The sequence below is a fragment of the Narcine bancroftii genome, chromosome 13, assembly GCF_036971445.1.
Source record: "Narcine bancroftii isolate sNarBan1 chromosome 13, sNarBan1.hap1, whole genome shotgun sequence".
NCBI classification, from domain to species: Eukaryota; Metazoa; Chordata; class Chondrichthyes; order Torpediniformes; family Narcinidae; genus Narcine; species Narcine bancroftii.
The window spans coordinates 82931835-83076013 of record NC_091481.1 but is presented as its reverse complement, the minus strand read 5'-3'; the positions used below and the strand labels follow the sequence as shown (position 1 = coordinate 83076013).

Genomic DNA, 144179 nt, shown 5'->3' with positions numbered 1-144179 from the left:
TTGTGCAAATCCTTAATCCTTGGCTTGGCAGAACGGTAAAGGACCATTTAGGATGGGAGTGAAAGGCCATTTATCAGCTGAACGTGAAACCCTGTCTAAAGGTGCTCCACACGGCATCCCACCCTCTGCCACGCCATCAGGCATTTCCAACTGCAGTAGTAGAACAGGAAAGTCTGCACGCACCGTGATTGAAGCAAAACCACAATGTTGGTGAAATTCAGCGGGACAACAGTGAAGGGCTCTAGCCGGCGACATTGGTCATACATCTTTATCTTTGCTTCACTGCTTGAGTCTCTCCAGATTGGTTTTTACTTCTAACCCTACCCGCCAGTGAGGTAGCTAGCGGAAGGTGCAGGGGGGAGCCGCAACTCAAGAGTGGTGCCTTTCTACCACACCCCCCCCACCGCTCCCCAGTCCAACGCCACTGCACCGCCCCCTGGTCGGACATGTAGGTAGGTCACGTGATGGTGGACGGCGAGCTGGAGCAGGATCCCAGGGCTCCTCGGAAGATTGAAGGGATCGAAACATGTCCAAAGGGAATCCAGCAGAAAAAGAAAGATGGGGAAGAAAGGCAATGAAAGGTGCGGCCCTGAGGCAGTCCCAGCCCAAGAGTGGTGATGGGGATGGTGGGACATCGGGAGGAGGCGACAGCGGCCGTGGCAGTAACGGTGGCAGCCGTGTCAGCGGTAGTTAGGTGAAGAGATAGCTGAAGAATTAATTTCTAAATGGGATTTAAAGCTACTCTTAAAGAAAAAGGATAACCTGATCCTAAAATGTGCTTCAGACATGGAAAAGGATAAAATAAGGTATTGGATGGAAGATGGGGATATCCCCCAAAATACCCCTGACTCAGAGTAATTTGATAACCTTGACTCTGGGTAATAAGATCCTGGACACCTGGTGCCAAAGGGGGATCAGGTGTATTGAGGATTGTTACGGAGGGGGAAGTTTATGTCATTTGAGCAATTGAGAAACAAGTATAGATTGTCCATTCTTCTGCTATCTGCAAATAAGATCTCTTTTGAGGGAAAAATCGGGACCAGCAATGACCCTGCCTGAATGTAGTGATGTGGAGATACTTATTCGAGAGGGGAATGGGTGTAACTTTATTTCTAAGATGAAATACATATTCCAAAGTGTGGGACCGAAACCAGGCCTTCAAAGGTTGAGGGAGGGAAGGGAGTCAGACTTGGTTACAACAATCAATGAAGAAGGGTGGCAGGACCTGTGTCTGGACAGTGTGACGGCGGTCGTCAACGCCAGGATAGTGCGGTCTAACTTCCTGCACCAGTCGTACCTTGCACCTCAGAAACTACACAGATCAAAGGCTGAGATTTCAGAAATGTGTTTCAGATGTGATGCGGAGGTGGGAACTTTTGTCCACTCTGCCTGGCGGTGCTCAAAGGTGTGACCTTTTCGGGAAGACCTAGGGGATATTGTTAAGAAAAAAATTATGAGTGGATTTTCTAGGCCTGGAGTGAAGCAGGCTCAAGCCGGCGACATTGGTCATACATCTTTATCTTTGCTACACTGCTTGAGTCTCTCCAGATTTGGTTTTTACTGATGGGGAATATTGGAGAAGTGCAGTTTAGATTGACTAAGTTCCAAATTTGGTTTATGTAGGCCACTTTGGTGGTAGCCAGGAAGATATAACGGTTTCGTGGAAGTCCGACTCCCAGCTAAATACCACATGATGGAATATGGAAATGTAGAGTTGCGTTCCCCTTGGGAAAAAAATCACATAGAACCTATGGAGGATACATGACATGTTCAGTGGAGTGTGGCAATCTTACTTGCAGTACATTGGTCCTCAGATAGGTTGATTCTTCCCCCCCTTTTAAATAGGGATAAGGTTAAATTACCTCAGTATGGCCAGAGGTCTGATTGCAAAAATGGGACAGTGTTTTCTTTGAGGTCTTGAGGAGGCGTGCGCCCCATAATGAATGGATCGAGATAAGTTTTTTAAATGTATTGTGGTGGGTGGGTGGATTTTGTAAGTCTGTGAAAACTAAAATTAAATACTCCAAAAGAAGTTTATAGGTTATCGCGGGCTGGACTGCGCTAAACAGCGAACCGGCTCACAGAGGTTGGAGTCAGCAAGAGCAGGATGTCCTGGAGTACCAGGCTTACTGTCAATCCTCATAAAGACATCATTTCTGGGCTCAACATTGCCGTTGGGAGTGTGGGTGCTTTAAAAAATGTGCTTCAGAGTTGAGTAAGGCAGTTGGTCTTAACTCATCTGCGACTGGTGTGTTAAGTTCATCACTAAACGACCACAAGGTGTGAGTTTCAAAGCAGGAAGTGGATAAAACCGTCAATTATTTGTTTTCAAATTGGAAAATGCAGCATCTGTATTGGGAAGGGTTGCGGCTGTCATGTGACAGCACTGCCCCCTACCTAATTGGAGGACACACCAGCTGCCAATCAGGGTTTGGTTCCACCCCTTATTGATGGAAACCATGTAAATTACCTAGACTGGACTCTCCAACCTGCCTGTACTTAGCCTTGGGCCATTGGCCGTTGTAGTTGGATTAACCCTCCTGGCACTGAGCTATTGGCCCCTAGTAAATGATGTGGGCTTGTCCCTCCAGCACTATAAAGGTGCCATGTGCACTTTGTTCTTGATCTTTGCCAGCTTGGGACCACCCTGCTTCACTCCAGGCCTAGAAATGTGGAAGGGTGCTGGAGAAACTGTTGGTAAGATGTGCACCGTTAAAAGGGCTGGGAGCATTTAATTAGTGTCCCTTGTAGCATAGAGCCGGGCCTGCACTGAGTTGAAGGGTGGTAGGGCGTCGTAGTGAGTTTTCCCTGATCATTTCATGTACCAGTTCATTGTGTGTGTGGGTGTGAGTGAGAGAGTGTGAAAGAGAGAGAGAGAGAGAGAGAGAGAGAGGGAGAGAGAGTGTGAGAGAGAGAGTGTGAGAGAGAGAGTGTGAGAGAGAGAGTGTGAGAGAGAGGGTGTGAGAGAGAGGGTGTGAGAGAGAGGGTGTGAGAGAGAGGGTGTGAGAGAGAGGGTGTGAGAGAGAGGGTGTGAGAGAGAGGGTGTGAGAGAGAGGGTGTGAGAGAGAGGGTGAGAGAGAGAGGGTGAGAGAGAGAGGGTGAGAGAGAGAGGGTGAGAGAGAGAGGGTGAGAGAGAGAGGGTGAGAGCGAGTGTGAGAGAGAGTGTGAGAGAGAGTGTGAGAGAGAGTGTGAGAGAGAGTGTGAGAGAGAGTGAGAGAGAGAGTGAGAGAGAGAGTGTGAGAGAGAGTGTGTGAGAGAGAGTGTGTGAGAGAGAGTGTGTGAGAGAGAGTGTGTGAGAGAGAGTGTGTGAGAGAGAGAGTGTGAGAGAGAGAGTGTGAGAGAGAGAGTGTGAGAGAGAGAGTGTGAGAGAGAGAGTGGGAGAGAGAGAGTGGGAGAGAGAGAGTGGGAGAGAGAGAGTGGGAGAGAGAGAGTGGGAGAGAGAGAGTGGGAGAGAGAGAGTGGGAGAGAGAGAGTGGGAGAGAGAGAGTGGGAGAGAGAGAGTGGGAGAGAGAGAGTGGGAGAGAGAGAGTGGGAGAGAGAGAGTGGGAGAGAGAGAGTGGGAGAGAGAGAGTGGGAGAGAGAGAGTGGGAGAGAGAGAGTGGGAGAGAGAGAGTGGGAGAGAGAGAGTGGGAGAGAGAGAGTGGGAGAGAGAGAGTGGGAGAGAGAGAGTGGGAGAGAGAGAGTGGGAGAGAGAGAGTGGGGGAGAGAGAGTGGGGGAGAGAGAGTGGGGGAGAGAGAGTGGGGGAGAGAGAGTGGGGGAGAGAGAGTGGGGGAGAGAGAGTGGGGGAGAGAGAGTGGGGGAGAGAGAGTGGGGGAGAGAGAGTGGGGGAGAGAGAGTGGGGGAGAGAGAGTGGGGGAGAGAGAGTGGGGGAGAGAGAGTGGGGGAGAGAGAGTGGGGGAGAGAGAGTGGGGGAGAGAGAGTGGGGGAGAGAGAGTGGGGGAGAGAGAGTGGGGGAGAGAGAGTGGGGGAGAGAGTGTGGGGGAGAGAGTGTGGGGGAGAGAGTGTGGGGGAGAGAGTGTGGGGGAGAGAGTGTGGGGGAGAGAGTGTGGGGGAGAGAGTGTGAGGGAGAGAGTGTGAGGGAGAGAGTGTGAGGGAGAGAGTGTGAGGGAGAGAGTGTGAGGGAGAGAGTGTGAGGGAGAGAGTGTGAGGGAGAGAGTGTGAGGGAGAGAGTGTGAGGGAGAGAGTGTGAGGGAGAGAGTGTGAGGGAGAGAGTGTGAGGGAGAGAGTGTGAGGGAGAGAGTGTGAGGGAGAGAGTGTGAGGGAGAGAGTGTGAGGGAGAGAGTGTGAGGGAGAGAGTGTGAGGGAGAGAGTGTGAGGGAGAGAGTGTGAGGGAGAGAGTGTGAGGGAGAGAGAGTAAGATGGTTATAATATGAATGTTTGCCCTGTGACGCTGCCGCAAAACATCGAATTTCACGATTTGTTCATGACAGTAAATTCTGATCCTGACAGTCAGTTTGTTTACATTTCTTTACTTGCTTACATGTGTACGTTGAGTGCAGTTTATGTGGTAATTCTGCCTCACCCACAGGAAAAAGAATCTCGGGGTCATATGCGTGTACTCTGGGAATAAATCAGATTTCAGATCCTGCACTTTTCCATCCCAGGTTGGCAGTACCAGAATTATCCAATGAGATGGGGCAAGGAGGTCAGGATGGGAGGAGAGAAGAAAGGGCTGTCCGTCCCATCAGTTGACAGGAACAAGTTGTACGTCGGCTGCCCAGGTTCATGAACAACATGAACCCAACAAGTACTTGTCAACGATATTTTAACTGTTCAAGCTTCCATTCACAAATAGACGGGCGGGAGGAAGCTAAATTGCTTAAAGTGTGGATCTTGGCATGAAGTTGATGATTTTGCAAGTGTTTATGATCCCAAGATTATTATTTCTTGAGCTTCTGGCTGAAGTTGAGAGTGAGCGCTTAAGGAACTCTTTAACTGTCTGGAAGACAGGATGAGTTCTGTTTTTTTAAAAAGAAATTATGCCAGAAACTGAGATGGGACACGGGCTTGTCAAAATTAGGCTTGAATTCCTGCGCTCCTGTCAAGTTCAGAGAAATTGATGGCTGGTATCCTCTTCTACTTTTCTGTGTGGAATAATGATGGGAACAGATTATTAAATTAGAAACCAGGCAGCACCTTCGGAGGGTAGAATCAGTCCTTGATGCTTAGCTGGGGTTTTTGAAATTGCAGTAAAATTATCTGGAATTCAAGCAAGCAGTAAAAATTGCAGAAAATAAACAGGTTAAAAAATACCAAAGTTTAAATTTGGCGCCCCTTTGCAGTCAGAATGCCAGTCGTGCCATGCGTGGTCTCAAGTAACTGGAAGATTTACTTATCCAGGATCTACCAATTCCCCTTTGGTGCTTGGACACCAAGGCTTTTACAATAGTTTCTCCTGCACTTTCACCTACCTGCATGCTCTTCCATTTTCCTTTCCACCAGACTCCCAAAGCCATGGGTTCAAAACCAGAAAAGAATGCAGCGCTCCCTAGGGTTTAACATGGCCAGACCATTCTATCAGTGGAAACATTTTGCCTGCATTTACCCCTTTCAAAACCACTTCTGATAGTTATCGGAAGTATCATTAGTTCACTCTCTAGCGAGACCACACTTGGAATATTGTGGGCAGTTCTGGTCTCCAAATTATAGGAAAGATATCAATAAGGTTGAGAGGGTGCAGAGAAGGCGTACAAAAATGTTAACTGAATTGCAGTATCTTGAATACGGAGAAAGACTGAGTCAACTGGGTCTTTATTCATTGGAGCGTAGAAGGTTGAGAGGGGATTTGATAGAGGTGTATAAAATTATAAAGGGAATAGATAGATTAGATGTGAATAGGCTCTTTCCCCTGAGGATAGGAGAGATTGGAACAATGGGTCATAAGTTAAGAGTTAGGGGGCAAAACTTTAGGAGTAGTATAAGAGAATGTTTCTTCTTCACTCAGAGAGTGGTGGCTGAGTGGAATGACCTTCTGGCAGAGGTAGTTGGGGCAGGGTTGATTCTGTCATTTAAGAGGAGGTTAGATGAGTACATGGATGTGAGGGGGTTGGAGGGTTATGAGCAAGAGAGTGGGTCGGTGGAACTAGTGGAGTTTCACTTAGATCAGTACAGACTAGGAGGGCCGAGATGGCCTGTTTCCGTACTGTAAATTGTTATATGGAAGGATGTGGAAGGAATGGTGAAGGCGATTTGCCAAGACGTTGCCTGGATTGAATGAGGCATGGTTAGCAGAGCAGGGACTTCTATCTTTGGAGCGCAGAAGGGTGACTTAATGGAGGTCTACCAGATTATGAGAAGCATAGGGTGGACAGCCAGCACCTGTTTCCCAGGGAGTAACAAACTCTGGAGGATATCCATATGAAGTGAAGGGCAGAAAGTTTAGGGGAGACATTAGGGGTACATTTTTTACACAGAGAGTTGTGGGTGCCTGGAAGGCCTTGCCGGGGGAAGTGGTAGATGAGAATGAGACTTTAAGAGACTCTTAGACAGGCACATGATTGAAAGAAAAATAGATAATGAGGTAGGGAAGGGTTTGGTTGTTTATTTTTCTCTGTTTATATAAATGGGTTGGCACAATTTTGTGGGCTGTACTGCGCTGTAATGTTCCATGCTAAGAACCAAACCAGTTTCTTAATTGCTGCTTTTTCCATCTCCTCTTGTGACTTGAGGGAAAATCTTTCCCTTCACTGCGTTTGGCAAGTTTGCAAATACGTCCAGTATTTCTCTCTGCAGCCCTTGTACTTCCATGAACTTCATCACCATCTCCAGGGCAGAGTTTTATTTTGTTTGCGCACTTTCTTGGGATATGGGCAGCACCGGTGAGATGGCAAGTCGTTTCCAGGGTGGAACAAATCCAAAGCTCGTCATTCTGAAACGCACGAAGATGTCTAAACGGCAGGATATTGAGTGGAGGGGTGGAACTAAAAGACCTTTAGAATGTACGTCAGTAGATCACTAAAAGTTGCAGGGTGTCAATAAGGAGATTAAAAAAAAGGTTCTTTCTTTTATGAGCCAAGCCACAGAATTTATGCTAGGATTGTATAAATTAATTTAACAGCGGTTTTACGTTTGCATGCAGTCTGGTAGCTATAGTGGCGATGAGGTAAGATTGATTAAGCTAGGGTTGTTTGCTTTGGATCACTGAAGAGAAACATGATTAAAACAGTCATGGACCTAGTTCCCTTCTCAGAAGACGTCAACAGCTACAGTGCATGGATTTGATGTAATTGTTTGAATGGTTAGAAGAGACCAGGGGGTACCCAAGGGTCTCAAATTCTCAGCTTGAAAAGGTGAGGGAGGCAGACTGGTGATGTATACTTGAAGAAGCTGGCCACCAACTGCTGGAAAGTCGCATGAATGCCACCGTGGACAGAGCACACCCGTGCCTCCACTTCCTCAGCTGTTGGGTGTGACTTTGAAAATCTTGGCAGACTTCTGCAGATGTGAGGCGGAAAGTCGGCTGACGGGCTGCACGGGGACACCAATGCCTCTGAGCACAAAGCCCTGCAATGGGTAGCGGACTCGGCCCAGGACATCCCGGGCAAAACCCCTTTCCCACCATCATGGGAACGTCGGAGGGCAGCAGCGATCATCAAGGATCCATACGCTGCTGCTGTCAGGATGGTAGCAGAGTGAAGGACCTGGGTGATGGGGGTTCTCAAGGATGGAGGCTGCTTTCTTCAGACACTGCCTCTGGTAGATGGAGTGAGGACTGATGTCCGTGATGTAGCAGGCCGAGATAACAACCCTCTGGAGATTTTCCCTGTCCCATAACATAGTCGAGAATGGCTAGTTTAGGTAACAACCCTGCTGTTGGACTATCTGGAGCAGGGTTTCAACCTGTGTGGTGATACACCACTAGCTGACTGCAGGGGGTGACCGGTGTACCTGCAGGAAGAGCACTGGAGGTCAAGACAACACCTGGCCAGCAGACCTGAAGGGACTAAGCCCCACCCATTTGGCTGCCAAACATCCGCTGGGATATAAGCCTCAATCCAGCCCCTCGAGGTCAGTCTCACGGAGCCAGCACAGCGAACCGCAGCTAACTGCAGTCGAGTGGAATAAAGCCTGATGATCAGCCTTTAAGCCTTGTGTCTGCTTTCTGCATGACAGCGCACCACAACCTGACCAGTCGACTGTGGATTCTGCATGTTCCTCTGAATTCCCGCAGAGGTTTATTTTATGCTCCTCTCCTGTGATTGTACTGTTCCTTGAATTGAGAGTGAAGAAATGATGAGCCACGTCTACCAAAGTTTGGTGAATGAAGCCTACCTGTTAATGGTTTTGAGGAACCTGTTTCCACGCTGTATATCAATGTTTGCTGCACGTGTCAGTTTAATTTTTAATACAGCACGGTAACAGGCCCTTCCGTCCCAAGAGCCCATGCTGCCCAATGACCCCCAATCGGCCTACAATCCCTTCAGATCTCCCTTAACCAAGTGAATGCGGACGCCTCCTTTCACCGCCCTTCCCACTGAACTGAAACAAGTCTCCATCCATTGGAGGCCACTTCCCCCTGATCTGGCCTTTTTTACATAAGCTCACCTGATTTCCAAGTACGTTCCACAGTGATGGAACATCTTTCTTTGGCTTGGCTTCGCGGACGAAGATTTATGGAGGGGGTAAAAGTCCACGTCAGCTGCAGGCTCGTTTGTGGCTGACAAGTCCGATGCGGGACAGGCAGACACGGTTGCAGCGGCTGCAGGGGAAAATTGGTTGGTTGGGGTTGGGTGTTGGGTTTTTCCTCCTTTGCCTTTTGTCAGTGAGGTGGGCTCTGCGGTCTTCTTCAAAGGAGGTTGCTGCCCGCCAAACTGTGAGGCGCCAAGATGCACGGTTTGAGGCGATATCAGCCCACTGGCGGTGGTCAATGTGGCAGGCACCAAGAGATTTCTTTAGGCAGTCCTTGTACCTTTTCTTTGGTGCACCTCTGTCACGGTGGCCAGTGGAGAGCTCGCCATATAACACGATCTTGGGAAGGCGATGGTCCTCCATTCTGGAGACGTGACCCATCCAGCGCAGCTGGATCTTCAGCAGCGTGGACTTGATGCTGTCGACCTCTGCCATCTCGAGTACTTCGACGTTAGGGATGAAAGCGCTCCAATGGATGTTGAGGATGGAGCGGAGACAACGCTGGTGGAAGCGTTCTAGGAGCCGTAGGTGATGCCGGTAGAGGACCCATGATTCGGAGCCGAACAGGAGTGTGGGTATGACAACGGCTCTGTATGCGCTTATCTTTGTGAGGTTTTTCAGTTGGTTGTTTTTCCAGACTCTTTTGTGTAGTCTTCCAAAGGCGCTATTTGCCTTGGCGAGTCTGTTGTCTATCTCATTGTCGATCCTTGCATCTGATGAAATGGTGCAGCCGAGATAGGTAAACTGGTTGACCGTTTTGAGTTTTGTGTGCCCGATGGAGATGTGGGGGGGCTGGTAGTCATGGTGGGGAGCTGGCTGATGGAGGACCTCAGTTTTCTTCAGGCTGACTTCCAGGCCAAACATTTTGGCAGTTTCCGCAAAGCAGGACGCCAAGCGCTGAAGAGCTGGCTCTGAATGGGCAACTAAAGCGGCATCGTCTGCAAAGAATAGTTCACGGACAAGTTTCTCTTGTGTCTTGGTGTGAGCTTGCAGGCGCCTCAGATTGAAGAGACTGCCATCCGTGCGGTACCGGATGTAAATAGCGTCTTCATTGTTGGGGTCTTTCATGGACAAAGGACTCTACATCACCTTTGTTGACCTCACCAAAGCCTTCGACACCGTGAGCAGGAAAGGGCTTTGGCAAATACTAGAGCGCATCGGATGTCCCCCAAAGTTCCTCAACATGATTATCCAACTGCACGAAAACCAACAAGGTCGGGTCAGATACAGCAATGAGCTCTCTGAACCCTTCTCCATTAACAATGGCGTGAAGCAAGGCTGTGTTCTTGCACCAACCCTCTTTTCAATCTTCTTCAGCATGATGCTGAACCAAGCCATGATGGAACATACAACAAAAGGTTATGCCTTGTGTAAGGCCTATTCAGTAGGGCCTATTTCACCAGACCTTGTGCGCTGTTGAATTTCCCAAATGGTAGGACCACAAGCAGAACCTTTCTTGGACGCACGATTGCAGAAGCTGATGACAATCTTTTTTTGGCAATCTCCCCCCACCCCCCCCCCCCCCCCCACCGCCTCCTTTCCTGTTGCGTCTGACAATTGATGGGACATGCAAGAAGGAGCGGGAAATGTTACGATTGAATATTTGTTTTCCAGATTTGCTACCTTAGCCTGGGGCCAAGCTTTTTAAAAGAAATATGCACACTTTGGCTTCTCTCCAGCAATAACCTCTGCATCCAGTTTAAAAGGATCCCCTCCTACATTACGTCAGGCACAGCTGCCTTAATAAATTGGTCAGTAAATGGTGGAATCAGAATCAGATTTTATTGTCACGAAATTCATTGTTTTGCAACAGCATCCAGAGGGCAAACATTTATATAAGCCACCTTACTAAATAAATTAAAATAGTGCAAGGAAAAGTCTAAGTCAGCTAGTGTCTGGGGTTCATTGTCCATTCAGGAATCTGACGGCGGGGGGGAAGAAGCCATCCTTGTGCCGCTGGGTGCTCGTCTTCAGGCTCCTGCACCTCCTCCCCCCAGTGGTAGCAGAGGAGGGCATGGCCTGGCTGGTAGAAGCGTCTTTCTTAAGACATCGCCTTTTGTAGGTATCTCCGATGGAGTGAGGACTGGTGCCCGTGATGTCAGAATCAGAATCAGGATTTACTGTCATGAACAAGTCATGAAATTCAGTGTTTTTGCAACAGCGTCTCGGTGCAGACATTCATATTATAACCATCTTTACTGTAAAAACATTAAAATAAATAGTGCACGAAATGTAAGGCAGATCGTTGCTTATTCATGAATCAGATGGCGGAGGGGAAGAAACCGTCCTTGTGCCGCCGAGGGCTCGTCTTTAGGCTCCTGTACTTTTTCCCCGATGGTAGCAGAGCGAAGAGGGCGTGGCCTGGGTGGTGAGGGGATCTTTGAGGAGAGAGGCTGCTTTTTTTAAGATACCGCCTCATGTCGATGGTCCTCGATGGAGTGGGGTCTGGTGCCCGCGATGTCGCAGGCCCGAGTTAACAGCCCTCCGGAGTTTCTTCTTGTCCTGAGAGTTGGCGCCTCCGTGCCAGGCTGTGACGCAACCAGCCGGAATGCTCTCCGCGGTCCACCTGTAGAAGTTTATGAGAGTCTTCGGTAACAAGCAGAATCTCCTGAAACACATCACAAAGTCTAGCCGCTGGCGAGCCTTCTTCGTGATTGATTTTGTTCCCTCTGTATTGTATAGTCAGTTTGTCTACATTTCTTTACTTATTTACACGTGTACATTGATTATAATTTTTTTTGCACTGCCAATAAGTGGTAATTCTGCCGTGCCCACAGGAAAAGAATCTCAGGGCTGTGTGTGATTTCATGTATGTTTTCAGACAATAAATCTGAAATCTAAATCAGGAGGCTGGTGCTTTTTACCCGGTGGGAGGCGAAGGTGGGGAGAGGTTGCTGAGGTTTATAAAATGAGGTAAATGGTCACAGTAGAGGACTCTAAAACTAGACAGTATAAAATTAAAGTGAGAGGGGAGAAAAATTTAAAAGGGTCCCTGAGTTTTTAACTTTAAAAAAATTGAGACGTGCAGCATGGTAACAGGCCATTTCGGCCCATGTGTCAGTGCTGCCCATTAACCTACACCCCAGGTATATTTTCTACTCAGCGAGTGCTGGGAATGGGGAATGAACTTCATTCATTCAATATTTATTTAACCATATAACCATTTAACAATTTACAGGACGGAAACAGGCCCTCTCGGCCCTTCTGGTCCGCACCGATCTACGTGAAACTCCACTAGTTCCACCTACCCACTCCCTTGCCCATAACCCTCCAATCCCCTCACATCCACGTACTCATTCAACCTCCTCTTAAATGACAGAATCGACCCTGACCCCGTTACCTCTTCCGGAAGGTCATTCCACTCAGCCCCCCTTCTCTGAGTGAAGAAGCTTCCTCTCATGTTACTCCTAAAGTTTTGCCCCCTAACCCTTATGACCCCTTGTTCCAATCTCCCCTACCCTCAGGGGAAAGAGCCTATTTACACCTACTCCATCTATTCCCTTCATAATTTTAAATACCTCTATCAAATCCCCCCTCAACCTTCTACGCTCCAATGGATAAAGTCCCAGTCGACTCCATCTTTCTCCGTATTCAAGATCCTGCAAGTCAGGCAACATTTTCTTCACCTTCCTTGCACCCTCTCAACCTTATTTATATCCTTCCTATAATCTATATATTTATTTATTTGTATTTATGAATATTATCCTGCATGTGTATTCTCTGTCTATCTGTGTGTTATGTCTGGTTGTGTGTCTGCGTGTTTTGCACCGAGGACCGGAGAAAGCTGTTTTGCCGGGTTATACTCATGCCATCAGATGATAACAAACTCGACTTAGCCCCTCCGCCCTCCCCTCAACTTTTTTCTCTTCTACCCTCCCAGCTGTATCATCCTGTTCACCTTTCCCCTCCCCCTCCCTCCCCTACCTTTTAATTCAGGCACTTACCAGATTTTTCAGCCCCCCCCTTCTCTGGCGGAAATGTTCAGGCCTGAAGTGCTGACCGCCTTTAACTCTCAGTGTGACCTGATGAGTTTCTCCGGCACTTCTAAACCCCAGTGTCTGCAGGTTTTGTCATTTACCCGAGTATAGTGGCCTGGCACCAAGATAATAACCTCTCTGTAAACATCAGGAAGACGAAGGATACCGTCATTGACTTGGGGAAAGGTAACAGAGTGCACACCCCCATCCAGAAGACACTGGAGCAGAAATGGATCATTCAGCCCATCGAGTCTGCCCTGCCATTCACTCGTGAGCTGATCCATTTTCCCCACAGCCCCACTCTGCCTGGCCTTCTCCCCATAACCTTTGATGCCCTGGCTAATTAAGAACCTATCAATCTCTCCCCTAAATAGACCCAGTGACCTGGCCTCCATAACTGCTTGTGGCAACAAATTCCACAGATTTACCATCCTCTGGCTGAAGAAATTCCTCCGCATTTCTGTTCTAAGCAGATGCCCTTCAATCCTGAAGTGGTGCCCTTTTGTCCTAGACTTTCCCAACATTCTATATCTATTTGGTCCATGTTAGCCATGCTGGCCAAAATAAGAGATAACTTCAAGTTCTTCCAAATAAATATCTCCAGTGACCTGACCTGGGATGAGTGCATTAAGCACAATGATCTAGGAAGCACACCAACACCTCACCTTTCTTTAAAGACGAAGGAAGTCTGGCATGTCCCTCATCTCTACAGGTGCTCCACTGACAGTAGACCTTCTGGATGCATCACAACGTGGTACATTGGAGTGTAGAAGGTTGAGAGGGGCTTTGATAGAGGTATTTAACATATGAAGGGAATAGATAGAGTAGATGTGAATAGGCTCTTTCCCCTGAGGGTAGGGGAGATTGGGACAAGGGGTCATAGGTTAAGGGGCAAAACTTTAGGAGTAGTATAAGAGGATGCTTCTTCACTCAGAGAGTGGGGGCTGAGTGGAAGAGATAGTTGCGGCAGGGTCAATTCTGTCATTTAAGAGGAGGTTGGATGAGTACGTGGATGTGCGGGGGTTGGAGGGTTATGGGCAAGGGAGTGGGTAGGTGGGACTAGTGGAGTTCACTTAAATCAGTGCAGACGAGAAGGGCCGATATGGCCTGTTTCCATCCTGTAAATTGTTATATGGTTATAAGATCGGAAGAAGCAATGGAAGGTACTGAATATGGTTCAGAAATCACATGAACATCCCTCCCCTCTACGGACTCCATCCTCATCTCCCACTGCCTCAGAAAGGCATCCAACTTATAGAAGGATCCATCACATACCAGACACACTCACGACTCCCTCCTTCCAGCGGAGAGAGGGTTTAAAGGTGTGAAAGCATGCACCAGCAGGCCTAAAGCAGTGCTTCCCCTCAACCATCAGGCTCCTAAATGACCCCCACTGCAATGCTGTCTTTGGTACCAATTAATTTTTTTTTTGACTTGATCTTCCACTAATTGTACTCTTTACCCATTCGTCTGAATGTCAGAGATAACTTGTGAGGTAAATAAACTGCTGTTAAAATTATTTTCCATGGGTAAATAAGTGGGAATTCTGCCTTGCCTGCAGAAAAAGAATCTCAGGGTGGCATGTATGAACTCTGACAGTAAAATGAGATCAGAAAAGATGTTTATAGGATGATTTTGGAATGATGTGGCCGGGTGAAGGAAATTGCCTATGCATCGAAGGTGTAGAATTGGCTTTTCACTTGCCCTGTACTTGTTCCTGTGCCTGTTTCCTGCAACTCTCCCATCTCCCCAGCACCCAACCACCACCCCACAATGAAGATATCTTCTAACCAGCCCGCCCACAAACCATCTGTTCACGTCACCGTCTCCCAGAAGCTCAGCCTTCTGGCCACTGTGACAGTTCCCTGCTCTCCTCAGACTCAGCGAGCATTTGGAACCAATTTGTGAGAATATCTCGAGTCTAACCACAAGGAAAGTATGACTGAACAGAGGAAAAAGCCAGTCAAAACTGAACTGAACAAAGGATGTGTTTATGCATCATTGGTTCCGTTCATCGATCCTCATGCTTAGCACTTGTTCCATTTGTGGTCAAAACCTTTGCCCATTTTAGAGCGAAGGAGCATCTTTTCTAACCTCAGGATATCTCAGAATGCATTGCAACTTTTTGAGTTGCAACTCCTGGGGTAAAAATGAGTAAACTGCTTTACACACAACAATGAGATAGCAATGACTGAATGTTGCCAGAACTGGATCCACTGGTGAAAAACACCCTGATTTCTTTGCAGCAAAACGTTTTGGAATTTAAAAAAAAAACTGACCTGAGTGGACACACTATTCTTCACTCATCCATCTTGGTCTTCCAGCGCGCCGAGCTATCGGCGAGTGAGCGCAGCTGACAGGCGTGTTCCAAGCTGAGGGACGCACTGAGGCTCGGCGCAACCTACACTGTGGGGTAGGACCACAGTCTAGAGTCCTTCTGTAACTGGGCACTGAAGGGCTGAAACCGAGGAAGAGTCCCTCAAACTATGGGGGGGGGGGGGGGGGGAGCAACGACAAGGTGCCACAGTGGAGCAAAGTCGAGAACAAATGTGAAAATACACAGTGAAAGAAATGTATGGGTATGACACAAAGTACAGGCAGTTCCTGGGTTAAGAACGTCCGACTTACGGACAACTCGTACTTATGAACGGACTACGCGCGTGCAGTGAACTGGAATTCATGGTCTGTGTGTTGTTCTGATGCCTAGCTCATCCCTCACCCACCCCAATATAAACCCTGGTTTTCTCACCTTACCTCAGGTTCACCTGAGGACTATTGTGTCTACCGGCCAGAGATTGTAAGCTGTTACTCCTCACAAGTCTCTGAGTGCAATCAGTCGGGTTACAATTTTAGTAGCTTAATTTGAAGCAGGATGGAGGCCCTGTTGAAGCCAGGCCTGCTCCAGGTCGACCCTGGACTAAGGACTTTAGAAAGGGAAGGCCAGAGGTGTACGATCCAGTGATGATTGGGGGAGAAGGTGAGCAAATTTAAGTTCTTGGGAGTTTCTCTATCTTGGAAGATCTTTCCTGCACCCAACACACTCATGGCCCTGTGAAGAAAAGACTTCAATGACTCTACTTCCTCAGGAGTTTGCGGAGGTTTGGTACGACATCAAAAACCCCTGGCAAGTTTCTACGGAGGTGTGGCGGAAAGTGTGCTGACTGGCTGCATCACGGTCTGGTATGGAAACACCAATACCCCTTGATGTAAAGTCCTGCAAAAGGTAGTGGACACAGCCCTGTACATCATAGACAAAACCCTCCCCCACCATTGAAAACATCTACAGGGAACGCTGCCTTCGTAGGGCAGCAGCGATCATCAAAGACCCACCCCACCCCAACTCCTGCAGACGCTGTGTTCTCGCTGCTGCCATCATGAAAGAGGTGTAGGGGCCACAAGACTCGCACCCACCAGGTTCAGGAACAGCTGCTCCCCCTCCACCATCAGACTCCTCAACGACAAAACTCAATCAGGGACTCATTTAAGGACTCTGACTTGTGCACTTTATTGATTTTCTTTTTGTTCTGTCTGTATTGCGCAGTCAATTTGTTTATATTTGTTATCTGTTTAAAGTTTTTTGTTTGTTTACACGTTCACACTGTGATCAGTTTATGTTTTGCACAACCAATTAGTGGTAATTCTTCCACACCCACAGGAAAAGGAATCTCAGGGTTGTCTGTGATGTCATGTATGTACCCTGGTGTTGGGCACTATTTGTAGCCCCAATAATGACACAGGGAAAAGGCTGAGGGGAACGATAGGCTTTATTGTACGAGAGACTGCCGGCCCGGGTCCAGGCTAGGGAAATGAGCAGGAAGGAGAGGGGACTCGACCTTTATGGCCCGGGGTCACATGGGCAGGACCAGGGAGGAGTCAAGGACAGGAAGACACCCGGAGGGAGGGCCAGCCAGTGCACATAATCATATCACCACATTTACCCCCACTTTTTCATCGGACAAACAAACAGCAACAGGGGGTAATAACAGTAGCAATATCAATAATTATCACCAAAGGGGCAGATGTCCCCACCGGCTAGAAGTTTAGCCGTACAGGCAACCTCCTCCTTCTGTTGAACCGCCGGGGAACCAGCGTGTCCATGCGGCGCTCCTCCGGAGAGGGGGCTGACGGGGGAGAGTCCGCTGCAGGAACCGTCGGGGTCGGGCTGCTGGCGGGGGACTCCCGGGATGATGGGGGGGTCCTCCGCTGCTTCACGGAGGGTAGAAACCTGGATGTCTGGCAGCAAGGCAGGCGGCTCGGACTCCAGGGTGGTGCTCTGATGCAGCACGATCGGATCCACAGCATGGTCGGCGGCCGGCAAGGCGGTTTCAGGGCCTCCGGTCCTTGCCAGGTATTGGCACAGTGTCCTTGTGGCTATCTGGGTATCTCACAAATGCGTATTGAGGGTGTGCATGTATGAGGTGCAATGCTTCAACCAGTGGGTCCATCTTATGGCCCCTGATGTGCTTCCGAAGCAGAACTGGCCCTGGGGTCTTCAGCCAGGGAGGGATAGATAAGTCATTCACCGATCTTCTAGGGAAAGCAAAGAGGTGTTTATGTGGGGTGGTCTTAGTGGCGGTGCACAGTAACGACCGGATGGCATGGAGAGCCTTGGGCAAGATGTCCTGCCAGCGGGACACTGGCATATTTTTGGACCTAAGGGCCAGGAGCACCGCCTTCCAGATGGTGCTGTTCTCCCTTTCCACCTGGCCATTACCTCTGGGGTTCTAGTTGGTGGTCCTGCTGGTGGCTATGCCTCTGGCCAAGAAGTACTGTCGTAGCTCCTCACTCATGAACGAGGTCCCCGGTCACTATGAATATAGTCAGGGTACCCGAACAGGGTGAATATGTGCAGGGGCTTAATAACCGTAGCTGAGGTCATATCTGGAATTGCAAAGGAGAACCTGGAGAATTCATCCACCACCGTCAGGAAGTAGGCATTCGTATTTATGGTTGGGAGGGGGCCCTTTAAGTCGACCCTGAGTCGTTCGAAAGGGCGGGTGGGCTTGATGAGGTGTGCAATAAATTGTTGGGAACCATCAACATTACTGGCACTAGCCCCAATAATGACAGAGACAAAAGGCTGAGGGGAACGATAGGTTTTATTGTACTAGAGACTGCCGGCCCAGGTCCAGGCTAGGGAAATGAGCGGGAAGGAGAGGGGACTCAACCTTTATGGCCCGGGGTCACATGGGCAGGACCAGGGAGGAGTTAAGGACAGGAAGACACCCGAAGGGTGGGCCAGCCAGTGCACAATAATCGTATCACCACATTTGGCAATAAATCTGAAATCTGAATCTAAATCACTAATGAACCTAGAATGTAGTCAACATGTGCACTTTCTATTGGGAAGCGTCTATCCAAATGATACACTGGACAATGAAGAATTTGCTTCCTGAATGCTTTTGAGCGTATTTTATGGAGTTTTGGCTGCTTATCACCTTGACATTTTCCTATCATGTACCAGTTTTTTAGATAAAACCTATTTTTGTGATGTCCTGTCATATTATAAGTTTACTTCAACCAGACAAAACCATGAAGTGCCACATATCCTTGAAAATTCATTTTCTGCCTTCGCACTCGCACGTCTTCCCCGCTGATCTTGGTGCCGTCAGTGACGAACACGGTGAAAGGTTTCACCAGGACATTGCGACCGTGGAAAAGCTGTATCAGGGCAACTGGGATCCATCAGTGCCGGCCGACTATTGCTGGACACTGACCCGAGAGGCGTCAGATGCGATTAAACGTGGTAAATTCAATGAGATATTTCTCCAACTTCCTGCACGATGCAGCAAATCTGAAATTATTTTTGTGATTTGCTTGAAGCTGTCTATCAGAATCCCCAATTTTCGCTCAGGAAGCAAACCTTAGGGAAAAGAAAATTGTTGTCCAGTGTTATCAGGAGATGACTTACCTTACCCTCTCCCTCCCCGACCTTTTATTGAGCTTAGCTGTATTGACCACTGTTAACTGAACAGAATCGGTACTGATAAATGAGGGAGATCATGGGCAATTGCATTGGTCCCATATTAGGCATGATCGAGAAAGCAATTTTTAGAGTAGAATTCAGGGAAGCAATTCAGAGAGCACTGCTCAGTAAACAATTGAGTTGTTGGATCAGTTCCACCCCGAGCATATGCACTTACTGGAATAACTTCCAAGTAACAAAGAGCATGAGAAATCGGGGCAGAAGTCGGACATGCAGCCTGTCGAACCTGCTCCGCTGTTCAATGTGATCATGGCCGATCATCTCCTCCTACCTGCCTTTTCCCCATATCCCTTAACTCTCCTACGATGTAAAAATCTACCCAACCTTGTCTTAAATATATTTACAGAGGTCGGCCCCCCCCCCCCCCCCACTGCTTCAATGGGCAGCGAATTCCACAGATTCACCCCCCCACTCTGGGAAAAAGCAGTTCCTCCTCATCTCTGTCCTAAATCTACTCCCTTGGATCTTCAGGCTACGTTCCCTAGTTCTAGTCTCCCCCACCCATGGAAACAACTCAACCTAACTATTCCAATGAAGTGGATTAGAGGGCAGAGGTTGCCTTTTCAATTAAATACCAAAAGAACTTAAGAAATTTGGAAACAGATTCGATTGCACAATGGGAGTTGCATTGCAATAAAAGGTGAAACTCTGTGAGAGACAATATTAGAAAGTTAGAGTAGTGGAACAATTGTTTGTCTGTTGGTCTATACTCCTCCTCCTGCCGACCCTTCTCCCCAGCCTTTTAATTCAGGCACCTGCCTTCTTGAAGAAGGCCTCAGGCCTGAAATGTCAGTAATATATCTTTATCTTGGGGTGTAGGGAGCTCTGAGGAGAGGGAGTACCTTTGTTGCTAATAACTGCACCTCACTAAGGTGGGGATGGTGGGCATCACTGAACCTCACATCTCCTAAATCTCTCACTTGTTGGCTCCTTGGACCACACCCTGGAAACCGCTTCAGCTAGCGGGTGAAAACAAGCGAGGAGGTCCTTACTACACCATGAGATGATCGTCCCAACAGCAGAGCAGGCGGAAGAGGAGACATCTCCCAATGACTGCCAAGGCGCACAAGAGTGCCCAAAAATGGGTGGGGGAGTCTTGCACGCACCTGCAAGAACTACTGCGGATCCTCCAACACTCAGGGCTTGTCTACCTAGCGTGGGAAGCCTGGATTCGGCGGACTGTGCGGAAGAAACCATCACTGGTTCAACGGGCAAAAAGGTGGTTCTCAACAATGCGTCGTGGAGCACTAAGAGGGTGCAGTGAGAGACACACACAGAACACTATCGGCCATCCACTGCATCCTGACCTGTCTCCAGCCCCGTCTCGACTGTATCTTGTCACTGGGTCCAGGTAGGCCGGGGCGCGAGAGTGAGGCTGACGACCTGCGCAACTCTCCCTCACTTTAATCCAAGTCAAGCGCAAGTCATGACTTAACACCTAAAGTCCTGTGGCGACAGGGGGAGAGGCAAAACAGTGGGTACCGATACACTGGAAGCTGTTGTCACAAACCTGCACACAATGGCCCAGGGCATTGTGGGCGAGCCTTCAGGGCCTGGATCGGTCTCACCAGTCACTTCTGGACCCACAGCCACCAATCTCCCATTTGACTTTGAAGCCATGGTCATCTTTGACTACGAAGGACAAACAACAACATATCTTTATCTCCTATGGACACCAGCTGAGTTCCTCCAAGATTTCGCTGTTTTAATGAAATTAAAATGACACATTTATGTATAAAACTTGCATTAAAATTGTGGTATAAAAATATGAGAAACAATGTTTTAAGTGGCCAGGCAGAGGCAAGATTTTCAGTAACCCGCCTGGTAATAAACCGTCCCTCACTACTATACCAAGATCATAATGACTGGCGGACAGGAAGCTGCTCAGTGAAAATTCATATGCAAAAATAAAGCAGGGAAGGAAATGGATCAGTATAATTGTGTTCAGTTGGTCTACACCAAATGAAATTTTCACAGTAGATCTCAGAATTTACAAATCCGCTAGGACGCTCTCCCTCTTTTAAAAAATTTGCTCGTGTTCATCTGGATAAAGCATCTCAATCTATGAAAGCGTGGACTTCTCCATGGGAACAAGTTGTTCAAATTGATATGACGTGCAAATGTACATCTATTGCAGCCATTGAGTCTGTAAGTGGGATAATCAGATGTGCTGAAGTAAAAACACAATACTAGAAAAACTCAGCGGGTCAAAGATAGAGAACCAACAATTCGGGCGTTCAGCAGGGGACGAGCGAAATGCAGGCAGGTAAGAAGACAGAAGGATGTTCGATGTTTCTTTTATTACAATAAACGGGTTCTGTTCTTTTTAAACAACTAGATTTATTAACTAAAGCAAACTGCACTAAGAACAGAACATGCACAGACCAGACCTCGTGCGGAGGCTTCCACTTCGAATCGACCCAAGATGCAACAGCTGTCCCAAGATGTGACACCCTCTGTCCCTGTCTCCTCTTGGTGGTAGCCATTCTACAGGGAAGAGATGAGAGAGTGGGGTGGGCTAGCAGGAAACCCTTCTTCCCTCTCCATTCACAGAGCTATCCTCCCTCCCCCTGTTTGCTGGTGTGTCCTCCCTCCCCTATCCCCCTATTTGTGGGACTGTGCTGCCCCCCCTGCCCCCAACACCCCCCCAACACCATTTTGTTTGGGCTCAAGCCTGAAAAGTTGGTTCTGCATCTATATCTTTCCTACATAAAGTGCACTGTTTGACCAGCTAATCAGTTGTGCTGTTGCATTCAAAATTTCCATGAATTCTGGTTATTCTTTCCCCGTCCTTTCCGAGAGCACATATCTGGGCTTGGTTACCGGATTAATAAGTAGAGGGCTCTGTCTTGAGTTGCAGCCTCACGGTTTTACAGCCAACTCCCTCTGTTCATGTGCTGGACCTTGGCAAGAATGGGGCTTAGCAGGCGTTGGTCTCCTTTGAATGAAACTCTTGCAACCTTTCACTTCTGCACGGTATTGCCATTTATTTAGGCAAATTGGGAGCTTTCACCCAGGGCTGTTTTTCTTCATCGTCCTAGATATCTTTGAAGCTATTTGTTTACTTTTCAACCACTCGACCAGTTGGTATTTGTTCAGTTTGGTTGTTGGTTAAAAGATTAAGAGAAAGCTGGGTGAAAAATCCAAACTTCCTTCAAGCAACTACATGCTTGACTTCATATACAAACTGTAAACATCTTTCTCAAATTAGTGCAATTGCGCTAATCTCAAAACAGATTGAAATCTTGCAAAAGAGTTAGGATATTACAGACATTGTTTAAAAATCTAATGTTACCATTTCTGGTGATTGCATTGCTTCAACCTTGCTTTTTAATGGTCCATAGAAAAGATTGACAGGGGATAGATCACAATCTTTTCCATCCACCATTACTGTGTATATATTGAGATCTGCATGGTTCTTGTGGGCGAGAGAGCATTTTAAATTTGAAGCAACAAAGATCAAGGAGAAAAAACTGAGAGTTGAAACCTAAAATAACATGATTTAAGGTGTCAACGATTGCTGTCGTGAGTTTGAGATCCTTGAGAACCAAGCTCCAAGTGTGATGAATGGGTTTCCATCAGGCAAGAGATCCAGGAGGATCAGAGCCAGCACCACCAGGCTGAGGAACAGCTTCTTCCCACGGGCAGGGAGAATGCTGAACGACCCAAGGAACTGCTCGCACTCACCCTCCGAGTGCAGTGAACTGGGACTCACTGGTAGTGTGCCGTGCTGATGGCTGGCTCTGCCTCCCTTCTCCGCCCCCCATCTGCTCACATATAACCCTGGTTTCCCGCCTAAACCCAGAACCCTTCTGAAGACCACTGTGAGACCCTACCCTTAGTTATCAGCTAATAAAACTCGTTTGTTCTCCCTCCAGCTGTGAGAGCTTTTATTGGCGCTACACTGAGACTCATATTCATGAAACAATATTAATTTGTATGTCCTGCATGTGTATTGTTTGCCTGTATGTGTGTTATGTCTGGTCTGAGTGTTTTGCACCGAGGGCCAGAGAACGCTGTTTTGTCGGGTTGTACTTGTGCAATCAGAGGACAATAAACTTGACTTGACAAAAGAAGATTTCTTGCCTTGAATCAAAAACTCCCAAATAATTTTAAGGGATGGATTAATTTAAATCAATAGGCTTTTTTACACAGAAAACCCATTTAAGTGTCATGTGAATGATCCATGTTTAAAGGCTGCTCGGGTCGTTCACACTGAACCAAGAAATGTCAGGTCAGGGCATCCTTTTATGTGAGCAAATCGGCATCCCGGAGCAAAAGGAGGTGGGGCCTGTAGCATTACAGCGCCAGCATCCTGTGTAAACCCTTTTACACAGAAGCCGTTGTGAAACACATCGGGTCTGATGCTACCTACCTTGGTTTGTCTTTCTGATTGAAATTTGTCGCTCATTGTTAATCATTTCCATTAAAAGAGTCATGATTTTAAATTTTGGAGCACAGAAACAAGCTCTTCTTATCCTTAAGACTGTTCTGCGCAATTACACCCATTTAACTTACATTTTGAAGAGTGGGAGGAAGCCTGGAAGAAACCCATGCAGACATGAGGAGGGCATGCAAACTCCTTACAGAAAGCACTGGATTCGAACCCAGGTCCCTGGCGATGTTACTAACCTCTACGTGAAAAGTGCCACCCTCTTCAAAGTACGAGTAAAAAGCAGGCAGGCACCTGAATTAGAAGGCTAGGGAGAAGGAAAGGAAGGGCAGGGGGATGAGCACAGACCCGCAGTTAAAGGAAGGTAATTGGGCATGGATTGGAGGGCAGGAGAGGAGAGGTGAGAGGGAGAGGGGCGGCTCTGTGAATGCAGAGGAACGGAGGCAGAGGGAAAAGGGAAAGAGAGTGAGAGAGGTAGCAGAAATAAGGATGGGAGGGGGAGGGAGTTAATGGAAACCAAATTCGATGTTAATGCCATCTGGTGGGATGGGAATGGGGCATTGAAATGGGTGGCCTCTGGGAAATCCCCTCATCACGGTGGTCAAAGCTGAGGTGCTCAACGAAGTGGTCTCCCAGTCGGCGTCCAGAGGAGACCCCAGTGGGAGAACCACACAAGCCCCATGGCCCGACCCATCTTGATCAATCTAAAACTATTTGCGTGAAATGAAGTGCAACAGAATTTCTACACAAGAACTCTAACCCAACTGCTCGGTAATGGGTGGCAGGAAAGAACTTATTGAGGAAAGTGAGTTTCAAGTGTTTATAAATAGAAATAGCAAATTGATCATCTGAAACTGTTGAACCGCCCTGTTAAGCTGCACTGTGGTTGTGGTAAATCAGATAATTCAGAAAGCTGAAGTGCTTTAGTCTTGGGATTGGAAACCTTACATGATATGGGTTTAAGCCGTCAAGTTTATTGTCATCTGATTGAACAGAACAATGTCTCCGGCCCTCGGTGCAAAACACGTGGACACACAACCAGAGAGAACACACAAGCACACATACAATACAAATGCACCTTGATAGGTATTTAAAATTATGAAAGGAATAGATAGACTAGACATAAACAGGGGAGGGCAGGGGAGGTTGGAACAATATGACATGAATTCAGGGTAAGGGGGCAAAACTTTAGGACTAATATTAGAGGATGCTTTTGCACTCAGTGAGTGGTGGCAGAAGGGAATGATCTTCCAAAAGAGATAGTTGCGGCAGGGTCCCTTCTGTCATTTAAGAGAAGGTTAGATGTCTACATGGAGGTGAGGGGTTTGGAGGGTTATGGGAGGGTTGAGCTAGTGGAGTGAACTGGTGCGGACTCGAAGGGCCAACATGGCCTGTTTCCGCAATGTAAATGGTTATATCGTTTCATGAATATGAGAGTCTCGGAGGGTGAGTGTGGGCAATTTCTTTGGTCATTCAGCATTCTCACTGCCCGCAGGAAGAAGCTGTTCTTCAGGCTGGCTCCTGTATCTCTTTCTCCGACGATAACAGCTGAAAGATGCTGTGTGCAGGATAGAAGGTGACCTCTATGGATTTTGTGCGCCCATGTGGATGGGGGTGGGGGGGGGGGTGCAGGTTAGGGAGTCTCTAGTGATCCTCTCTGCCACTCATGGTCCTGTGGATTGACCTCTTCATCAACGCTGTGATGCAGCCAGCCAGGATGCTCTCAGTAGAGCTCCTGCAAAAGGCTAAGGTAGGAGGGGGGAACATTTATAAGATTTTGCAAGGCACATTTTGCTTTACACTGAGAATGGTCTATGACTAGAATGTGTTGCCAGGTGAGCAGGTAGAAGCAAATGCGGTACAATATTTATTAGCCATTTAGAGAGACACATGAACTGGCAGAATATAGCATTGAGATACATGGTATATCAGATAAAAACGAGATCAAGAGAAATTGGTTCGTGAAGAAGGTAACAAGTTGATGGAATTCTCTGTCGTGGGAGACTGAGGAGTCCGAGTCATTTGGTATATTCAAGAAGAAGGTAGATATATTTGTTGGCCTTTACAAATCGAAGTATTGATTATAGTAATGTCATTTTAATGTTGTATAAGACATTGGTGAGGCCAAATATTTTGGTCACCTAACTGCAGGAAAGATTAGTGTAGGGGCAGCATGGTTAACGTAGGGAGCACGGTTACTGTAGGGAAGCACAGTATTGGGGATATGGTTAGTGTATTGGGGATATGGTTAGTGTAGAGGGGACAAGATTAGTGTAGGGGGGACATGGTTATTATGGAGGACACGGTTAGTGTAGGGGGACATGATTAGTGTAGGGGATACGGTTAGTGTAGGGGATACGGTTAGTGTAGGGGACACAGTTAGTGTAGGGGATACGGTTAGTGTAGGGTCGACATGATTAGTGTAGAGGGGACACGGTTTATATAGGGTGGACATGGTTAGTGTAGGGCAGCATGGTTAGTGTAGAGGACAGGTTAGTTTAGGGACACGGTTAGTTTAGGGGACATGGTTAGCGTAGCGGGACACGGTTAATGTAGGGGACACGGTTAGTATAGGGCAGCAGGGTAAGTGTGGGGGGACATGGTTAGTGTAGGGGGTTACAGCTAGTGTAGGGTAGTATGGTGAGTGTAGGGGACACGGTTAGTGTAGAGGGACACGGTTAGTGTAGGGAACATGGCTAGTGTAGGGAGACGGTTAGTGTAGGGGACACAATTAGTATAGAGGGACACGGTTAGTGTAGGGGAAACGGTTAGTTTAGGGGACATGGCTAGAGTAGGGCAGCACAGTTACTGTAGGTGGTGTAGAACAGCACAGTTAGTCTAGTGGACACGGTTAGTGTAGGGTGGACATGGTTAGTGTAGGGTGGACATGGTTAGTGTAGTGGACACGGTTAGTGTAGGGTGGACATGGTTAGTGTAGTGGACACGGTTAGTGTAGGGTGGACATGGTTAGTGTAGTGGACACGGTTAGTGTAGCGTGGACATGGTTAGTCTAGTGGACATGGTTAGTGTAGGGCAGCATGGTGAGTGTAGGGGACACAGTTAGTGTAGGGTGGACATGGTTAGTGTAGTGGACACGGTTAGTGTAGGGTGGACATGGTTAGTGTAGTGGACACGGTTAGTGTAGCGTGGACATGGTTAGTCTAGTGGACATGGTTAGTGTAGGGCAGCATGGTGAGTGTAGGGGACACAGTTAGTGTAGGGGGACATGGTTAGTGTAGTGGACACGGTTAGTGTAGGGTGGACATGGTTAGTCTAGTGGACACGGTTAGTGTAGGGTGGACATGGTTAGTGTAGGGCAGCATGGTGAGTGTAGGGGACACAGTTAGTGTAGGGTGGACATGGTTAGTGTAGTGGACACGGTTAGTGTAGGGTGGACATGGTTAGTGTAGTGGACACGGTTAGTGTAGCGTGGACATGGTTAGTCTAGTGGACATGGTTAGTGTAGGGCAGCATGGTGAGTGTAGGGGACACAGTTAGTGTAGGGTGGACATGGTTAGTGTAGTGGACACGGTTAGTGTAGGGTGGACATGGTTAGTGTAGTGGACACGGTTAGTGTAGCGTGGACATGGTTAGTCTAGTGGACATGCTTAGTGTAGGGCAGCATGGTGAGTGTAGGGGACACAGTTAGTGTAGGGGGACATGGTTAGTGTAGTGGACACGGTTAGTGTAGGGTGGACATGGTTAGTCTAGTGGACACGGTTAGTGTAGGGTGGACATGGTTAGTGTAGGGCAGCATGGTGAGTGTAGGGGACACAGTTATTGTAGGGGGACATGGTTAGTGTAGTGGACACGGTTAGTGTAGGGTGGACATGGTTAGTCTAGTGGACACGGTTAGTGTAGGGTGGACATGGTTAGTGTAGGGTGGACATGGTTAGTGTAGGGCAGCATGGTGATTGTAGGGGACACAGTTAGTGTAGGGTGGACATGGTTAGTGTAGTGGACACGGTTAGTGTAGGGTGGACATGGTTAGTGTAGTGGACACGGTTAGTGTAGCGTGGACATGGTTAGTCTAGTGGACATGGTTAGTGTAGGGCAGCATGGTGAGTGTAGGGGACACAGTTAGTGTAGGGTGGACATGGTTAGTGTAGTGGACACGGTTAGTGTAGGGTGGACATGGTTAGTGTACTGGACACGGTTAGTGTAGCGTGGACATGGTTAGTCTAGTGGACATGGTTAGTGTAGGGCAGCATGGTGAGTGTAGGGGACACAGTTAGTGTAGGGGGACATGGTTAGTGTAGTGGACACGGTTAGTGTAGGGTGGACATGGTTAGTCTAGTGGACACGGTTAGTGTAGGGTGGACATGGTTAGTGTAGGGCAGCATGGTGAGTGTAGGGGACACAGTTAGTGTAGGGGGACATGGTTAGTGTAGTGGACACGGTTAGTGTAGGGTGGACATGGTTAGTCTAGTGGACACGGTTAGTGTAGGGTGGACATGGTTAATGTAGGGTGGACATGGTTAGTGTAGGGCAGCATGGTGAGTGTAGGGGACACAGTTAGTGTAGGGTGGACATGGTTAGTGTAGTGGACACGGTTAGTGTAGGGTGGACATGGTTAGTGTAGTGGACACGGTTAGTGTAGGGTGGACATGGTTAGTCTAGTGGACACGGTTAGTGTAGGGTGGACATGGTTAGTCTAGTGGACACGGTTAATGTAGGGTGGACATGGTTAGTGTAGGGCAGCATGGTGAGTGTAGGGGACACAGTTAGTGTAGGGGGACATGGTTAGTGTAGTGGACACGGTTAGTGTAGGGTGGACATGGTTAGTCTAGTGGACATGGTTAGTGTAGGGTGGACATGGTTAGTGTAGGGCAGCATGGTGAGTGTAGGGGACACAGTTAGTGTAGGGGGACATGGTTAGTGTAGTGGACACGGTTAGTGTAGGGTGGACATGGTTAGTCTAGTGGACACGGTTAGTGTAGGGTGGACATGGTTAGTGTAGGGTGGACATGGTTAGTGTAGAGCAGCATGGTGAGTGTAGGGGACACAGTTAGTGTAGGGTGGATATGGTTAGTGTAGTGGACACGGTTAGTGTAGGGTGGACATGGTTAGTGTAGTGGACACGGTTAGTGTAGGGTGGACATGGTTAGTGTAGGGCAGCATGGTGAGTGTAGGGGACACAGTTAGTGTAGGGTGGACATGGTTAGTGTAGGGCAGCATGGTGAGTGTAGGAGACACAGTTAGTGTAGGGTGGACATGGTTAGTGTAGTGGACACGGTTAGTGTAGGGTGGACATGGTTAGTGTAGTGGACACGGTTAGTGTAGGGCAGCATGGTGAGTGTAGGGGACACAGTTAGTGTAGGGGACATGACGTTGAGGTTAGTGCAACATTATTACAGCACAGTGACTCAGGTTCAAGTTGGGCGCTGCCTGTTTGTACGTTCTCCCCATGTCTGCATGGTACTCCGGTTTTCACCCATCCTACCCTTCATAACTTACGGTGGGGAGGGTGGGAGTTGTAGATTTATTGGGGTTTTTGTGGCCCAGGCTCATAGGTCAGAAGGGCCTATCTCTGTCCTGTCCATCTAAATTAAAATTTTAACTCTCCTTGGGACAGTGGCATCAAGTTAAAATGTTAAATAAAATGCCACTTGTGGAATGTGGAATTTGTTTTTATTCACCGTGCCACGGAATCTTGGGGATCAGCGAGCTGTAATGTGATTTAAAACAATAATTTCACCTTCTTTCAGTTTAATGCATACAGTGTGGAACAATACTAGAACGTGTTCAGAACACACCATATCAAACATTGGAAGCTAACAGAATGCACAGTTTACAAAAGGTGGGCAGAATCGATAAACTGTCACATGCTAATATTTTGCCGACATTCTTGATCTTGTTGATTTTGTGAATTAAGGAGGTTACATTCATGGATATAATTTCTAGAGGACTGCAAACAGAGTAATCTTCTTCCGATTAACACATTCCCATCATTTCTTATCCGGATAAATATTGTTTGATGTCAATAAGGTGAAGGCAGAAACGGGTGCCCGAATCAGTCGAAAACTCAATTCATGATCAATGGTTTAAAACAGTGGGTCTCAACCTTTCTCTTTCCATTCACATTCTACCTTAAGTCATCCCTATGCCATCAGTGGTCTGTGATTGGTAAGGGGGTGGGAAGAAAACCACTGTTTTAATCGTTCCCCCATTGACTCATTACGTGCAGGGTTTCAGAACTCCAAGGGAAAATGGGCAAGTTTTCTCAAGCCAAACATTTCAGTAGCAATTGGATCTACAGCCATGATTCTCAATATTTCCCCCCCCCCCCCACCACCCCGCATCCCACCTTAAGCAACCCCTTACTAATCACAGAGCACCGATGGCCTAGGGATGACATAAAGTGGGATGTGAGTGGAAAGAAAAAGGTTGAGAACTGCTGGGTTAAAACATGTCTTCATTTGACTCTGGTACTTACTGGAAGGGATGTGTGGTTTTGACATCGAAGTACGTTGGATGCTAAAGGAATACATCAGTCACTTCATCGGGAACATACACATTCAATTTATTGACAACATACACTTGCAGGCAACATCTAAAACAGTGACTTACAGATCAGAATCACATCTACAGACAAAAACTCCACAAACACCTTTATCACACACACACACCCTCCATGTTCACCCACACATAAGACACCATATTTATCTATAGATTTTACAAAATTCTATTGTCACCTGTGCATTGGAAAGACACACAAAACAAATAACAAGTACATACAACCACTTATAGTGTCGAACAGATATCTACCCAATAGGTACGTGCATGACCTCAAGCAATCCTAGCCGTATAATGGAGACCATAGCAGGGAAGACGGAGGAGCAGCAATGGTGGAATTGTTTCATCACAGTGAAGTTGAAACATTCAAAAGGGAGGTTAAAGCCACCGTGGTGGACGAGAGAAGCCAGGGACAGCATGAAGGCAGAAGAGAAGGCTGTACGATATTGCAAAAACTGGCGGAGGGCAGCAGGGTGGGGTGGCATTTACAAAAAAACCGACAGAAGGCAACAAAACACCAATCAGGGTAGAAAAGATGAGATATGAAAGCAAGTAAATCACAAAAATCAGCGGGTCCAACGGTGCCCTTGATGCAGCAAAGACAAAGGTACAGAACCGATGTTTCGAGGTCTTCATCAAGGCACGGGAGAACACCGACGGGCAATAGATTCTAGGGAGGGGGGGTGGCAAAGACGGGAGATGATAGGTGGAGAAAGGAGGGAGGGGACAGCAGCAACAAGGGGAAGGTGAGTGGATGACCTGGAAAGACAGGAAATGGGGGAGGGGGGAGGGAGAGTAGGCCTAATGGAAAGCAGTAACATTCATGCCAATGTGGCTGGAGGGGGCCCAGATGGAAAATAAGGTGGGGTTCCTCCAATCTGCGGGTGGTCTGGGTGGGATCGGACACAAGGCCACGGACCGGCATGTGAGTATAAATTATGAAAACAACGTAACCAATTACATAAAAAAGGACACCAAAAGCTTTAGGTAAAATCAGCTTTGAGTTTGAATAAAGCATGCTGTCTGACAGGTCAAAATCCTGTGAGTTCAACCTTTTTGGCTCTAATCAGTCTGGTGGAAAGGATAACTTGTGAAGCTAAGGATCAGAGGGAACTGATGGTGGGATGTGGTTGGAATAAATTCGACCTTCCCTGACCTGACGTTGAAGTCGAAAGTTAGCTCCCGCCAAGGCAGTACGTGTAAAAAAGATCAAAGCCGCAGGAGCCAATGTGATTTTTCTTTAAAGTCCACTTTTTGACACGTAGAGTCAAACTCAGCAAGGATAAACAAAAAGTACCATAAAAAGCTGAAGATGAAGGGGCTCAAGCCCAAAATATTGGCTCTGCATCTTTGCTCCTTCACAGTGTCGGTAGACTTTTGTGTTTTGCCAAAAGTTTTAAGTTTCTTTCAGGTGTATGAAGAGGAAAAGAGAACCAGTGGGACCGCTGGAAAACGACACCAGTGAAGTGGTAAAGTAATGGGGGAAAAGGCATCTTGCGCCTCTCTGGAAAACTGGCGACATGTCAGAAATTCAAGAGCGTCGGTGGTGGAGGTGGGGGTGGGGGGCAGAATTGAGTGTAGTTGCTATTACTGAGGAGAGGACTGGGAAGCTGAAGGTGGGTAAGTCACCAGGACCAGATGACTACACCCCAGGGTTCTGAAAGAGGTAGCTGAAGGGATAGTGAACGAATTAGTAGTGATCTGACAAGAATCACTAGAGTAATTTAATTTAAGACAATTAAATAGAGTTAACAAGCCTTGTTAGCTAAAATCAAGATCGCCTCGGAGCAGAATTTCAATCTTTCCTTGTCCGACGAGGCACGGGACTCCATTTTTAACGTGACTTCTTTTTGAGCACAGCATTGTGGTTGGCTGCAATTTAAAGTGGTCCACAGAGCACATATGTCTAAAGTTAAACTGACCTGTTTTTTATTCAGATATGAATCCTTCCCGTGTTAAATGTAAAGTGGATGATGCCTCTTTAGTTCATGTTTCTGGACCTGCCCTGGCTTAGAAAAATTTTGAAAGGGGTGTTTAAAATTGGAGCCTTGCCCTTTAATTTCTCTTTTTGGAATATCTCCAGTCAGCCGAATTTTATCTTTTCCTTCGTTGATGACCAGATGTGCAATTCTGATAAAATGGGAAGATAATACCCCACCGACACACACACAGTGGCTAAACGATATGATATCTTGCTTAAATTTGGATTAAAAAATTTAGATAGGTGATCAAGGATTCAAATATCAAATTCCATTTACGGATGACTATTATAATCTTAATATTTAACGTTGTTCTGGAATCTTGGTGCCGTGTTGTCCCTCTCTGAGAAAGCGTTACTTGATTCATACCTGTCAGCTTCCAACCTTGCTTCGAGGGTCCAGAAGAGGTCTATGCGAATGGTCCCAGGGATAAGAGAGGAAATATGCGAGGGGAGTCTGATGGCTCTGAGCTGGCACCCTCTGGAGTTTAACCATATAACCACTTACAGCACAGAACAGGACAGTTCGGCCCTACTAGTCTGTGCCGTAGCAAATCCCCACCCTCCTAGTCCCACTGACCAGCACCCGGTTCATACCCCTCTAGTCCCCTCCTATCCATGTAACGATCCAGTCTTTCCTTAAATGTAACCAATGATCCCGCCTCGACCACGTCTGCCGGAAGCTCATTCCACATCCCCATCACCCTCTGCGTAAAGAAATTTCCCCTCATATTCTCCTTATAATTTTCCCCCTTCAATCTTAAACCATGTCCTCTAGTTTGAATCTCCCCCTTTCTTAATTGAAAAAGCCTATCCACATTTACTCTGTCTGTCCCTTTTAAAATCTTAAAACACCTCGATCAAGTCCCCTCTCAATCTTCTACGCTCCAGAGAAAAAAACCCCCCAGTCTGGACAACCTTTCCCTGTAATCACAGTTTGGCGGGCAGCAACCTCCTTTGAAGAAGACCGCAGAGCCCACCTCACTGACAAAAGGCAAAGGAGGAAAAACCCAACACCCAACCCCAACCAACCAATTTTCCCCTGCAACCGCTGCAACCGTGTCTGCCTGTCCCGCATCGGACTTGTCAGCCACAAACGAGCCTGCAGCTGACGTGGACTTTTATCCCCTCCATAAATCTTCGTCCGCGAAGCCAAGCCAAAGAAAGAAAAAAAAACTCAGACCCTGAAATCCTGTCAACATTCTCGTGAACCTTCTCTGCACTCTCTCTATTTTGTTTCTATCTTTCCTATAATTTGGTGACCAAAACTGTACACAGTACTCCAAATTTGGCCTCACCAATGCCTTGTACAATTTCAACGGAGGAATAAGTGGTGGGGGGTGGGTGGGGGGGGATCTCATTGAAACAGTCCGAATATTGAAAGATTTGGACAGAGTGGATGTGAAGAAGATGTTTCCAACAGTGGAAGAGTCTAGGACCAGCGGGGATCAGGCTCAGAATAAAACAGAGATGAGAAGAAATTTCTTCAGTCAGGGAATGGAATTCACTGCCTGATATGGTGGTGGAGGCAAGGTTGTTGGGTATATTTAAAGCAGAGGTTGATTTGTAAGGGCGTTAAATGTTATTGGTACAAGGCAGAAGAATTGGGTTGAGAGAAAAAAAATCAGCCATGATTAGGGTGGTATGGTGAGTGTAGCAGTTAGTGCCATGCTGTTACAGCGCCAGCGACCTGGTTTCAAATCTGGCACTCCCTGTAAGGAGTTTGTATGCTCTCTCCGCATCTGCATGGGTTTCCTCCGGGTGCCCTGGTTTCCTCCCACCCTTCAGGTGGGGTCGTACAGCATGGGCTCGTGGGCCGGAAGGGTACGTCCAAGTTTGGAAGGTCAGCACAGACGGGATGGGCTGAACTGCATGGTCCTGCTCCGCTCTCGTGCTGCAGTACTCCTTTTCAGCCATTGGGAGGAGCTCTGCTACCCACACAAAGGTTTTACATAGAAACTTTGGTTCATTGAAGAATAAACATCAACTTTATAAATATTTCATAATCTTTCCGTACATCATGTCACTGCAGCTAATGCTTTAAAACACTTCTTAAACCTTAGAAGAACATCAATAAAATGTCTGAGCATCATAATATTTTACAGTCGTGAGTCAGAGCATCAAATGGCCCTAACCACAATCCCAGCCAAAATGACGGCTCTCGATAGTTCAGCCTTTTTGGCTTTAATCCACCGATTGATCTGGTTGAAAGGATAACGTGAAGCTAAGGGGCTGCTGGATGTGGATTCGACCTCCGCCGACCTGACGTTGAGGGTGAAAGTTAACTCCTGCCGAGGCAGTACGTGTAAAAGAATAAAAGCCACAGCAGCCAATCGCGGCTGAGTCTCTTCCCTGTGCTTTAATCCTGCCGGTCTCTGACAACCGTGAAGACGCGATCAGTTTTCAGTCTGGCCAAACCTCAAACCGAAATCCACCGAGCATTGTGATTTCCCTCACCCATTCCCTCTCTCCTCCCCCACCTCCCACCCCATCCTGTCCACCATAAGTCAACACAAGGAAATGCTCTGGTGCTTCAACGGTTCCTGAAGATTGCTGCGTGTGAGGGATGCTGAGAAACAGCAGCAGAGCAGCTGCTGTATGGTTCGGAACATGGACTTCCGGAATAGGATGAACAGCCAAGGATCCACAATGGGGTTCAAGGAATAGAAGCGGAAAGCCACAAGGTCCTTTGCGTCGTTGTTGTCCGGTCTGATGACATTGACAAATCCACGAATCTACAAGGTGGGGATGAGGGAGAAGCAGAAAGAGATGAGTGATACTCAGGTCATTAAACAGACTGCATCAACATTGCACTACTTGAAGTTTGACGGAAAGAAGAAAAAAAATTCACATTTAAGAGACGGATGAAAGAAAGCGGGAGGGTTATGGGGTAGGGAGGGTTTAGTTATTAAAATGGGTCAGCTCAACATTGAGGGCTGAACGTTAGCTGTGTATCTTTATCTTTGCCGTGTGACCGGCTGGGTTTCTCCAGCGTTGTGTTTTTACTTCAATCACGGCATCTGCAGACTTTCGCAATTTACTCCTCCAAATTATTCCACCTAATATAATCACACAGTTCGCAAGAAATTTATCTCTTAGAATTACATTATTAGTATAGAATAGAGAGTGAAGTGCCTTGATTCTCCAGGCAATGCGATAAACTTTCCCTTGTAATACAAGTTCACACGCAGTTTCTAATGAATATTATTCCAGCAAAATAATTTGGAGCTATTTTCCCCAAAGTAGAATTACATGGTTAGCATAGTTTAGCAAAGTATTTACATTATTATATAACAAAGAAGCCACCGAGTCATTCACTTGAGGTAAATTTTGCTCTGTATTTAGTTAACTAAAACCTCATAAACAGGAGTTTGTGGCTGATATTCATCCAGAAAAGAAAATAATCCGAGGCAGAATACATAATGAGGCAGAAAAGGGCGGCCAGTTGGCATAGCGGTCAGCGCAACGCCTTTACAGTGCCAGCGATCAGGACCGGGGCTCGAATCCCGCGCTGTCTGTAAGGAGCTTGTACCTACTCCCCATGGGTTTTCCCCAGGGGCTCTGGTTTCCTCCCACCATTCAAAATGTACCAGGGGTCTAGGTTAATGGGCTCGTGGGCTGAAATGGCCTGTTAGCATGCTGTGTGTCCAAAAAAAACAACCTTAAGGCATTTTACTTTATTTTCATTTACATTCTTTGAAAACATTTAACCATCTGCAGGTTCCTCCCCTCCATGGAGCCGCCCGAAAGACAAACAATAACATTATACATAATTAACCCCTTCCTCCCCCAAATCTACAGATAAATCCTTACTTATATACTTAATAGTATACCAATGAACATAATGACTTTTACTGGCCCAGGATAAGAAGATACAGTGAGAGGCATCAATCAGCTCTTCAACCTGGGCGACGCCATTTTATTCAAACACAACTTTATTCAAACAGCTACCACAAGCAAGGCTGAATATTTGCTCCCATCTTCACCAAAGGTTTATGTGTCATTTCAGAGAACATTTAATTTTACAATTTTAAATGTTTGTTTAAATTTAAAAAAAAAATAATTTATTTTCCACTTTTTTTTTTGCCGGTTGCTTGAGGTTGCCTATGGCTTGAATTCTGGATAACAGGGTTTTTTGTGTATCATATTCATGCTCTTTTTCTATGGCCTTGATATTTTTTGTCTCTAGATATTTATTCTTCTTAACTACGTCAGCAACTTGGCAGCTTTGCTGTTCTGCGGTAAATTCCAAAGTGTCAACACCAACTGAATGAAGACATTTCTCAACACCTCCATCCTAAATTTCTTGTCTTGTATCCAAGGACAGCAATCCCTGCATCTCCACCCAGTGGAGACAGCATAATTTTTAAAATTTAATTTTATCTTATTAATTTTACTTTTTTAATATTTAAAATTACTTTAATTTTTTAAATTTAATTAATTTAAAAATATTTTATTTTTAATTAATTTTTAATTTCTTTATTTAAAAAAATTAGACATACAGCATGGTAACAGGCCCTTCCCTGGTCCCGATCGCTGGAGCTGTAACAGCGTTGCGCTTACAGTTATGCCAACCCTCTCAGACTGTTGAGCCCTTTCAGAATTTTATGTTTTCAACACGATTGTCTCTTATTTTTATGGTCTGGGCTCTAAATGGCTTCCTGATGGTTCTTTTCCATTTTCAGTATGGACAGCTTAAGTGCTCGCAAGAGTCATCGAGGATATTTTTCTGACAGCCCCACTCCCACCTTCTCGTCAGGAAGAGTTAGCGCAATTAGGGAGCGCCAACCTTGCATCAACGAGGCCAGCTCACAAACTGCATGCAATACTCGATCTATGCAAATCGCATCTTGTTCAGCGGAATGTTACAGAGGTCACCCATAACACTGGACAGCACATTTTTTTCAAAAGGTTTGCTTCCTGAAAAAATTTTGGGATTATGATGGACAACTTCCAAGCTGAACGCAAAGATCATTTCAGATTTGTTGCATCACGGAGGACGTTGGAAAAACATTAACTTTGATTGAATTTAGCATGTTTAATAACGCTGACACATTTGCGATGGTTCAAGTGACCTAGAAATGTTTTGCCGCTGATTTTCATTTGTACTCTGCATCTGATGCCTCTTTTTTTTTTTTTTTTTTTTTTTTTAAATTTTTTATTTTTCACACCATAAATCACAATAGCCATGATATACACTTTTTCTTTTCCACACATTTACAGTGACTTTTTCTCCCTCCCCCCTCCCTCCTCCCAAGCCACCCCCCCATCCCTCCCCCCTCTCATCCATTTTAGTTATACAATCTAGGTTGCATTAATTCAGTTAGACAATGTTGTCATTCAACAAAAATACACCAGAAATTCTACTGAGTCCATTTTTTTCTTCTCTTCTCCTTCCATCAACTTAGGTAATGTTTGTTCCCGGTAGGTTTTCGCTATTGTATTTAATGTAAGGCTCCCATACTTGTTCGAATATTTCAATATTATTTCTTAAACTATATGTTATTTTTTCTAATGGAATACATTTATTCATTTCTATATACCATTGTTGTATTTTCAAATTATCTTCCAATTTCCAGGTTGACATAATACATTTTTTTGCTACAGCTAGGGCTATCTTAACAAATCTTTTTTGTGCATCCTCCAAGTCAATTCCAAATTCTTTATTTTTTATGTTACTTAGGAGAAAGATCTCTGGATTCTTTGGTATATTGTTTTCTGTTATTTTATTTAATATCTGATTGAGATCATCCCAAAATTTTTCTACTCTCTCACATGTCCAGATTGCATGAATTGTTGTTCCCCTTTCTTTTTTACATCGAAAACATCTATCAGATACTGTTGGGTCCCATTTATTTAACTTTTGCGGTGTAATGTATAGTCTGTGTAACCAATTATATTGTATCATACGCAGCCTCGTATTTATTGTATTTCTCATCGTTCCAGAGCATAACTTCTCCCATGTTTCCTTTTTTATCTTTATATTTAAATCTTGTTCCCATTTTTGTTTAGTTTTACCATTTGTTTCCTCATTTTCCTTTTCTTGCAGTTTAATATACATATTTTTTATAAATCTTTTGATTAACATTGTATCTGTAATCACATATTCAAGGTTACTTCCCTCTGGTAAACTCAAGTTGCTTCCTAATTTATCTTTCAAGTAGGATCTCAGTTGGTAATATGCCAGCGCTGTATCTCCCGTTATATTGTACTTATCTCTCATTTGTTCAAAGGATAAGAATCTACTTCCTGAAAAACAATTTTCTATTCTTTTAATCCCTTTTTTTTCCCATTTTCTAAAGGCAAGGTTGTCTATTGTAAAAGGGAGTAGCTTATTTTGCGTCAATATTAGTTTTGGTATTTGGTAATTTATTTTATTTCTTTCTACATGTATCTTCTTCCATATATTGAGGAGATGGTGTAATACTGGAGAAGTTCTATGTTGTACCAATTTTTCGTCCCATTTATATAATATGTGTTCAGGTATCTTTTCCCCTATTTTATCTAATTCTAGTCTCGTCCAGTCTGGTTTTTCCCTTGTTTGATAAAAATCTGATAGGTACCTTAATTGTGCGGCTCTATAATAATTTTTGAAGTTTGGCAATTGTAAGCCTCCTTGTTTATACCATTCTGTTAATTTGTCTAGTGCTATCCTCGGTTTCCCCCCTCTCCATAAAAATCTCCTTATTATTTTCTTTAACTCTTTGAAGAATTTTTCTGTCAGTTGTATTGGCAATGCCTGAAATAAGTATAGTATCCTTGGAAAAATGTTCATTTTAATACAGTTTATCCTTCCTATCAGTGTTAGTGGTAGCTCTTTCCAATGCTCTAAATCGTCCTGTAGTTTTTTCATTAGTGGATTGTAATTGAGTTTATATAATTGGCCTAGATTTTTGTTTATTTGCACACCTAGGTATCTTATTGCCTGCGTTTGCCATCTGAATGGGGATTCCTCCTTAAATTTTGAGAAATCCGCGTTATTCATAGGCATTGCTTCACTTTTATTTACGTTTATCTTGTATCCCGACACTTCTCCATATTCCTTCAATTTCTTATATAGTTCTTTTATTGATAGTTCTGGTTCTGTTAAGTACACTATCACATCATCCGCAAACAGACTGATTTTATATTCCCTGTCTTTTATTTTTATTCCTTTTATATTATTATCTCTTCTTATCGATTCTGCTAGTGGTTCTATAGCTAGCGCAAACAATAATGGTGATAGTGGGCATCCCTGCCGCGTTGACCTGCTTAAGTTAAATTGCTTTGATACATGTCCATTTACTGTCACTTTCGCTAACGGTCCCTTATATAATGCTTTAATCCAATTAATATACTTCTCCGGTAAACTGAATTTTTGCAATACTTTGAACAAGTAATTCCATTCTACTCTGTCGAAGGCCTTCTCTGCGTCTAAAGCAACTGCTACTGCCGGTGCTTTATTTCCTTCTACTGCATGAATTAAGTTAATAAATTTACAAATATTGTCTGTTGTGCGTCTTTTTTTGATAAATCCAGTTTGGTCTAAATTTACCATTTTCGGTACCTGTTCTGCTAATCTGTTCGCTAATAGTTTAGCTATTATCTTATAATCTGTGTTTAGCAAAGATATTGGTCTATATGACGCTGGTGAGAGTGGATCTTTCCCTTGTTTTAGTATCACTGTAATTATTGCTGTTTTACATGAATCTGGTAAGTTTTGTGTCTCATCAATCTGGTTGATTACATCCAGGAGGGGCGGTATTATTAGGTCTTTAAATGTTTTGTAGAATTCTATTGGGAGTCCATCCTCTCCTGGTGTCTTATTATTTGGTAAATTTTTTATTATCTCTTGTATTTCTACTGTTCCAAATGGTTCTGTTAATTTATTTTGTTCCTCTATTTGTAGTTTTGGTAGTTCAATTTTAGTCAAAAATTCATCTATTTTCCCTTCTTTCCCTTCGTTTTCGGTTCGGTATAATTGTTCATAGAATTCTCTGAAGTTTTCCTTAATTTCTTTTGGATTATATGTAATTTGTTTGTCTTTTTTCCTTGTTGCCAATACCGTTTTCTTAGTTTGCTCTGTCTTAAGCTGCCATGCTAGGATTTTGTGTGTTTTTTCCCCTAGTTCATAATATTTCTGTTTTGTCTTCATTATATTCTTCTCCACCTTATATGTTTGTAATGTTTCATATTTTATTTTTTTATCCGCCAATTCTCTTCTTTTGGTTGTATCTTCCTTTATTGCTAATTTTTTTTCTATGTTTATTATTTCCCTTTCCAACTGCTCTGTTTCCTGATTATAGTCCTTCTTCATCTTGGTTGCATAACTTATTATTTGCCCTCTAATGAATGCTTTCATTGCGTCCCATAGTATAAACTTATCTTCCACTGATTCCGTATTTACTTCAAAGTACATTTTTAATTGTTTTTCAATAAATTCTCTAAAATCCTGTCTTTTAAGTAGCATGGGGTTTAATCTCCATCTATACATTCTTGGAGGGATGTCTTCTAGCTCTATTGCCAATAACAGGGGTGAGTGGTCCGATAATAGTCTAGCTTTATATTCCGTTTTCCTAACTCTCCCTTGTATGTGGGCTGATAACAGGAATAGGTCTATCCTTGAGTATGTTTTATGTCTAGTCGAGTAGTATGAGTATTCCTTTTCTTTTGGGTTTTGTTTCCTCCATATGTCCACAAGTTTCATTTCTTGCATTGATTTAATTATAAATTTGGTTACTTTGTTCTTCCTGTTAATTTTTTTCCCCGTTTTATCCATATTTGGATCCAAATTCAGATTGAAATCCCCTCCTATTAGTATGTTCCCTTGCGTATTAGCTACCTTCAAAAAGATATCTTGCATAAACTTTTGATCTTCTTCGTTAGGTGAATATATATTAAGTAGATTCCAAAGCTCTGAATATATCTGACATTTTATCATAACATATCTCCCTGCTGGATCTATTATTTCCTCTTCTATTTTAAATGGCACATTTTTGCTAATTAATATAGCCACTCCTCTTGCTTTTGAATTATACGATGCTGCTGTTACATGTCCTACCCAATCTCTCTTTAATTTCTTGTGCTCCAATTCAGTTAAATGTGTTTCTTGGACAAATGCTATATCTATTTTTTCCTTTTTCAGTAAATTTAGTAGTTTCTTCCTTTTAATTTGGTTATGTATTCCATTAATATTTAGAGTCATATAGTTCAGCGTAGCCATTTTATATTTTGTTTATCTTCTCTTTCCGTTTTTCCATCATTACCTTTCCTCCTTTTCCATTTCTGTTTTCTTATTTTCAACTCTTTACCAGACAACATTCCTACAACATCCAACATTTTCCTTATTCTCCTATTTCTATCTTCTTTATCCCCAATCTCCCCTTCCCCTCCTGAGTTGCCCTTTATCCCTTGTCGGACAACCACATCTCCCCTCTCCATTTGGATTTGCGAATCCACTCGCAAGCGTCAACTGATTTTGCAGTGACCGCTCTTTTCCCCCCACCCAGCCCCCCCCAGAAAAGATTTCGTTTTTTATATGTCACAAAGGTCACTCTTTTAGTTCCCTCCTTATTCTCTCTATTCCATTACCTTCCCTTATTAATTCTTGTCTATACTTTCTATGTTTTCCTCTAATTACAGATACTTTCACATATGCCCGTTGTCTCTATTCACTCTTATACCTCTTTACCCGCATACATATCAATCGTGGTCATTTTTACCCTCCTTACCCGTCTTCATCCCTCAGTCTATTTTTGTCTTTACCCACATACATATCAATCGTGATAATTTTTGCTCTCATTACCCGTCTTCATCCCTCAGTCTATTTTTGTAATTGTTCTGCAAATTTTCGTGCTTCTTCTGGATCCGAGAATAGTCTGTTTTGTTGTCCTGGAATAAATATTTTCAATACCGCAGGATGCTTCAGTGTAAATTTATATCCTTTCTTCCATAAAATCGCTTTTGCTGCATTGAACTCTTTTCTCTTCTTTAGGAGTTCAAAGCTTATATCTGGATAAATGAAGATTTTTTGCCCTTTATACTCCAGTGGTTTGTTGCCCTCTCTTACTTTTTCCATTGTCTTCTCCAGCACCTTTTCTCTTGTAGTATATCTTAGGAATTTTACTACAATAGATCTTGGTTTTTGTTGTGGTTGTGGTTTAGGGGCCAATGCTCTATGTGCCCTTTCTATTTCCATTTCTTGCTGTAGTTCTGGACATCCTAGGGCCTTAGGGATCCATTCTTTTATAAACTCCCTCATATTCTTGCCTTCTACATCTTCCTTAAGGCCCACTATCTTTATGTTATTTCTTCTGTTATAATTTTCCATTATATCTATTTTTTGGGCTAGTAATTCTTGTGTCTCTTTAGTTTTTTTATTAGATTCCTCCAATTTCTTTTTTAAGTCTTCTACCTCCATTTCTGCTGCTATTGCCCGTTCTTCCATCTTGTCCATTTTTTTCCCCATTTCTGTTAAGGTCATATCCATTTTATTTATTTTCTTTTCTGTGTTGTTTATTCTTCTTCTTAAATCATTGAATTCCTGTGTTTGCCATTCTTTAAATGACTCCATGTATCCTCTAACAAGAGCAAGTACCTCCTTTACCTTGCCTATCTTTTCTTCTTCTATTTCCCTGTACTCTTCCTCTTCCTCTTCTTCTTCCTCTAGGTTGACCATCTGTTGTTTCTTTGCTGCCCTTTCCTCCTCTTCTTTCTTGTTTCCATTGTCTTCTGTGGTGTCTTCTTGCTGCAGGTGTTCTGCAGCTGTCGTTGCCGGCTGTGGAGATCGACTCCCCAGCTGGTCCCCCCTCCCGTCGGTGTGTTTTTTTGTATGCGCATCGCGCATGCGCGAGGAGTCGCGCATGCGCGGTTGCGCACTTTTACTCGGCTCTGTGAGCCATTGTTGTAGTTCTCTTTCTACCGACCTGAGGTAGTGGGGTCTTCTCTCCGCAGCGGGCCTCTTCGGACAGGTAAGGCCTTCACCTTTTTCCTCCGTTGTCTTCTCTTCCTCTCTTCTTTCCGTTGATTTTGATTTTTCTCCTTTTGTCTCCATCTTCTTTCCACCTTTATATTCACTTTTCTTTAACTTGTATTTCTGTGCCTTTGTATTTTCTCTCGTTTTTCCCGACTTTTCTGGAGAGGGCTGGAGTTCAACGTCCGGCCACTACTCCATCACGTGACTCCTCCTCATCTGATGCCTCTCATGTCAGTGTCCAACAATAGTCGGCCGGCAGTGATGGATTCCAGCTGCTCTGATACCGCTTTTCCATGGTCGCAATGTCCTGGTGACACCTTTCACCATGTTTGTCACTGATGGCACCAGGATCCAGCAGGGAAGGAGTCCAAGTGCGAATGCAGAAAACGAATTTTCAATGACATGCTGCACTTCAATGTTACTTATTCTTGAATTATACTTAAAATATGACAGGAAATTACAAAAATAGGCTATATCTTAAAAACGGTATGTGGTAGGATAAGTCTAAGGTGATTTTTGTGATCAGCTGCCCAAACTCCATGAAATTTCCCAAAATGTTCAGGAATAAAAATTTTTGTTGTCCAATGTAACTTCTCTTTGTGAAATAATGCAAAGTTGACAGGAGCATTATCTATAAAATATGATGGCTTTAACATTGGATGTGCGCACAAAGAAATGTGATTGTAGGGTTACAGATTAATCGCTGGACATTCATTTGGATAGCTCTAGTGGCAGAGTAGCGCATCTGGTAGTGCTATTGTCTCAATGACCTAAGCACCTCTGCTTACTGTGTGGAGTTTGCATGTTCTCCCTGTGACCATGGGGGTTCCCCAGATGCCTCCCACGTGCTGAGATTGTGCCAGTGATTGTCTGACACAGCCATTCTTGACAGGGGGTCCTACTGCACCAACCCACCCACTACCCCCCCCACCACTCCGGGGGCCATGGCATATTTAAAAGCCCTTGTTTTCATTTCACTTCGGGCAACATGAATATTTTTAAATGTTTTTTTTAATGTGGTTGGCAGGAGAGAAGTACTGGTGATACTGTCTAAACTTGACTGCCTCACAGGGAAGGAGCCCATAAACTTTGAGCAAAGTGCAAAGGGAACCATAGCCCCAAAAAGGTTGACAATGGCTGGCCTACTTGGCCATTGTAAATTGCCCCTCATGTGTAAGTGAGTGATAGAATGTGGGTGTGGTGGGGGGGGGGATTGAAGGGGGATCGGAGGAGTCAATGGGAATGTGGAGAGAATAAAATGGGCTCAGTGTTGGATGAGTGTAGATCGTTGATGGACTGTTTCCATGCTGTATGACCCTGTATGACCCCTTGACAATCTATTGGCCAGCATAAGGACATTGGGCCAAATAACCCCCTTAAATAAAAATTCTTAATTAAATACACCTGAATAATAAATTGTCTATGATTAACATATTTGGGCAAGAGAGAAACAGAGATGCAGGAGGAATCCTTCATTGTTGGACGGTTTGAGTTTAGGAGCTGAAGGTCCTGCTGCAAATGTACAAGGTGCTCGTGAGGTCACATCTGGAGAACTGCGTGCGGTTCTCATCTTCTTACTTTGGAGGCAGTTCACCAGGTTGATTCCAGCGATGAGAGGGTTAGTCTATGAGGAGAGATCGAGTTGCCTGGGACTACTCACTGGAATTTAGAAGAATGAGAGGGTATAGAAACATATAAAAATTATGAAAGGAATAGATAAGATAGAGGTAGGCAAGTTTTTTTTCACTGGTGGGGGAGACCAGAACTAGGGGACGTAGCCTAAAGATCCAGGATAGTAGATTTAGGACAGAGATGAGGAGGAACTGCTTTTCCCAGAGGGTGGGGAATCTGTAGAATTTGCTGCCCATGGAAGAGGTGGAGGCAACCTCAGTGAATATATTTAAGACAAGGTTAGATAGATGGAGAAATGGCAGGTAGGTGGAGATGAGCCAACACGATTCAATCAGCCAAGATCTCATTGAAAGGTGGAGCAGGCTCGACGGGCCAAATGGCTGACTTCTGCTCCTAGTTCTTATGTAAGAAAGATGAAGAAGCCAAGGCATAAAATGAACACTTCCTGGAAGGGGACTCTCTGTTCCTCTCTGTGGTGAGATGTTTCCTCCATTGTAAATAGTTATGGTTGTCTACTGTATATTCGGAGCCGGCCCGTCCATTGATAACTCATCCCTTATGACTCCTCCCCTGTGGTCCTGGGCCATAAAGGTCGAGCCACCTCTCCCTTACCGCCATTCCTATACCTAGATCTGGGCCAGCAAGGTTCTTCTGTACATTAAAGCCTATTGTTCTTGTCTCTGTGGTTACTGGTCGTGCCCTAAACTCTCCATACAACAACTCAAAGCACTTCAATTGCAAAATAATTTGGGACACCTCAAAAGAGATGTAAAATGCTTTTGAAATGCAAGTGAATTGAATTAACTGTCAATTCACTTTACTTAGCACAGGCCCTGCACCAGGTTATCAGCTAGCGGTGCTTCCAATCTCAAGAGTACGTGAGATGGGAAGAAAGGTTAGCATAGCGGATAGCACAATTCTGTAACTGCACCAGAGACTCAGGTTTGAATCCAGAGCTGTCTGTATTCATCTACAGTCGAGAGTTGCCGACTGCATTGGGTGCTTCTGTTGTGGCTGTGTCCCTGTGAGACACAGATTTGGAGGTCGCTTCGCTGAGCACCTTCACTCTGTCTGCATCAGTGACAGGGATCTACCCCGTGATCTACCACTTCAATTCTGCATCTCACTCCCACGCCAACACGTACCATCAAACTGAGACTACCCGCAAATTGGAGGAGCAGCATCTAATTTTTCATATGAGCACCCTGCAAATAGAATGCATTAACATCGACTTCTCCGGTTTCTGCCGGCCCACTCCATGTTCTCCCTCTCTTCCCATTCCCTCCAGCTCGCCACCCCCTTCCCTCTCCATTCACAAAGCCATCTCCGCCCCTCCCCCTGTTTGTTGGTGTGCCCTCCCTCCCTTATCCAACTCCTGCCTGTGGGACTGTGCTCCTCCCCCTGCACCCCCTCACCACCAATTTTATTCGGACGCCTGCCTACATTTTGCTCTTACCTTGATGAAGGGCTCGAGCCCGAAACTTTGGTTCTATTTCTTTGCTACATCAAGGACACTGTCTAACCTGCCGAGTTTATCCAGCGTCGTGCTTTTAACTTCAATCATGGGGCCTGCAGACTTTCCTGTTTTACTGATGTCTTAAGGTGTTTGTACGTTCTCGCCGTGTCTGCGTGGGTTTCCTCCCACTCTCTAAAATGTACGGGGTTGGAGGTCAATTGGGTGTAATTGGGCAGTATGGCCTGTTTCCGTGATGTCTCTGTCTAAATTTAAAATGAAAATTTTCTTGCTTATTATGTGATAAAAACAACTTAAGTATTATTTGTAAGAGAGATGACAGCTGACGTTTCTGGGAAATTGGTCCAGGGTCTCTCAGATCTGATTGATTTTCAGTCCTGTGTGATCCTTCTGCACTTGCATCTAGAAAACAGGGCCAAGGTTCAGGCTCAACGCTGGTCCCGATCCAAGAGACGGGCAAATATTAAGAATCTGGAGCACAATCTAGGAAGGGCCAAAGTTCAACTCCAACTTCCTGTGCATTATTACTGGTGACCATGGCTGCATCAAGGTAAACCCCAAGTCAAGTTTATTGCCATCCAAAATAAAAAAATTTAAAAAAAAAAAAAGTTTATTGCCATCCGATCGTACAAGTACTAAGCCGACGATAAAGCATTCTCCAGTCCTCGATGCAAAGCATGCAGACACACAACCCGATAAAAGCATACATACTGACAAACAGTGCATGTGCAGGACAGGATTGGGGTGGAACAGTTGGCATTGCTGTTACAGCACCAGTGATCGGGACTGGAGTTCGAATCCCACATGGTCTGTAAGGAGTTTGGACATTGTCCCCATGTCTGCGTGGGTTTTCTCTGGGGGTTCGGGTTTCCTCCCACTGTTCAAAACGTGCTGTAGTTCAATTGGGTGGTACGGGCTCATGGGCCGTAAAGGCCTGTTACCGTGTATGTTTAAATTTAATTTAGAAGTATTCATCATCTCTACAAATAAATAAAAAACATTGTTTCATGAATATGAGAGTCTCGGAGGGTGAGTGCGAGCAGTTCCTTGGGTCGTTCAGCATTCTCACTGCCCGTGGGAAGAAGCTGTTTCTCAGCCTGGTGGTGCTGGCTGAGACGGGAGCTGCTGCGTGCAGGGTTGAAGGAGTCCTTCATGATTTTGTGTGCCCTCTTCAGACAACAACCCTGGTCGATCATGCCAATGGGGATGGAGGGGAGAGAGACTCCATCGATTTTCCCTGCTGTGCGACTCTCCCCACAGCTTCCAGCACTCCACATCTCCCATGACAGCGTGCATAATATAGCACCTTTGGCTGAGTAAAACATACCCAGATGCTTTTGCAGGTGCATGGCGAAAGAGTATTTAAATGTGAGCCAGATGGAGGTGTTGGGAAGGGAGATGCATTGTGCTCCTTTAGCGGGGGTGGGGGAGGGGGAGGGGTCATTTAGGTCAGGAATGGAGCCCCAGAGCTTTAGAACCATTGACAAATGAAGGCATGGTTGCCAACGATGAAAAGATGGAAATCAGAGATAGAAAGAGGCTAGAATTGCAAAGTAAGGTGGTTCTCTTAAACAGTTCAAGCTGTTGGAGCATTACAGAAATATAAGTCATGGTGATTTGAGAAACAATAAAAACATTTCATATCAAATTATTGCCAAACTTGAAGTGAGAGGATAATGGTGAATAGAACTTGCTGTTAGCTTGGATAAAGTAGCAGAATTTTGGATCAACCAGAAGGAACCAGAAGGGTTTTGGCATCATCGAGTTTCATACAAGAAACAGACTCTGTCACTGAGCACAGGAGTGTATCCAAAGGAACTGCAGAAGAGGAAAGGAAAACACGAATATCTGTAGACACCATGGTTGAAGTTAAAAACACAAAATACCGGAGAAACTCAGCAGATCAAACAGCGGCCTTTATCTGGAAACGGTAAAGATACAGAACCGACGTTTCGGGCTTGGGCCCTTCAGACCAAAGTGTCCAAACAAAAGAGTGGGCAAAGGCTGGAGGCGATCGGTGGAGAAGGTAGGGAGGGGGGGCCCAGCGATCAAGGGGAGGAGGGATGGCTGGCGGGGGAGGGTGGGAGGAAAACTGGAAAGGGCAAGGGGGGGATGGAGGAGAGGAGAGAAGGTTAGCAGAAACCGGAAAAGATGGTGCTAATGCCATCTGGCTGGAGAGCAAGAGCCCAGATGGAAAATCTGGTATTGTTCCTCCAATTTGCGGGTGGTCTTGGTGGGACAGTGCATAGGGCCATGGACAGATATGTGAGCGTGGGAGGGTGGCGCAGAACTGAAAGGGTAGGGTACTGGGACGTCTCTGTCACTGGTGTGGACAGAGCGAAGATGCTGAGTGAAATGATCTCCCAGTCTGCGCCCAGTCTCTCCGATGTAAAGAAGGCCACAAAGGGAGCACCGAATGCAGTCCTGTGGACACAAGTGAGGTGCTGCTTCACTTGAAGGGCCTGTTTGGGACCCCAGACTGTGGCGAGGGAGGAGGTGTGGGTGCCAGTGTTGCACCTCCTGCGGGCACAGAGGAAGTTGTCGGGAGGGGCGAGGGTGATGGGTGGGGAGGGATGAGTGCACAGTCCCTACGGAGGCAGAGAAGGGAGGAGAGGGGAAGATGTGCCTAGTAGTGGGATCCTGCAGCAAGTGCAGGAAATTCTGGCAGATAATGTGTCAGATGCAGAGGCTGGTGGAAGGCGAGGATAAGGGGGATTCTATGCTTGTGCAACTGGGGGCGGAGGGGGACAAGGGCAGATGAGCCAGGAATGTAGGAGATGCAGGTGAGGGCTGATTTGATGGAGGGGAAGCCATGTTTGTGGAAGAAGGCAGATGGTAAAAGGAAAACGAGAGGGACAAGAAGCTAAAATCTGTGAAACAGAGAAATCCAGTCAGATGCAGGGATAGGGAATATATAGAAAGGGTAGGGAGGAAATGTTTATTCTGCTTTTCACCCAACTTTCACCTTCCCATTTCCATCTGTATTTTAGATCAAGGGAAACCTATAACTTATCTACACTTGTCTGAATGACTGCAACTCTGTCATCATTCAAAACACTGCAGAACAAAGCTGTAAGCTTGGCTTGCACTCTATACACAACACTAAGCTTGAATTCCCTCGATCAACAGCATAAATAGCCATGTAACAACTTGCCAGGTCTAATCTAATAGCACCTCTGAAACCTAGCAAAAAGGACAAAGGCAGCATGTGTTGCTGTTCTCCAAGTTTGCACATCGCGGTACGGAGTTGCCAAGGCTCCGGAGGGTTGTAAACTCGGCCTGCGACATCACGGGCTCCAGACTTCACTCCATCGAGGACAAGAGGCAGGGTCTTAGGAAAGTAGCCTCTATCCTCAAGTACTCCCCACCACCCAGGCTGTGCTCTCTTCACTCTGCTACTATCGGGAAGGAGGTGCAGGAGCCTAAAGACGAGCACTCAGCGGCACAAGGACGGCTTCTTCCCCTCTGCCATCAGATTCCTGAATAATCAAGAACCAAAGACACTGCCTCACTGTCTCCTATTTTCTTGAACTATTTATTTATTTTTGAAATATAATTTAGAGCAACATTTGCCAACATGTGACATGTTCGTGACAATAAGTTCTGATTCTGAATTTCATTTTGACTTGGATGACATGGTTAGTGAAGTGGTTAGCGCAACGCTGTTGCAGCGCCAGCGATCGGGACCGCTGTATGTTCTCCCCGAGTCTGCGTGTGTTTTCCTTGGGGGCTCTGGGTTCATCCCACCCTTCAAATGTACCAGGGGTTGTAGGTTAATCGGGTGTCATTGGGCGGCGCGGGCTCATGGGCCGAAATGGCTTGTCTGTCTAAGTTTAAATTTAAAGTATAAATTTGAACTGCATCCTTCATGGTCTTAGTTCGACTTGACCGTGTGAGCTCTTCCACCAGAAGGCAGGTTCAAGAAGGCAGTTCAGTATTATCTTCTCAAGAGGTAGTAAAATTGGCCTTGCAGACAATACACCTGTCCTATACAAACCTCAGACTCATGTCTGTTCCCTTCTTTCGCTACTAGCTCACACACACACACACACACACACACACACACACACACACACACACACACACACACACACACACACACACACACACACACACACACACACACACACACACACACACACACACACACACACGCCCTCCCCACCATCAACCCCATCTACAACATGTGTGCAGTGTGTGGCAGGATACAACTGGCATTTTTACACAGAAACTTCAGAATTATACAGCCTTCCTGTGTTGAGGAGTTTGTTGGAGGGGGAACACCGTATTCGTTAGGCCTGTTTCTTACACTGGCTGCGGTTCATTTGCACCGCAACCGCTCCGTAAAAATGCGTAGGGGTCTCAGTGGAAAAATTACGGGATGGAATTTACATAACAAAATTCCATCTCGACATTTTTACACTGACCCCAGAACAGAACATTTCTGGTTGTGTAAAAGTGCTGACCTGGCCACCTGTTGGAGATGGAGTTGATGGAGGGGAGAGGGGAGAGAAAGAGAGAGAGAGAGGTGTGTGTGTGCGTGTGCGTGTGCGTGTGCGTGTGCGTGTGTGTGTGCGTGTGTGTGTGTGTGTGTGTGTGTGTGTGTGGATGCGGATGCGCATGAGTGTGTGTGTCTGAGTGTGAATGCATGTTATGTACACAAGGATAGAGACAGGAAAAGATGAGGGGGTGTTAAGCACTTCTTGTCGCACTCATTGGCGACCCCAGGCCCATAATGGGTTTCTAACACAATACACAATGAATTCCATCCATGGAATTTTGACAGAATGACCATGGCCAAGGGCATTCGGATAATCTCATGAGCTACAAGCAATGGGGATGTCAGCCACTGCCAAGAGCTGAGTTTGCTAGGACCTTTGAACCTCTAGATAGAAAACTTGTGGTATTTTAAATGTTGAGTGGGCAGAACTTGTTCCAATGTCTTAAGAGACACCGTGAGCTCAGAATGTTTTGGGGGGAAGGGAAGGGAAGGGAGTCTTACGGCATCAGAGACAAATTGCTAAGGAGACATTTACACCCACCGTCAGCCACACCGTATTTCTTCATTCTGCTGTCGCTCTTGAGAAGATGAAACCATCTTTTGAATCTGCAGCTGAGATGCTGGTTACCGAGCAGACGATGTTTCTGCACAGAGTTAACCCTCCCTCTGCCAAACATGCATCCACTGGGTCGAGTGGCTAGCTACTCCTCCCCAGTACACAAATAACAATTGCGCTGCCATTAATCCATGCCCTGTTGAGTAAACAGTGCTTCTGTAGCCATTACCCTGCGAACCTTCACCTCGTCCAATAAACAATGTGCAGTTACACCTCGATTAACCCTTGTCATGCGAAAGAAACAATGGCAGCATATTGCTTGAATAAAGTAACTCTTAAACATCCATCCTACTGCTACAACATGAGTAAACACAGCAACTCTGTAATCACGCTGTCTGTTTAACCCTTAACCTGCCGAAGGTATGCTGATTAACCTTGACACTACCAAACGAACAGCAACTGTGTGCAATTGCAGTGTGATTTAAACAATGGTTCTGTACGGTGATGCAGTCAGTAACTCTAACCTGGCTGAATAAGCATTGTCTTTTTTCTTCATTTCAAAAATAGACTTTGTTCAGAATATACCGTATATTTCGGCGTATGTCGAGTCACGAAACCCTAGAAAATTTCTCGGGGTGGGGTGGGGGGGGAATGGTTCGACTTATACGCTGGATATACTTTTGAGACCTTAAATTCACCGAGAAGAAAAAAAACCCAATTCGGCGTATAAATCAAAGCTGGAAGCACCTCCCCACTGCCGATGTGCCACTCCCCACCGCTGGGCGCCTCCATAACCGCTCCTGCCTGGAACCCTCAGGTCGCCGCTTCTACCTGGTGGGCCGAGGTTCCTACTCCCGGCTGGAGCACGGCGTCGCCGCTCCAGCTCCGTGGGCCGACGCCGTTGCTGTCCGGTAGGCCGAGGTTTTTCTTTTTCATTACAGCTTTGCTACTTGCGACTGGGGTGTTTTCAAAAATTTTGGGTTGTTCCTGGGAGGTCTGGACAGCCCTGAAGAAGTTGGGGTCAGCTTACACGACTAAAACCCTTAAAATTACGTTGAAAAATGGGGTTGACTTATACGCCGGCCAATTTATACGCCAAAGTATACGGTATTCTCAAAAAGTTCAATTAGGGCATATGGTTTTCCATATTCATTATACCATCAATTCTAAATATCCTCTGACAATATTCTCCTCAGGTTTCCTCCATCCCAAATCAGAATCAGAATTTAGTGTCATGAACAAGTCATGAAATTTGCAGCAGCGTTATGGAGCAGACATTCATATAAACCACTTGCACAACAATAAATAAAAAAGCAAAATCTTTGCCTCATTAATTGTTCAGGAATCTAATGGCGGAGGGGAAAAAGCTGTCCTTGTGTTGCGGAGTGCTCGTTTTTAGGCTCCTGTGCCTTTCTTTTTGACGGTAGAAGAGCAAAGAGGGCGCGGCCTGGATGGTGGGGGCCATTCAGAATTGAGGCTGCCTTTCTTAAGACAACGCCTCATGAAGGTGTCCCCGACGGAGTGGAGTCTGGTGCCTGTGATGTCGCAGGCCGAGTTAACGGCCCTCTGGAGTTTATTCTTGTCCTGAGGGTTGGCGCCTCTGTACCAGGCAGTGATGCCACCAGCCAGAATGCTCTCCACGGTCCACTTGCTGATGTTTACGAGTCTTCGGTGACGTAGCGAACTGCTCACCTCACAAAGCATAGCTGCTTCTTCGAGATTGCATCGACGTGGAGGGTCCAGGACAGAACCTCGGAGATGTTAACCAGGAATTTGAAGTTCTTGACCCTCTTCTCTACTGAGCCAGGAGGTTTTTGAGGAGATGTTACACAGGATCTGCTCCTCGTGTCCAGTGGCAATATATGTGCTACTGCGTGACAATAATGACTAAATCATCTGTTTCAGTGGCATTGCAGAGGAATTAAATGTTGGTTAGAGCAGCCATTCTCAGCGGGGCGACAACACGTCGAAGTAAAAGCCTCACGTGACATATTGGGGATTCTGATGGAGGAGGGGGAGCAGCTGTTCTTGAACCTAGGGGTGCGAGTCTTCTGGCACCAAGACCTTGGGATCCTCAAACTTCTCGGGCCACCTTAAGACTAAGTTCATGCGCTCCCTTCCCCAGCCAAGTTTTGGTTTCTTCCGGTACTTCAGTACGGAAGTTTGAGGTCTAGGGGCCACAAGACTCACACCTGCAGGTTCGGGAACAGCTGCTCCCCCTCCACCATCAGACTCCTCAACGACAAACTCAATCAGGGACCTGTTTAAGATCTCTACACATTATTTATTATGGAATATTATTTCTGTATTGCAATTTATTTGCATTTCTCTTTTATCTCTTTTCTTCTATGTAGTTTTTCCTCTCACTGCAGGAAAAAGAATCTCAGGGATCTATGTGATATCATGTATGTACTCTGACAATCTGAAATCAGTACAGCTGGGTTAAACACTGAGAAGAAATACCCAGCACTTCAGATTTATACCATAATCTCTTTACAGTCCACCTAGGAGAGCACCAAGTCAGGTTTACTGCCAACTGATTGTACAAGTCGAACCCGACGGAACGGTCCTCGGTGCAAAACACGCAGATGCACAACCAGACATAACACACCTACAGGCAAACCATGCATACGCAGGGCAAGCATTCAGATATACAAATAAATACAGTTTTGCAAATATGAGAGTCTCGCAGGGTGACAGTGAGCAGTTCTTTTGGTCATCCAGCATTCTCACTGCCCGTGGGAAGATGTTGCTGCTCAGCCTGGCGGAGCTGGGGCTCCGCTACCCCTGCATCTCTTTCCCCGACGGTAGCAGCTGAAAGAGGAAATGAAAGGCAGGGCCCCTGCCAGTGCAGCACTCCCTCAGTGCTGCACGGGGAAGAATTAGCCCGAGTCTCAGCTCAGAATTTGCAACACTTCACTGACCTCCATGGCAATGACTTCCCCTTGGCTGTTAATGGTCGCTCTCTGGAGACATCAGGAGCTTCCGTTGTACCCAGTAGTTCTGATGTTATCAATTTGGTTGGTCAGTCAATCCCATCGCAACCAGGAAGAAATTTTTTTTATTGCATTTTGAACATTGAATGAAGTACTATGTAAAGACGGACAGAACAATAAATACAGCAAAAAGATAACATATTTGATATCATTCTTTTTGAATGTCTTATTTAAGATCTCTAAAAATAAATTGTAAACCACAATACATATTTTGGATCACATCATTTATCAAACAGTGAACATGATTGATCACACCATTAAAACCTTACTCATGTAACCTAAATTATAAGGTTTCAAAATATTTTAACGTGGAATTAGGACGTGTAAAGCTTAAATCTATGTCAGTTCAAGACATTTTTCTTAAATACGGCGGAGAAGGGTTTAAACCCATGTTGGCAGAAACCGGGATTTCCTTGTGAAAGGGCACAATTTTCCTGGTATTTGCTATTGGTAAGCTTGAATAGTTTTCATCAAAGTTGGGCAAAATTAAATAAACGACAGCTCATCCCTCCTGTACAAGCTCCGTGCTGACTTCAAGGAGGGGACTGATGAGGGAGTGGGAAGCAGCTCTCCCACCTTGAGCACACTCGGGCACCTGTGGCCACCGACGTGGGCGTCAGGTCGGCCCGACAGAGAGTGAACCCACGGAAAGCGACTGGACCTGACGGAGTCCCTGGAAGGTTCCACCCGACCCGCACAGACCAACTGGCAGCTACGCTGACGGACATCTTCAATCTCTCTGTCCAGCAGGCTTCCTGACTGCCGACGCAATCATGGGGTAGGCTCGCCAGTAGCTGCACTTTGCAAGGCGTTCGAGGAGATTTGGCACGTCACCAAAGACGCATGCGAACTTCTCCAGGACAAGAATAAACTCCAAGGGTTGTTAACTCGGCCTGCGACATCACGGGCACCCGACTTCACTCCATCGAGTACAATCTGCATGAGGCAGTGTCTTAAGAAAGCAGCCTCTATCCTCCATGACTCCACCACCACCCAGGGCTGTGCCCTCTTCACTCTGCTACCATCAGGAAGGAGGTACAGAAGCCTGAAGATGAGCACCCAGCGGCACAAGGACGGCTTCTTCCCCTCCACCATCAGATTCCTGAATGATCAATGAACTACAGACATGGCCTCACTATCTTTTTCTTATTTTTTATTTATCTTGTAAGCTGGTCTATATAAATATTTGCACAGTGTTGTTGCGGCAAAACAATGCACTTGTTGACTTGTTCAGGAGGAGGAATTCTAATTCTGTTTCTGATGTACCCACCTACCTCAAGAAGGACACGATCAACCTGTTGCCAAAGAAGGATTTAGTGACGGGCCTAAATGTCCATCAGCCGGTGGCTCTGACGTCCACCCCCGTGAAGTGTTTTGAGAGGTTACATTAACCGCAGCCTATCAGCCTCCCTTGGGCACTTCCTGGTGATGGCCCTAAACCAGTGGTTCTAAATCTTTTTCTCTCCACTCACATCCCACTTTAAGTAATCCCTAGGCCATCGGTGCTCTGTGATTAGTAAGGGATGTGGGTGGGAAGGGATAGTTGAGATTCATTGCTCTAGACTCAATTGTTACTGAAATATTTGGCTTGACAAAAATGGCCCATTTCCTTTGGAGTTCTGAAACCGTGCACATAACGAGTCCATGAGGGACGATTAAAACAGTGGCTTTCAAACTTTTTCTTTCCACCCACATCCCACCTTAAGCAATCCCTTACCAATCACAGAGCACCAATGGCCGAGGGATGACTTAAAGTGGGATGTGAGTGGAAATTGAAAGGTTGAGAACCACTGCCCTCCACTCAGCCCTGAAACAAATTTGGAGTATTGTGTGCAGTTTTGGTCACCTAACAACAGGAAAGGTATCAATAAGATTGAAAGAGGGCAGAGAAGATTTACTGGAATTTCAGGAACTAAAGTTACAGGGAAAGGTTAAATAGGTTGAGATAATATTATTGGAGATATTTGATAGAGGTCTACAAAATAATGAGGAATATCAATATAATAAATGTGAGTGGATTTTTTTCCACTGAGGGTCGGTGAGATACAAATCAGAGGGGACATGGGTTAAAGGTGAAAGGGGAAAAGTTTAGTGGAAGCACAAAGGGGAACATATTTACGCAGAGAGTGAGAGGAGTGTGGAACAAGGTGTCAGCTGATGTGGTGAAATGTGGGCTCAATTTTAACATTTAAGAAGAATTTGGACAGGTACATGGATGGGAGGGGGACCAGGCAAGATAAGAGTTTGGCAGAGACTAGAAGGGGCAGTTTTCTGTGCTGAATTGTTCCCTGATTCCTTGGCTTTCATCTATTTCAGATTTCCAGCAGCTATAATGTTTTATAAATTTCAGCCCCAGCGTCGAGGTTTTCCTCTCCTCTGTCTTCATTCACCAACTCTAGTTACATCCACTGACATTCACCAGCCGTCCCCACCCTCTCTCAGTCAGCACCTCCGCCTTTTGTGTCATCAGTTTAAGGTTCAAGGTTCCTTTTATTTTCATGTCATAATAAATCAAAAATGTGACATGCACGATATACTTTAACCTTCACCCGCTGTAAGGCAAGCAAAGAACTGCTGTGAGAATTGCCCGGCGCCTCTCACAGACCCCGACTTACGATGTTCCGAAGTTACGATGATCAGAATCCGTTTTGAATAAAGGTAAGTTGGGGCCTACCTGTAATGTACTTTGATGGACTCAACGTTTTTTCTTTTGAAAGGTGATTTTGGACTGCAGATTGCCGTCGCTGGGGAGGGAGAGAGAGTGACAGCGATCTGTGCATGCGCTCCAAATCACAATGTAGGTATCGAGGTGACGCTGCCGCTCCTAGTTACATGGGGCCACCACGGGCTCCCGTCAACAGCAGGGACTTAGGCCTCCTGTCAACGGCGTGGACCTAGGCCTCCTGACATAAGCGGGGACCTAGGCCTCCCGTCAATAGTGGTGACCAACAGCCTCCCGCCAGGGACAGGTCGAAGTGTTACCAGCACAGGTAGATCCCAACTTATGATAATTTCACCTTACGATGCGAGTCCCAGAATGAAACCCTATCATAGGTAAGGGTCTACCTGTAGGTGCAAGAGAAGCAGAGAGGGCTCTATCTACCTCGTAATGGACATTCCTTACAACTCGACACCCTTCTCCTTGATAAGCAATGTAAACCATTTTTGAATTCTCAGATTTTCTAATTCTGATGCAAGGATTGCACCATGAAACATTATTTGTGTTTCTTCCTCCAACAGATCCTGCCTGACCCATTGTTTGTATTTTAATTTTCTCTTTGTATTCTGCCCCAAAATTTCTCTTTGGAATCGGACGTGGTAGCCCCAGCCCACTGACTCCGAGGCATTTACATCATCACACTGCCATGGCAGGATATGGAGCTGCCAATGGAGTGTAGAAGGATGAGAGGTGACTTACTGGCGGTCTACAGGATTCTGAGAGGCAGCGATAGGGTGGACAGCCAGCACCTTTTTCCCAGGGTGGGAGTAACAGCCACCAGAGGACGTCTGTATAAAATGAGAGGAGGAAAGTTGAGGGGAAAGTTTTTTTTACACAGAGAGTTGTGGGGGCCTGGAATACCTTGCCAGGGATGGTGGTGGAGGCTGAAACATTGGGGGCATTTAAGAGACTCTTAAACAGGCACAAGAACAAAAAAAAAATAGGTTGCGAGGTGGGGAGGACTGAGTTTTCTTTTGGTAGGAATATATAAGTCGGCACAACATCAAAGGCCGAAGGGCCTTTACCATACTGAAGTAGTCTATGTTCTATTAGCCCAGGTGTAGGGCACTACTGGTAACCACTGAGACTGGGCTGAGGGAACGATAGCCTTTAATATACAGAAAAACCTTGCTGGCCCGGATCCAGGTATAGGAATGGCGGGAAGGGAGAGATGGCTCGACCTTTATGGCCCAGGACCACGGGGGAGGAGTCATAGGGTATGAGTCATCCATGGGCGGGCCAGCTCCCTATATACAGTAGCCAACCATAACTATATACAATGGAGGAAACACATCACCACACCACAGGCTCCTGGGTTACAAGTCCAATAACCTAACCATTTCATCTCACTTTCCACACGGTGCTTTTATCATTTTCATATGTGCCACCTTTTTCAACACTGCATACATCAAGCCAATTTGGCCTGCTTTGTGCAAGGACTGGTGTATCATACCTTGCAAACACAACGAATTAACGTTTGTTAAAATGTTTTAACTCCAAAGTTAATCCTAATAAATTCCAGCAAAAGGCCAATAAACACAGATTCTGGCTGGGCTATCTTCTTTTTCCTGGAAACTATATTTCCTTTTAAATAAAGAATTCTTTGATGGATGGGAATAACTATGAGGCATTCGATTCCCAAACAAATTTCCATATATGTAAAAGATGTTCATATTTCAATGGTGACTGGCAAGACTTCAGGATACATCCAAATCCTTGATATTAACGGAGGGGAATGAGATGAACTATTTTGGATGTACTCCGTTGGTCTGACGGTGGACCAGTGGGCACTCAACCGCACATTCACTGGATGGTGTGTTTCACAATCAACTAAGACAACAGCCAGGGATGGATTCAAGGCACTGGTTTCAAATTGGAGCAATTCCACAACCTGCCTGAACATCCTGATGATTTACTGTGCTCGTTGCAAGCAGAACCTTGAAGAGCCATATGCCAATGTGCCCAACAACAGCACGGACACATCATAACATGGCTTGCCGGCATTTTCGCGTACCTGGATGAAGGGCTCAAGCCCGAAACATTGGTTCTGTATCTTTACCTTTGCTACGTAAAGGACACTGTTTGACCTGCTGAGTTTCTCCAGCATTTTGCGTTTTTACTTCAACCCACGGCGCCTACAGAATTTTCAGATTTACTTCATAACATGTCTCAATGCACTTTGGAATACATGGCTATTCTTCGTGAGGAGATTCGGTACGTCACCAAAGACTCTCGAAAATTTCTACAGGTGTACCATGGAGAATATTCTGGCTGCTTGCATCACTGCCTGGTGTGGAGGCGCCAATGCTCAGGACAGGAAAAAGAAATCTCCAGAGGGTTGTTAACTCAGCCGACGCCATCATGGGCACCAGTCTTCACTCCATCTAGTCTTCACTCCATCGAGGACATCTATGAGAGGCAGAGTCCTAAGAAAGCAGCCTCTATCCTCAAGGAACCACCCCCCCCACCCCAACCCAGGCCATGCCCTCTTCACACCGCTGCCATTCGGAAAGAGGTACAGGAGCCTGAAGACGAGCACCCAGCGACACAAGGGCAGCAGCTTCCCCTCCGCCATCAGATTCCTGAATAAACAATGAACCCCAGACACTTTTTCTTGCACTATTTTTATTTATTTGTAAGATGATTTATATAAATGTTTGCCCTGTGACGCTGCAGTAAAACAATGAATTGTGTGACATGTTAATGACAATAAATTTTGATTCTGATTCCTTTGCCAGTACCGCCCATCTATAAAACTTTGTCTCCTGTTTGGGGGGAGGGTTTATTCCAACTTTTCCCTTACAAATTCTTGTGACTTGGTCTGCAGAGGAACGTGGAGGGAGATTGATTTTATAGATGAATATAATCACAAAAGTCTGTAGATACTGTGGCTGAAGTAAAAACACAAAATGATGGAAAAACTCAGCAGGTCAAACGGTGTCCTTTACTTAGCAAAGGTAAAGACACGTAAAGGACACCGTTTGACCTGCTGAGTTTTTCCATCATTTTGTGTTTTTCCGATAGATAAATACAGATGGTTTGGACAAATCAATAGTTGTGAGAGATCATCATAAATGGTTATTTCCTGGCTCCACCAAGCATGTTTAAGATTTCAGATTTATCGTCAGAGTACGTACATGACGCCACATACAACCCTGAAATTCCTTTTTCCTGCGGGCCAGGGCGAATTACTACTTACTGGTAGCGCAAAAAATAAACTGTATGCAGCGTAAACGTAAACAAATAAAGAACTGTAAACAGACAATGAATGGAAATAAACAGGTAACGAATGCAAAGTTGTGTGAAACAGCGATGTTGTCACCCAGGACGGAGAGCTGGTTGATGCCGCTCGCCATCGGGGCGACTCCCTTAAAGTGTCTCCTTATCCCTGCTTAGTCAGATTTGCCTCAGTCAGTAAACTTGGGGGAAGGTTGGGGAGGGGGGGTGGTTAATTATCTAAAATGCTATTGCTGGTCTTTCGGGCAGCTCCATGGAGGGGGAGGAACCTGCAGATCCAGCGATGGTTAAATGTTTTCAAAGAATGTGACTGAAAATAAAGTCAACTGCTTTAAGATTTATATATTCATACAAATGAAGTGTGTTCAGTGTAAGTACAGTTTAGCATTTTAGGTTTTTGTTTTAAACTGTCTATTCTTAATGCACATGAACTAGTTAGGGGCATTGTGAGAGTGAGTCTCAAGTAAATGGAAATAAACTTATCCTGCATCAACCAAGCCCTGTCGATTCCAGATAACAGTTATTTATCTATCTCAGTGTCAGTACTGCACAATTGCTCACAATAAGGAGGTGTAAGGCGCTCCTTCCGTCTGATAGCCTACAGGTCACCCTTTGGCCAGGTGTAGTCCCTGTTTAATCTCCCAATCAGGGTCACGTGAAGCCAAGGATTGCAGATGATGGATGGTTTTTACAAGCAGATTCTACAAATTGGAAGTCATGGTCTTAAAAACTAAAAACGCTGGGCAGATGAATCTGCTGATCCGTGGCCGGTGTGACCCGTCCAGTACGGACACTGCAACTGAAGAAGGCAATGGGAAACCACATCAGTATTTTTTTCCCTTGTATAATCATGAACTCAACATCGACTATACCAATGGTTTTCAACCTAGTAATCCCTAGGCCATCGGTGCTCTGTGATTAGTAAGGGATCGCTTAAGGTGGGATGTGGGTGGGAAGGGAAGGTTGAGAATCACTGGACTATGTCTCAACTCAAAGACGGAGTCTTCAGTGAAGAAGAACAGGGAAGGTGACAACTACCAATTCAGAAGGTCAGAGATTGTGATGGTTGGAGAGACATGATCGTCCATGCTGAACAGCAAGGCATCTATTGTCACAGAATATGCTGAGTTTGTATTGTATATAAATATGCTTTTGGGAGATAAATTGGGGCAGGTTTTTTAAGTGTAGATCACATACAAACACTTCAAAACAGATCTCATTTAAAATACTCAAGCCAGACAGGGTGGTTCCTGGAGGCCTTTGCAAAAACTTTTGGGAGTGCCCAAGAGACTTCACTAATGGATTGTTGTTTGGGAAAGCAACAGATGAAAGAATTTGGAGGATTAGGTTCGGAGCCACAGGCTGTCTGAATGCAGTCTGCTGCTCTAAGATGGTCATGTGATTTTGCAAGGAGAGAGAGAGTCAAACAGGCTTTTCTCTGAGAGAGAGAAAGAGAGAGAGACAGAGAAAGAGAGAGAGAGAGAGAGAGAGAATTCAGTTCAGCAGCATCAACTGGGACTGGAACAGGACAATCTGGAAAGCTTGTGGAAAAACCCCATTTTGAAGATGGGTTGTGAGTTGTTAGTTCAGCCTGGTCAAAGCCCTTGTGGTCCATACAAGAGGAGAGGAATGGCTGCCTAATGTTTCACTTGAAATAAGAGAAACAAAAAGGAACTCTGTGGTGACCTGAAAGAAAGGTTATTGTCTGGAAACCCTGATGGGGTAAGTTTCTTCGACAAGACACTGACGTAGCTGATTAGAAGGTATGTTTGTGTCCAGTGAACAACAAATCTCTCTCTGCAAACTGACAAGAACCTGAGCGGTAACCATTTACCTGTCAAGCACCAAAGCCTGGTGAACTTCATAAATGTTAAATTCTGCGCACAGTCTAAGAATTGCCTGCAACCAGTGAACTTGGAGGAGTGAGATTGGACTGTGAACCAAAGAACTTTTCTGAAGTTACACACACATTACACGTGCGCTTAGAATTAGAAGGGGGTTAAGTTAAGTTAATAGTAATAAGTTTGATCCTGTTTTCATGTTTAAAGATAATTAAAAACAACTTTTGTTTAAGTAACCGTTTGTCTTGGTGAATTTCTGTCGCTGCTGGGATTTGGGGTCCTCTGGGCTCGTAACAATAGAGGGAGAGAGACAAAATATTAGTCGGTAGCATGGATGTATTTGGGCAGAAAGGACCTGCTTCATCTCTAAAAATAATTGAAAACCGGCATGTTTGTCTCCGGATTTGGAATGGATGATGGCATCTCTCAAATCTTTCATTGTGCGGCTCCTGTTTAAAGCACTGGAATGCCTCCTCTTTGAAGCTGTGACTATTTAAAAGCTTCATATCATGTTCTGTTGAACAGATTTCAGAATTATTTGTCATCTTTGAATTTGCGTAGATTCCTGGTCCCTGCTTTGCTGTCTGATTGCATTACACCTATAAGATCTGGATCACGTCAGCTCCAGCTACTCGGTTAACAGGATCTATGAGGGATGCCAATAAGCCGACAGCATACAGGAACTGGACAATATTGAATTACAAATAACGCAAATGTAACTAATTCTGGGACCTGTCAGTATTGATTTATACAAAACCTTGTCCTTGCCGTTTATGCGATCAAGGAACAGGTTTTATGGGACATCAGGAGTACTTTGAGCTCCAGAAGAGAGCATGAGCCACACAGGCAATGATTGGTTTAATTTAGATATGAGAAGTGCAGCTGACTGTGTGACAGAGCAAGGGATGGGGTGAGGGTGAGGCTGGTGAACTTTGGCCTCCGTTTCCCGCCGTTGAAAGTAATAGTTTGACAGCCAATCCCAGATTCCAGTAGGTATTGTCAGAGCAAGATTCAAGATTCCTTTGTTGTCATGTCAAGAAAAAAGCATAATGTCACACAAAATTGCTGATGGCAGATTTGCCATCAGCAGAAATTGCCCGGCGTCTTTTGCAATCAGAGAACGAGAAGCAAAAGAGAGTGTCTGTGGATTCACCTCCAGCGCTCCTCCAGCCCGAGTCCAGATACAGAACTCCGACATCCTCAGGAAGCCTCAATGGGCCTCTCGCATCCCGGTTCCAACGCCTTGCACCCCCTCAGCCCGTCCTGAGCCAGTCCATAGCCTGGAGTGAATTCTTTGACTGCGGTCGCCAGCAGCCCCCCCAGCCTGCTTGGGTTCCTCGCCTCGAACCGCCAACAGCCCCACCACCTGGGTGCTCCTCAGGCTCGGAGCCCCTCCCTGAGGTTGCCGTCCTGTGGGCCGTCCCCTCTTCATCTCTCTCTCAAGTGGTGGTGGGGGTCTTGCTGTTTTCTGGTGCCTCTGCTTCCCCGGAGACTGCCGACCAGAAGGCGGAGACCCCGTGGTCGCAGAATTTTAAATAAAGCCACTGTCGGCTCATTTAACAGACCATTTAAAGCCCGTAAAGAGCCAATGGCTACAGGGAGAGGGGGGAAGAAAAGATTTCCATTTTGTGGCGTTTTAAGATAAAAGTAACCTATTGATTCTTAAACCAGGGCTTATTGAGAATTTCACTGCTTCGTTAAAGATTCATGAGAGGCATTCCTAATTCTGTGATCGGTGATGAGAGTTTATTAACCTAAAAGTTAATAACCAGGTGAAATTGGTAGTGAGGAAAGCGAATGCTATGTTGACGTTCATCTCAAAGAGGAATAGTGTACAAGAGTAAAGAGGTGTTGATGAGGTTCTATGGGGCACTGGTGAGGCCTCATTTGGAGTAACTGTGTGCAGTTTTGGGCCCCCTATCTTAGAAAGGATGTGATGTTGTTGGAGAGGGTGCAGAGGAGATTTACTAGGATGATTCCTGGAATGCAAGGTCTGATGTACGAGGAGCATTTGGCAGCTCTTAGGTTGTATTCATTGGAGTACAGGAGAATGAGAGGAGATCACGTAGAGGCCCACCTGGCTCTCCCTCCACTCCCCATTCACTGGTTGCACACTCTGTCCTGGGGCGAGCCACACCGTAAACGGTCAGTAACCTGACCTAGGAATTTTCAGGCAGCTTTCTCTGGGGTTAGGTTGAAGTTTGGGACCGGCTACATCACGGTCCGGTCAGGGAACACCAATACCCCTGAGCGAAAAGCCCTGCAAGAAGGTAGTGGACACAGCCCCGGACAACGCAGACGAAACTCCTCCTCACCATCGAGAACATCTACAGGGAATGCTGCTGTCGGAGAGCAGCAGCAATCATCAAGGATCCACACCGCCTGGCGTGCGTTCTGTTCTCATTGCCGCCATCAGGAAAGAGGTGTAGGGGCCACAAGACTCGCACCCACCAGGTTCAGGAACAGCTGCTCCCCCTCCACCATCAGACTCCTCAACGACAAAACTCAGTCAGGGTCTCATTTAAGGACTCTTACATTTTATTGATTTTTTCCCCCTCTCTGCATTGCACAGTCAGTTTGTTTACATTTCTTTATTTATTTGCACATGTACATTTTCTTTTGCACCAAATTCTGCCTCACCCGCAGGAAAAGGTATCTCAGGTTTGTCATGTGTGTACTCTGGCGATAAATCTGAAATCTGAAAGATTCAGGAATTTCTGTGGATGGAGATCTATTCGCTACAACCTAAAAATTTGCTAAACAAACCTCTTTTTACCTTTAGGGTATGAATAAATATTTCCTCTTGTCCTTAGTTGAGAGGATAGATGTCTACTCTTTGGACTCTTGCCAGAATCACAGGGTTGTAGCTGGAGAATGCACCACTGACCCACTGACCAGGCTCAGTTCCGACCTGCGGTGCTGGGGTTTGTACGGTCTGCCTGTGACAGATCTCCATCCACAGAAATTCCTGAATCTTTCAGATTTCATCATCGGAGTACACACCTGACATCGCATACATCCCTGAGATGCTTTCTCCCTGTGGGTGAGGCAGAATTACCACTTATTACCACTCAGGTTTCAGCCCTGAGCCCCATCTTCAAGGTGTAAGCAAAGAAAAAGGAAGGTATCTGAATAAAGACTGATTCAAATGGGAATTCCCAGTGCTTGGAAAGGGCATCAGTCATCCTGGTAACAAGAAGAGCAAAGTGAGGTTCCTCAGTGAATATCACCCAGTAGCAATAACATCTACTGTGGTGAGAGATTGGTTTTGGCCAGAATTAACACATGCCTAAGCGAAGGTTTGGCCTACTGCAATTCACCTACCATCACAACCACTCCACAGTCAACACAATATCACTAGCTCTCCACTCAACTCTGGATCACCTTGGCAACATCAACTCATACATACAGCTGCTCTTCATCGACTATGGCTCAACCTTCAACACCATCATTCCCTCAGCACTGGCTATCAAGCTCCAAACCCCTGGGCCTCTGCAATTGGACTCTTGGAACACCACAGTCACCTCCTCCTCACTGACGATCAGCATAAGCGCACAACCCAGTGTGCTTAGCCCACGGCTCTATTTGCTCTACACCCTTGACCGTGTGGCCAGGCACAATTCCAATGCGAGTCACAAAACTTGCTGATGACACCACGGTTGTTGGCAGAACCACAGACAGCAATGAGGAAGTGTACAGGAGGGAGATGAATCAGTTAGTCAAGTGGTGTCACACCAACAGCGTTGCACTCAATGTTAGCAACACTAAAGAGTTGATTTTGGGCTTCAGGAAGAAGTCAGGAGAACACATTGAGTGGTCAGCAGTGGAGAGGGTCAAGAGCTTCAAATTCCTGGGTTTCAACATCTCTGAGGATCTGTCCTGGAACCTCCATGTCAATGCAATCATGCAGAAGGCTCGCCAGCGGCTATATATTATGAGAAGTTTGAGAAGATTTGGTTGGTCACTGAAGACTCTCGAAAACTTCTACAGATATACTGTGGGGAAGATTCTGATTCTGGCTGGTTGCAACATTGCCTGTTACAGAGGTGCCATCACTCAGGACAAGAAAAAAAATATCCAGAGAATTGTTAACTCGCCCTGCAACATCATGGACGCCAGACTTCACTCCATTGAGGATGTCTACCTGAGGTGGTGTCTTAAAAAAACAGCCTCCATCCTCAAGGATCCCACCATCCAGGCTGTGCCCTCTTCACTCTGCTACCAGTGGGGGAAGGAGGTGGCGAAGATGAGCCCTCAGTGGCAAAAGGACAGCTTCTTCCCCTCCGCTGTCAGATTCCTGAATGAACAATGAACCCCAGACATGGCCTCACTTTGACCTTTTCTTGCACTATTTTTATTCATTTGTAAGATGATTTATATAAATGTTTGCACTTGCGATGCTGCCCCAAAACAATGAACTTTGTGATATGTTCTTGTCAATAAATTCTGATTCTGAATCTTGTTTGTCTCACTGGAGAAATGATCCTCTCTCTCTCTCTCTCTCTCACCCCCCCCCCCCACCCTCCTCCCCCCTCCCCTTCTCTCCTTCTCTCTTATCCATTCTTTCAAACATCTATTTCATGGAAATCTGACTCGGTTTTAGATTTGAAAATATGATGTAATGAAATGAAAGCTTGCATTCCTTTAGAAAAGATTACATATAATTTAAGAGATAAGTATTTTTTCTTCACTAAAGTTTGGAGCCCTTATTTGAAAATCATTGGTGTTAAAATTTGATCTCTCGGTCCGCTCCGATGGGCGTCACTGTTCTCGCAGCCAAAAGGTTTAAATATGATTGTATCAGATGATGATCTCCTTTTTCTTTTGTTGTAGGTGGGGAAGGGAGGAGGGAGGTTGGGTTTTTTTTAAATATAAATTACTAATCACACTATGTCTGTATCAATGTACAATAACTAATGTTACGTTGTGTGATTTTAAATAAAATATTTAAAACGTTACAATTTGATCAATCCTTGAAGGTGTGAAACAAGAAGGTTTGCAGGTGCTGGGATTGTAGAGATGCTGGAGGAACTCAGCCCGTCTCGAAGGCAAAAATATACAACCAATGTTTCAGGCCTGACCAACAGACAAAAGGTGTTAATTGGATATGATAGGAGGGGAGGTGAGAATTGATTTTGGCTCTGTGAAAGGAGACAGAGGGAAAAGAGGAGAGAGAGAGAGAGAGAGAGAGAGGCAGATAGATAGAGACAAAGGTGACAGGGAGAAGAAGGGGCGTGGGTGAGTTTAACAAAACCAGAGAAGTTGATGCCATCCAGTTGGAGGGTACCCAGACGGAAGATGAGGTGATGCTCCTCCAATTTGCGGGTGGTCTCAGTGTAGCATGAGACCATGGACAGACCTATCAGCGAGGGAATCCTTAATGGTACACATTGAGAGAGTCACTTCTAGCAAGGTCCCATTTTCTTTTTGAATATTTTATTTATAATTTTTAAATTGAATAAACCCCCCCACCTCCCTCATCCACCCCACTAACACCCTTCCTCCTCCCCCTACCCACCTACAAAGAAAGAAGAAAGTCACTAAAAAAAAATCAACTTTTTAGCAGCGGAGACGGAGACGCCCACCCGAAAGACTGAGAGATTAAATCTTCATACCGAGAGTTTTTAAATATGGGCTCCACACTTTTACAAAAAAAAACGTTATTTATCCCTCAAATTATACGTTTTATTTTCTAAAGGAATAGAGGATTTCATTTCAGTATGCAATCTTTGCATTCCTAAAACTAAAATCAGATTTCCAAGTACTTTTTAGAAACATCCAAAACCAAACATAAAAATTTAAATTTGGTACATAGTTAATCTCAACTCTAAAGCAATCGACTTAATGTCCCCTAATTAAAATAACAATGGATCAAAGAGTAGACTCACTTTTAATACTTTCTCCAAAATCAATTTAACTTGTATCCAAAAAATTCTTAACTTTAGAACAAGTCCAAGTCGAATGAAAAAAAGCACCTATCACTTGCCCACATCTAAAACACAAATCTGAAGAAATTAATTTGAATTTATTTAATTTATGAGGGGTTAAATACAACTGATGTAAAAAATTATATTGTACTTATCTATATCTTACATTTATAACCTTCGTCATATTATCCTTACATAAATGTCTCCAACCCCAACCAACCAATTTTCCCTTGCAACCGCTGCAACCGTGTCTGCCTGTCCCGCGTCGGACTTGTCAGTCACAAACGAGCCTGCAGCTGACGTGGACATTACCCCTCCATAAATCTTCGTCCGCGAAGCCAAGCCAAAGCAAGCAAATGTCTCCAAATCTTTCTATATAAATCAAGTTCCCATTTCATTCTTGATTTGTGAACATTCAACGCAGGTATTTTATTTTGTATTAACTTATACATCTCAGAAATAAACTTATTTGTTTCCTTCTTGGTGAGCAATAATTCTAAAGCAGATTGTCTCGGTAATAATTTTAAACTAAGGCCTAATTTTTCCAATAAAAAGTTTTAACCTGATAATAACAAAAAAATGTATTACGAGGAACTTAAAATTTCTCCTTCATTCGATTAAAAGATAAAAACTTTCCTGCTTCAAAACAATCTTCAACTTTTTAAATCCCCAATTGATTCCATATCTTTAAAAACTGATTATTTACAGTCAAAGGAAAAAAGTTTATTTTGAGATAAAGGCTGAAATCTTTCACATTCCATCTATCTCATGATCAATTTTATTCCATATTTCAATGAAATGTTTCAGAATTGGTGGATTCTTTCCAAGGAACAATTTTGAATTCCATTTATAAATAAATTCGGACATAGACTTCTCATCAATTTTATCTAACTCTATATTCGCCCAAATAGGATTTAGAAGTAATACAAGAGGAAGCTTCTTCACTCAGAGAGTGGAGGCTGAGTGGAATGACCTTCTGGAAGAGGTGGTTGCAGCAAGGTCAATTTTGTCATTTAAGTAAAGGTTGGATGTGAGGGGATTGGAGGGGTATGGACCTGGAGCAGACTAGAGGGGTCAAGATGGCCTTTTTCCATTCTGTAATTGTTATATGGTTACTTTAATCAAACATTGCATTAAATTTCAATTGGGCAACCTTATAATAATTCTGAAAATGTGGAAGTTGTAAGCCACCTAATTCAAATTCCCAAGATAATTTCTCCAAAGATACCCTATTTGTTCTCCCCTTCCATAAAGCAAGCTCCCATTTGAGCAGAGGTGATGTTCAGGATAAATGGAAAATTGTTTATGCTTTGTCCAGAAGCAGGGACATCCTCTCATACTCCTCTTGACCCATCTGTGGAAGCATTCTCTTATGGATACATGTGGCACTGGGAGACTAGCACATTCCAGGGGAGCCAAAATGTGTTTTTCATCAAGCTGATGATGTTCCAGCAAACAGATATTGTTATCCTTTCCCAGGCTGGTATTCCCTAGTCTAAGGCTCTAATAACATTTACTCTGCTTCAGTGCTTGGATTCTAACCTCACTGCCCCACAGCAGACTCCAGAGACCGGTTCTCCACTGTGTTTGAGATGTTTGAGAGAGCGAGGTGTCTGGGGCTGTATTCACTGGAATTTAGAAGAATGAGAGGGGATCTTATGGAAATATATAAAATTATGAAAGGCATAGATAGAGATAGGTAAGATGTTCCTATTGGTGTGGGAGACTAGAACTAGGTGACATGGTGCCAAGATTCAGGGTAGAAGATTTTTGACGATGAAGAGGAGGAACTGCTTTGTGTAGAGGGTGGTGAACCTGTGGAATTCACCGCCTATTAAAGCAGTGGAAGAGACCTCAAGGAATATATTTTAGACAAGGTTGGATAGATTTCTGCATAGTAAAGCAATTAAGGGACATGGGGAAAATGCAGGTAGGTGGAGATGAGCCGATCATCAGCTCAGCCATGAATGGGCCTGTTTCTTATGTCCTTAAAGTAAGAGATTTTCATGACAGAGGAAAAAGAAATTCAAGTATGTTCCAAGAAGTTCTTCAGGTTATGTTCCATCATTCTTGGTTTGTGCATTATAACCTAGTGATTATTCTGCCTCTAGCATAGCTGTTCTTTTAATGACCTTAAATCTCATGGAAGTTCTCAAAGCCTCTTATAACTCATCCACTAATTTGTGAGAATCCTAAGCTTGCGACCTACCGAGATTGAGAAGGGTCGCCTAGATAAGCAAAGAACATAGAAAGCTCTTGGAAAAGTGCAGAATCGTCAATAACATCTGTCTCACCCTCCTTCCCTCTCAAGCCACTCCTGCCCTCTCTACCTGTGGCTGGAAAAAGTAATGCCTGGCACCAAAGAAATGGCAAGGGAGAAGAATACTTTTGAGGAACAAAATTCAGCCTGAAAGAATTGTGTTTGAGTTTACTTTTTTGCACACTCTATCAGTGGTTCTTAACCTTTTTTCAGTCTAAGGCCCACCTGGCTTCCGGCCTAACAGGCCATGGTCTTAAATATTTTCAAGTCAAAGGCTGGTTCTGTAATAAACATATCTCTCTAATTTAAAGTACTGAATAGGTGTGTGCTGCTTAACGTCCGTTTGGGCAACATCCGACCACATATACGCCCGTGGTCCCATAAGTTTATAATAGAGTTCAGAAATCCCGATCAGAGAAAGGGACGCAGCGGGCTTAGCTGAACTTGGATGTTTCACTGATCAAGAGGAATGCTCATATGCAGTGTTTGCTGCCTATAAAGAAACTTGTTTAGAAAATAAAGAGAAAACGATACTGAAGAAACCGACCCCTCCCCAAGAAGACCCTCAGCCAGGCCCTTCAGGCATGACCGTTCATCAACGGAAGTTACCTTTCCAGTGGAACACTGAGAGGAAGTTGAGAACAGTGAAGATCCTGATCCTCTTTGGTAAATGGTGAGCGATACAGGCTAATAAAAATTTAAAAAATTTAATTTAGTGTCTGTTCAGCTTTGCTAAATATATACAGTAATATGGGCATTCACATAACGGCCATTTTCACGTATCATGTACATTAAGAAGTATTTTTATACAGGTTGGAAACCGCTGAATGGATTATAGGTTATAAAAATGGGCAAAAGTATGTGGCTGTAGTTGGGATGCAAGAGGACATGTGATAAAATATATTTAATCAGAACCGATAATGCTAATATTACCCTTTCTGTGTTTCTATCCTGATGTTGCATGAACTCCTTTTGTGGCAAAGTCTGGAATTAGCCGTTCGATATGGGGGAGGGATTCACGTCAGGTCTAGATATTCCCTCATGTGAAGAGGTCAGCAAAATGCAGACCAAAATAAGACTCCCGCCACACTGACCCATCAAACATTGTCAGGTCACATATATATTAAAAAATAAAATTCTCGCATTTTCCTGGATCAGAATGATTAATAACCATCTGTCCGACGCAAAGTCTCATCTGCGGGTAGTTTAACAAAGAAAAACTGCATTTCTGGGTCGAATGCCCAATTCATGTACAATTTTAAAAAAATGAGTTAGGCTTCCACTATCCTGTCACACTCTCTCAGAGTAGAAAATAAGATGATTAATCACAGTATCTGCAGATGTTTAACTCCATACAGCAGTTTTCTACACAAAGTTGTGCCGACCTATATATAACCGCCAAAAAGAAGCCATAGACCAGTGGTTCTCGACCTTTTTCTTTCCACTCACATCCCACTTGAAGTAATCCCTAGGCCATCGATGCTCTGTGATTAGTAAGGGATTGCTTAAGGTGGAAAGGCAAAGTTTGAAAACCACTGTGTTAATTGTCCCTAATGCACTCGTTATGTGCAGGGTTTCAGAACTCCAAAGGAAATGGGCCAATGACCATTTTTCTCAAGCAAAATATTTCAATAACAGTTGGGTCTGGAGCAGTGATTCCCACTCACATCCCACCCTTACTGATCACAGAGCACTGATGGCCTAGGGATTACTTCAAGTGGGATGTGAATGGGAAGAGAAAGGTCGAGGCCCACTGCCCTAGACCCTCCCTACCTCATAACAGATTCAATATTCTGCAGCTATCATGTCACAAAGAAAAAGAAACGAATACACCTTTGATAATGAGTGTAGTTGCCACCATGCAATCTCGGCATCGACTCCTCCAAGAGGCCAATCTTTCGGAATGGGATGGAATAATATTATTTTTGAAATTTGGGAGAAAAAAGTACTTGTGCAGAGACCCTGAGTGGATGGATTTGCTGCAGAAAATAGCCATTTAATTACATTTTATTTACAGCCCCATAGAAGCCGACTCCATCCATTTAAACCTGCCCAATTACCTCCAAATTAACCTATAACCAGGTATGTTTTTGGGACATGGAACGAATCCGGAGCATTCGGAGAAAACCGATGCAGGGAGAAGGCACAAGCTCCTCATGGACAGTGCCAGATTCGAGCTCAGGTTGCTGGAACAGCATCGAGCTGGCCGTGCCACCCAGCACAAGCAACTAAGCAGGAATCTCCCAATCCTTCTGGGGGAAGTGTGCAATTCTCATAATGGAAACTGCCCTGTTGATTGCCTCGCATATTGCGCACAACTGTTCACCGAGCAGCAACAAGTCTCTTGGCACTGTACATTTGCTCAAATGCCAACCAGGGCCATGCTCTCCCATTACTTCAAGCTGATGGTTCTAAATACAGTATGTGAAAACACTTGGGAGTGAAGATCACCATATGGAGTCTGTTAAATATCAACCATTTGTTGAGAAGGGCCATTGATATTAAAATTGCTCTGTATTCCTCCTGTGAGATCATGTCTTTTTAAAAATACTTTGTTTAAACATCTATTTTTCCATGTCCTAATTGGGAGCTGGCAGTAGGAAAGCAATGTGTCCTAAACATGCAATGGAGCTAGTGACGGAATGCAAGACAAATGGGTGGGTACAAAATCAAGGAACCATCCCAGTAGCTATGCCGGTCAAGGATAACAATGCTTCTCATCACCAATGGTTCCTTGCCTCTTCTTGGACCATTTGGGCTGGGATTTGAGAAGGACTTTTTGTGTTGCGTACAATTATTTCCCAGCCAATTAATGACTTGCAGTTTACCATTGCAATGTGGGAAAGCTGGGCACGGGATTCTCTCTCTCAGGAAGCATTCAGAAGATCTCATGGAACTGTCACAGGGATGAAACATGAAAGACTACTCTGATTGTAGTAAAATCACACAAGGCCATTTCAGGTGAACTGTCCGCCTTGAGGCCGGCGACAGGAGTGGAGTGCAAACTAATGTTACGAGCCCAGAGGACCCCAAAACCCAGCAGCAATAGATATTCACCAAGACAAAGGGTTACTTAAACAAAAGTTGCTTTTAATTATCTTGAAACATGAAAATAGAATCACACTTCAACTTAACTAACCTAACTTAACCCCCTTCTACTTCTAAGTGCACGTGTATGTAATGTGTGTGTAAGTTCAGAAAAGTTCTTTGGTTCACAGCCGAATCTCACTTCTCATTTCTCCAAGTTCACTGGTTGCAGGCAATTGTGCACAGAATTTAACATTTATAAAGTTCACCAGGCTTTGGTGCTTGAAAGGTAAATGGTTACCGCTCAGGAAGGTTCTTGTCAGTTTTCAGAGAGAGATTTGTTGTTCCAGGACATCCACAACTGATTTACTTCCATCAGCCACTTCAGTGTCTTGCTGACAAAACATGTCCCTTCAGGGTTCTCCAGATGATAACCTCTTTCACCACAGAGTTCCTTTTTGTTTCTCTTATTCCAAGTGAAACATTAGAGAGCCAGTCCTCTCCTCTTGCATGAGCCACAAGGGCTTTGACCAGGCCGTCTTCCAAATGGGGCTTTCCACAAGCTTGCCAGCTTGTGCTGTTCCAGTCCCATCTGCCTCTGCTGTAACACTGTAGAAGATCTCTCTCTCCTCCCTGTTTTTCCCTCTCTGCTTGCAAAACCATATGATCCTCTTAGAACAGCAAGTTCCCTTCCAGTCAAAAGGTGGCTCTGACATGCTCTTTCATCTGTTGCCTTTTATAAACAACAATACATTAGTGAAGTCTCTTGAGCACTCTTCAAAAGCTCTGGAGCCAATATGTCGAGCATGGGGCAGAGCTCCAGTATTTCAAATAAGATCTTTTTTAAAGTGTTTATATGTGATCTGCTCTAATAAACCTTTCCCAATTTATCTCCCAAAAACATATCTATATACTCTGTCACACTAAGAACTCAGCTTTCAGACAGCAGCCCTAAAGGACTGCTTCAGGTTCCCATTCATATCCAGATGCGCCTCATAGTGCCCTCTGAATCTGATGGAGATGGGGCAACTGGTGCCGTAGCGCCACCTGTCATAAATATGCAGCGCAGAAATGGCCGTCTTCCCCATCCATAATCCCTCACATAGGTGGAACCGCTCTGTGTTTCCCAGAATGGTTCCATCTGCATGGGGGATTATGGGTAGGAAATACAGCATTTGTTATGCAGTGTTTTGAGCTGCAGAATGCAACCCCGAAGACCGGAGAGCCCAGTGAGGTGCTGGAGAGGCCAGTCGGGCTGTCACAACCCACACCAGCCACCCCTGACATCCCCTGCCAGCTACCCCTGTCCCGACGGCCCCTGCCAACCTCCCCTCCCCAGTGGGGCGGGGGGCCTGTCAGGCAGCAGGGAGTTGGGTTGCGGGTTGCACATTCAGGTGCATCAGTGGAGCGTGGCGCTCTGCCGATTATCCCTCCCCAAGGAGGGTTGGCATCAGTGCCTTGGAGGTGTTCTGGGCACACTCAGGTAAGTAGGCATTAGCGGTGAGGGGGATAATCTGTGGTTTTACACAGGTGGGGGGGGGGTTTGGGCCACCTGTAAGGACCTACAGAAATGATGGAGGAACTCAGCCAATCTTGTAGTGTCCATAGGAGGTAAAGACGTTTCAGGCCTGAGCCCTTCAAGGAAGGCGTCAGAATAAAGACTGATGACTGGCAGGGGGAAGAGTCCAGACCAACAAAAGGTGTTAATTGGATACGATAAGAGGTGAGAACTTATTTTTGGCTCTGTGAAAGGAGACAGAGGGAAAAGGGAAAAGAGTGAAATCTGGGGAAAGAGAACAGAGCCTGGGGTTTACTGGAAAGCGGAGAAGTCGATGTTAATGCCATCCGGTTGGAGGGTGCCCAGTTTGCGGGAGGTCTCAGGGAATTGAAATGGGTGGCCACTGGGAGACCCATGCTGTTGCAATGGACCGAGCCGGGGTGCTGAACAAAGTCCGCGGCCAGTCTCTCCGACGTAGAGGAGACCACAGGGATGACCTGGCCTCAACTGGAACTTGCACCATCTTAGGATTCTCCTTTTAATTTCATGGGAACTTGGCATCAAAAATATTTTATTGATTGAAAAGACCTTTGGATACCAAAGGTCAAACATGCTACAAACATCTCTTTCTTTTATCTTGTTTTCATTTATGTTTTGTCTAACTTGGAAGTGGAGGCAGTTAAGTATGATTTGTGACCATCGTACTTGGCAGTATGCTCTTTCCTGGCATACAGTTGTTCTGAGCAACATTCTGCTACTTATCAGTTCTTGTAAACATCGTTCAAATTCCTGGCCAAGCCTTTGTTCAGATCTCTCATTAACAAGGCAGACCATGATCATTTACTGAAATACTTTCTAGCATTTTTTTGTTGGTGGTGGGGGGGAATCCGATTTCTGCTAGTTTTGTTTTGCATGTCAATTCCTGAACGACAAGGAACTTTGATGGAGAATTTCCTCCTCTTCTTTGGCGTCGAGAATGAACCTGCTCTTTTCTGGTGACCGGAGGAAGTGCCACGCTTGTGCCTGCACCTCCTCCCTTCGGGGCCCCGACCAGTCCTTTCAAGGGAGGCGTCATTTTGCTTGCGTGTCTGCGGGGGTCGCCTCCTGCGTCCAGTGCTCCTTCTCTACGTCGGAGAGACTGGATGCAGACGCGGAGCTCGCTTCGCTGAGCAACCTTCGCTCTGTCCGCATCAGTGACAGGGATCTCCCAGTGGCCAGCCACTTCAGTTCTGCGCCCCACTCCTGCGCCGACACGTCTGTCCATGGCCTCGTGTACTGTCAAACTCAGGTCACCCGTAAGGTGGAGGAGCAGCACCTAATTTTGTGTCTCAGTGCTCCCCAACCGCAGGGCATCAATGTCGACCTCTGGTTTCTGCTAGCCCACTCCCCGTTCTCCCCTTCTCTGTTCTCCATCCCTCTGTCTTCTCTCCACCCCTTTCCTTTTCATTTACACAGCCATTCCCCCCTCCCCTCCCCCTGTTTGCTGGTGTTCCCTCCCTCCCTTATTACCTCCTGCCTGTGGGCCTGTGCTCTACTTGCTCCTCACCCCCTACCATTTTGTTCGGGCACCTGCCGACATTTTGCACGTACCTTGATGAAGGGCTCAAGCCTGAAATGTCGGTTCTGTATCTTTATCTCCGTTACATAAAGTTCACTGTTTGACCGGCCGAGTTTCTCCAGTGTCGTTTTTACTTCTGTAGCCTCTTCCTGGAGTCCTTGGCAGCTTGCGTAGTCTTTGCCGCAGTGCTGGGTCAATGCAGAGGTTGTTAACTCCTTCCGTTGAAGGCAAGAGGCCACCTCCTGCCCCCGATGATGGGGCACAAGATGAATGCTGCCTTCTCAGGCGATCCTTCTTCATTTTGGATCCTAGCAGGTCGGGAATTCTAACCAATCAGTAAGGATGTCACCTTTCTTTCCAAAGTCATTATCATCAAAGCCTTTTCGCAGTCCTCCCAGGATTCCCCTTCCTCTACAGCATCGATTTGGCAGGGCGATGCTCCCTGCGGACTGTTTCTGGGGCCAACCCTCCAAGAGACGTGCCACAGACAATTGTGTCAGGAATTCCAGTACAGATAGACCCGACTTATGACCATCTGCACATACGGCTGAATTTAAAAAAATATATACGTATAAAAATGTACAAAATTTACACGGTTTATGTTGTATGTGACAAACTATAACTGGGATACTGGGAATGTAAGAGCCAAAATCTGCGTACTTACCTTGTAAGTCAAGGTTCCAGGGACTTGGGGCTGGGTGCAGCCATCTTGATTCCTGAGCAAATACGCGAACCTTTGGTAAGCGCCCTGACAACATTGAAATCACTGCCTTAACTCTCACGCATGCACCAACCGAACTCCAATATGCGAACCCACCGAAAGCTCACACACGCGCCAACCGAACTCCAATACGCGAACCCACTGAAGGCTCACGCAGGCACCAACTGAACTCCAATACACTAACCCACCAAAATCTCACGCACGCACCTGGGACCCCAGAATGCCGACTAACAAGGTAAGCATGGTGCAGAATTCACAAATTCAGGAAGCTTTAAGCTGTTATCGTCAAATGTTCAATGAAAAGAAAGATTTAAATAAAAAGTTTGCTTTAAGACTTCAGTTTCCCACGTGCGCGGGTACAATTCCGATATATGTCCATCCCATTCCGAGATATGACCGGTTCTTTGGTCCCCATTACGGTCGTAAGTCAGGGGCTACCTTTTTTCCAGCGCTGTCTTCTCAATGAGTGCTTGTTGTGATCGATGGTGCTGAGTAGGTGGGGAGTGGTCGTCAACATGTTTGATAGCTTCCCTATGCCCTTCTCTCCCCCATGAGCCTCTTCCATGTTGTCAGGATCTCGCCACTAACTTGCGGATCTGCTTGCTCTCCCCTGTATTTATAAGTCGGTGCAAACCCAAGGCGAAGGAAGTATTGAACTTGGTTGCGCTCATTACCACAGGAGCTGTGCTGGAATCGGAGAGGTTTCAACGTCTGTGTATCGGAACCACTAACAGGTCATAGATAGGTCCAGGAATAATCTTCTGTCTATCATGAGATGTGGACTTTGATTTCTATGCCATCAGAGAAGAACCAACGCTCAGGGCAGGAAAAAAAAAATCTCCAGAGGGTGGTTAACTCGGCCGGCGACATCACGGGCACCAGTCTTCATTCCGTTGAGGATATCTACAAGAGGCAGCGTCTTAAGAAAGCAGCATCTCTCCTCAAGGACCCCCCCCACCCCCCCTCACCACCCAGGCCATTTTATCTTCACTCTGCTACCGTACAGGAGCCTGAAGACGAGCACTCATCGGCACAAGGACAGCTTCTTCCCCTCCGCCATCACATTCCTGAATGGACAATGAACCAAAGACGCTGTCTCACTTTGACCTTTCCTTGCACTTATTTATTTTGTAAGATGACTTATATAAATGTTTATACTGCGATGCTGCCACAAAACAATGAATTTCATGACATATGCATGACAATTAATTCTGATTTTGGTTCTGCATCGTTTATTGAGCAACTGCCCCGGATCCGGGGGTCTAGTCCTCCATGCTGGCGAGCACAGACTGAGAAACTGGAGGAACTCATTGGGTTAGACAGCATCCATGGGTAGAAATGGTCTGACAAAGTTTCCAGAGGGGACTAATGGGACTCATCTTCTTTTCTGCTTCCCCTCACTCCTGTCCTTTCGACTTAGTCCCGACCCGAAATGTTGACTAAATGTGCCTGACCCATTGAGATCTGTCAGCTGTTTATTGTTTGTTCCTGATCCCAACATCTGTAGTTTTTATGTTTTTGGGTGGTAGTGTCCCTGAAGGACACTAATGAAAAGATGTTTGTTTTTAAACGAGAGTCTGATAGTTTCGCAGCCTCTGTTACAATGGACTAACTTTAAATCCAAATTTATTTGATACTTGCATTTAAATTCTACAGTAGCTAGGATTCAAACTCACATCTCTGGATCAGTGCTCATAGGACATTAACTCATAGAAGCAGGACTCTTCGGTCCTTCTAGTTTGTGCCTGGTCCCACTGACCTGCACCCCAGTCCATACCCCTCCCATCCATGTACCTGTCCAAATTTTTCTTAGGTGTCAAAATTGAGCCCGCATTCACCACTTCAGCTGGCAGCTCGTTCCACACCCCCACCACTCTCTCTGCATGAGGAGCTTCCCCGTTATGATCCTCCTTAACCAGTGGTTCTCAACCTTTTTTCTTTCCACTCACATCCCACTTGAAGTAATCCCTCAGCCATCGGGGCTCTGTGATTAGTAAGGGATTGTTTAAGATGGGTGGGAAGAGAACGTTGAGAATCACTGCTCTAGACCCAATTGTGACTGAAATAGTTTGCTTGAGAAAAATGGTCATTGGCTCATTTCCTTTGGAGTTCGGAAACCGTGCACATAACGAGTCCACGAAGGACGATTAAAACAGTGAGTTTCTTTCCACCCACGTCCCACCTGAAACAATCCCGTACTAATCACAGAGCCCCGATGGCAGTGGGATGTGAGTGGAAAGAAAAAGATTGAGAACCACTGCTCTAGGCCCACCAATGACGATGACACATTCTCTGACTGACTTTTAGCAAGCTGCTTAGATGAACATAATGGCTGGAAAATACACGGCAAATTTCTCAGCAAAACCCACATCAGGCTAAATAAACATATTGAAAATAGGGTGAATTGAAAGGAGTCCCTCTTTCCTGCTCTCTAACTCTCGCTCTCTCTCCTTTATCCCTCCTTCTTCTGATTTCTGCCCTTGCATGAGCTCCCTTTCTCAATTTCACTCACTGTTTCCCTCTTCCCTCCCTCCAACACCAGCTATTTCTTTATTTGAAGGCAGTCAGGAGCAAGGGACGTGTGATTCAGATGTGACACCAGGAGGGCGTCGTCACCCAGAGGGAATAGAGATCAGAAACTCTCCCCGCAATGAACCGTTGAAGTTGAACTGAATTGAAAATCTCAGAAGATTTGGCTGATTTTATTTTTGGTTGGTTCAAATGTCAAAAACTCCAAAGTTCAGATTTCTTGTCAGAGCACATACATGACATCACATACAACCCTGAGATCCTTTTTCCCCATGGGCCAGGCAGAATTACCACTAATTAGTAGTGCAAAAAATGATATGTGCACATGTAAACAAATAAAGAAATGTTAACAACCTGACTGTGCAAAGCAGAGAGAGAAAAAGATCAATAAAGTGCACAAGAGTCCTTAAATGAATTCCCTGAGTGAGTTGAGGAGCCTGATGGTGGAGGGGGAGCAGCTGTTCCTGAACATGGTGGTGTGAGTCTTGTGGCTCCTGCACCTCTCTCTGGATGGCAGCAGCGATATTAAGGATATTAAAGGGAAATGGAACCAAAGCAAAAGAATTGTGTTAAGATACAGACTGACCTTGATCTAAATGAAGGGTGGAACAAGGAGTGGAACTTCTGCTCTAGTGCTATAGCTTCTGTTTAGAACCTGCATACATATCAAATGAGACAGATTTGGGTGCTTTGGAATCTTATCAAATGGGAAGATTGATTAGGATGCAAGTGAATTGAAGCAGTTCTAGGTCTTTGGATCATTGGGTGTGATTGGGACATTTCATTAGGATTCTGTACAGGAAAGGATTTGTCTTTTTTGACCTTAGATGCTAAAGGGAAGAAGTTTGTTCCATTCTAGTTAAGTTGAATGGGATTCTGTACAGCAGTGGTTTTCAAACTTTTTCGTCCCACTCACATCCTGGCTCTCCATCCCATAGGATGCTGATGGCTCCTTTCAGTCAGTCTTTGGGGTTTGATATGAGGATACCCCACTCCTCAGAAAGGAACAGCGAGTGCGTGAATGGATTTTAGGTGAGTCAGGGGTTTTGCACACCCTCTCGACATCCCCGCCTAGATCTGGCAGCTGGGGGAAAGTTCTATTGCAGTAAATTGGCCAGAACGAGCTTCGATGCAAGGGACGCCCTTTCTGTGTTTCACTCGATGGCCGTTGGCCCTACAAGAGGGATCGTCCGCCCTTTGACGGGTCTTGTTTCGCCCTCCACAAAAGGCAAGGCTGGTGGGGGAGTTGGTTTAGTCGCCGACCGTTCGGCCGTGCGACAGGGGGTACTGGGTGACATGGGACCAGCAGCACTCCGACGTGTGACCTTCAGTAATCCCTCTGTCATCGGTGCTCTGTGATTAGTAAGGGACTGCTTAAGGTGGGATGTGAGTGGAAGGAAAAAGTTTGAAAACTACTGCAGTACAGGAAGAGCAAATGGGAATGGGTTTGGTCTTTTTTGTTAATGTACAATATGTGAATAGAATGCAATGGAGTTTCTGCTTGTAATTATCAGACAAGTATAGCCTTTGTTCAATGTTATTGGCAGAACTTCAGGCAATTTTTGTCCTCTATGTTAAAACCACTGTGCAGTTAATTATTCACAAGGGCCACAGATATCAAAAATAAAAAAAACCAGATGTAACATCAAGTTTTTGGTAACTCAACAGAAGCAGAGCAAATGGGACAGTGGCATCAAAGAGAAGTGAATAAAGTCTTATCCAAGCTTAGATCCCCAAAGAAACTTCTTGGGGCCATTTGTTTTTCGTCTTATCTGCCGTTGATGTTGGCACGTGCAATGATTTCAGAATCAGAATCTCACGTCATGAACATGTCACAAAATTCATTGTTTTGCGGTGGAAAATTGCTATGAACTACATTTTAAAAATAAATAAAGAGAAGAGAAAGTGAGGTCGCATCCATTTCATCCGGATAAGTGTGAGGTGATGCATCTTTGGAAGGTCAAACCAGAAGGCTGAGGACATGGGTAATGGTTGGATACTTAACAGTGTGAAGGAACAGAGGGGTCCAAATCCATACATCTCTCAAAGTTGTTGCGCCGATTGATAGGATAGTTAAGAAGGCCCATGGGATGTTGGTTTCATTAATAGGAGGAATGAGTTCAAGAGTCGAGAGGTCATGTTGCAACTTGACATATCCTTGCCTTACAGTTCTGTTCTGCCCATCTCATTCTAGGTAGGATGTGGAAGCTGTGGAGAGGGTGCAGAGGAAATTTACCAGGATGTTGCCTGGATGGGAAAATAAGTTTTATGAGGTAGGTTTAGTAAAGCTCTTTGGAGTGAAGAAGGATGAGAGGAGACTTAATAGAGGGGGTGAATGGCCAGAGCCTTTTTCCCAGGCTGGGAATAGCAAGCAACAGGGATCATCTCTACAAGGTGAAGGGAAGAAGGTTTAGTGGAACAGAGTGTTGTGGGTGCCTGGAATGTCTCCCAGGGATGGTGGTGGAGGCTGAAACATTAGGGGCATTTAAGAGACTCAAACTGGCACATGGATGGAAGAAAAATAGAGGGTTACGAGGTAGGAAGAGTTTCATTTTTTTGGTAGGAATAAATATATATAGGCCGGCACAACATCAATGGCCGAAAAACCAGTAATGTTCTATGTTCTACATCTGATGGCAGAGGAAGAAGCTGTTTTTGTACCATTGGGCGTTCGTCTTTAGGCTCCTGTACCTCCTTCTCGATGGTAGCAATGTGAAGAGGGCATGGCCTGGGTGGTAGGATCCTTGAGGATAGATAGATAAACTTATTCCATATGGACCAACCCATCTCTGCATGGGTGAATATTTGTTAACAGCTAACTAATTGTTCCTCCCTTGGAATCAGATAGCTGTGAGCTCAAGTCCTTCACTCGAACCATAGTCAAACAATATCAATACACATGCACAGTCCAGGGAACACACCATTGTTTCTGGCTGAGGACAAAGCCATGAGACATTGTGGCTATTCGGCCCATCACCTGCTTACCAGTCAAATCTTGCCCAATTTATTTTTTCTCTCAACCCCCTTCTTCTGCCTTCCCTCCCCCCAAAACCATTGACACCCATATCTATCAACCTCTGGTTTGAATGTAACCAATAACTTGGCCTCCACAGCACTCTGTGGCCACACATCCAACAAATTCACTACCCTCTGGCTGAAGAAAATGTTCCCTTATCTCTCTTGGAAAGGAATGTCCTTTTAACATTTTAAATTCGAAGGTTGAGGGGGGATTTGATAGAGGTATATAAAATTATGAGGGGGTTAGACAGAGTAGATGTGAATAGGCTGTTCCCCTTGAGGGTAGGGGAGATTGGAATGAGGGATCATAAGTTAAGGGTTAGGAGGCAAAATCTTAGAAGTAACATGGGAGGAAGCTTCTTCACTCAGAGAGCGGTGGCTGAGTGGAATGACCTTCCGGAAGAGGTGGTTGCAGCAGGGTCAATTTTGTCATTTAAGAGGAGGTTGGATGAGTGCATGGATGTGAGGGGGTTGGAGGGCTATGGGCAGGGAGCGGGTAGGTGGGACTAGTGAAGTTCACTTAAATCGGTGTGGACTAGAGGGGCCAAGAGGGCCTGTTTCCACACTGTAATTGTTATATGGTTATATTAAATTAAATTTAGACATATCGCACGGTAACAGTCCCTTCTGGCCCATAACCCCGTGCCGCCCAGTTACATCTAATTGACCTACAATCTTTGAAGGGTGTTAGAAACTGGAGCACCTGGAGGACAACCCATGCAGATACGGGGAGAATGTTCCTTACGCACAGTGTCGGACTTGAACCCAGGTGGCTGGCGCAGTAACCAAAAAGGAAACACTAAACCCTCCTTACCTCAGAATGGATTCAAAATTCTGCAGCTATCATGGCACACAAAAAAAAAGAAATATTACATTAAAATTAAATTTTATTTTCAGCACGGTAGAAGCCGATTCCGGCCACTTAAACCCGTGCCGCCCAATTGGACCTAAATTAACCCGCTGCCCCCGTATGTTTTGAAGGAAACCAGAGCACTTGGAGAAAATCTCCACGGGGAGAAGGTATAAACACCACTGGTCGCTGGCGCTGTAACATCGTTGCGCTAACTGTGCTACCCTAAATCCTAAAATGTACTTACTCTAGAACAAAACCAAGTGCCTGCTCACTTTGTAGAAGAACAGAGTAACTCTTTCCAAGGCAAACTTTGGCCCACAACCCCTTTTTGGATGGTCTGATTATCACATGTTACAAAATGTCTCAGTTTGTTTGGCTGTCATGTACAAATTTCAAAGAGAGGGCGATTGACTTCTGAGTTATTACATAAATGAAAGTCTTATTTCCTTTTAAAGAACATCATAGCGAAATCTGAGATAGAAACACTGGATGACTTCCTCTTTCCCAATTTTAGCTGACTTGAGCTGACATAATTCTTTGAGCTGGTTAATTGTTGGGCATTTTTAGGATGCTTTCTGTGCAGAACCATGACACAAGTTTTCGTTATTACCACGCTGTTCATGTCTTAAAGATGTTCCTTAAACTGTACAGCCAATTGCCTACTTTTCAAAGTGGTGTGTTGGAAGAATTGTGCCGGCCTCGTCAGCAACAACAGTGAGTCGCCCCGCAGAGAAGGGGCAGAAAATCTCGTGAAACGGTGCGGGAGTCACAACCTGAGTCTCAACACGGACAAGATGAAGGAGATGATCGTGGACTTCAGGAGGACTAGGAACGACCGCCTTCCATTACACATCAATAACTCCAGAGTAGAGAGAGTGGAGAGCACTTGTAGTTCACTGAACTAGTGACCTATCGTGGACCCTCAACATCTGCTCACTTGTCAGGAAGGTGCAACAGCGACTGCACTTCCTGATAAGACTGAAGGGGGCAAGGCCACCGGCCGCCATTGCGTCAACCTTCTACAGGAGCTCTGTCGAGAGCGTCCTGGCTGGCTGCATCACAGTGTGGGTACGGTTGCTGTAGAGAAATGGATTGCGGTCAATCCACAGGATCAAAGGAGTGGCAGAGAGGATCCCTGGAGTCTCCCTCCCCCCTCATCGACATGACCTACTTGGACCGCTGTCTGAAGAGGGTGTGCAAAATCATTGAGAACCCTCTCCCCCTCCAGATATAGCATCTTTCAACTGCTCCCATTGGGAAAGAGATACAATATTTATTTATTTGTAGATTAGAATATGTGTCCTGCATATGCATTGTTTGTCTGTACACGTGTTGTGTCTGGTTGAGTGTCTGCGTGTTTTGCACCGAGAACCAGAGAACGCTGTTTCGTCCAGTTGTATCTGTGCACTCAGATGACTATAAACTTGACTTGATATATGATTTGTGCATATCTCAGATTCAGCACCTTTTGGTCCATTTTCTTTAGTGATTGTTGAGTCGGCAGTGGGCCAAGAGCTCTGACAGTACAACTGTCTATGTACTTCCGGGTGTGTTTAAACCACAATTTTATAAACTCTCAGCAAGATTTTTAAAAATGCAGCCACGTCACAGAGATTGAATGACAGAAGTTACGTCCTGTGATCACCCATCACCTAAAAGTCTACAACAAAATGGTGATTTTAGAAATGCAGTTTGGGGAAGTTATCAACCAGCACACAACTGGGCAGAAAGTGTGGAAATGTGTCATCTCACAAACCCTGGAAGTCTTATGACAGGAAATCATATGTGGTTTGAAGGAATTTTTATTTTTATCTCTGCAAAAGATGGACCAAAATATAATGTTCATTCCTTATGCATAGCAAGATCCAAAAGATTACAACCCCACTGCGTGTTCTATAATTCCCGCCCCGCCCCCATGGCCGTGGTAATGCAAATGGACGCGAGTGCTGGGGAGTAATTCTGAGGCTGCTCTTCCTAATGATCTCATGGGGTTCTCCACGCACGCCCACAAGAGGAGGCAGGATCACTGGTGTCACTGGGGGTGGGGGTGGGGACTGCACCGGGTGAAACCATCAGAGGGGATGACACCAGAATGACTGTCTATAAAATGTTTGTGCAGAATTTCAACAGAAATGAATTTTTTTTATTAAAAAAATCCCGCAGTTAGTTCTAACAACAAAAACTTTTTTTGTAAACCCATGTATCAAGGCTAAAACTCGATGCTCGTTTACTTTTCGAACCTTCTAATGCGCTCCCGTCAGGCCCACACCCCCGCTCAGTGCCGCCACTACTCTGGACATACAAGGAACCTGCACCTGTTCCTTCTAAGATCTGGGGCGGGGGAGGATGGTGTAGCCGGTCAGCACACTTTCCATCATACATTTGTAGAAATTTGCCAGGGGTTTTTGATGTCATACAGAACCTCTGCAAACTCCTGAAGAAGCAGTGAATGTTTGCACGATGACGCTGCCACAAAGCACCGATGCAACAAATTCCGTTTCTGATACTGAAGTCGAGGCGCTGACGTGCTTTCTTCATGATGCCATTGGTGTGTTGGATCCGGGAAACATCCTCCGAGCTGGTGACTCCCAAGAACTTAAATTTGCTCACCCTCTCCACCTCTGGTCATGGACACCATCACTGAGAGCTAGTTAAAAGCCCAGATCGGTTTATCTCCTTGAATTAAAATTTTTCAGTGCCGTAGTGGGATTTGGGCATATTTCGGCATCAGATGACTGGCACGGGGTAGCATGTCAACTTCAGTGACATGGGGATTAACCCTGACCTCCAACGATTTCCAAAGACGAGCTGGCGTTGGAAAGGATTCAGAGAAGATTTACTCAAATGATACCAGGAATGAAAGTGTTAGCGTTTGAGGGAACGATTGTCGGCTCTTGGACTGGACTCGTTGGGGTACAGAAGGTTGGGGGAGGGGGAGGAGACCTCTTTTCGAATTTTCGAGAGCTGAAGGGCCTGGACAGAGCAGATGCGGCAAGGATGTCTCCCACGGTGGGGGAGTCGAGCACAACTTCAGGATAAGATGGTGTCAATTTAAAGCAGAGACGTGGAAAAATGTTTTTAGTCAGAGGGTCTGTGGAACTTGTTGCGACAGGTGGCTGTGGAAGTGAGGTCGCTGGCAGTATTTCATTAGTCAGGGGATTAAGGGCTATGGGGTGAAGGCCAGGGAGTGGGGCGATGGATCAGCTCATTTTTACAATGGCGGAACAGACTTGATGGGCCATTGGGCCTACTTCTGCCCTAATGGTACATCTTGTGACCTTATTCACATCGAGCTTGCGTGGTCTCCCTGTTACTCAGTAAGTGAGTGGAAATTCCTCTGGTGGCCTAAAGAACTGCGGGCTGGCCGGTTAATTGACCATTTTAAATGTCTCCGGGTGTGTAGGTGGAGGGTAGACTCCGGAGGGATTTATGCAGAGAATAAAATGGGATGAATGGTAAATGTGCGCCTGATGGCCATTGTGCATTAAACGATCTGTTTCCAGGCAACATAACTCCACGACACCTTTACTGTTAAGTCTGCAATCTAAAAACTCCAAGCCATTTACAAAAACGTTAATTGCCTCACGATAAAGATCTGTTCTTGCAACTTGGTCAAATAAATGTCCTACTCAAGAGACCATATGCAGATCAGACTCAAAGCAGGTGCTCGTGTTCAATAGAAATGTGTCGATTTGCCTGTGGCTTTAATAACCTTCTCCAGTAAAAGCAGCATGGAATAAACCAAGCTCTTTCTTATCAAATCAATTTTATGTCACATCAGGTTTCCCCTAATGAAAAGCATAGTAATTCACTCAGTATCAGCCTTTGAGGTTCACTTGTGCATTTGCTAAATGTCCATTTTAATGAAGTTGTGTATCATCAATCCCTTGTCGTTCAGATGGAGAGGAAAATTAAGACCATAAGATATAGCAGAAATAAGGCTATTCAGCCCATCGAATCTACCCTGACAATTATGAGTTGATCCAACTCAGACTCACTGTCGGGTCTTCTCCCAATAACCTTTGATGCCCTCGCTGATCAAGAAAACCTATAAATCTCTCCCTTAAATATACCCAGTGGGTTGGCCTCCAAAATTGCCTGTGGCAACAAATTCCACATTTTCACCACCCTTTGGCAAAAGAAATGTCTCTGCAGCCCTGTCCTCAGTGGGCACCTCGTAAAGTTGTGCCCTCTTGTCCCAGACTCCCCCACCAAGGGAAACAATCTTTCTACATCTACTCTGTACGTGCCTTTCAACATTTGAAATGTTTCAATGAGATTTCCCTCCCTCCCCCACCTCATTCTCCTAAATTCCAATGAATACAAGCTGGCAGTCCATCACATGATAACCCTTTCATTCCGACAATCATCCTTGTGAATCCTCTCCAACGCCAGCACATCCTTTCTTAAACGAGGAAAACGTACAGGGTATGTAGGTTAATTGGGTGTAATTAGACAGCTCGTGGGCGAGAAGGGCTTGTTACCGTGCTGTATATCTAAAAATAAACTGCTCACAATACCTCATGAGGTCCTAAGAAGTTGAACTGTGATGGTGTGGTGACACAACCACAACACTTGGCTGGACTCCTACCGGCAATTACTGAGAGGCTGGCCCCACCTGGCCAATCACTGGCCTGTATATAGACTCGAGCCGGCCCCCTCCCGGGGTCAGTCAGAGTCGTGAAGCCAGCAAAGGACAGTCAGCCACACATGGAGCCAGCAAAGACATTAAGACTGGTGTGTACAGAGCTTGAGCTGTAGTACAGTCTCCTCGTGTTTTGTGCTTGCTGCGCCACAACGCATCACAGATGGCTTCGTTTAAAACTCCAGGCACGTGAGCAAAGTTATTCAGTAAAGCAGACTTTCCCTCTCCTACCATTGGCATAGCGACTACTTAAATAGTATGTGAGTGGAAAGAAAAAAGGTGGAGAACCACTGATCTATTCAAATATATAGATAAATGTTGCTTTGTGCAAATCTTGGATGGTTCGTGTGAGAAGTTCCTTTGCTTGTTCAGCATTTTCACATAATTAAGGTGTGGCATCCACAGCCATATTGAAGTGGTGGACTCCAAAATAAATAAATAAATAAAATTAATATGGCTCAGTGATAAATAGTTGACCCCCCCCACCCCACCCTCCTAATGACTGGTCCCTGGATTTAAACTTTCCACTCAGAGGAAATATTGCTTTCAGTACATGTTATTATAAGGCTGAGAGAAGGAACTTGCTCGGATCTTTTCTTTTACTGTTCTGTAATAAAACTGAAAATGTAATATTACATGAAATTTCCTTTAGTCCACCATAAGGCATCAGCAGAAATTGCCGGCGCCTCTTACAGTGAGAGAATGAGAAGCCTTTGCAGAGTACCAGAATGTTTATGGGTCCCGCAGCCTCCATAGCCCACACTTCAGTGAAAACCGTCAGCAAAACACACGCTTCAGATCCAAACCTCTGATTCGATCAGGAAGCCCTTGGCACCCTCTCCCATCCCGGTTCTGTTACCTGATGCCCCTTCAGCCAGTCTCCAGCAGATCACAGCCCGGTGCGATTCCCTTGAAAGGCAGTCGCCAGCAGACCATGTGGGTTCCTCGCCTCGAGTCTCCCGCGGCCTGCTGCCTGCGCTCTCTTCAGCCTCAGAGTCCCCCGCGGGTCCGCCGCCGTGGTCACCGTCCCGTGGGTCGTCTCCTCTGCTGCTCCTTCTCTCGGTTTTCTAAGGTCTTGCACGAGTCCTTGGCTTCCCCCCCGATTCTGCTCATGGCCGCTGCCGATCATAGATACTGCCATCTTGGGCCCAGACCCCACGGTCCCAGGATTTTAAAATCAACCACCGTCAGCTCCTTTACTGGGCCGTTTAAAGCCTGATGGCAGTAGGACGGATTAGTAGGAACCTGCGGGCGAGGGGTGGGGGTAGGAGCGCTGGCTGCTCACCGCCCCTGCAAAAAGGTAGTGGACACAGCCCAGGGCATCATGGGCAAAACCCTCCCACTGTCGAGAACATCTACAGTGAACGCTGCCGTCGGAGAACATCAAGTACCCGCACCACCCAGCGCACGCTCTGTTCTCGCTGCTGCCATCAGGAGAGAGGTTTCGGCACAACACCCACAGGTTCAGGAACTGCTGCTACCCCTCTACCATCGGACTCCTCAATGACAAACTCAATCTGGGGTTTATTTAAGGACTCCTACTTCAATTAATTTTTTTTTCTCTCTGTATTGTCAGTTTGTTTATATTGCTTACACATTTACATTTGCCATGTTTTTTATTTTAAGGGGTAATTCTGCCTCCTCTGCAGGGGAAAAAATGTCGCAGGGTTGTACATGGTGTTATGCATGTACTCTTGACAATAAATCTGGAATCTGAATCTGAAATCTGAGGTTACAGAGATTTCTTTAAGCTGTGCAATTCAGATACTAACAATTGCTGAACAAATACAAATCTTATTCAGAAGCGCGCTACTTTTAGTTGAAAAGTGGCAGGACATCTTTTATGCATGATCAACAGGACCTACTAAAAAGCTCAGAAATGCTGGAGTAACTCAGCCAATCTCACGGCATCCAGAGGAGAAAAAGATATCTTCCTGCCACCCTCGATCGTCGGTAATATATCTTTACCTCCTCGGGTCGCTGCAAGACCGACTGAGTTCCTCCTTTGTCTCTGGGTTCTTACCACCATCACAGACTTCAGATAGAGACCTACTGTAGTTCAGCACCCCACTGAAAGAGCGTACAGCCTTCCTCCCGAACACAATGAACATTCAACATGCATTAAGCACTGGAATTACCAGGAGGAGGAACAGTTATTCAGAAAGGTATGGTGTCAGGAGACAGCAATGAATAAATTTACATTAAATATAAGAACATAAGAGACAGGAGCAGGAGTCGGCCATCCGGCCCGTCGAGCCCTGCAATGAGATCTGACGAGGGGCTCCTCTCCTCCTACCTGCCTTTTCCCCGTATCCCTTAATTCCACAACTATGTAAAAATCGACCTAATCTTAAATGTATTTATGGAGGTCGCCACCACTGCTTCAATGGTCAACGAATTCTACAGATTCCCCATCCTCTGGGTAAAGCAGTTCCTCCTCATCTCCATTCTGGATCTTGAGGTTATGTCCTCTAATTCTGGTCTCTGGTATCTATGCCTTTCATAATTTTATATGCTTCAATAAGATCTCATTTTTCTAAATCCCAGTGAGTACAATCCCAAATTGAGGTAAAGCTCATCAAAAACATGTTAATAATTTATCTCCTCCACTTCTCTACAAATAGAGGAAACGTATCTCAGCGTTGCCAATTAACAAAGTAAGGAAGTTCAAGATTTATTCTGAGGTCACAAGTCAATTTATTAGAGCATGTGGTTCTCGACCTTTTTTCTTTCCACTCACATTCCATCTTAAGTCATCCCTTACTAACCACAGAGCGCCTGTGGAATCCTATGCCATTAGTGCTCTGTGGTCAGTAAGGGATGACTTAAGGTGGTACGTGAGTTGGAAGAAAATGGTTGCGAACCACTGTAGAGGATCATGACAAAATGCTTAGAATTCAGAGAATTTATGCAGTATCCCATGCGATAGAAATACACCGAAGACACTCTCAGACACCGAACTATGCCGCACCTTAAAGGCAGCCCTTTTTTCCTTAACTGTTACGCAAGCTCAGATTTAACTTTGGAGAAAATATATGCAAACGGCAGAGAAACTATTTGCTGTTATGAGCAGGTTAATGCACTTATCATTTTAATTTGAGCCAGAGAAATATACCATGCTTCTGCGAACTGTCTATTTGAACATAAAGCTCTCAAGTACACTAATCTTACTTTATTATTCCCCACATTGCCATCTGTAAACTTTACCACTCAACTACGCACTGCCAATTTATAGCGGCCAATAGACCTGCTTGGTTTGGAGGGTGCGGGGGGAATGGGAGACCCACCTCATCACAGTGAGAACGTGCAAATACCATATGGTCAAGGTTGATCCAAAGGGTCTATCCACCAAGCACCCATTTGCACCAAATCTGCACCCTGCCCATTTTATTCACCCACCAGCTGTGCCACCATTCACAGAGCTGTCCGGGCCAAGCATCTTGCTGTCTGCTTCAGAGCACACTTAAAAATCAACCAGGATCCTGATGGACAGAAGACACCAGGTAAGGACCCCAGATTTCTTTCTCTGACGGTACGTTACTAAATGACTGGGCGGTTACAGTGCCAGCCACCCGGGTTCAAATCTGGCACTGTCCGTAAGTAGTTGGCACGTTCTCCCTGTGTCTGTGTGGCTTTCCTCTGGGCACTCCGGTTTCTTCCCACCATTCAAAGCGTATGGGGTTTGTAGGTTAATTAGCATAATTGGGTGGCATGGATTGAAATGGTCAGAATCGGCTTCTACAGAGGTATGTATTTTTAAAATTAACCCTTTGGACTCCCTGTCCCTGTTATTCGGGACTACCAGCCAGTGCATCTAATCCATGGCTCTGCGATCAGGGACTACCAGGCAGTGCATCTACTCCATCTCCCTGTTTTCAGGGACTGGTTTTATGTCCACCAACTGGTTTGTACTGGTGTCTGAACTGTAGTTTGCCCATGGAACCAGTCCGGAGTATATATGACGAAAGGTTAAAAAAAATGGTCTGAGTCTAAAGGGTTGAAGGTACAATAGAATTGACCAGTAGGACAACTGGTCACCTGATGTTACCCTTGGTGTAAGCGGGTGATAATACAGCATTGATGGGCATGTGTGAGAGAGCAGGCAACAGGCAAATAAGGAATGGGGTATGGAGTGGAACACTGAAGTGTGTAGACCCTGAGATTGTAGTAAAAATGCCGAGGAACTGAGCTGGAGGAGATAAAGATATATCACCAAAGTTTCAGGAATATGATAGATGGGTTTGCTCCTAGAGTTAGCATGGACTCAATGGGCCGAATGATCCCCTTCTCTCTTGTATACACAACATTACCTGCACCCTCAGTGAATACCTTTCAATTGATTTTTGACAGCTATTTATTCAACTCTCCACCGCTCTTTGTTTTACACCCAGGAAGGATGGAGACCTTCATTAACACCGCATTTTACCTCCACTGCGAGGTTTCATTCCATCTTTCGCTAAATCCAATTGCCCCATCAGGGAACTGAACTCGCCACCTCCGGGTTAATTGCCCGAAATGTGGCTCATATAGCTCTATCCTTGCTACATGGTGAGTTTCTCCAGCATCGCGATTATACTGAAAGTCCCAGGGTTGGTTCCTTGTGGCCAGCGAGACACTGCTGGCAAGTTTTGGCGCACAGGCATAGACAGTGTGCAGATCCCGGTTTGTCCCCCAGTCGGACAAGACACCGGTTTGTCCCCCAGTCGGACAAGACACCGGTTTGTCCCCCAGTCGGACAAGACACCGGTTTGTCCCCCAGTCGGACAAGACACCGGTTTGTCCCCCAGTCGGACAAGACACCGGTTTGTCCCCCAGTCGGACAAGACACCGGTTTGTCCCCCAGTCGGACAAGACACCGGTTTGTCCCCCAGTCGGACAAGACACCGGTTTGTCCCCCAGTCGGACAAGACACCGGTTTGTCCCCCAGTCGGACAAGACACCGGTTTGTCCCCCAGTCGGACAAGACACCGGTTTGTCCCCCAGTCGGACAAGACACCGGTTTGTCCCCCAGTCGGACAAGACACCGGTTTGTCCCCCAGTCGGACAAGACACCGGTTTGTCCCCCAGTCGGACAAGACACCGGTTTGTCCCCCAGTCGGACAAGACACCGGTTTGTCCCCCAGTCGGACAAGACACCGGTTTGTCCCCCAGTCGGACAAGACACCGGTTTGTCCCCCAGTCGGACAAGACACCGGTTTGTCCCCCAGTCGGACAAGACACCGGTTTGTCCCCCAGTCGGACAAGACACCGGTTTGTCCCCCAGTCGGACAAGACACCGGTTTGTCCCCCAGTCGGACAAGACACCGGTTTGTCCCCCAGTCGGACAAGACACCGGTTTGTCCCCCAGTCGGACAAGACACCGGTTTGTCCCCCAGTCGGACAAGACACCGGTTTGTCCCCCAGTCGGACAAGACACCGGTTTGTCCCCCAGTCGGACAAGACACCGGTTTGTCCCCCAGTCGGACAAGACACCGGTTTGTCCCCCAGTCGGACAAGACACCGGTTTGTCCCCCAGTCGGGAGAGACCCCCGTTTGTCCCCCAGTCGGGAGAGACCCCCGTTTGTCCCCCAGTCGGGAGAGACCCCCGTTTGTCCCCCAGTCGGGAGAGACCCCCGTTTGTCCCCCAGTCGGGAGAGACCCCCGTTTGTCCCCCAGTCGGGAGAGACCCCCGTTTGACCCCCAGTCGGGAGAGACCCCCGTTTGACCCCCAGTCGGGAGAGACCCCCGTTTGACCCCCAGTCGGGAGAGACCCCCGTTTGACCCCCAGTCGGGAGAGACCCCCGTTTGACCCCCAGTCGGGAGAGACCCCCGTTTGACCCCCAGTCGGGAGAGACCCCCGTTTGACCCCCAGTCGGGAGAGACCCCCGTTTGACCCCCAGTCGGGAGAGACCCCCGTTTGACCCCCAGTCGGGAACGACCCCCGTTTGACCCCCAGTCGGGAACGACCCCCGTTTGACCCCCAGTCGGGAACGACCCCCGTTTGACCCCCAGTCGGGAACGACCCCCGTTTGACCCCCAGTCGGGAACGACCCCCGTTTGTCCCCCAGTCGGGAACGACCCCCGTTTGTCCCCCAGTCGGGAACGACCCCCGTTTGTCCCCCAGTCGGGAACGACCCCCGTTTGTCCCCCAGTCGGGAACGACCCCCGTTTGTCCCCCAGTCGGGAACGACCCCCGTTTGTCCCCCAGTCGGGAACGACCCCCGTTTGTCCCCCAGTCGGGAACGACCCCCGTTTGTCCCCCAGTCGGGAACGACCCCCGTTTGTCCCCCAGTCGGGAACGACCCCCGTTTGTCCCCCAGTCGGGAACGACCCCCGTTTGTCCCCCAGTCGGGAACGACCCCCGTTTGTCCCCCAGTCGGGAACGACCCCCGTTTGTCCCCCAGTCGGGAACGACCCCCGTTTGTCCCCCAGTCGGGAACGACCCCCGTTTGTCCCCCAGTCGGGAACGACCCCCGTTTGTCCCCCAGTCGGGAACGACCCCCGTTTGTCCCCCAGTCGGGAACGACCCCCGTTTGTCCCCCAGTCGGGAACGACCCCCGTTTGTCCCCCAGTCGGGAACGACCCCCGTTTGTCCCCCAGTCGGGAACGACCCCCGTTTGTCCCCCAGTCGGGAACGACCCCCGTTTGCTTGAAGAAAGGTCCTGGAAGCTGCTTACCGTCAGGGGAAGGGAGCAGATGCCGAATATGGTGGTCATGAGGGCCAGCAGAATGAGGTGGTCCACCTCCTCCTCCCTCTGGCCGAACACGCTCTTTCTGCGCCTCTGCGAGCCGAGCACGGAGCCCCTCCGCGTCCTCTGGCCCCTGTGCATCTTGCCGAGGCTGACGATCACCGAGGCGTTGCACAGCAGGATCGCCACGATCAGGAAGGCGATGAGGCCGGCGTAGAGCAGGGAGAAAGCCGCCACCGCGGGGTCCTGCGACTTCATCTGGACGAAGCACCAGGTCCCCGGGCAGTACTGCTTGTGCTGGCCCAACCCCACCAGGGGCAGGGCGCAGAACACGGCGCTGAAGGCGTAGACCACCGGGAGCACAGTCTTGGCGTAGCCTCGGGAGATGTACTGGGAATAATAGTAGGGGTAGCTGATGGCCAAGCAACGTTCCACCGCCATAGCGCACAGGATGAGGGTGGGCGCCAGCCCGAAGAAGATCATCGCGGACGAGAAGAGGTCGCAGAGCGAGTGGTCTCCCGCCAGCCCAATCATGGACTTCTTCTTGGCGTACTCCACGAAGACGATCGGGCTCAAGAAGCAAGTGCCCAGCAAGTCGGTGACGGTCAGTCCGGTCACCAGGATGCAGAAGACGGAGGACTTGGTCCGCAGTTCCTTCCTATGCACCCCCAGGATGACCAAGGCCAGAAGGTTTCCAAAGAGACCGAGCAGAAACATCAAGATGCTCACCAGGGGCTTGCTGTCTTCCAGGATCTCGGTCATGGTTCCGCAGGTCGTGTTGTTCATCGCTGTAGAGTCCCCCCTCTCTCTCTTTCCCTTCTCACCCAAGCGCGCAAAGTTTCTCCAAAGTTGCCAACTTCAGGGGCACCCGGCGCCCTGCCCTGTTCCCCTCCCCTGGACTTTCATGTCGGCCAGGCGCTGGCCGAAGCAGAGAGAGAGAGAGAGAGGGACGGGGGAGAAACACTTCTCTTGATCTGAAACCATAGCAAGCAGTGACACCCCCTTTGTATCAGAGAAGCGGAGGCGGGACCTCGGGGACTGACGGTTCCGGAGCGAGAGGAGACCAGCGCAGGACCTCTTAAAGTGGTACCGTCCTCGAAACCCAGGGACCTAAGTCATCAAGCTCCCCCAGAATACCCTCCCTCCGGGTCAGGAGCCATCTATATGTTTCTTACTCGATTCCCTTTGAATTGAAATTTTCAAAAATGATGGGGACCTTCGATGGATCGTTTTCAGTGATTTGATACGAATCGTGGTGGTGGGTCTTCCTTCCTCTGGGCTCCCATGAGTCCGATCCTGGAAAGTGGCCCACCGAGCGAAGGCGTGTGTTTGTTTGCCCCAAGAAGCCCGCGAATGCTTCACAAATCCACCAACTGGTTCCAACGGCGCGGAAATTGCCACAGGTGGCTTGACCGGGAGCGTGGACCCTGATGGCATCACTTGCGGGATCTCAGGACCAGACAGACTTCTCCACCACGACAAAGTGACCATCTACCGAGGTGAATGATACGAATCCAGGCGTGTTGACCCAGACGGTAATTTATCACTTCCATGAGGAATTCTTTTTGGTAGTGTGTTTAGATCTTTTATCATAAAATATTCCTGAAATATAATTGGTTTAACTGAGAATGCGGGGTACCATGGATGATCTAAGTGCAATGTGCTTTTTAAAAACTTTTAACATGTATTCTTTTAAAAAATATTTTATTTTGATTTTTCAATATTTAAAAAAATACTTTAGATTTTTTTTATTTTTCACACTGTGAACCATATCAACCAAAATGCACACAAACATTTCCCTCTTAAATATACACAGTGGCATTTTCTCCCCTTTTTTTCCCCCTACCTTCCCTCCCCCCTTCCCACCCCCCTCCAAAACCAATAAACATTCAACATATACAAGACAATAAACCCATTAAACAATGTCCTCACAACAATGAAAAATAAACAAGAAAAATGTGACATCTACCTTTGCACACTGTCTTCTTCTCATTTTAGGGGGTGGGGGTCCGCGGTAGGACTTCTCTGTTGTGTTCCATGTACGGTTCCCAAATTTGTTTGAATATTGTGATGTTATTTCTTAAACTATATGTTATTTTTTTCCAATGGAATACATTTATTCATTTCCATGTACCATTGCTGTATTCTCAGGCTCTCTTCTGATTTCCAAGTTGACATTATACATTTTTTTGCTACAGCTAAGGCTATCATAATAAATCTTTTTTGCGCTTCATCCAGTTTGAGGCCTAATTATTTACTTCTTATGTTACTTAGAAGAAAGATCTCTGGATTTTTTGGGATGTCGCTGTTTGTGATTTTATTTAATACCTGATTTAGATCTTCCCAAAACTTTTCCACTTTCTCACACGCCCAAATTGCATGTACTGTTGTTCCCGCTTCCTTCTTACAGCAAAAGCATCTATCTGATACTGTTGGATCCCATTTTTAAAAAAACTTTTGGGGCGTGATATATACCCTGTGTAACCAATTATACTGTGTTTATTATATTCTTCCTAGTTCCAGAGCATTACTTTTCCCATATTTCATTTTTTATCTTTATGTTTAAATCTTTTACCCACTTTTGTTTGGGTTTATAGCTTATTTCCTCGTTCTCTTTCTCTTGCAGTTTGATGTACATGTTGGTTATAAATCTTTTAATTACCATTGTGTCTGTAATCACATATTCAAAGCTGCTTCCTTCTGATAACCTCAGCCTGCTTCCCAATTTGTCCTTCAAGTAGATTTTCAGTTGGTGGTATGCAAACATTGTACCGTGAGTTATACCATATTTGTACTTCATTTGTTCAAATGATAATAAATTATTTCCCAAAAAACAATTTTCTATTCTTTTAATTCCGTTTCTCTCCCATTCTCTAAAGGAAAGGTTATCCATTGTAAAAAGGGATTAGCTGATCTTACGTCAATAATAATTTTGGTATTTGTTTTTTTCCTTTCTAAGTGAATCTTCTTCCATACATTGAGTAAATGATGCAATAGTGGTGAGCTTTTATATCGTACCAGCTTTTCATCTCACTTATAAACTATATGTTCCAGTACCTTCTCCCCTATTTTATCTAGCTCTATCTTAGTCTAATCTGGTTTTTCCCTTGTCTGATAAAAATCTGATAAATACCTTAATTGTGCTGCTCTATAATAATTTTTAAAGTTTGGTAACTGCAAACCACCTTGTTTGTATCTCTCCGTTAATTTATCTAACGCTATCCTCAGTTTCCCCCCTTTCCATAAAAATTTATTCTCTTTAGTTCATGTTAAGGAAATTGGTAATGATTGAAATAAGTATTGTATCCTTGGGAAGACATTCATTTTAATGCAATTTACCCTCCCTATCAACGTTAGCGGTAATTCTTTCCAATGTTCTAAGTCTTCCTGCAATTTCTTTATTAGTGGCTGATAATTTAATTTGTACAAGTGGCTTAAATTATTATCTAACCTAATACCTAGGTATCGGATTGCTTGTGTTTGCCATTTAAATGGTGATTCTTTTTAAAATTCTGTATAATCCGCATTTTTTATTGGCATCACTTCACTTTTATTTGCGTTGATCTTGTACCCCGATATTTCTCCATATTCCTTCAATTTCTTATGTAGTTCTTTTATTGATATTTCTGGTTCTGTTAAGTATACTATGATGTCATGTGCAAATAAGCTGATTTTATGCTCCTTCTCCTTTATTTTTATCCCTTTTATTTTATTTTCTGTTCTTATCAGTTCTGCCAATGGTTCCATTGCTAAAGTGAACAGTGAGGGAGATAATGGACATCCTTGCCTAGTTGACCTACTTAATTTAAATTGGTTCAATACATATCTATTTACTGTTACCTTCGCCAATGGTCCATTATGTAAAGCTTTTATCAAATTAATATATTTTTCTAGTAGATTGAACCTCTGTAATACTTTGAATAAATAATTCCATTCTACCCTGTCAAAGGCCTTTTCCGCGTCTAAAGCAGCATCCGCTGTTGGCTTTTTATTTCCTTGAACTGCATGAATTAGATTAATAAGTTTGCAGACATTGTCCGCTGTTCGTCTTTTCTTAATAAATCCAGTTTGATCTAGTTTTACTATTTTTGGTACACAATCGGCCGATCTGTTTGCTAATAATTTTGTTATTATCTTATCATCTGATTTAAGTAGAGATATTGGTCTATACGATGCTGGTGTTAGTGAATCCTTCCCCATCTTTGGTATTACTGTAATTATTGCTGTCTTACATGAATCTGGCAAGTTTTGTGTATCTTCTATCTGGTTCATTACTTGCAGGAGAGGAGGAATTAATAACTCTTTTAATGTTTTATAGAATTCTATTGGGAATCTATCCTCTCCAGGCATTTTATTGTTCGACAGTTTTTTTAATATATCCTGTACTTGACCTATTTCAAATAGTTTTATCAATTTGTTTTGTTCCTCTTGCAATTTCGGCAGTTCAACTTTAGCTAAAAAACTCTTCTATTTTATCATCTTTCCCCTCATTCTCAGTTTGGTACAATTGTTCAGAAAATTCCTTAAATTTCTCATTAATCTCTATTGGATTATATGTAATTTGTTTGTCATTTTTCCTTGATGCCAATACAGTTCTTTTAGTTTGTTCTGTTTTAAGCTGCCAGGCTAAAATTTTATATGGTTTTTCTCCAGCTCATAATACTTTTGCTTTATTTTCATTATGTTCTTCTCCACCTTATAGATTTGTAATGTTTCGTATTTAACTTTTTGTCTGCCAATTCTCTCCTTTTTGTTATACCATCCCTTGTTGGTAGTTCCTTTTCTGTACTTACTATCTCCCTTTCCAGCTGTTCTATTTTCCGATTGTAGTCCTTTTTCATCTTAGTTACATAACTTATTATCTGCCCTATAATGAAGGCTTTCATTGCATCCCATAATATAAATTTATCTTTCACTGATTCCGTATTTATTTCAAAGTACATTTTAATTTGGCATTCAATAAACTCTCTAAATTCCTGTCTTTTAAGTAGGATGGAGTTTAATCTCCATCTACATGTTCTTGGTGGGATGTCCTCCAGTTCTATTGCTAATAACAGGGGTGAGTGATCAGATAGCAATCTAGCTTTATATTCCGTTTTCCTAACTCTCCCTTGAATATGGGCCGACAACAAAAACCTATCAATCCTTGAGTATGTTTTTTGCCTACACAAATAGTATGAGTATTCCTTCTCCCTTGGGTGCTGCCTCCTCCATATATCCATAAGTTTCATTTCCTGCATTGATTTAACCATAAATTTGGCCACTTTATTCTTTTTGCTAGTCTTTTGTCCAGTTTTATCCAACATTGAATCCAAATTAAGGTTAAAGTCCTCTCCTATCAGTATATTCCCCTGCGTATCTACAATCTTCAAAAAGATATATTGCATAAACTTTTGATCCTCTTCATTAGATGCATATATATTGAGCAAATTCCAAAATTCTGAATATATCTGACACTTTATCATTACATACCTCCCTGCTGGATCTATTATTTCCTCCTCTATTTTGATTGGTAGATTTTTATTAATTAATATAGCTACACCTCTAGCTTTTGAATTATATGATGCTGCCGCTACGTGTCCCTACCCAGTCTCTTTTAATTTATGTTCCACTTCAGTTCGATGCATTTCCTGCACAAATGCTATGTATATATTTTCTTTTTTCAGTAAATTTAATAGCCTCTTCCATTTAATTTGGTTATGTATTCCATTAATGTTTATAGTCATATAGTTCAACACGGCCATCTCATACCCTGTTTACACCTCATTTCTGCTTCCTCACCACCACCATCCCCCTTTTCCCCATTTTCATCTCTCAGTTTTCCCTTTTTAAACTCAATGTATGACAACACATTTAAAACATAAAATATTTCAACATCTCCCACATCCAACATTCCATTAGCCCCAAATGTCCCCTCTCTCTGAGTTGCCCCTTTTCCCTTGCTGGGCAACCACAACTCCCCTCTCCATTTGGATTGTGAACCCGCTCGCAAGCATCAACTGATTTCTCAGTGACAGTTATTCTCTCCCACCCAACCCCCCCCACAGAAAAGTATTTTTTTACACATATAACAAAGCTCACCCTCTTTTTTCCCCCCTTACTTCCTTTCTTCTCTTCTCTTTCCCTTCTTTAGTTCTTAATTATACATTATTTTTACATCTTTATATGTATTTTATCGCTGTTCTTCATTCTCGTTACATCTTTTCATCTCTTCTTCTGTCTTGCAAGCATTCTGCAAGTTCCTGTGCTTCCTCCGGATCCGAGAACAGTCTGTTTTGCTCCCCAGGGATAAATATTTTAAGCACAGCTGGATGTCTTAACATAAATTTATAACCTTTTTTCTATAGGATCGATTTTGCTTCTTTAAGATTTCAAAACTTTAAGATTTCAAAACTTATGTCTGGGTAAAAAAATATTTTTTGACCCTTGTATTCCAATGGTTTATTGTCTTCTCTAATTTTATTCCTTGCCCGCTCCAGTATATTTTCTCTTGTCATGTATCTCAAAAATTTTACTGAAATGGATCTTGGTTTTTGCTGTGTCTGTAGTTTCGGGGCTAGTGTTCTGTGAGCCCTTTCTATTTCCATTCCTTCCTGCATTTCTGTCATTCCCAGGACCTTTGGGATCCATCCTTTTATAAATTCCTTCATGTCTGTGCCTTCTTCATCTTCCTTCAGACCCACTATTTTTATGTTATTTCGCCTACTATAATTTTCCAACATATCAATTTTCTGAGCTAACAACTCATGTCTCTTTAACTTTTTTATCTCTTTCTTCCAATTTTCTTCTTAAGTCGTTCACTTCCATTTCTCCAACCGTTTCTCGTTCTTCCACATTTTCTCACCTTTCCCTATTTCTGTCTATTCTACTCACTTTTTCTTCTGTACTTTTCATTTCACTAAATTCTAATGTCAACCATTCTTTTAATGCTCTCATTTGTTCTTGAAAAAAAACTTTATCTATATTCTATCCATCTGTTTTACCTTCTACTTCTCTGTGCAGACCTTGGTCTTCTTCTTCTTCTGTGTCGGTACCTGTGTTTGTGTCTTCTTCTTCTCTTCCTTTTATCTGTGTCTCTTTTGACTTTCCTGTTGAGTTACTTGTCTCACTTTGCTGGGCTTCTTCTTGCTGTTGGTCCTCTTCTTCAGGGCTACTCATCTGTTGGGCCTCCTGCTGCTGCTCTTCTTTCCTTTCACTCCCTTTGCTGTCGCTTTCCTCTTCCAGCTGAGACCTCTGGTGTCGGGCATCCGTCAGCTGGTCGCGCTGTGTTTGCTCGCTCCTCAGTTGGGCCCCCCTCCCGTCGGTGTTCTCCTTCTCCTTAGTAAGCGCACTTTTGTTTGGCTCAGAGAGCCCTTTTTGCCGTCCAGCGGTCGGGGGGTCGCGACTCTGTGGGGTCGTCACCAACCTCGGAGAACGGGCTCTGTTCTCCACGACGGCTCCCTGTTTCTTCGTGCAGGTAAGGCCTTCTCCTTTCTCTTCCAGCGTCTTTTCTTCTTCTTTTTTTCCCATTGTTTTTACTTTTTCCTTCTTGGGAGCCATTTTCTTTTTTTTCTCTACAACTTTATCTTTTATTTGTTATGTTTTGTGTTTCTTGAACTTTGTATTTTTTTCATTTTATTTCTTCTTTTCTGGAGAGGGCTGGTAATCCCCCGCCGGCCACTACTCCATCACGTGACTCCGATTTTTCAATCTTAAACAGGAGGGAACATCATTGGTTGATACAGACCATGTCATTTTTTCCAGTGATTTACTTATATATGACGTCTCTCCCACCCCCAAGAAAAAAATGATAGACGTGATATAAGACAGAAAAGTTAGAAAACGAGGAGCAGAGCAGAGAGAAGAAGTGATTTTTATATGGATTCTTATGTACGACGTATTTTTCAATGTGAATCTTCAATTTCATTAAAAATATTGAAAAAGAAAAAAAAATTCAAGATTCTTTACAGGGGATCACAAGTAAATTGATATCTAAGATGTATTTCCTATTGCGATAGCCCCAAACCAGGCTTGGACAAATCGAGGGAAAGGTAGGAGATGGACTTGGGCAGCGGGTGGGGGGGGAAGGATTCAAGAACAAAATTTGGCACTGATAATATGACATCATTTATTAATGTCAGATGTAGATTGGTACAATACAATTTTATGCACCAATTAATTATACCTTGCACCGCAAAAATTGCACAGCTTATAATCTGAAATTCCAGACTCGTGGTTCAGGGGTGGTGCAGAGGTTGGAACATTTATGCATTCAACCTGGCTCTGCGTGAAAGTAAAATCCTTTTGGTATGACTTGGCAGAAATTTTTTTCAAAAATGAGAGAAGTGGATTTTCTATTGGAACCAGAATGTTTACTGAGCAATCTGATGGTTATTGACTTAAAACTATCCAAATCTCAAGTCCTGTCCGTGAAGATTGCATTAACGGTGGCCAGGAGATGTACCACTGTTAGGTGGAAGCCCCCCCCCACCCCCCCCCTCCGGCTTATTACTTGCTGAGATGCCCTCCTGGAAAAGATATAATCTGAGAAAGAAATATGACATGGTTGTTAAAATTTGGCAACCTTTTTTTGAATCATACAGGCTGAAGGATATAACCTAATTCCTTTCTTCTTTGGCTTGGCTTCGCGGACGAAGATTTATGGAGGGGTAGGTCCACGTCTGCTGCGGGCTCGTTGGTGGCTGACAAGTCCGATGCGGGACAGGCAGGCACGGTTGCAGCGGTTGCAGGGGAAAATTGGTGGGTTGGGGTTGGGTTTTTCCTCTTCTGAATATAACTAATATAGTTAGGTTAATAGTACTGAATTCCTGACGATCAAGACTAATTAATGAAAGCTGCTCAGTCACCTTTTCTTAGCAGTTGGGAGGGAGGCAGGTGAGATTTTGGCAATCATACAAGACCCTGTCATTTCAAAATATGATTTATATGATGTACGCAATAATACGAGTCTTGGAAAACAAAATATCCCCCCTCCAAAGAAGATTCTTTTATTGTTAAAAGAAACATTTGGTAGGCAGACAAAAAAAAAACCAATTACCATCAGCAGAAATTGCCCAGTGCCCCTTGACCGTCAGAGAAAGAGAAGCAAAAGAGAGAAAAGATGAAGATACATAACCAACGTTTCAGGCAAGATACCTTGATGATGGGCTCAAGCCCGAAACGTTGGTTATGTACCTTTATCTTCGCTCAATAAAATACACTGCTTGACCTGTTGAGTTCCTCCAGCGTGGTGTCTTGTGTTTTACTCCAGAAGCAAAAGGGAGTCCTTTCAGAGTCACTGGGCCCTTGCAAGCTGCCGTGTAAAACGGGGTTAACCGGGCAATTAGTGCCCCAGTTACACGGCAGTTAGAAAGGGTCTGATCCAGTCAACCCAACCGGGCCCCTGATCTACCTCAGAGGTAGTCGGGGCACCCAGCTGGACCTACCTAGGTCACGTCCACGGGCGGCTTGAAAACGAAAATGGCCACCCGCTTGTTCCGGCGATGTCAGCGCCTGCGTGCGTGCGTCTCCCGGGGAGCCGGCATCCGAACATCTGGCAGCACTTCTAATGAGGGCGTGACGTGTCATCGCGGTGGGGTGGGGGGGGGGGCGGGATTCTCCTTGAATCGCCGGGTTGGCGATTTAATGGGTAGAAGGTTGCCCTGCAATTTTAAAGGTGCTACTGAGTGTCCGTGGATTCGCCCCAAGGGCCTGTGCACAGACTTCAGTCCAAACCTTCAGCAACTCCAGTTCCAGCTCCAAACCTCCTCTACAATCAAAATAACACTTAATTTAAATAGACTGCGCTGGTGTTTGCTTCATTGAGCTTGATAAATGATAATTATGGATCAATACACTGGAGAACATTTGCCCCCTCCCCAGTCCATATTTATTTTTCAAAAGGTTAGGTGCGTGATCTTTTATCTCAAAAAATCATTGAGGAATTGACAGAGGAAAATGCAATGGAGATTTACCAGGATGTTGCCTGGATTAGATAGGTTAGCAGAGCTGGGACTTTTCTCTTGGGAGTGAAGGAGGATGAGAAGAGACTTAAAAGAAGTCTACAAGATTCTGAGAGGGTGGACGGCCAGCACCTTCTTCCCAGGGAAGGATCAACAAACACCAGAGGACATCCACACAAAGCGAAGGGAGGGAAGTTTAGGGGAGACGTCAGGGTAAGTTTTTTTACACAGAGAGTTGTGCGGGGCCTGGAATGCCTTGCCTGAGATGGTGGTGGAAGCTAAAACATTAAGGGCATTTAAGGGACTCTTAAACAGACTCATGGATGGAAGAAAAATAGAGGTGGGGAGGGTTTAGCATTTTTTTTAGAAGGAATGTATGGGTCGGCACAACATTGAGGGCCGAAGGGTCTGTCTGTTCTCTGTTCTATGAACTCAGCCGATTTCGCAGTGTCCATAGGAGGTAAAGGTCTATTACTGTCCACATGAGATGCAGAGATTTAAAAATCTTGGATGGTGAATGTGAGCAGTTCCTTAGTCGTTCAGCATTCTCCCTGCCCGTGGGAAGAAGCTGTTCCTCAGCCTGGTGGTGCTGGCTCTGATCCTCCTGGATCTCCTTCCCTAAGGGATCAGCTGAAAGATGGGGCGGAAGAGATCACCAATGATCCCTGCAGGTTACATCGACAGGGGAGGGAGGAGCTGGTGGAAGGAGACTCCAGTGGTCCTCTCTGCCACTCTCAGGTTCCTGTGGATTGACCTCCAATCCACTTCTCTGCAGCAACCGTACCCACACCGTGATGTAGCTGGCCAGGATACTCTCAATAGAGCTCCTGTAGAAGGGTGACATAATGGCGGCCGGTAGCCTTGCCCGCTTCAGTCTTCTCAGGAAGTTCAGTTGCTATTGCGTCTTCCTGAAATGAAAGGATGAAAATACTGACAAGTTTGGAGAATTAAGCTTAAGGGAAGAGACTATCCAGGCTGGGATATTTTTTGCAGAATGTAACAGGGGAGAGAAGACCTATTGATATTGGCAGGGAGAAACAAGGAACAGAAATGCAGCAATTGGCAGAAGGATTTCTGAGGAGAAAAATGTGGTTTTTTTTTGGGTGGGAAATAGGGGTCTGAAACTCCCAGGATAGTGGAGGCAGAAATTCTCAATTCATTTAATAGTTGCCCTAGCCTTTACAGTGCAACGTCTTTACAGCGCCAGCGACTGGGGCCGGGGCAGTCTGTAAGGTGTTGGTACCTCCTCCCCGTGGGTTTTCCCCGGAGACTCAAATTTCTTCCCACTGTTTGAAATGTGCTGGGGGGTTGTAGGTTTATGGGGTGTAAATTGGGTGGCGTGGGGTCATGAGCCGAAATGGCCCATTACCGCTCTGCATGTCTAAATTTAAAAACAAATTAATTTAAGAATTACGTAGGTGAGCATTTGGAACAGTAATCTGCAAGACTACAGACCAGGAAATGAGATTAACCTTTGACCAGCACGTACACAATGGGCTGAACAACTTTCTGTGCCATAATGCTGGCATGGTTTGCATACAGGGTGGTATGGTTAGTATACAGGGTGGTATGGTTAGTGTAATGGTTACAATGTCAACAACCCGGGTTCGAATCCAGCGCAGTTTGTAAGGAGTTTTTTCCTTCTCTCTGTGTCTGTGTGGGCTTCTTCTGGTTTCCTGCCACCCTCCAAAACATACAGGGACTGTAAGTCAATTGGGTGCAATTGGACAGCACAGAGTTGTGGACCGGAAAGGGCTCAACGCTGTGCTGTAAGTCTGGGTATCCCCGATTCAATCCGATTGAGTAGATACAGTGGATGGACGATTGCAGGCTGTCATCCTGTCCGTGGACTGACGGATTCCAATTGCCCCGATACCACCTTTCCATGGCCGCAACGTCCTGGTGACACCTTTCTCTGTGTTCGTCACTGACTGCACCAAAAGCAGCGGTGGGAGACGTCCGTGTGCGAATGCAGAGAATGAATTTTCAATGACGCGACGCACTTCATGGTTTCGTACACTTGAAGTGGACTTAAAATACGGCAGGAAATCACAAATATAAGTTATATCTAGAAAATGAGGTACGCGATAGGAAATTTTGAGCTGATTTTTGTGATCGTCAGGCCAAAATCCATAAAATTCACCCAAAGGAGTTCAGGAAGCAAATTCTTCATTGTCCAGATTTATCATTGCTTTCAGAAGTGAGAAATGATAACGTGGATGTTAGAGAAAGCAAGGGGAATAATACTGTATATATTTAATACGATGCCAATGGCTGAATATAGATTGTCAACATGATAAAGAAGTCTTGGCCACGAAAGGTGCCCACAGCTTAAATCTGTTTTCAAAATTCATGCTTTGAAACTAAGCCAGGAAAATAAAAGAAGCAGACTGAATTAGTTTTCTCAGTATAAAGTTTTGTTTGAGAAAGTACGTGCCGACATGTTTATGCCAGGTCATTTTGGAGTGCTATTATGGAACCCTGTCTTATAGTCAGCTTGCCTGGTGCGGAGGGCGGCTCGATCCCCTGCAGGGTGAAAAACAAGATCTGTCAAAGGGTGGATGAACCCTCTCGCAGGGTCAACGACCATCGAGCAAACTGAAGAGGCCACGATGTGGGCAGACCCGTCTGCCAAGGGACAGAGCTACCGTTGCTGACTCGACAGCTGAGGGGATCGAGGTCTCTGCTGGGGCGATTCGGCTTTCGGCGCCGGAATTGACATTGCCTGTGGCTGGTGGGATGGGTGTGGGTGGGGGTCATGGAGATGGCGTGGCGTAGTGGGAGGAGGCATCCTGAGGTGTTCGGAGTGGCCCAGTCAGAGGAGGTGTCCTGAGGCAGAGTCTTAGGCCTGAAGATGAGTGTTGAGGATCACTCGGGCCTCATGGGGGAGATGCTGTGGCTTCGATCTTGAGCGACAGCGAACTGTGAGATGGTTTCCCATTTAAAAAAAAGACAACTTAGCATCCAGAGTCCAGCAGACACCGGTAAACCTGGCCTAGATGGCAGCGCGGTAGTAGCCGGCAGCGGCCTCTTCGGATCAGGTGGACGGACTCTAGTGGACATTTTAATATCTGGAGACACATTTCAACCTGTCTCTGCTTTAACCATGGGCCAACCTCTGAAAACCAATGTATTGTGGCACTTTTTTTTATATATATATTTTAAACAGTTGTGTGTAAGAGTTTAAAACCAATATTGAAGGAATATGGACTAGGTTCAGGTCAGTGGGACTTGGCAGCTTAATAGTTCGGCACAACTAGAAGGGCCAAAGGGTCTGTTTCCATGTGGTAATGTTCTATGGTAAGAGGATACTTTTTTTTCCTGTTGAACCACCTCATTGTTTTTTTCCCCCGCTTTCTATATTTTAATCAGGATGTAACTCACTGACAAGACAACCAGTCCCAACACTGGGATCATCGTTAATGCCCTGAATCCCAAACCCCAAGGTCCCTGTTCTCATCCTCAATTCATTGCCCCGTGGTGATATGCCTACCAGCCGACTGCAGGGGGCGATCTCTGTACCTGAAGGAAGACCCCCGAAGGGGCTGACTCCACCTGGCCGGCTGTGAAATCAGCCGACCTGAGTCGGCCCCTCCTAAGCCAATCACAAGGGGTGGGTCGGGGTGGTAGCCACCAAGGGTTGAACTGGTGTTCCGACCTTCACTGGAGTAAAGCCTGTTGTATAGTCTGTTGAGTTTGAGCTTGCTTCCTGCTACCTCAGCACACCATATCCATTGCACTTTTAAACCCTTCCCTGAAATGTCTTCATCTTTCAGGCTTAAACTGTGCGATGAACTGCAAGCCTCATTTCCTGAAATGCTGAAAGAAGGATTGGGTTACGAGATTTTGAAAAACCGGACTCTGGCCAACGAATTGTTCCAGCTTTTCAGTAGCTTTTCAGTGATGACTGTCACCACATGAATGCGTGGATATAGTTTCCTATATTATCACATCTCTGCTGTGCTGGTAGTGTGTGATCTAACAATGAGAAGGGAGCTTTACGCACAAATGCTGGAGAAACTCAGCAGGTCATGCCCAGATAAAACTAACATTTTGGGCCTGTGCATTAAAGAAGCAGGAATAGAAGGGTGGGGGGGCTGGTGGGGGTGGGGGGGGGGGTAGGGAGGGGAAGGATGAGGCATAGAAAAAAGCACACTTGACTGGAGGGAGAACTAAGGCTTTTTTAGCTTACAACACAGGTAGGGTTCATGAACAGGCCTTAGAGGGGTTCAGGATTTAGGCAGGAAATCAGGGTTATATGAAGCGCCGGGAGATGGGCCCAGTCGTCAGTACAGGACACCTCTAGTGAATCCCCGTTCGCTACAGAGGAGCAGGGGAAGAGCACAGTCAAGACATCATGGGTGGGTAGGGGTGGTAGGATAAAGCTGAGGTGACGGGGGGAGGATACAGCTCTCTGAATGGAGGGGGCAGTGGGATCGGGGCAGGGAGGAATGGAGGGTTGGGGGAGGTTGAAGGCTGGGGAAGTCAGAGGAGGGTGGGGGGTAGTCAGAGGGGCGTTGGGGGTGAGGAGAAAGGGGGAGCTCACAGGGGAGTTAGGGGGGAGGAGCGTCAAGCTGGGGGGTGAACGGAGGGGAGTTGGGGGGAAGATGAGAGGGTCTGGGGGCAAGGAAGTGGAGCTCAGAGGGGAGGATGAGAGGGGGAAGATGAGAGGGTCTGGGGAGCTCAGAGGGGAGGAGGGGGGTCTGGCTAGAGGGGGGGTGGGAAGAAAGGGGAGCTCAGAGGGGAGTTGTGGGAAGATGAGAGCGTCTGGGGCTTGGGAGTGGGAAGAAAGGGGAAACATTTTAATCAATTTTTGTTATGTTTCGTTTGGCCTTATTCACTTCAAGTTTAAGTGCAGACTAGTCAAAACTTTTCTTTGTGCCAACCTCATTTTTTTAATTAAATAACATCATGCAAGGCAATAAAAATATAACAAATTAATCTATTGTCCAAGGTAACCTCCTGCCCTGCATTGTCCACTGGCCCTGGAGAGTGTTTTAAAACCAATATTGAAGTTTGTGATTGAAAAGGGCTCCAAATTTAATCTGTAGTGATTGCAAAATTCTTCTTTTCTATTGGAAGTCATTACAAGAGAGTGTTGAGGCAGTGTACAGCGCGCTGATGTAACCGTGTAAGTGCATTTATACCAATGGGATGAATCTTTAGGTAATGGACACTTAAAATATGGATTGATCTTGAGAGTATGTACAATTTTGGTAGGGAAGCATAGAAGAGACAGCATTGAGAGCAGGGCAGGATTATAAACCCTGTTGTGACAGCACAGGACAGGTATGGCCACCTTTTGTTTCATCCACATCGTCTATCAACCATATCACTGGACAATGAAGATTTTGCTTCCTGAACAGCTTTTGGGTGTATTCATGGATTTTCACGAAAATCACCTTAACAATTTTGCTATGACCTATCGATGTGATTTCCTGTCATATTTTAAGTCGACTTCAAGCATTTAAAACCACAAAGTGCAACTTGTCGTTGAAACTTCATTCCCTGCGTGCGCCCTTGGCCTACATCCCCGCTGATCTTGGTGACGAACACGGTGAAAGGTTTCACCGGGACATTGTGACATTGTGAGGCGACTGGAATCCAATCAGTGCCGCCCAACCATTATTTGGTGCTGACACCAGAGGCATCAGGGTGCAAGACATTTTTAGGGCAGTTGAACTAACGCAACGTGTCAGCTTCATGAAGCGATTAAACTTGCTAAATTCAATAAATGTTTCTCCAACTTCCTATGTGATTCAGTAGATATGAAATTATCTTTGTCTTCAGCTTGACGTTGTCTATCATGATCCCCCAATTTTATATCAGGAAGCAAACATTCTGAAAAAAAAATTGTTGTGTGCAGTATTGCCTCATTAAGTACAGTACAGGATATTTTTGGCCAAGAAAGCAACTAAAATTAGTTGGTTCAGCCAAGATCTCTGGACTTAGGAAACCAATGAAGTGACGAGAAGACATGGGTCTGTGGGAGGAAAACCTCAAATATTTGCACACACACAAAAAAAAATGACTTGGCTGGAAAGTACATTGGGATCTTTTGAGATTGCAAAAGGCAGTCAGTTAATTTCATTTTGTACAAAAGCTATGTGCATTCAGAAATCTGGGTTGGTTGCTTCTGTATGAGACACTGCTAACGTTAAAACCTGACCTGACCACATCTAATCTGAATCCAGCACAAAGATTTGCATTTCATTTTGACATGTGGGCCAATCTAAGCAATGTCTAGTCCGGACCACGCAGGAGTGCCTTCCTAATGTGTCATAGGGCTTTTATTGGTTTCTAATACATCAATTTTATTTGCAAGATTTTGTTTTATTCAGAACAGGGACAAATAAATGAAGTTGGATCACCTAGAGATCGACCCAAGAGAACACGAGGCAGCCGACAAGTTCATGCTCTGGTCCCGCTGTCACATCCTCTGCAGCTGTGACCCAGGACGACAAGGACAAGCTCCACCTGCTATCCTTGTACATCGGGCATCGAGTCTACTGGATGACCCGGGACTGCCAGACCTACAGGGACACCATGGACACCCTGAAAGTCAATGCACGGCATGTACGCCACTCACTCAGGCAGCGACCCAGGGAAACCTTCAATTACTTTGTCAGGGCCCTGCAGGAGCTTGCGAGGGACTGAACTGCCAGGACGTGAGTGCAGAACCCACACTCAGCTGCTGATCCGAGACGCCTGCGTAACAGGCGTCTGCTCCGACCATGTGAGGCAGAGGGATTCTCGAACAGAGAAAACTGAGCCTACCTCCAACCACCGAACTGGCGAACACTCTCGAGGTGGCCATCCACAGCACTGAATCATTCTCCAGCGAACACCCCGTGGGGAACACGGGGTCCGCCATCTTGGGAGGTGGGATCACAAGCACCCTCCCGCCCCGAGCTGACCTCTGCTGCCGTTAGCGACTACCTACGTGCTATTTCTACAGCCAGGCTAAGCATCTGAGGAAATGCTGCCTTGCCAGGGAAACCGTCTGCTCCAACATTGGGAAGAAAGGACATTTCTCGAAGGTCTGTAAGTCCAAACAAACCCCGAAATCCAACAGCGCCATGTGCAAGCGGGGGCCTCCATCTTCGATGCCGTCACTTCCGGGGGACCAAGAAAGGCCTCAGATGACATCACTTCAGCCTCTCCCTTTTCTCTCCCAGTGAACGACAACAGGGCCACGTGCTCACCATGGGGCTGCCATCTTGACCGCCATCTTACCGAACTGCTGGCAGCCAATGGAACTCTGCAGACGACATCAAATTGGACCACATCAACAGTCCAGGGCCATGATGGATGTCCAGGTAAATGGCTGTGAAGTGACAGTTAATGAAGAAGACGAAGGCTGTGTCGTTAACCAGGAATCATGGCTTTTATTAGCAGAAACTAGTGGTACAATAATGAATGAGAATGGGTGCATACACAGTTATACCCAAGGGCAGTGTCTTTAGTGGTAGAGATAATACACGTCCAATGTCAGTAAAGCAGACTAAGCACAGCGAGAGACTGACAGTACGACACAGATTCACCACAGGCTGCCCCACCGCTTGCCTATTTGACAGTGGAAGCACTGAGGGCTTCAGTCCCCCAGACACTGTACAACACGACTCTCTCGGGGTGAAGCCCGCCAGCCACCGCATCTCCCTAGCATCCAAATCGAACTTAGCAAAGATCCATGGCAGTTGTACTGTAACACTGACTGTCCAGAACATGGTCTACGGTGACTTTACACTCCTCATACTGCCACAGCTCTGGGCCCCCATCCTACCGGGACTAGATTTCCAGTGTAACTTAAAGAGCATCACCAGGGAATACGACAGGTCCCACCTTCTCCTCACAATCTGTAATGAGCACTTTTTAAACTGCCCGCCCCCTCTGGAGCCTTGTTATAAATTGCAGTTGGATGTGGAAGGAGTGGATGTTTAAGATGGTGAATGGGAAGCCAATCGGATTGAGAAACTGACTGCAAAACAGTTTAAAAGTATGTTTTATAGAAAGGGATTCTTTCCATCGTTTAGTTTTATTAGGGCCTATGGCTAAAATCTGATAAATTGAACCTTCAGAGGCCAATGTCTGTGGAACATCAACACAAATAGTTGGTTGCAACTGTCACCATTTCATCCGGCTGTGGACACGTCTTATCTTTGGATAGGTGTGCTTGTGTCATTCCTTTCTGCGTATGTAACTGGTTAGATGGCTTATTGCAAAGCACAGTCATTTGTGCTGTGGTATGTGGGAAACACATGATCATGGATTTCTTATGGCAAAACCTTTGGTCATTCAGTGCTTCATGGTTGTAAAGGTCCAAAGAAGAACGATATCGGCAGAATCACAAACGGTAATGAGGAAACGCCACTCGTTGAGTGGTGTCACGCCAACAGTCTTGAACTTAACATTAGCAAGGAGATGATTGTGGACTTTCGGAGGAAGTCAGGGGCACACAAACCAGTCCTCATCAAGGGCTCAACAGTGGAGAGGGTCAAGATCTTCAAATTCTTGCTTGTCCACATCTCCGAGGGATCTGTTCTAGAGCCTCCATGTCGATGCAATCACGAAGACGACTCGCCAGCAGGTAGACTTGGTGAGGTGTTTGAGGACATTTGGTTTGTCACCGAAGATTATCAAACAGGTGTTTCGTGAAGATCATTCGGGCTGGTTGCATCACTGTTTGGTATGAAGGCATCAATGCTCAGGACAAGAAAAAAACTCCAGAGGGTGGTTAACTTGGCCTGCAGCATCCCGGGCATCAGACCTCACTCCATCGAGGACGTCTACAAGAGGTGGTGTCTTAAAAAAGTAGCCTCTATCCTCAAAGACCCACCACCCAGGCCAGGCCCTCTTCACTCTGCTACCATCGGGAAGGAGGTACAAGAGCCTGAAGACGAGCACCCAGCGGCACAAGGACAGCTTCTTCCCCTCTGCCATCAGATTCCCGAATGATGAATGAACCAAAGACCCTGCCTCACTTTGACTTCTCTCGCACTATTTTTATTTATTTTTGTAAGGTACTGTGATGCCTGCTAAATTTTGTGACCTATTTGTGACAATAAATTCTGATTCTGTAAAGTCAGGGAGGTGGAGATCATTGAATGATGGAGCAGGTTTGGCGGGCCAGGTGGCCGACTCCAGCTTCTATTTCCTAAGTTCTTAGTAATATGGTGGCCAGAATTGTCCACGGTATTGTCAAGAACGAGGGATATGGTGCAATAAAACCCTTTGAACTTTAAAAGCAAGTCCAGAACATGAAATGGGGAGCTGAAGAAAGGAAATAGCTGAAGAGTTGATGTTTAAGTGTGCAAATTTCTTTTGATTCTATCCTGACATCATATTCCAAAGCATTTCACGGTAATCACGTACTGTTTGCATGGTGAGGAACAAGGTGGTCGATTAGCTCGCACAGATTCACAGAAAAATTGAAAGTGATTGAAAAGGATGGAGATCATTTTCGACCGGCATGGTTGGCGTAGCGGTTTACGCCAGACTGTTACAATGCCAGCAACTGGGGCAAGGGTTCAAATCCAGCGCTGGCTGTAAGGAGTTTTTCTCCCCGTCTCTGCATAGGTTTTCCTCGGGGGCTCCAGTTTCCTCCCACCATTCAAAATGTACTGGAGCTTGTAGTCTAATTGGGTGTAATTGGGAGGCATGGACTCGTGGCCTGTTACTTAATGAATCATAAGGCTACAGCGTATAATGAGATCATGGCTGCTCTGATCATTTGAATAATCCTTTCTAAACCTCATGAACCTGGATTTTACTGTTGTCCACAAATCTGTCGTAGCCTCAAAGATACTTAATGGCTAAGCTGTCTGGGTAGAAAAATCCAATGGTTTAGACTTCAAAGAGTAACGATTCCTCTTCAAGTCCATCTTCAGTGGTCACCCCTTAAGCCTGAGAGTCTGTCTCAAGTTTGAATCTGCTACGGAAAACATCAGCAAAGAACTGACAACACTGAATGCTGGAAATACACACCAGCAGCAGACGTCGGAAATTAAACAAAGATATCGTTTCACATTTCCAACATCTGTGGGGTTTTTATGGTTTCAAATTGTTCCCCAGAACCCTATCTGTCTTTATGAGAAGTTTCGTTCGCCTAATCTTCAGGGAAAACGGGCTCAATGTACTTAACTTTATCTCCTTACACTACAAATAAAATTCATTAAGATAATATCTTTTTCCATATGTGACAAGTATCTAAAAGGTCACGGAGCTTCAGTGATTCACAAAGAGTTTTTTACAGTTATTGCACATTAATACTACAAAGTAAACAGATGTCCTGCAACAAAAGTGTTGCTAAACTGATTGCCCAAACAGTAAACTGCGAGATGTCTCGGTGTGGGCTGTGCGCAGAAATAACGTCTGTTTCTTAAAAATGCAAAAGGCTGGAATCTCTTTCATTCCATCCCACTCCGCTGTTTCCCCCCCCACCCCCCCCTGTTAGAACTCAGCAGGCAGCATCCGTAGAGAGAAATGGGTAGTCCAGATGAAGGGTCTTGAACTGAAATGTTAAACATAGAACACTACAGTACAGTATAGGCCTTTCAACCCTCAATGTTGTGCTGGCCTGTATATGACTACCAAGAAAAAAATTATACGTTTCCTACCCTGTAACCCCTCTATTTTTCATTCATCCATTTGCCTGGCTAAGAGTCCCTTAACTGCCCCTACTGTTCCATCAGTATCCCAATGTATTCCAAGCACCCACAACTCTCTGTGTTTAAAAAAAAAACTTACCCCTGACATCTCCCCTAAGCGTTTGTCCCTTCCCTTCATACAGATGTCCTCTGGTGTTTGCTCCTCCTGTCCTGGGAAACAGCCATCTGGCTGTCCACCTTATGATCTTGTCGACCTCCATTAAGTCTCCTCTCATCCTCCTGCGGTCAAAAAGAAAAATCCCAGTTCTGCTAACCTTGTCTCATAACACTTATTTTCCAATCCTGGTAAATCTCCTCTGCACCCTCTCCGTAGCTTCTACCTCCTTTTTTTTGAAGAGGTGAACTGGAATCACAGTGGACATGACAAAATAACCACACGCGGTGTTTCTAGAGTGAATCAAACAGATTTATGAACCCCACGATCTTTTAAAAGAAAGAATCGTGCGCTTGACACATGCCGATGTCATCGTGCACTGATGTCACATAGCCAGTTCGACGCCTCCTGGGAGTTGTAGACCTGCCATGGCGCTGCTACGATAGCTATTCTCAAGGCGGGAATAGCAAACACCAGGACATCTGTACAAAGTGAAGGGGAGCAGAGTTCAGGAGAGACAACAGGGCTACTTTTTTTTAAGACAGAGAGTTGTCGGTGCCCGGAATGCCTTGTCGGCACAACATTGTGGGCCTGTACTGTGTTGTAATGTTCTTTGTCTATGTCTGTTGGGGCAGCAACTGATCAAAGGTGGAGCGTAATCTGCTGCGATTACATTTTATGTGATTATGTTGTAATTCTTCATTATATTAGTTTACCTTAAGTTTAAACAAGGCTTTGATTGCGTGTTCAACTTTGTACACATGCAATGTGTTCCGTCTTTAGTTCACAACATTATAAATACCATGAAGTAAACATGAAGAAGAATTTGTGGCTCAGCTTTACCTTCCCGATGGCCAAGGTTAGTTCGAGATCAAATATTGGTCTGTTTGTTTAAGATTCAGCAAGATCATCAAGAAAGGTGCTTGAAGTCAGTTTTGGGGACTTTTTTAAAAAAAAAACTCCTCATTTTATTTTGACGATTCCATGGAACAATGGAGAGTTTCCTTCCTAAACACTTCTGGGTTGATTTGGTGGATTTTGGCCTATCTATCATGAAAATCCTATCACATAATCATATTTTAGATTTAACCTTTTTTTGTGATTTACTGTCATATTTCAAGTCCGCTTCTAGCATACAAAACCATGAAGTTGCAAAATTCATTTTCTCCATTCACCTTTGGACTTCCTCCCTGCTGATCTTGGAGCCGTCAGTGGAGAACATAGTGAAAGATCGATGATCGCTGCTGCTCTCTGATGGCAGCATTCCCTGTAGACGTTCTCGATGGTGGGGAGGGCTTTGCCTGTGATGTCCTGGGCTCTGTCCACTGTCTCTTGCAGGGGCTTTTGTGCTCAGGGGTATCGGGTGTCCCCATTACCAGACTGTGATGTTGTTGAGAATTTTCTTGGCAACTACAGAGCACCAAACTACATCCAGCTGATTGACAACATGCTTCTAGTGTACGAAACCATGAGGTGCAACATGTCATTGAAAATTCGCACTTGGACTTCTTCCCCGCTGATTTTGGTGCAGTCAGTGACAAACATGGTGCAAGGTTTCACCAGGATATTGCAACCATGGAAAGGCGGTATCGAGGCAACTGGTATCCATCATTGCTGGCCGACTATTGTTAGACACTGATATGAGAGGCATCAGATGCTGAGTACAAATGAAAATCAGCGGCAAAACATTTTTAGGGCAGTTGAACTAGCGCAATGTGTCAGCGTCATTAGGCTAAATTCAATAAAAGCTAATTTAATGTTTCTCCAACTTCCTACATGATACAGCAAATCTCAAATTATCTTTGTGTCCAGCTTGAAGTTGTCTATCATAATCCCCAATTTATTTTCAGGAAGCAAAACTTTTGAAACTATTTGTTGCCCAGTGTTCTTAAAGCCTCATTAATTTTTGTATTTCCTTACAAAACTATTTGGCTTATCACATTTATGTAAACTCACAGAGCAATCCCATCTATCTCATTCTCCCATTTATCACTTATTCTCTCTCAACATGTTTATCTCCCCCGATTCGCCTCCCTGCACGTACACGAGGTGTGATTTACTGCAGCCACTCACTCACCATCCTGTAGCGTGATCAACAACCACAAGCAGACTTGAAGGGAAAGTTTAAAGGCTTTAATAACCTGAAATGTCAGGCATGTCTTCACATGCTGCTGGCCCAGTTCCAAGGCTGGTATGAAGGGAAGAGACTAGGGTGGCTCAACCTTTATTGGGGGGGGTTACCGAGTCAGAGGCGGGCCAGCCTGCACCGTATACAAGCAATGCCATGTTCCACCACACATCCAGCACTGTTCAAGGAAATAAGAGGAAATCTGACCAGTCCCAGGGAAGACTTGTGGACTCCACACTTCAGGTCTAAACCAAGGTCACTGGAGCTGTGAGATAGCAGCACTAACTGCTGCACTGCCGTGCCACCCTGTCCTGGCCTCAGTTCCATTTTCCTACCTCTTCCCCATGACCCTCAGTCCTTCACAGACAAAAATATATCTCAACTTGAATATATTGAGTAGCCTGACCTCATCAAGTCTCTGATATAGATAATTTAAAAAATTCACGATGGAAGATTCATTATATTGTCATGTAATAATGCATAAAAATGTAAGATACCCAATATTCTTCAACTTTTGTCTCCCGTACGGTAAAAGCAGTGGTTCTCAACCATTTTCTTTCCACTCACATCCCACTTTAAGTATTCCCTAGGCCATCGGTGCTCTGTATCTCAGCCCCCTCTCAACATCCGGTTCTGACACCTGGTTGCCATGACCCAGTCTCCAGCAGCCAGGAGGCTGCGTGCATCCATAAGGCACCGAATCCCTCGTTAAGAAGGGATAAGGCAGCTATGAGGCTCAAGGCATCAGGTAAACATGGTGCAGGAACTTGCCCGAGCAGGTGACTGTCCAATAAATTCCATTATTGGATTGGTGAAATCTACACCAACGTTGGCTCATATAATTGCTCCAGACCTTCGCAGTGATGAAAATGCACACAAGAATGATCTCTTAATAAAAAATAAATTCCACCCTCAGAGATTTCATCATCTCACAGATCAACTTGTATTCAAATCCTTCTTGGCTGGGAGTTTGGAGAAAAACATGAACTGAAACCAGCATCTGAAATAATCATCAAACGTCCAACCCTTTTGGTTTAAACCTGATGTGGCAACTATGGAGGACTCTTGACTGGACCTGAATTGACCACTGCCACTAAGATCACTCGTGGATCAAATGGTGCCTCTGCAGAACGTATAACCATATAGCAATTACAGGACGGAAATAGGCCATATTGGCCCTACTAGTCCGCACCGATTTAAGTGGAACTCCACTGGTCCCTGCTCTCTGCCCATACCCCTCCAACCCCCTCACATCCATGTACTCATCCAACCCTCTCTTAAATGACAGAATTGACCCTGCTGCAACTACCTCTTCCGGAAGGTCATTCCACTCAGCCACTCCTCTCTGAGTGAAGAAGCTTCCTCTCATGTTACTTCTAAACCCTTAACTTATTACCCCTCTTTCCAATCTCTCAAGGGGAAGAGCCTATTCATATCTACTCTATCTATTCCCCTTGATCAAATCCCCCCTCAACCTTCTACGCTCCAATGAGTAAAGACCACTCGACTCAATCTTTCTTCGGATTCGAGATCCTGCAATTCAGGCAATATTCAGTAAATCTTCTCTGCACCCTCTCCACCTTATTGATATCCTTCCTCTAATTTGGAGACCAGAACTGCCCACAATATTCCAAACTTGGCCTCACCAAAGCCTTAAGCAGCCTCAGCATCACCTCCCAGCTCCTATATGCTATGATTTATAAAGGCCAGCAGACCAAAAGCCTTCTTCACCACCCTATCTGTATGGGAATCCACTTCCAAAGAATGTTGAACCATAATTCGAAGATCTCTCCGTTCCTCTGAATTCCTCAATGCCCTTTATTATGATTGTGGGAACCTGGTCAAATAATTCCATGATTCATTTATTGTCATGTAACTATTCAGAAATGTAATACCTCTCAAAATTTTCATTTGGCTGTCCTGAGGCAGACAGACTTGTCATTAATATTTACTCAGTGCCATTACAATAAGAGAATGGTCTATATTGCAAACATACACAGATTTTGCAGTGATATTATGGGATGCATTCCCTTTCCTTAAGTGCAGTAGATTATAGAAAAGTATAAAATTATGAAGGGCATAAATAAGATTGAGGTAGGCAAGTCGTTCCCATGGGTGGCGGAGACTAGAATTAGGGGACTTAGGCTCAAGATTCAGGGGAGTAGATTTAGGACGGAGATGAGGAGGAACTGCTTTCCCCAGAGGGTGGAGAATCTGTAGAATTGAAGCCGTTGAGGGGACTTCATTAAATATATTTAAGGTTCAATGAGATAGATTTTTACATAAAAAAGGAATTAAGGGATGTGGGGAAAAGGCAGGTCGGCAGAATTGAGTCAATTATCAGATCAGCCCTGATCTCGTTAAATGGCGGATTAGGCTCGACAGGTTGGATGGCCGACTCCTGCTCCCGTTTCTTATGTTCAGAAATGTAAACAAATTGTGCAATGCAAGGAGAGAGAAAAAAATCAATAAAGTGCACAAGTTAGAGTCCTGAAACGAGCCCCTGATTGAGTTTGTCGTTGAGGAGTCTGATGGTGGAGGGGGAGCGGCTGTTCCTGAACATGATGGTGCGAGTCTTGTGGCACCGACACCTCTTTCCTGATGGCAGCAGCGAGAACCAGAGCGGGTGCTGGGCGGTGTGGATCCCTAATGATCGCTGCTGCTCTCCGACGGCAGCGTCCCCTGTAGATGTTCTCGATGGTGTGGAGGGTTTTGTCAGTAATGCCATGCACTGCGTCCATTTTTGGAGGGATTTATGTCACTCAATCGATCAAAATCCTGTTGCAGAATCACAATCCTCTCATCTCAGTACACCCTTCCAATTGCCCTGGACGAGGAAGATTTTGCTCAGGGGTATTGGTGCCCCCATAGCAGGCCGTGATGCAGTCGGTCAGCACACTTTCCACCACGCCTCTGCAGAAATTTTCCAGGGTTTCTGGTGTCATCCCAAACCTCCGCAAACTCCTGAGGAAGTAGAAGCACTGACACCTGTGTGCTTGATCCAGGAAAGGATCTCTTTTAGAGAGAGGACAAGCCTTCTGTGAGACAGTTTAGACGTGGCAGAAATGGATTGTCAAGAGAATGGTGTCAGGGGAATGGAGAAATTAGGGGATCCCCTGTGGAGTTGGGACCCATCAGGGCAGAGGTGGAGGATAGGGAGGTTATAAGTTCTGTCGAAGACGAGGGAACCAGCAGCCGGGTGAAAATGTATCCCCAGTGATTCAAAGGACGAGGTTAAATTATCAAATCAGCTGCCAGAAGTCTTGACCGATGTTTCTAAGAGTTGAAATCTTTACCCTGACATCTGGAGAATTTAAATTGAACTAATTGAATAAAGCTAGAGTTAATAGTTATATAGGAGATTGATGCAAAAGATTAACTGTTTTACTGATGCTCCACTTGAAAAAAATCTGGCTTCCTTCTTCTTTCTGACTCTATACCCACCCAACGAGTTGATTCTTATCTCTTCAACCCATTAGAGATGGAACAATAATGCTGGCAATGCCAGTGAGTTTCACATCGAGTGAACACAAACAAAAATCAACAGACGGTACATTTTGTGCAATGTCATGGCCTTGTTGCCTAAAGACGGATATACTCATGAAAAATGGAAAGCAATGAGGGTTAACCAGGTAGATGCCTGGAATCTGTCTTGTGAATTGCACATTTAGCAGTGTTTGGAGCAACGAGGCAATCTCAATGAACCATGCAACATTCCTACAGAGCAATAAGCCAACTGCTGCAGGAACTCGATGGCTCTCAAAGACCAGAAAACATAGGAGCAGAAATAGGCGATTCGGCCCATCGAGTCTTCCTCACTGTTCTACTCAGCCCCACTGCCCGGCCTTCTTCTTATAACCTTTGACGGCCTGGCTAATTGAGAACCTATGCATCTCTGCCTTAAATACGCCCAGTGGCCCGGCCTGCACAACCGCCTATGGCAACAAATTGCACAGATCTTACCGCCCTCTGGCTAAAGAAATTCTTCCGCATCTCTGTTCAAAGTGGACGGGCCCTTCAATCCTGAAGTTGTGCCCTCTTGCCCTAAAGTCAGGGGCGGTGGGGGAGGAATCTTTTAATTTTTAATTTAGGCCGACAGCACAATTTCAGGCCATTAACCTACATTCCCGGTATGGACTTGCGGGCCGAAATGGCCTAGATTAAAAACAAAAAATTGGACAGATTCCCACCCATGTGGGAAACAACCTTTCTCCATCTGCTCTGACCTCACCTTTCAACATTTGAGATGTTCCAATGAAATCTCCCCTCGTTCTCCTCAATTCTAATGAGTATGGGCCAAGTCCTGTCAACCACTCTTCATATGATAAATCTTTCATTCCCAGAATCATCCTTATGAACTTCCTTTGAAACCTCTCCAACACCAGCATGTCCTTTCTTGAATGAGGTCTCATCCGCAGAGAGAGATGGGACAACTGATATTTTAAGGTTGAAGTACAGTTGCATTCTTGTGCTTTCATCAGTTGCACTTCTGTGTTGTCAAGTCACTACTGAGTTTTATAATTAATGGATCGGCACCAGTTCCAAGTTACTTTAAAATTTGATCAGTCGACTTAACAAGGCTCTGTTTCCCCGAAGTTCACTGCATTCCAAAGCTGAAATGAGCCGAAACTGCACCGTTCCAATGTTAACAGAGACCGATGGAATGTTTGAGAATGTTACAAGGTGCTTTCTGGTCAAATTGCCTAACGCAGTCTGTGGAAATCAAGAGCCCCATTTCACACTGGCACTTTACCCCCCCCCCCACCCTGTAATTAATTGCCTATCTACCGGTTAATGTGCCAGTGTGAGTGCTCGTGAACTGGCACGCAAGGTTTCAGTCCACCCTGGGGATGGACCACCTCGGTAGGGTGTAGCATCACCGGTTCGATTTGAATCGACCTACTGGTTATCCCAGTGTGAAAGGGGTCGCTCGCTCAGTATTGTTCCTTACATGCAGGTGCAAAAAACAAGGAGCCCTCATTCATGCTTGTTCCGTTCAAAATCCAATATACAATCACTCAAAACCCGCTTTAAAATTTTAATTTATTCTTTAAAATTTAGACCTCTCGGCCCATGAGCCCATCCCACCCAATTAACCTACAACCCTAACTCAGATGTTTTGATCAGTGAGAGGAAACCGGAGCCCCCGGGGAAAACCCACACAGACATGGGGATAACGTGCAAGCTCCTTACAGACAGCGCGGGGTTTGAACCCTGGTCCCGGTCACTGGCGCCGTAACGGCGTTGCACCAACCACGCCTGCAGTGGACGTGCTAGTGTAAAGAGCGCAGTCAAAAGTTCGAGGAAATAGCTGAAAACAAAAGCAGGGACGAGAGGATTACAGAAACTGCTCTGCCCAAGATGGCAAGATATATTAAACCTAGCTTGGACCATCACGAAGACCAGCCACCTACCCCCTTCTCCTATGTCAGGAGAGTGGGTACAATGTTAACGGAGTCATCCTACCCCAGGCACATTCTCTTCTCCCCCCCCCCCACCCCACCCAGGAAGGGGATTAATGTGCACAACCTCCCGATTCAGAGATGCTTTCTTTCCTAATTTTATCAGACTCCTGAATGGATCTCAGACTGGCAAAAAATTCTGCCCTTTCGTTGTCTTTTATAGATCCAATATTCTTTTTATTGTCATGTAATAACCACAGGAAATTGCATTTAGTCTGCTTTAATGCAAAGGTTCGCCATTAGCAGAAATTGCCCGCCATCCCTTGCTGTCAGGGAAGGAGAAGCAAAACAGAGTTGCTTCAGAGTCACTGACTGTCCGTGGATTCGCCTCTGGCCGCTCCGGCAACCCCTCGCAGCTGCACGGATTGCAGCCCGAGCACCACATCCAAACCTCCGAACCTTCAGCACCCTCAGGGGCCCCTCTTAACTCCCACTCGCATCCCAGTTCCCCCAACGGGCTACCCCTTCGGCCAGTCCCAAGCCAGTCTCCAGCAGTCCCGAGCAAGGAGCGAGCCCTGCGTGAGTTCCTAGCCTCAAGCCACCAACAGGCTGCGTGTCGTTCAGATGAAGAGCCCCTCATGGTCGGCTGCCATGGTCACCAGCCCGTAGGGTCATCTCCTCTGCTTTATATCGTGTATGCAAAGCTCCCACTGCCACACAAATGCTCCTCACGGTGGGCGACTCAAACAGCCTCTGACGACCAAGTCCAACTCCTGGCCTTTACGTCCTTATGCCTGGCAGAGCTGTCCTCTCTGACAGGGGAAGGGGCAAAGGCCGGCCCAGTTGCTCCGGGCAGATGGGGCTCGTTAACTACAGATGGCAACTCGTCTAGGAGAGGGAAAAGTCTGATTTCAAACCTATACAGCACGTAGCAGCCTGAATACGCCTGGGATTTTCTGATCTCGGAAGCTAAGCAGGCTCGGGTCTGGTCAGTACATAGAGGGGAGACCGCCTGTGAACACCAGGGGCTGTAGGTTCCTGTGAGGGGTGCTGGACAAAGGGCGACTCTCTGTCCGCCTTACGGTTAAAGAATTTCATGTATGTTACATTCTAAATGTAGTATCACATGGCGATAATGGAACCTCTACTTTTTTAACTTTACCCGCTCATGGGAAAGGCTTCGGGAGTAAACCCCGAGGAAAATTCCGGAGTCGGAGTCCTGTACCCGGCACCAGCTTCGGAATTCCTGCCATGCTGCTGGCACCCAACTGTATCGACTTTCATTGCTCCTTTGCTCCTGTCATTAGCGTGGAGAGGGGCAAAAGACTGATCTCCGATCGCACGAAATCATATAGAACCCTGGGTGTCAACCTTGATGAAACCAAACAGACCAAATACCTTGGCATCCAAATCCAGAGCAACCTGCGTGGGAACGATCAGATGCATCACATGACGAACGGTGAAGGCAACGGGAGTCCTAAATTTTCTGAGAAGCAATTTCCATCATCGTTCAACGTCTGTCAAGGCGCATTTGTACCTCACCCTCATCAGTCCCCATTTGGAGTATGCAATAACTGCATGGGACCCACACACAAGCGAGAACACTACTCCCATCGAACGAGTTCTGAGACGGGCAGCCCGATTCATCACAAATACAGATGGAAGAGAAAGCTCTTGGATTCATTAAAGTGGAGCTCTCTCCAAGACAGACGCGAAGCACAACGCCTGCCCCATTCTTAGAAAGTGCTCGACATGGACGACCAGTTCCACACCGAACCCAAGCCTGCCAGGAGCAGACGAGGGCCCGCGACCCTGCTTGTAGTGGCATCTCCCAAGGGAAGTGTGTACAGCTATTCATTCTTCCCCCGCACAATTAAAGCAATGAATGATCTTCACCTGACCATACCCAATTATATTTAAGACAAGCTCTTCTTCAGAAACCTCCTCCCCAAGCATACCATCCCCTGCCTCCAGAATATTTTGGATGATCAAGATCCAAGGAGAACCAAGAATCAACTCCGCGCCCTGGAGAGGCCACTCCAGTTTACACAAGCTGCAACAGTGGGTCCCAGGGTTGGCCTCCCTGGCCACGGTCAATGCTGCCAGAGGCGCAGCAGCCATGGTTGACCACGACCGGCGGAGGCCACTAATATTTCTCTTTTCCCCGCACTGCATCTTTGTACTTTTCTCTACACCCTGCATAATTCGACTCCCTATCACATGGCTCCCATCACTGTTACCTGATTTACTTGTTATTTTTGCACAAGCTGCTGTATGAGCTGGAAGCCTGGATAGCGCGCAAAATGGAGGTCTGACGTGACCCTAAAACAATTCAATTCAAAACAGTTTGGAAAGGAAGGGGGAAATTACAAAATTAATCTCTAACTATCTCAATGGCAAATACTTCCACCAGACTGTGAATAACTAAAGGGAAGTTGTGACTGGGTGGTGAAAGAGAAGATTCTAGATAATGCAACAAATGTGAAAATATTGAATACTTTACCAGAAAAAATTAATGAGAGATAATTGAGACATTATGTGGAGTGATAACTGTTTCAGATAGCTTTCGCCCACTCATGTTTGAGGAAGGGATACACAAGAATGACTCAATACAAATAACATAAGCTAAATAAAAAAGGCCCAGCGGGGATGTATAGACCATCAGGCTTCATGTAAATATCAGGAAAAAAACTTGTTCTTAACTATTTAATGGCGCAGTCATGGCCAGTGTTTATTGCCTATTGGCGGTACACATTCTTGAGCGTTGGGATTCCTGTTCTGTAATGGGAACGCAAATAGAAACTGGAATTGTAACGAAGAGGTCAGCACAGATTCAACAGCCGCGTGAGGAAGTATCAGATAAGGTAGAACAGGGTTCCGAAGTAGATCCATTATATTTGGATTGCCAAAATGTCTCCAGTGAGGTGCTTGATTATTTATATACTCATGTAATGTCCATACCATGTACAAGTGGAGCCTTCTACTTTTGGCCCCGGCCGCCTGCTCACTAGAGCTCCCGACGCCCCAGTCGCGGGCTCTTGCCTAGGCCCCGGCCACCCGCCCACCGGACGGCCCAAACGCAGGCTTGCCACCCCATCCCGGCCGCCCATCCATCTAAGTTCCCGACGCAGGTACCCACAGCGGTCGAAAGTAGAATGCACGTAATAGTTGACCCGCTTGTCTGCCTGCCCAGATTGATGTAATTATTTGCAGAATATGGATGTATAATTACAGAACCAGCAATTTAATGCACGATTTCAAATTGGTCACCAACTCCATTGGTGAAAGGAGTAATGGGGGGGATAAGGTTCCTATCACTCTCTCTCTCTCTTTGTCTCCCCTACCTTTCTCTCTCTCTCTCTCCCTCCCCATTTCTCCCTCCCTGGTCCATCTATTACTTCCTGCCTGTGGGACTGTGCTCCTCCCCCCTGCCCCAAACCCCCCCCTACTTTTTGCTCGTACCTTGATGAAGGGGCTCAAGCCCAAAACGTTGATTCTGCATCTTTATCTTTGCTATATATTTCATGTATCGTTTGACCAGATGAGTTTCTCCAGCGTCGTGTTTTGACTTCAATCACCGAGGCGGCAGAGTTTCATGTTTTACTCCTCTTCTGTTCTCTCCCAGAAATACCTGGACGGGCCTGGTGTGGGCGGATTACAGTTACCTGGAGCTCTGATCAGCACCCTGTGGGTTACGAGTTTAGAGAGCTCCATGCACGTCTTCGTTCTCCCGAAGTTGTCCCTACCACATCAGATCTGTCTGCCAGTCTCCCTTGTAACCCTCCAGCTCTCTGCCTTCAGCACAGCCCCTAAGTGCACAGGACCCCTGTCTTCCATCCATGCAACTCGTGTCCCGTGGCCTCTGTACAGTCATTGAGGGCAAGGGGGTCTCATAACCAATGGGGTCCTCACAAGGTTCTTTCTTCCCTGGGCTGTCCCTAATATCACAGGGTCTCTGTCTCCTCATGTTAGAATCGGAACCAGAATTTATTGTCTTGAACTTGTCATAAAATTTGTTGTTCTGCGACAGCTTTACAGTGCAAATATTGCCATGAAATCACATTTAAAAATAAATGAATGCAGAAGTCATAGAAAGTGAGGCAATATCTGTGGTTCATTGTCCATTCTTAATCAATACATAGAGGAACCGACTCGGGACGGTGTAATACTGGATCTCCTGTTAGGGAATGAGATAGGTCAGGTGTCTGAGGTTAATGATGGAGAACAAATTGGGTCTAGTGATTACAACTCTATTAGTTTTAGGTTAGTTTTAGGGAAGAGCAAAGAAGGGCCTAAAGTTGAGGTTCTGGATTGGAAAAAAGCAAATTTCGAAGGAATAAGAATGGATTTGGGGAGTATTGAGTGGGACATGATTTTTTCAGGAAAGGATGTAAATGAAAAATGGAGAATATTCAAAGAAGAAATTTTGAGAGTAGAGAGTAGATACGTCCCAGTGAGGATCAAAGGAAAGGCTGGAAGTCATAGGGAGGCTTGGTTTTCGAGGAATATTGGAAATTTGGTTAGGAGAAAAAGGGCGGTGTACAAGAGGTATAAAGAGCAGGGAGCTGAGAAGTTGAAGGAGGACTACAAGGAGTGTAGAAGGAATCTTAAGAAAGAAATTAGAAAGGCCAAAAAGAAGCATGAAGAGGCTTTGACAGGCAGAGTAAAAATAAATCCAAAGGGTTTCTACAGGTACATTAAAAGTAAAAGATTAGTGAGAGATAAAATTGGACCCCTTGTAGATAGCGAGGGTAGGCTGAGTGCGAAGTCAGAGGAGATGGGGGAAATTTTAAATGGTTCACGAGAATGTATTCACTAGGGAAAAAAATATTGTACCAGTTGAAGTAAAGAAAAATAGTGGGGAGGTCATGAAGCATATAAGGATAACTGAGGAGGTAGTGATGGCTGTGTTAAAAAAGATAAAGGTGGATAAATCTCCGGGTCCGGACAATGTATTCCCAAGGACACTCAGGGAGACTAGTATACAGATAGTGGGGCCATTAACAGAGATATTTAGGATGTCACTGGTCACGGGGGTAGTGCCAGAGGATTGGAGGGTGGCTCATGTGGTTCCGCTGTTTAAGAAAGGGTCCAAATGTAAGCCTGGAAATTATAGATCTGTGAGTCTGATGTCTGTGGTGGGTAAGTTGATGGAGTGTTCTGAGGGATGGCATTTACAAATATTTGGATGAACAGGGATTGATAGGTAGTAGTCAGCATGGTTTTGTCAGGGATAGATCATGTTTAACAAACCTTATAGAGTTTTTTGAGGGGGTTACAAAAAAGATTGTTGAAGGGAAGGCTGCGGATGTTGTCTATTTAGACTTTAGTAAATCTTTTGACAAAGTTCCCCACAGGAGGTTAGGAAAAAAGGTGGAGGCATTAGGTATAAATAAGGAGGTAGTGCAATGGATTCAGCAATGGTTGGATGGGAGATGTCAGAGAGTAGTGGTAGAAAATTGTTTGTCCAATTGGAGGCCGGTGACTAGTGGAGTTCCTCAGGGATCGGTCCTGGGTCCACTATTGTTTGTTATATATATTAACGATCTGGAAGTAGGGGTGGAGAATTGGATAAGCAAGTTTGCGGATGATACAAAGATTGGTGGTGTGGTGGACAGTGAGGAAGATTACCGTAGCTTAAAAAGAAATATAGGAAAGCTAGAGGATGGGCTGAGAAATGGATGATGGAATTTAATATGGATAAGTGTGAAGTGTTGCATTTTGGAAAGGCAAATCTAAATAGGTCTTATGCATTAAATGGTAGGCTTAGGAGAAGAGCAACAAAGGGATTTAGGAGTTGTGGTAAATAGTACCCTCAAGGCTGATACTCAGGTAGATGGTGTGGTGAAGAAGGCATTTGGAATGTTGGCCTTCATAAATCGGAGTATTGAATTCAAGAGTAGGGAGGTTATGATGAAATTATACAAGGCATTGGTGAGGCCAAATTTGGAGTACTGTGTACAGTTTTGGTCACCAAATTATAGGAAAGATATAAACAAAATAGAGAGAGTGCAGAGAAGGTTCACGAGAATGTTGACAGGATGTCAGGGTTTGAGTTGCAGAGAAAGGTTGAGCAGCCTGGGGCTTTTTTCTCTGGAGCGTAGAAGATTGAGGGAGGCATTTGATGGAGATGTTCAAAATTTTAAAAGGGACAGAGAGAGTCAACGTGGATAGACTTTTTCAATTAAGAGTGGGGGATATTCAAACCAGAGGCCATGGTTTGAGATTGAGAGGGGAAAATTATAAGGGGAACATGAGGGGAAATTTCTTTACGCAAAGGGTGGTTGGGATGTGGAATGAGCTTCCGGCGGAGGTGGTTGAAGCAGGAACGTTATTTACATTTAAGAAAAGACTGGATAATTACATGGAGGGGAGAGGATTAGAGGGGCATGGACCAGGTGCTGGTCAGTGGGACAAGGAGGGTGGGGATTTGTTCTGGCATGGATTAGTAGGGCCGAACTGGCCTGTTCTGTGCTGTATATGGTTATATGGTTATTCATAATCCTGATGGCGGAGGGGAAGAAGCTGTCCTTGTGCCGCTGGGAGCTTGCATTCAAGTTCCTGTACAGTAGCAGAGTGAAGTGGTCATGGCCTGGGTGGCGGGGGTCCTTAAGGATAGAGGCTGCTTTTTAAAGAAACCACCTCTTGTAGATGTCCTCAAAGGAGTGAAGACTGATGCCCACGATGTCGCTGGCTCAGTTCATAGCTCTCTGGAATCTTTTTCCTGTCCTGTGCATCTGCCCCTCTGTATCAGACAGTGATGTGACAGTCAGAATGCTCTCCACGGTTCTTGAAACAGGTGGTCCTCAACTTACGATGGAGTTGCATTCTGATACTCCCATTGTAAGTCGAAAACAATCGTAAGTTGAACAAGGGCAGTGAGATCAATGCAGGGACCTGTGGGGAGGGATCGGGGAAGTGGGGTCAGTGTGGGGACCTACACGGGGCTGTGGGGAAAGAACGGAGCAGTGGGACCAGTGTGGGGACTGTCGAGAGACACTGAATCTCATAGCCTAGCCAAAATTCGAAGTACAGTATGGATTTGAACCATCGTAACTTCAAAAAATTGTAAGTCGTACCATCGTAAGTTGAGGATGATCTGATTAGGTGGCACCAAACCGGGCAAGGGCTCCCCCTCAATGATCAGTAAGCAATTTACAAATGCACATGAATTCAATTTGTCTCTGCAAACAGAAACCAATTTATATCCCTGTAATCACTGACCTTGACATTCTGATCTCAGCGGGAGCTACAAGTGTGGGTTCAAGGTTCATGAATCCTTCTCTTGTCGTGCAATAATACATTATAAATGTAACAAGATGATAACCTTTAACATTAGCTTGCCCATGATCTGACCATAGGCGCAAGAGAAGCAGCAGAGACTCCCCTCCGAGATACCGAGTGTCTGTGGATTCACCTCTGGTGCTCCTGCAGCCTCCGCGTCCTCCCAGAGACCAGTTCAGGGGACGCATGTAAAGTATTCTGCTCTTGGATGTTTGCCCTTTAACAAAGGTGAAAGGGCAACCGCGCCTGGGCCATTGAACATGGATGGGAAACATTCCAAGCATCGGAAATTGTAAAGGATAAAAAGGAAGAAAAAGGCATCAAAATTGTACACAGATGAAAAAAGCGTTCTCCGCCAATTAACTTTCAAGTATCGAAGTATGTGTTGGTTTATTTAAAGAAAGAGGCAAATAAATTTTGCTGCTGGCACCATGCCAAGTGGCATAAACAAAAGTGCGTAAGAATGCATGCTCAGGCCCTTTCCAAAGTTCATAAATGATGCAATCCCCAAGGCAAGATGCAGCGATATCTCCATCTGCCTTGCCCTTCGGTCGCCCAACATACCCATCCTTCCCACAGCAATTGGAGAGTGGAGGTACAGGCTGGGAAAATTCTCTAAAGCTGAATTTTTTCATTAGTAATAAGCAAATTGTTCCAAACGAATGGAAAAAAAAAGAGGAGTGGGAGTCGGCCATCCGACCCGTCGAACCTGCTCCGCCATTCAGTGAGATCATGGTCTGATTAGAGGCTCATCTCCACCTCCCTGCCTTTTCCCCATCTCCCTTAATTCCCCGACGATGTAAAAATCTATCCAACCTTGTCTTGAATCTATTTACTGAGGTTGCCTCCACTGCTTCAATGGGCAGCGAATTCCACAGATTCACCCCCTCCCCTCTGGGAAAAGTAGTTTCTCCTCATCTCCATCCTAAATCTAATCCCCTGTATCTTGAGGCTATGTTCCCTAGTACTACTCTCCCCCACCCATGGGAACAATTTGATATTGATATTGTTTCGGGTTATATTATATTATATATAAATATGTTTTTAAAAGAGATAGATTATGGGGGGGGGAGCGGTTTAGTGTAGGTCACTTCACATCTCATTTAAAATGCAAGAGCTTTGCTGAAGCCAGACATTCAGGCACCAGTGACTTTGCAAAAGACAACGGAACTGCTTTGGAAGGGACTACAGAAGTAGGTGCAAATGGAGCAAAGTCTGGGCAGAGGCTGATAAAGTCTTTTAAGGATTGGGGTTGGAGCCCTGCAAGAAGTTCTGGTTTTTACAAGCAGAGAGAGAGGAAAGAAAAAGCAGGATTTCTCCAATGTGGCAGTTGAGGCTGCAAAATGGCCAGCTGGTGGGCTCGTAGAAAGACCCCATTTTGAAGACGGGTTATGAGTTCTAAGTTCAGCCTGTTCAAAACCCTTGTGGTACTTGCAAGAGGAGATGGCTGGCTGTGTAATGTTTCGCCTGAGATAAAGGAAACAAAAAGGAACTCTGTGGTGACCTGAAAGAAAGAGGTTATTATTTGGAAAACCCACGATGGGGCAAGTTTCTTCGGCAAGACACTGAAATGACTGATCGGAGGAAATCAATTTGTATGTGTCCAAAAATCTCACCGAAACCAACCAGAATCTTCCTGAGCGGTAACCGTTTAACTTTAAGCCCCAGAGCCCGGTGAAAACTCATAAATGTTAAATTCTGTGCACAGGATAAGAATTGCCTGATACCGGTGAACTTGGAGGAGTGAGATGTGAGATTGGTCTGTGAATCAAAGAACTTTCCTGAACACATGCACACACATTACATGCACATGCGCTTAGAATTAGAAGAGGGTTAAGTTAGGATAAGTTAATCGTAATAAGTTCAAGTTTGATCCTGTTTCCATGTTTAAAGATAATTAAAAGCAACCTTTGTTTAAGTAACCATTTGTCTTGGTGAATTTCTATTGCTGCTGGGTTTTGGAGTCCTCTGAACTCGTAACACAATGTTTCTATGAGATCCCCTCTCATTCTTGTAAATTCCAGTGAGTACAGTCCCAGACGACTCAACCTCTCCTCATAGGCCAACCCCCTCATCTGGAATCAAGCTGGTTTACCTCCTCTGCGCCGCCTCCAAAGCCAGTCCATCCTTCCTCGAGTGAGGAGACCAGAACCGCCCGCAGTCCTCCAGATGCGGCCTCACCAGGACCTCGTCCAGTTGCAGCGTTGAATCTCTGATGATCATAGATTGTTAATTCAGTCACAGGATGAGTTCCCTTCTCATTCTCCTTTGTTTGCGGCAGCGCGGTTGGTTTGGCAGTTAAGCGCAACACTGTTACAGCTCCAGCGACCAGGAATTGGGTTCAAATCCCGCGCTGTTTGTATGTTCTCCCCGTGTCTGCGTGGGGTTTCCTCCGATTTCCTCCCATTGTTCAAAGCGTACCAGGGTTGTAGGTCAACTGGGTGTAATCGTGCAGCACGAGCTTGTGGGACGGAAGGGCCTGTTACCATGCTGAATGTCAAAATTTAAATTAAGTTAAATCAATGAGGCCTAAAAAGCATTTAAATTTTGGCCGATAAATATCAATGGATAAAGATGCCTTGAAATTCGTTGTTTTCCAGTAGCATCATATAGTGCAAATATTGCTGTAAAATTATGTTTCAAAATAAATAAATCTGATCAAAAATAAAAGCTATTGCCTGTGGCTCACTGTCTGTACCGAAGAGGAGGAGGGAAAGCCCACAGAGGTTTATAAAATCACAAGGACATAACTGGGCAATACGGGTTCATGGGCCTGAGACCTTATGTACGTTTAAAAACTGGCATCTCCATACAAAACCCTTTGGACTCTGGCCTTTTTTAACCTTTCATAACATAGACTGGGTCTGTGCACGAACGCACCAGGATGAACGAGCTGGTGGCTGGGAATAAAACCGGGCCCCGGTAAACGGGGACACGGACTACAAGCGCTCGTTCACAGTCCCGGAAGCAGGCACATGGAGTCCAAAGGGTTAATTTAAAGTCACAGGCAATAATCCCTCTGCTGACCATCAGTACAAAGCTGTCGAGTGAGGCTCAAGCGTAAATAGATGTCGCAGAAACCTAGCAGCATCGAGCAGAAAGTTTCTATCCCATCTTTGTTCTGGTTCGTTTGCAGAGCGACCGTTAAAGTTTGTCGGGAATATTCTGACCACAAATAAGACAATTTCCAAGACCCATACAATGATATCTAGTTTGGATTGAGTTGACAATCCCCGTTGATGTGTAATATCTTAAATTAGTCCAGCTTCATTCAAATTCCCATAAAGCGGAGAGCACTTCTCACAGCACTGAAGGCGATTCTGCGATGCCGCCCGTTTAAAGGTGGTTATTAAATTCTCTCAGGCTTTTATTTTTTTCACATTCTGTGATAGTACAGATCTATCACCAATGTACATAGTGTATATAGTTACTGTATCTAGACTGTGCTTACAGCGATTGGCTGAGAGCTAAGCCACACCTATTGTCTGGGCCTTAAAGGGTTGTGTCCCTAGCCAGGTCGGATCATTCCGGACTGGTCGGCCACCTGTGAAGAGCTCCTGTCTTTTGCTAATAAAAGCCTTGGTTTGGATCAACAAGTCTTTGGTTCTTTCGACGAGCTCTACACAGTCCTTTGGTCCGGACCTATCTTTTGGGACAATCAGGCCTCTTTGGACGTAGTGTGGTCAGTCTCCACACAGATGATGATAAGGTCCCTGCCTGGATTTGCTTCAAGTCTTGGCGGAACAAAGTTTTTTAAAACCATGTTAACTTAAAAGATTGCTTTATGTTTCCCATCTGCAGTGGCATTCCCTTAAAATGAATATTTACCATGCTCAAAAAATAGAAACTTGGCAATGAAGGATACTTGGAAGGCATTTTGTTTATCCACAGAACAATTTGCAATTATGTCAATGTACATAGATGCTGATTTTTGTTTAATGTTAGCTCCTTCGCTTTAATGAGAGCCCAGGTTCGAATCCCGCGCTGTCTGCCAGGAGTCTGTACCTTCTCTCCGCGTCTGCGTGGGTTTCCTCCAGGTGCTCCCGCCATTCAAAACATATGGGGGGAGGGGGTGAGTGGAGATTGTAGGTCAATTGTGTGCATTAGGGGCAGCACAGGTTCATGGACCGAAAGGGCCTGTTACCGTGCTGTATGTCTAAATACAGCCCTTGACGTCGGTGGTGTGTAAATTAGTGGAAGGTGTTCTTAGAGATGGTATATACAGCTATTTGGAAGGACGGGGATTGATTCGGAGTAGTCAGCGTGGTAGATCATGTCTAAGAGTTTTTCGAGGAGGTTACTAAAAAGGTTGATGAGGGGAAGGCGGTGGGTGTGGTCTATTTGGACTTTAGTAAGGCTTTTGATAAGGTTCCCCGTAGAAAAGATTAGTAAGGAAGGTGAAAACATTGGGCATTAATGATGAAGTAGTGAGATGGTTGGATGGGAGATGCCAGAGAGTAGTGGTGGGAAGTTGTTGGTCGAGTTGGAGGCCAGTGGCGAGTTTAACAGCAACTCGTGCACATACTTTTATTATTTCTTCCTTTCCTTCCCTTACCCCTGAAATCTGAACTAATATTGTGATGAACTCCTTTCACCACGGAAAATAAAATGGTCATTAGAGGGTGAATGGTAGAATCTGGGAGGAATTGATGAGAATGTGAGGTGAATATAAAATGGGACTGATATAGGATTGGTTTAAATTTGTGCTTATGGTCATCCGATTGCAAAAGTACAACCCAACGAAACACTCTTCAGTGCCAAACGCAACTAGACGTAGCACACATACAGAGATACTATACAGATGCAGGACAAGTATTTCATACATACAGATAAATAATCATTATTTTGTTCATATGAGGTCCCAGATGGTTAGTGCGAGGAGTTCCTTTGGTCGTTCAGCATTCTCACTGCTCATGGTTTGATGGTTGACGCGGATTCAGTGGATTAAGCTCCACTGTACAACTCTCTAGGAGGGTGAGGGAAGCAATAACGCTTGAAGAGATTGATTGGATATGAGTGGAATTCGAACAGGGGAGCCCAGAATGAGGGGTGACTAATCTGAAGGTTTTGTCCTATATACGCGTGCAATAGCCGAATTTTGTGGACCAATTTTAGGGTGAAATTTAGAGGGTCGACTATTACACGCAGACTACTTTGGGGAGCTCAGATGGACAGGACTGGGTGGCAAGTCCACATTTGGGGCATTGATTGGGGAGGCAGCTGGGGCGAGGATCTGTGGTCAGGGCATCGGGAGCTCGGATGGCCTGGACTGCTGGTAAGCCTGCTTTCAGGACACCGGGAGTTCGAATGGGTGGGTGGTGGCCGGGATCTGGCGGTGTCCAAGTTCAATACGTCGGGCGATTGGAGGGGTGGGGGGCTGGGGCCTAGGTGAGAGTCCGCAGCCGGGGTGTCTGGAGCTCTGGTGGGTGGGCAACCAAGGCGGATGGGTGGGGGTCTACTTTAGTATCGACTAAATCACTTGTAAATACAGAAAGTTATGAGATTATTGCTGGGGATGATGTTGACGAATACCCATGTACACTAAAAGGGAGGCATGGTTAGCGTTGGGTGGCATGGTTAATGTAGTGGTTAATGGAATGCCATTACAGTGCCAGATTTGAATCTGGCACAATGTGTAAAGAGTTTGTATAATCTCCCCATGTGTGCGTGAGATCCCTCTGGGCTACCCAGTTTCCTCCCACCATTCAAAATGTACGGAGTTTGTAGATTAACTGGGATATTTGGGTCGCAGATCCTTGTGGGCCAGTGGAGTCTGTAGGTTTAAAGGGGAACTCTTGAACTGTCTCCTCCTATACCTGTTGAATCTGATATTGAATGGAACATCTCAAACCTGAGGTTGACATTTATTGAAGAGAAGCAGAGTTAAAGTTTGAGTTTGAAGACCCTTCATTGGACTGAAGAAGAATGTCAGTTTACCATTGCAAAGAAGAGGCAGGAGGGATGGATAGGATTAAGCAAAAAGGGTGAGGCCAGGATTGCTGTGGAGATAAGTTGTAGCAGTCACCCAGTCAGTGGCCCCTTTTCCACTGGCACCGTGTCCCAGGAAGTAGCTGGGAATTTACTTGGACACAGTCCAGTGGAAACGGAATACTGTCCGAACGCCAGAGTCAAATGACGTCATTTCATGCCGGGGATTAACCGCCTTGACCCCTGCTCATAACCCCGGCGTTTGCTGATGCCGACGTGTTGATAAAACTAGTGGAAAAGGGACAGCAGAAAATCACCCATTTCCAGTGGAAGGTAGAACACTCCGATCCCCGGGGATGGTTGTGTTCAGTGGAAAAGGAATTCGTGTCCCAGTGAAAGGTGACCCAGTGGAAACGGCACAAAAGGCTTCCTATCCTGGGACACTTCACGGCCAAAGAACTGGGACGCCAGTGTAAAAGGGGCTGGAGTGATGTTGGACGCAGTTGGAGAGAAGAAAAAAGAACAAAGAAGTTCAGAGTACACTGTGAATGCAGAATGAGAATTTCAGTGAATGAAAAGTACGAAATGTAGGGTCGTGGGATGTGTCCGACTGATTGGGGAGAGGAAAACAGACTCCATACCACAGATAGGGCTGTGGCTCCCAACCATTGGGCCATGGGGTCCAAGTTGTGTCTCCATGTGGGCCACGGACACTTCCCAGACCAATGAGGTCAGGGCATGTCTTGGTTCTCCCAGGTGATCTTGAGTGGGGCGGTCAGTGAGGTCATCCAGCCACCTCTCATTGCAAGCGGCTTTGTGCTCACACTCAGTTCCTATCAGGCCTCCCCACGAGATGGATTCCGACTGATTCAGAAAGGGTGCACTGTGAAGGGGTACCTTCAGAAGATCCTGCCCTTCCCGACCACTTATCTTTGTAAATCAAGCTTTACGCCGTTTCTGCAGTTGGAGACAAAGGTGCGAAACTGCGCTGAAGTGTGGAGGTGGATCTCAGGTGTGCATTATCGACAAAAGAACCGAGGATGTGGAAAATGGTGATGAAACGTCAGGAACTGGGGTCTCATTAAAGTGGCTTGAAGCTTGATTTCGATTGGGGGACGTTATGTTGCCAGTGTTTCTGGCTCTTTAAAAATGTTTGTGGTGGGACCTGATCACCCACACCAATAAAGAAACATTTCTTACAGAGCTGCCTTTGACTTGAAAATACTGCTCAGTCATTCCCACCAGTGGGCCATGTTAGGCCGGAAGCCCAGATGGGTCTCAGACCGATGAAGGTGGAGCTGAGTTAGGATGTTATCTGAAGTTGACAAATTTGAAATTGAGGGTGGAATGAAACACAAAAGTCTGCAGGAAGTAAAAAGGACAATGGTGGAGAAACTCAGCAGGCCAAACAACGTCCTTTATGTACCGACATTGAAGATACATAACCAATTTTTCATTATGTAACGTAACGCTATTCAGTATTGGTTATGAATCTTTATCTTTCCTGTTTGACTGGCTGAGTTTCTCCAGCTTTGTGTTTTTATTTGAAATGGAGGGTAACAGATTATATTCTTAACCTGGCCTTCTCATATCCCGCCAGTGGTTCTCAACCTTTCTTTTTCCACTCACATCCCACTGTAAGTAATCCCTAGGCCATCGGTGTTTTGTGATTGGTAAGGGATTGGTACGTGAGTGGGAGGGAAAGATTGAGAACCACTGCTCTGGACCCAATTGTTACTGAAATATTTTGCTTGAGAAAAATTGTCCCATTTCCTTTGGAGTTCTGAAACCCTGCACATAACGAGTCCATGAGGGACGATTAAAACAGTGGCTTTCAAACTTATTCATCTCACCTTAAGTAATCCCTTACTAATCACAGATGGCCTAGGGAGTACTTAAAGTGATAGGTGAGTGGAAAGAGAAAGGTTGAGAGCCACTGGGCTAGATCCTTTCGCTCCCTTGCCTTTTGAAGTGTTCATCTATCTCTATTTGAAAATACTCACTCTACTTCTGCTGCCCTTTCAATAAAACTCACAAGAGGGGGAGAAAAAATAATTTCCTCAGTCTTCTGTGAGTTACAAAGGTTTTTAAAAAGTGACCCCCCCCCCACCCCCCACCCCCCCTCCACCCTAGTTCTAGACTCTCCGGGAAGAAGAAATATCCTGTTTGGATTTGTCCTGTCAAGACCCCACAGGATCTAGTTTCATTCAATCCTTCTCCCTCCTGTAAACTCCAGCAGATAAAAGCCTTGCCTTTTCAACCTTACCTCATAACGCCCTTATGAGATAGTAATCTAGTAAACTTTAACTGAACGGCTTCCAAAATATATACATTCTTCCTTAAGTAGAGGCCAAAACTGTACACAATATTCCAGATGCATTTCGCCACTGAAACAGAACCTCACTGTTTTTATATTCAGTCTCCCTCCGGATTCTTTTGATAATTTTGTTAATTGACCGCTGTATGGGCCAACTAGTCTTTAGGGAGTTTATAAAATAATTTGTATACAGCAATGTGACAATGGGCAAAAAATTCTGGCCTACAAATGGGCTTTTTATCTCGCTGAAGATAGAGCCCCACAACACAAATCCAGCTCAGTGTCCCCCTGCAATGCATTAGAATCTTGTTTATAGCACGTTAGAAGCGCTGCTAAATAACACCCACACAAACCTACAACTTTTGAATGGTGGAAGGGAACAGGATTCACCTGGAGGAAACTCACGCAGACACGGGGAGAGAACGAACAACCTCCTTACAGAGAGCGGCAGATTCAAACCTGGGTCGCTGGCGTGGTGTGGCTCTGATCCAATGCAAAACTAACCTGATTACAGCCAGCTGGAACCTGAAACAACCAAAGGTCCTGAATGTCGTCAATCCTGTGTAATAGTCAACCATCCCTTTTCGGTCCTAAAAATCCCCACCACACCCCCCCCCCCCCTCCCACCCACTCTTTCTGGCCCCAACCACCCACCCATCTAAGCTCCTGAAGCCCAGACTGCAAACCCCCGCCTTGGCATCCCACCCATCTGAGCTCTCGACACCATGAATGGCGCAGGTACTTTCCGCAGTCAAAAGTATAAAAGCTGACCCCGCACCCCCAAAAAATTTGGTCCCCAAAACTCAACTATGACACGAGTATGTACGATATAGTTTGTTGCTTGCCTGTTCTGGACCAGGAATATCTGATAAATAATGGGAAGATTCAAATGGACTGCCGTGTGTCACGTATTTACTGTTGCCCCTTGGTAGAGGACACATGGCAGTACCAAATAAATTATGTTGCTCTAGATAGAGTTGTCCAGCACAGAACAGGCCAACCATGACAAAACAGCTACTATTCTGGGCTAGTTCCATTTGTCTGCGCTAGGTTCATTTCCTTCCTTAGTCAAATCAAGTTGATTATGAGGGCCCTTCCTTGGATGCTGACTGAACCAGGATATTTCTCATGACAACTGGCAGAGCAAGAAAGTTCAAATATAAACCCAATGCTGGAGAAACTCAGCATGTCAAACAGTGTCCCTTATATTCAGGGGCCTTACCGTTCGGCGAGGACGATCAGGTCCCTCCATCCATCACGATCTCTGACCCTCCGAAGTGTGGTTGTTGCCTCCCTTGTTCTCCTTCGGTGAAAGCTCTGCCTTTGAGCTGAGACCGTCGTCGATGTCAATACGTAGGCGATACAAGGGAGGAAATGCTGACATGGTTTCCCGTTGCCTTCTTCAGTTGCAGTGTCCAGACTGGACGGGTCCCCAAGTCTTCCAATAACTTACCTTGACCGCAGTTACCAGCAGCCCCGCGGCCCACGTGGGCTCCTCTACTTGAGTCACCAACACCCCACTGCCTGTGTGGGACCTTCAGCCGCAGAACCTCTCACTGGTCCGCCGCTGTGGTCACCGTCCCATGGGTCATCTCCTCTGCTTCTCCTTCTCAGATGGGGGGGGTGATCTCCCCGTTTTCTGGTGCCCTACGCCAGTCCTCCACTTTCTCGTTGTTGATTATAGGCACTGCTGTTTTGCGGTACAAACTCTGTACACTGAAAATTTCACCTTTGAAAGTCTTCCACTTACCTAGCACATCCTTTCCAGAAAACAAATTCTCCCATTCCATGCATTCTAGATCCTTTCTCATTTCCTCAAAATCGATCTTATAATATAAAACCATATAACAATCACAGAACGGAAACAGGCCATCTCGGCCCCTCTAGTCCGCACCGATTTAAGTGAAACTCCACTAGTCCACCTTCAAAGCTCATCTGCCTTTCTTATATTGAAATGGATGCACCTTGTGATGTGCCATCACAAACAACTGACATTACATGGAATCTTCGCTTCATCTTTGACCCTCTTCCATTCCCTTATCTGCTTTGGTACAGTGGTTTCCCCCCCACCCCACAAATCTAGCTTAAACCAACTACCCCCCCACCCCCCACCCCACTTGGAGCAGTAGTGGCAAACCTTCCCGCAAGGGTATTGGTCCCCCTCCAGTTCAGGCGCAAACTGTCCCATCAGAACGGGTCCCACCTTCCTCTGGAAGAGAGCCCAGTGATCCTGAAGCCTGAAGCCCTCCTTCCCGGACCATCTCTTCAACCACGTGTTAAGCTGCTTTATCTTCCTATTTCTAACCTCATGAGAAGGAATTTGCAAAATTGGCTACCATTCCTTAATGCTGTGGTAAGAAATCGTCCTAAACTATTTAAGTTAGAAAGTAATATGGTTTGTGAAAATATGCTGCAGGATTTATGGGATGAATCATCATGAAATGTTATATTTTTGTTTTAAATAATTGCAACTAAAGGTCAATAGCCTTAGTGTTATTTTGGTGGAAGATCCATTAGTCTTACAAATATGATTATATCTCCATTGAGAAATGTAATATATTTTTAAAATGTACCCATATTCATGGGATTAGTATACACTTTATTGTCATTCTGACAAGGCCATAGATCATCTACAAACAAAATTATAATTTACTCTCACTGGAGGAGGGGATTTTAATGGGCATCTGTTTGTCTCAACCTTCATTGTTGCAGTGAGTATCCTGTTAGAATCAGAATCAGAATTTATTGTCATTTTTTTTGCGGCAAACATTTATATAAACCACCTTACAAGATAAAGAGAGTTCAAGAAAAGGCCGAAGTGTCGGTGGGTCACTGCCCATTCAGGAATCTGACGGCAGAGGGGAAGAAGCCATCCTTGTGCCACTGGGTGCTCGTCTTCAGGCTCCTGGACCTTTTACCTTTTCCCCATTGGTAGCAGTGTGAAGAGGGCCTGGCCTGGGTGGTGGGGGTGGGGGGGCTGTCCTTGAGGGTAGAGGCTGCTTTCTTAAAGAGGAAGGTGTCCTCGATGGAGTGAAGTCTGGTGCCCGTGATGTCACGGGCTGCCTTAACAACCTGCTGGAGTTTTTTCTTGCCCCGAGCATTGGTGGCTCCGTTCCGGACAGCGATGCGACCGGCCAGAATGCTCTCCACGGCACACTTGTGGAAGTTATCGAGAGTCTTCAGTGACAGACCGAATCTCCTCAAACTTTTCAGAAAGGAGAACCGCTGGCGAGCTTTCTTCCTGATTGTATCGACATGGAGGCTCCAGGACAGATCCTTGGAGACGTTGACACCCAGGAATTTGATGTTCTCGACCCTCAAAAAATCAGGAATATTGTGGACTCTGGACCACTTCTGCACCATCTCCAGATCCTCAACAATCTTTCTGGAATGAGGGATCAGAATGGCACCTAATATTTCAACTGGGGCTGAACCAAAATTGTGTATATTGTTTTTATTTGAATTAAAAGGGGAGTAATTCTACAACTGTGGAATTACCCAGAGTCGCTTTGAAATGGTAATAGGCTCACCGCATTGGAAAGCTTTGGAGAAGAACGGAATAAAGCACGATGGTGTGGATGGAAGTCGCAGCAAGGACAGCAGAATGCAAGGTTAGAGAGGTGGAAATGGGTAAATATGGAGAACTCTCCCAGGTCGAGATAACAGTGAGAAACAGAGCATCTTCATGGGCCTATTGAATGTCTACAGTTCACCAGGTTTACTTGGAATCTTGACCAGGAATGTGGATGAGGAAACCAGCTGTAATAGATCGACCTTTGTATATAGAGAGTGCTATCAAGCTGCTGTGTTTGTCTGCAGGAATTAAGCATCCATCTCCTTTTGTCTCCAAAGCAAAATTACTGAAGCAACTCATACCTAAATCTGCTGGGAAAAAGGGCAAAACCAAATGCTTCTGGAGATTTGCTGGAATTCATATAAAAGAGTATGGAGACGAGGGAATGAAGGGAGTCTTAGGACATAGAACATTAAACCTAGAACACTACAACACCGTACAGGCCCTTCGGCCCTTGATGTTGTGCCGAGCCATATATTCCTTAAAAACAAAAGTACTAAACCCTCGGCCTCGTAATGCTCTATTTCCATCCATGCGTCTGTCTAAGAGTCTCTTAAATGCTTCCAATATTTCGGCCTCCACCACCATCCCCTGGCAAGGCATTCCAGGCACCCACTACTTTCTGTGTAAAAAATTACCCCTGATGTCTTCCCTAAACTTATCTCCCTTCACTTTGTGCATATATCCCTGGGTGTTTGCTATTCCTGCCCTGTAAAACAGGCTCCGTCTGTCCACCCTATCGTGAACTTGTGGACCTCTATTAAGTCTCCTCTTATCTTCAAAGAGAAAAGTCCCAGCTCTTTCCATTGTAACAGCACCAGCGGCCTGGGTTAGAATCCGGCCCTATCTGCAAGGAGTTTGCAGGCTTTCCCCATGTCTGCGCAAGTTCCCTGCGGGCGCTCCGGCTCCCTCCCAACCCTTCAAAAATGTCCGGGGGTAGTAGGAAAATTGGGTGTTATTGGGCGGCACGGGCTCGTGGGCTGGAAAGGCCTGTTACCGTACTGTATGCCTAAATCTAATATCCAAACAGAATTGGAAATCCTACTGATGCCATGGATTCAGATCTGCTGGGAGGAAAGAAGTGTGTGTGGCAAAACATCCAAGCACTTTTGAAAGGAAACTTAATCACTGGGGCCTGCAGACAAATTAATTAACTGCACTAATTATCCACCAAATAATTCCAAGCCAAGCAGAAAATTGAGGCTTCCAGACCATAGATTCAGAATTGTCTCATGCCACTTGTGGGAGAGAACACTTAACTTCAGTTCGATCCAATCGCTCCTATACATTAAGAAAAATCTCCAGATCATTGCTGCAAAGAGAATCCTGGGAAAATCCGCCGGGAATTAACCAATACATTCATTTATTTAATACAGAAGATGGGGATTGGCTCAAGTACCAGCTGCCGCAGAGCTCTGCAGCACACTTTTGAAGAGCAGCCCCGATGTCAAGGCAGTCACGAAGAAGGCTCGCCAGCGGCTATGCTTCGTGAGGAGTTTGAGGAGATTGGGTACATCACCGAAGGTGTTTGAAATCTTCCACGGGTGCATTCTGCCTGGTTGCATCACCGTCTGGTACAGAGGTGCCAAAGCTCAGGACTGGAATAAACGTCAGAGGGTTGTTAACTCAGCCTGAGACATCACGGGCCTTCACTCCACTGAGGACATCTGAAAGAGAGCAGCCTCTATCCTCAAAGACCCCCAGTCCCCCAGGCATGCACTCTGCTACCGTCGGGAAAAGGTCCAGGAGCCCCAAGACGAGTACTCAGCGGCACAAGGCCAGCTTCTTCCCCTCCGCCATCAGATTCCTGAATGAACAGTGAACCAAAGACACTACTTGACATTTTTTCATGCATTTTTATTTATTTTGTAAGGTAGTTCATATAAATATTTGCACCGTGATGCCTACCAAATTTCGTGCTGTGTTCATAACAATAAATTCCGATTCTGATTCTGTTGACAACACTCCATGAAACTTGCCCATGGCTTTGGCCTGGCTCAGCTGACAGCCACAGTTCTCTGCTGACCTGATCGGACTGGCCCCTCCCATTGCCCTCTGTAGATGCTGCCTGTCCTCTTGGCAGTTGATATTTGCCCCCTTCCTCATCCCACCAACTTCTACCAATTGCTTCTGATCCCTGACCTTTCCCTGATTCTCTCTCTCTTTCTCTGTCTGGCCACAGCAGAGTGACTGATGAAGTCGCCCTTCGTCCTGCAATCTTGGGCTTTGAGCTCCTTGTAGGCTTTGGAGATGGTCCAGAGACCAGAATGTTCCTGATTTTCTCCACGCTTCCTTTCTATCTCTCAAAGGATATTCAGTAAAACCCCTGCTATCCAGCACCTATGGGGATTGTTAGATGCAGATAAGTGTATTTTCCAGTTGCTTGAGACATGTATGTACTCTGACAACAAATCTGAAATTTGACTGATTTTTTTTTTGTCCGGTATTAACAGACAATGGTTCTCCAAGTAACATGGTCTAGCCCTCTCTACACTGGACCGTCAGCTACACTGATAGACTTGAGTGTTGAGAGGGGGATTTGAACCCAGACCCTTCTGGCTCAGAGGATCAGCAAAACCCCTTATACCCAGAATTCAAGCACCCTGCAAAAGAAAATTGCGGAAAGTAAATAAATAAGTGAGTTTAAATAAATAAACATAAATAAAAATTAAAAATGAAGTTTAAATTTGTAAAAGTAAATGTTCTCTGAGGTAACACATAAACCTTTGGTGGTGGGAGTAAGTATTCAGC

At 45.5% G+C, this 144179-nt stretch overlaps 1 protein-coding gene across 1 annotated transcript; it reads right to left on the bottom strand.

The window, feature by feature from the left end:
- Positions 1-32118: 32118 nt before the first annotated feature.
- Positions 32119-95131, bottom strand: ptgir (prostaglandin I2 receptor). Its single transcript, XM_069907429.1, has 2 exons — positions 94082-95131; positions 32119-34214 (listed from the first exon to the last, which is right to left on the bottom strand). Exons 1-2 carry the CDS (start codon positions 94877-94879, stop codon positions 33987-33989), a joined length of 1026 nt encoding a protein of 341 aa, XP_069763530.1. The 5' UTR covers positions 94880-95131; the 3' UTR covers positions 32119-33986.
- Between the last annotated feature and the right edge of the window lie 49048 nt (positions 95132-144179).

Excerpts from the sequence above, each read along its gene's own strand:
- ptgir (XM_069907429.1), bottom strand. The coding sequence starts at position 94,879 with ATGAACAACACGACCTGCGGAACCATGACCGAGATCCTGGAAGACAGC. Across the intron at positions 34,215-94,081 it reads TCTGCTCCCTTCCCCTGACG|ATTCGTGGATTTGTCAATGT; the intron begins GTAAGCAGCTTC and ends CCCACCTTGTAG.